Raw genomic sequence first — 128202 nt, forward strand, 5'->3', positions numbered from 1 at the left:
CCTTGCTTTGAATTAATAAGGTTCTATTTTACCAATACTTTGGTACTGAATTCATCAGGGAAAAAAGGCACACAAAGGAAATTTGATGTACACATTTCACTAAAGGTGTCTCTTGCATATGTTATAAAATGGTAAAAATATGCCACTATTCTCTGACCATCGAGCCCATTTCAAAAGAAAGCCTGTAAAATGATTAAACTGGGTTGTGAAAGACGAGCCAAGTTAAAACAAACAAAGTACTCTTGCCATCATTTTCGGGAAAAGTTATTAGGAGAAAGTGAGAACATTCAAATTATCATAGATAATATTTGTATGTTAAGCGCAAGTTTCTTGCTTTTATTATGAAGTCAATATTGAAAATGATATTGGTTTCTCTGGTAGAAAACTTTTTTAAAATGATGAATCTCAAAGGTCCTTAATAGAACCAAAGTTCAACAATTTACAGATTTGTAACAGTGTTTAAAGTTTTTATCTGCCTTTTAAACAGGACTCAGAGATGGATTCTTCTCTACATTTTAAAATGATGACCTGCATCTCTAAAGGCGGGGAAGCTATGTCTGGCAGAAACTCTGATGGCCACCTGACCTTCCTGCTAATGCTACCTCAGTTCTACCCTCAGAACTGAGCCCAAATGACTTCACTTAATTAACAAGTCCACCTCCTGATCTGGGTCCCACTTGATTCTCCAGCCTCAGTGTTCCCATTCTTCACTGCAGACAAGAAGCTGAATTACTTGTTATTCTTGGAAGTCACCACAGCACAAAGGTGCTCCTAGGATAATTGACAGTTAGCCAAATATTATTACTACTATTATTATCCTATTTATATCCTTAATGTGGTGTGTCATGAGAAACATGGTTTAGATATGGGTTGCTGCTACCAGCACTGCAGAACTCTGCCCACTCAGGTGCTCGACCACACCACCATGTGAAAGGGAATTTGGGGTGCAAACTATATCCAGTTGGGGAACCTTATAAGTACATCTCTCTCATTAGTCACTTGTCTTCCTATATATTTATATGAATTTTAAAAGACACCGAGCTACAAAAAGTTTACTGAAACAAAGTATTACATGAAAGTCTAATGTATAAAGTAGTTAAAGTAAAGGTGCTTCACTGTGGGGTGGCCCTGCTGCTTGCCTGTCTCCCAGGCATGCACCCCTACATGGCCCTTGAAGTGGATCAATGGGAAACCTGGGGTCCCTGGCACGTGGTTTAAAAACACACTTAAAGCCCCAAACCACCTCTTCCCAGTGGCCTTGTTTCACTTGGACCATTCCTGTTACTTCTATCAATATCCCCAAGTCCAGCTTGAAATTAGTTTGTCAGTTGATCAGGCTGAAGGAGGAACCATTCTCTTTTCACCTTATGCCCAAGATCTACTGCTTTAGCTGCAAATTAAAATTCTTCTCCCAAGCGACTTGGGCTACCAACACCAAGCCCTCTAAAAGCTCCTTGTTTCATCACAATCCTGTACCTGTGTCTCACATTCAAGACCCTGGTATCTCAACATCACACTGGGAATTCACACAGACTCCACAAGGCCTGGTAGAGGATAATGGAAAGTGAAAACTCCAGGTATGTACTCCAGAAAAACTTTTACACATATGCCTAAAAAGACTAGTATAGAAATGCTCTCTGTAGGATTATTTGTAATAGTAAAAATTTGGCAGAAACCTAAAACAACAGAAAAATGACAAATACTTTATATGCATACAATGGAATGCAGTTAGCTAATAAAACCAGCTTGCAGAATGACACAAGGAGCATAGTTACATTTATATAAGTTTAAAAACATGCAGAGCAATGTTATTGTCTATAGACATTTATATTGGGAGTAATAACATGTATGATTATGAAAAGTAAATATTAAATGAGGATAGTAGTTTTGTCTGGGAAGAAAAGCAAAATTTGAGGGTAGAAAGGGGGTATATATAGTGCTTCCACTCTATCCATTACCTTTTGTTTTAAAGGAACATCTGAAGTCAGTATAGCACTGTGTCACAAATAATTCAGAAAAGTTTAGTGGTATATATACTAATATTTGTTAGGTCAGCCTCTGTACTTTTCTAAAAGGTTGAAATATTTCATTTTTTAAAAAGTATGGTTTAGAGTGAGGCAAGCTTGAATTCAGATTCTGGCTCTGTCTACTTAGCTATGTGATCTTGGGCAACTTAATGAAACCTTGGAACTTCACTTTTGTCATCTGTGAAATCAAATAATAAAATGCCTCAAAGAGCTGATGGGAGAATGAAATGAAACATGTATAAAGTTTTTGGCCCTGAACTTGAATCTGAAAATGTTCACTATTATTATTACTGATTTAAGATATATTCATAATCATCTACTCTTTGTTTTTAAAAAATATTTCAATTGATTTTTGGAGAGAGAGGGAGAGGGAGAGAAACATCTATGTGAGAGTGAAACATTGATCGACTGCCCCCTGTATGCTCCCTAGTGGGGATCCAGCCTGCAACCCAGACACGTGCCCTGACGGGAATGGAAGTGACAACCTTTTGGTGCACGGGGGGCCACACAACTGAGACACAACAGCCAGGGCCATCTACTCTATTTTTGATATGTGCATTGGATCCTAGCAATCTGTATTTAATACAGTTTTACTGTCTTGCTGCTGCCAGGCAGAACAAAACACTGACAATCTCATAACTCTCAGGATAGAATTTTTTTTTAAATCCTCACCCGAGGAGAATATGTTTGTTGGTGTTTTAGAGAGGGAGAGAGAAAGAAACATCAATAAATTGCCTCCCATGTATACCCCAACTGGGATTGAACCCACAACCTAGGTATGTGCCCTGACCGGAAATTGAACTCACAACTTTTTGGTGTACGGGACAATGTTCCTAGCAACTGAGCCACCTGGCCAGGGCAGAATATTAGAATGTCTTTCTCATGAGCCCAGCAGAAGTTTGCCTCCACTTCTTTTGTTTGTTCACTGTCAATTAAAATTCTCGGATTAGATAACTGACCTCTTAAGAGTCCGTTTAATTGCTACATCCTGAGAGTCTGAGATTCCTAGTGAACAAACGAGCACAAAAAGTTTTCCACAGACCAGATCCTTTTTATAGAGGGCAGTAAATTTTTTCTCGTTTATGGCACTGACTTCTGTTAGCAGACTGTGTATACTCTACCTTTATCTCATAAACTGTAAAAAGGTCTTTGCTCAGAAAGCTCCTCCTCACTCTGTTACGCAAGATGTTGTTGAAACATTTACTTCCCTGAATTGGGGTAGTAATTGAGAAGAAAGGCGTTAAGTGTTAATTCACCATCGCAACAAAACCTACAAACTCGAGTGCACTTTAACAGATGCTGTACAGATTCAGACATAGAGGACATTTTTCCCAACTTTTGCAGAGCTTATCTAAATAACGACAACATAATTAGTAGCTCCTAAAATGTATCAGTTATTGCAATAATTAACTTTCATAAGTTGTCTCTAATCTTCACAACCACTCTGAAGGGTGTTATTACCCTCTTGTAACTGAGGAAGAAACTGAGGCTCAGAGAAATGCAGTGATTTGTCGCAGGAAACACATCTAGTAAATTGCAAAGATGGGGACTTATGTTGGCATCAGTAGGAAAAAGGGAGAGATACCAAACCAGGCTGTAGTCTTACCTTCCCTTTGACACCTTCTCCAGCTATTTTGTCTGTAGTTGATTCTCCATTTTAAAAACTCTTGAAGAATTTATAGTCTGGTCCACATATTTTGATTCCTGTTTATATGCTATTGTACATTCTAGGCAAAGGTTCAAAGGTACAAGGTGGGAATAAGTGTGACATAAATGAAGAACTTAGTTTGACTTATATCTGATTCTCTCTTCCTCAAAGGTGCTGGGGTAAGACTGGCTAAAGTGACAACCAGGCAAATGGCAGATTGGGGAGATTATCTGGAAAGGCTAAAAGGAAGAGCCAGAGAACACGGTGGTTCAGATCCAAGGATGGATGGATTTGTGGTGTTTTTTTTTAATCTTCATCGAGGATATTTTTCCCCCCATTGCTTTTCAGAGAGAGTGGAAAGGAAAGAGAGAGACAGAAACATCAATGTGTTGGTTGCCTCCTGCACATGCCATGACCAGGGCTGGGGATCGAGCCTGCAACCAAGGTACATGCCCTTGGCTGGAATCGAACCCCGGACCCTTCAGTCCTTGGGTCGATGTTCTAACCACCAAACGTGGTTCTTTTAAAGTCATGTTTTAACCACTCCAGGCATATGTGATATGAATTACATTTGATTCAACGTATAGTTATTGGATGTTTAATAAGAGCATGGCACTACGCTCTTAGTAAACTTTTTAATGTTCACAGGTAACTTTGGAATTTAAGGTGGAGAAACTTGATTTTGATGAATAAAGCAGAAAAGACAACCAAATGGGATTCTTTGGGAAAATGTTTCAAAGTTGGACGCAGACACAAAATGCTTGGAGGCTGCTCTGGTCTTGCACATTTTCTGGGTGTAACACAGGATCTGCCCTGACCAGATCCCCTTTACTGGGCCCAGTACATCCATTCCACAGATGCTGTGAAAGTTGGCTGCTAGTTTCTTAATTGCTCCCTCCTCCAGGTAATTCGCCACAGCCACAGAGACATCTTGTCCAGAAATGTCTGGAAAGTCACATCCTCTCCCTGGGACTGGTCCACAGTCAACAACTGACTGATTCTGGGGCACAAGAGACTAGCTGCTCTGCCTCAAATACTAGGAGCAGTTGAGACTCAAGGGACAAATATGTTGAGGATCGCCCAGATCCATGCCGCTCTTATATCATCTTTTTAACTTGAGTTCAGAATACCTAGGTGAGCCTGACCCAGATTCTTAGTTGTATTGGGCTTATTGCAATCATGTTCTGATGAAATTCCTTCCCTAGCTCCTACCACAGCCCACAGGAATATTTTCCACAGCCCACAGGAATACTCGCTCCCTTAAGCGCGTGGCAGCTGAAGCCCAAGCTGCGTTCGCTCAGCGGTTCATCATCTTCTGGCCTGCTGGTCCCCAAAGCAGAGAGTTTGCCTCAGAAAAGGTAGCGCAAGGCACCCAAGTTCTAGGCCAGACGGCCAGCATCGGAAGTGCAGGGACTTGGCGACAGCTCTACGTCAGTCCTCTAGGTCGTCCTCTGGCGCTCAGCTGCCAAGGATCATGTCAGCGTGAGGCGTCTGAAGCTTCGCCTCAGTGACGGGACGAGCTGGCTGGCAGCTGCAGCAAGAAACCTCACCTCCCTCACGCTCCACACGCCGGACATACCCGCCGCCCAAGGCTTTCCCGCGCCTTAGCGCGCCGACGTCTAAGGCGGAACAAGTGGCGGGAAACCCCGCCCCCCACAGCAACGGGGAGGGGCGTGGCTACGGTAGGCCCCGCCCACGCCGCGCGCTCTGCCCCAAGGCAACCGGCACAACGCAACAAAATGGCTGCCGCGCCGCTGGGCACCTGAAGGGAGTGACCCGAGCGTCTCAGCCCAGCCTTCTGTCTGGGACCCGCTCCGCTCGGCCTCTCAGCGGTGAGTGGCAGGTCTGGTAGCAGGCGTTCTGCGGCATCTAGACGGAACGGTGGGGGCCGGCGGCAAAGGCGGGAAGGCCTGGACCAGCTCGGGAAGGATTCGGGGCGGGGGCGTGTGCTTGGGAACTGGGATTGGATGGGAAGGAGGGGAGGGCCCAGCACGGGCGTGGGGAGGAGGTGGAGGCGGGAGGTTTGGATGAGGAGGGAGGAGGAGGAGGTGTTCGGGACTGGGGGGTGCGGGGCAGGTGCGGATGGAGGACCCCAGTGTGGGGCGCTGAGAGGAAGAGGGTGGGGCTGGGGGGTACCAGGTGGCCGGGATAACGGGTAGTTTGGGTATCCCGACGGGTGTCCTGGAATCAGGCGAAATACAGTACATGGAAAAAGAGGAGAATTAGGATATTGGGAAGAAAAGTGAAAAGGAGGGTTAAGGGAGGGGTGAGTTTTGAAGTAAAAACTTGGTTTCAAGTCTTGATTCTGTCACCTTGTGTGTTACTTAACCGGCTCCGTGACTTTGGGCGTCTTCCTTAATCTTCCTGAGCATATGTTTCCTAATTTGTAAAAATAACTTCTAATTATTTTTGAGTGTATAGAATATGTCAGATTCAGTTCTAAATCATTCCCATGTATTAACTAATTTAGAATTTAAAATAACTTGTATGAGGTTACCATCCCCATTTTAAAAGTAATGAAACTGAGAATCAGAGAGGTTAAGTAATTTACCTAATGTCACACAGTAAGGAAAACGAGCATTTTAACTCAGGCTGTTTAGTTCCAGAATCCACACTCTTAATTCTTAATGATACACTGCTATTTGTGTACATGAAGTTAATAATTCTGATTTTATTCAGTCTCTGCAAGGATTTAAATTTGGTAATGTCTTTAGAGCCCTTAGAACAGCCCTTTCTACAAATATTTGTCACCAAACAATTGACAAATAAGAATCCTTGCTGTCTTATAGCTTAAACTCTATGAGAAGAAACAAGCAATAATCAAGTACTTTCACAATAATCATTTAATTCTAATTGTAAGTGTTGGAAAGGAGACCATTTTGTGCAGAGACCATGTATAATAGGGAGATATAATCCTGCTGTGCATCTGGAGTGTAGACACCCTGCCTTCTCAGCTCTGTATTATTAGAGCCTAGCACAGTTCTTGGAGCAAAAAGTTGCTCAATAAAATTGGGTGAATGAGTTAATAAATTAATGGAAAGATATGAGAAGCTTAGGTCTTAGGATATCTGAGTAGAATGGACAGAGATGTGAGAGGAGAATTCGGGATGTTAATAGGATAGAAAAGGACACAGAGATCAGGGTGTTAAAAGGGAAAAGCAAGCAGCTAGGTAATTATGTTGGGATGAAGAGGAATGGGTGGGGGTTTGAGTATTTTCTTTGAGGAGGGAAATAATTAGAAGTCAGAGTATTGGAATGTATTAGGATATCAGAATATTTCCTGGGATGAGCAGTTTGGGAAATCAGGATGTATGTGAGCAGTTTGGGAAATCAGAATAGATATAGAGGTGTTGAGGCAGGGTACTGAAAAGAGCTACAGAGAAATGGAGGAAACTAATATAGCGTTAGAGAATTCAAGGGAAAGTTTGGCAATCAGAATGAGATGAAGGATGGGAGGCAGGGGTTGACAATTGTGTTGGGAAAGAAGACTGTTTAGATTAGAGACTTTAGAGAGGAATGGAATCAGGACTAGAGAAAGCTAAAGAGTAAGAGTATTTAAATATGGGTCCAAGGGTATGGAAAAAAGTAGAGTTATACGAAAAGTACTGAGATGTGATTAAACGACTAAGGGATGTAGTGGAGAAGGGATATGGAGGTCAAGAAATGGGGATAGATATCTGCAGATTGGAGTGGACTGGGAAGAGATGGAAGGTTTGGGGGTTGTTGAGAAGATCAGAGAAGACGACGGAAAATTAGGAATGCTAGGAAAGGTTGGATAGAGGTGGAGGTGTACTCTCTACCAAGCTGTGAAGGATGGGATTGTTAGATCAAGGCAAGTATCTGAGTCTTAGAGTGACAAAATGGGTAGTGTTTTGGTACCTTGTCATATGAATCCGATATCACATCATTCCAGTGGTTTTCTCTTGCACTGCAGACCACCTTGTGGGCCTTCAATATGAGTTTCCAGCTCTGGACTTCGGTTTGTTTTTTTTCTTTTTGTCCTGCCTCTTCATACACTCTAGCCCTACCTCTCAGCTCTGTCTTCTCTGTTCTATTGCTTGGCCTTTGTTTATGTTATTGCAAACAACATCCTAAGGCCAAAAAACATCCCCAGTTCTCCCTTAAAATTGTACTTCAAGGTTTACTATCTTCAGGTGGTAGCCTCTGAAATAATGCTAGCCATTCTCAAACACAGTAAATCCCTAAGCCCAGTTCAGTGAGTTAGACATTTTAGGAGATTGTAATACATTATCTGTTGTTTCAATGTGCAGGCTTTATAGGAGCTATGGCAACCCAGGGAGGGGATCTAGGAAGGCACTGTAACTTTGGAACCATCACTTAATCTTTCATATTACAATTCATAAAAGGAAGGATTTGATCTTGATTTATGGATCCATTCTAATTTTTGTTTTAACTCCATAAGTGAGTAAGGTAGAGTTTTCTAATCAGGAAAGGAAACAAAGGACTTCATGATAGTCTAGTGAGGCCCAAAGGGTCTTGGTCATTAGGATATTATGAGAGGAATTCAAGATGGTTCAGTATTTTAAGAATTAAGAGAGAACATCAAGATGCAGGATATAAAATAATTGCGTTGCATAAAAATATAGGATGTGTTTTTTAACCAAGCAACTAAAAAATATATAAAGTGTATTTTTTAGCATGTGGCATACACAATTATTTTAATTATATAATTTTCTATCATGCTATGGGATAGAGGAAGATATATAGAAGTGGGAACTGGGCCTTGTCTCTCCACTCTTCTATTTTTTTAATCTGTTGCTCTTATGAAAACTACATTTAATTCAGGAATAAATAAAATTTTAGCTTTAAAGCACATGCCTCTTAGCTCTTCTCAAGTTTGAGTATGTTATTCTTATTTAGGAAGAGAATGCCAGTACAGCTTAGCACTGAATCATTAATATTACTGAGACTTTTTCTGTGGCAGAATGGTGATATAAGACATAAAAGTTGTTTACCACACTTGTGAAATCAGGACCAAAACCCTTGTGGCTATGGCATAAATAGCAGTTATGTGAATTGGGGGAAGCTTTTCAGACTTATCTGGATGGTTTAACATGAAAAAATGAAAGAGAAAGTAAAGACACATATAAGTTTGCAGTTTAAAGTGAACTGGACTACTGGAACAAGGCACTTGGCCATGTTATTTATAGTGTATAACTGTGAAGTAATCGCTTTTTGAAAACAAATATAGCAGATTTTTGCTCCCTTCAAACTAGATCATGAGTTCAGTGATGCTGTCATATTAAATTTTCTGTCTTATTCCCCTGAGCATTGTTCACTATTTAGGGAACACTGGAGGTGAAACAGGATGGGAGGAAAATGAGGGAGAAATGGGGAAATGATAAATTCAGTATGGATGTTTTGAATTTAGGATGCCAGTGAGGTTTCAAGTAGGCAGTTAGAAATAGGAGTCTAGAACTCAGAGAAAAGTTGGATTGAAGATATAAATATCAGTATACAGGTGGCATTGGGAGTCATGGGTGTGTGTTAGGTTGTTTAAAATGTGATTAGAGAAAGACTAGAAGAGACTTCAGGACTCTGACATTTAAAGAGTGAATAGAGGAGTGTAAGCCAGCAAAGGAGGCCAAAGAGTGGTCAGGGAGGCAGGATGATACCAGGAAAGTGTGGTACCCCAGAAGCCAGAGGAGGAAACTTTCAGGAAGAAGAGAGTGCTCATCAGTATTAAGTTCTGTTGGTTGTTAAATATTTATTTTCAGCTTCCTATATTCTAGGATGCGTTGTGGGTAGAAGGGCTTTATGACTAGTTCTGGCCAGTAAATTGAGAACAGAAATGACAGGTAAGATTTCTGGCTGGAGCATGTGTCAATACAAGACCCTGTGGAGGACTCTTTTCCCTCTGGCAAGGTGATCAGCTTAGTTTGAAATAGTGTCTGCTCTTGTCAGCTTGGAGTAGTGTGGGTCCTAGCATTTATTAGCTTCTGAGTTTATAACTTTGTAGTCTTGAAAATTCTAGAAATAATTTTTTTAATAGCTTAAAAAATTAACCTTGTTAAATATACTGAAAACTCTTTACAGATTTTGGTGGACACTTGTCTTCTTGCAATGAGGAAAGGTTCTCAGCAAAAATTTTCCAAACCAAAGATGCCATCATCATCTCTTATGTCGAATATGAGATCTAGGTCACTTTCACCTTTAGGCGGATCTGAGACTTTGCCCCTTCATTCTGGAGAACAGTGGTGTAAGCAAGTCGGGATTGCTGATGAAAACACTATACTTTTGGACTACCAAGACCATAGAGGTATTGCTTTCTAATCTAAGAATTTGACCACATATTCTTAAATAGAGATGGAAAATAATGAACTTAACCTTTTTGGTCCAAATGTAAAATATATCCTGGCACTAATGTGGCCTGTTTTTATTGACAGACATTGTGTAAGGACAGTGGAGGATGGAGGCTTCTACGTAAGGGTTAGGAAAAGGGAGTTTTCAGAAGAGAAAGCTTTATTTCCTGTGGTGGGAGAGTGCCTTAAAGCTCATCTGCCAAATTTATCATCAGCCTTTCCTCATGGGCAGGGCAGATCTTTTCACTTCAGAATGGAGTGCCTTAATTCAGTATAAAAGTGTTATCTACACTTGGGCTATCCCAGTTGCTTATTGGCAAACTGCTTACCTGTGAATGGTCTGATTTCCACATAGGATATATATATGTTCCACCAAGGTTTTTATTTTCTTCTTAAAACCATTCTGTTTGGAATCTATTTTCAAAAATAAATTCTTTTTCCTAAGAATCAGTTTAATGTGATTAAATATGAAAGAAAACCATATAATTTCTTTGCTAAGTCACTAAATCAGAGCCATCAAACTCTATTGACCTGAATTTATGATCAGTTTTTATTAATAAACATTATAAGCATTGAGTTTAGACTATATCCTTGCTGTCAGTTGGTACATGGTTATTTCTAATTTGTTTGCTATTTTAGAATATTAGTCATTTTCTTTCCTAGAACAGCCAAATTAAAGGGAAAAAAAATTTTGTTTTCAGCCAAAATAAGTGTTATATTAACTCATTATAAATAATCATAGGGAGTCTTTGGTCCACAGTATGGATCTGAACCCAGGGTTAATTTTTTTCTGACTCATAACGAAAGAACCAAGAGGCAATTTTCTTTTTATGACTGCTTTTGTAAACTGTAACATGGCTTTAATAAACTTTGATGGCAATATCTTAGGACAGGATGTGCTATCCATCAAGCTAGTACTTTATATCTATGAAATATGATGTCATCTTCTCTACTTAAAGAGCAACGAATTTGAGTTTCTCACCATTTAAAAAAAAAAAGATTTGTAAAAATGTAAGCTTTTTTTGCCCTAGCTGGTGTGGCTCACTTGGTTGGAGCATTTGTCCCCCGCGCTGAAAAGTCACGGGGACTGATTCCTGGTCAGGGCACATACCTAGCTTTCGGGTTTGATCCCCACCCCTTTGGGGGGGTGGTACAGGAGGCAGTCGATCGATGTTTTTCTCTCATATCAATGTTTCTCTCTCTCCCTTTCCCTCTTTCTAAAAATCAATGAATGTGTCCTCGGATGAGGATTTAAAAAAGAATTTGAGCGTTTTTGAACTTTTGATTGGAACTGAAAAAGCAAACAACTAAATAGTGCCAGTTGTTTTTTAATTTCTAAAAACTTCAGTGCGGCATATGATTAAAAGTGTACGTTTTGGATTCATCTGCCTGGATTCACATTCTTGATTTTCACATTACTAGCTGCAAGATTTTGAATAAATTATAATTTTTTAAATAACTGGGAATAATAATTTCTATCTCAGAGGTTTGTTGTATAAAATTTTTTAAATGTAAAGCATTTAGCACAAAGCTTGGTACATAGCTAATACAGAGTAGGGCAAAAGTAGGTTTATAGTTATGAGTATATGAAACACAAAGTTTATTTTTGTGTTAGTATTACTGTAAACCTACTTCTGCCCCACAGTGTATTTATAGAGTACCACTGTTTTTGTCATTATTATGAAGTGCTATATAAAGTAAAATATTATTAAAGCATTGCAATTAGAACTTGCCAGCTGTTTTTACTTTTGCATGGCTTAAATATTTTTTGTTGTTGTTATTTAACATCAAAACAATTTGTTTTTCAGAGTATTCATGTCTTCCTCTGCTGACAATGATCTGTTTCTGTAATTTCAGAAGCTGATTCACCTACAGGAGTCCGATATATTACAGAGGCCCTAATTAAAAAACTTACTAAACAGGACAATTTGGCCTTGGTAAAATCTCTGAACCTTTCACTTTCTAAAGATGGTGGCAAGAAATTTAAGGTAAGTTACCAGCATTTCTGAATATAAGGCATTATTTATATTTCTGTGCTTTAAAACTGAAAAAAAAGAGATTATATTAGATTTACAGTAACGTCTCATCCTAATGTCCCCTAATTTGTAGCAGACCATTAATTGTTTCCAGCGAATGTTCTACATGAGAAGTATATGACATCTTCAAATTCATAAGTACCTATTATTTTATACATTATTGAATCTAGAGAAAGGGTTGGTCGGCACACTACAGTGGGCTAAATCAGGCTGGCTGCCTATTTTTGTAAATAAAATTTTGTTGGAACACAGCCATACTCATTTGTTTACCTGTTGTCTGTGGCTCTTTTTATTTTTTTATTATTAATTAATTAATTTATTTATTTTTACTCCTCACCCGAGGATACTTTTTCAGACAGTGGAAGGGGGTGATAGAGAGAGAAGAAAAAAAAAAATCGATTTGAGAGAGACACATTGATTGGTTGCCTCCTGCATACGCCCCTACCCAGGCCAGGAATTGAACCTGCAACCAAGGTACATGCCCTTGGCCGGAATTAAGCCTGAGACCCTTCAGTCTTTGGGTTGATGCTCTAACCACTGAGCCAAACCTGCTAGGGCTGTGACTGTTTTTACACTACAGTAGCAGAGGTAAGTAGTTGTTACAGAGACTATGTGGCCCACAAAGCCAAGAATATTTATTACTTGGCATTTTGTAGAAAATGTTTGCTAATCTCTTCTTTAGAGTGTTTGTGCATAAACTATACAACATGAACACTTTGTAAAGGACAAAATTTTTTTTTTAAATAAGTTTTTACTGATTTCAGAGAGAGGAAGGGAGAGAGAGAGAGAGAGATGGAAACATCAATGCTGAGAGTCATCATTGATCGGCTGCCTCCTGCACACCCCCAACTGGGGATCTAGCCTGCAACCCAGGCATGTGCTCTGACCTGGACTCGAACCGCGATCTCCTGGATCCTAGGTCAATGCTCAACCACTGAGACACGCCCACGTGGGCGACAACTTAATTTTTTAATTAAAAAAATTTAAACTTAGATGCCTGCATTAGTCACAAAAATTAAACCAGAAGATTGAAGATCTTAATCAAAACAAAAGTCAACCAACAAAAATGCTATAAAGGTTCTAGGGAAGAATATAGGTGAAGATATTTTAAAATCCTAGTGTTGGGAAGCCCTTCTAAGCAAATACCAACCCTAATACCACAAAGAAAAATACTGACAGAGTTAGCATACTTAAAGATTGAAAAATTGTGTTTAATGAAAGATATTGCTTACAAAGTTAAAAGAAAAAAACCAAACTGGCAGGTGGTGTTTTCAATGTATGTAACAATATCCACATACTATAAAGAGCTCTCACCATACAGTAAGAGAGACAGTTCAATGGAAAATGTTCAAAGGATATGAACAGGCCATTCACAAAAGTATAAAAATTGCTAATATTAACATGAAAATATGTTCAACTTTATTAATCTCAAAAAATGTGAAATAAAACTCAACAATCAAGTTTATACTTACTGAGTTTGTACTCACCAACCCAGCAGTTCTCTTCGATGCCTGTTCTACTGATATGATTTGCCCATGTATTCAAAAGTGTGTGTATAGTTATATTTATTAAGCATTATTTAAAAGAGAAAAATTGGAAGTAGCCAAATGTCTGTCAATAGGGGATTGGTTAAATAAATTATGGTGCAACAGTAGACTATGGAATACTATCAAGTTTCTTTAAAAATTAGTTAGAGCTCTATGTATTAATGTGGGACTATGTCCACAGCATATTTAATGAAAAAAATTCTAAAACATTTTGTATAGTAAGGTCTCAGGAGTGTGATTAGTTGAGGTGAGAACTTAAGGCAGGAAAGGATGGTATGAAATGTCACATTACATTGAGTAGGATGAAAACTTAGAAGAAGTCACTTGGATTTTGCAATTAAAACACCCTTCTACTCAAATCCACCAAGTACATTTTTTCAGGGCCTTTGCATTTTTTTTCTCTGCCTGGTATTCTCTGCCCCCAGATGTTCACACAGCTGGCTTCTTGCTATTAAAGTCTCAATTCAGTGTACTTCCTCTGTGAGGCCTTCCCTCGCCACCCAATCACAATTAGCCACCTTCTCCTCAGTCACTCTCTCATTCTTTCAGTCAACAAATATTTATTCAGTACCCATTATGTGCCAGGCATTAGTGCTGTAGCAGTAAACAACAGACAAACTGTCCTCTTAGTGCCTTGTATTCTGTCACATCATGTTGTCTTTATTTTCTTGTTAGTATGCTTTACTCTCTGAACATTTTGATTATTTCTTTATTTGTCTATTGGCTTTCTCTGAAGGAAAATAAGAACCTTGTTTTCTTTATTCACCCACCGTACTTCCAGGACCTGAACAGCTCCTGGCAAATAAATATTCATAAATATTTGTGGAAGGGTGAATGAATGGTGATCTTGGAGAGAACTGTGTGAATACATAGTAAAGGCAGAAGATATATTGCCTTACCAAAAGAATAAGAGTGAGTGGAAGGCAGAGTGAGCAAGTGTACATAATTCTTGGGAGAACATGGTGGCAAACAAGAGAGAGAAAGTGATGGCTTTGTAGGAAAACTAGTTCAGTGTGAGATGGCTTATTTTGTATAGAAGAGATTGAACATGTTGAACATAGGCTTCTGCAGCAGGGCAGTTGTCTAGTTCACTGGTATATCTCCATTGCCTGGTGCCACACCTAGTATGTAATAACTGCGTAATGAATATCTGTTGAATAATGACTGTTTTTAAATTTGAAGGAAAGATCCTGGAGAGAGAGAGATTGAAGATGGGGAGAGGAGATGGGTAAGGTTTGCAAGAGCCTTAGTACCTTGTTGAACTCTGAAGAAAGGAGAAGAGGGAGGGAGAAGCATGAAAAAGTTGAGGTGGGGAAATTCTTGTTGGATAGTCTTGCTCCTCTTAGCATATAGGAAGTGTTTTCCACTTGGGAGTTTGGCGGGTTGAGGAGAGCTGCTATGGAGAACCTCACCAAGGGATTGTCCAGGAGAGCAGTAAGGGTTTACTATTCTCTTATGACTGATCAACACAGCCTCTGATACATGTATTTACATGTTGTGCTTATGTCATGATATCTGTTGTATAAAGTATCTATTCATTTTTTTTCAATTAGTATATTGAAAATTTGGAAAAATGTGTTAAACTTGAAGTACTGAATCTCAGCCATAATCTAATAGGGAAGATTGAGAAGTTGGATAAACTATTAAAATTACGGGAACTCAACTTATCATATAACAAGATCTGGTAAGTACTTGCTTAGGTAGCATTGCAGCGTCATTGTTTTTGTTAAAGAGGTAGATTAATACTGCCCACTTTACTGAAAGAAACCTTTGAAACAGCAGGCACTTTGGTCCTTTATTTGCTGGTGGTCTGGCCCTTCACAGATAACTGCCTTCATATTTTGACATTACTGAAGTACTGAAAAATATCTCTCTAGCATAATCAAAGAAGGAGATACGTTTTTTGAGTACCAAATTTCATCTTAATTCCATTTTTGACAGGAAGTTTTCCCAGGTAGAGTCTTTTTTTTTTTTTTTTAATTGATTTCAGAGAGAGGAAGGGAGAGGGAAAGAAAAATATTTGTGTTTATAAATATTGTATTATCCTGGGGAGCCCAACCAGCTCGAAATGGCAGCCCTATCCTGCTTGCATAGCTACTCTTTTGGTAATCACTTAAGATAATAATTAGAACATCGCTTGTGCAGGCCTGCAACACATAGCCCTGTGTGCTGTTCAGTTTTCCAACTTTCCCCTGACTATCTGCTAGTACTCTTTACAGTGGTTAGTAAGAATGCCACAGACAGACTCATCTTTTCTGTGGGATCATAAAGTTTGATAGTAAGATAGGTAGGATTCCTAGCAACAGTAATGAAGAGTTTAGCAGAGCTGTTGTGGTAAATTTGTTTTTAGCTGTTTTTTTGGTTCTCGTTTATTAAAAGGATTTATAAATTATAATTGTGAAAAGTAACCCAATGTAAAACCAAGGCTGTTAATTCTAAAAATACAGTGGAGGGACTCTATTATGGTATTTACTAAGTTTGATTTTACCCTTTGGTTTCCAGCAAAATTGAAGGCATAGAAAATATGTATAATCTGCAAAAACTAAACCTTGCAGGAAATGAAATTGAACATATTCCACCATGGTTAGGAAAGAAGTTAAAATCTTTGCGAGTCCTCAATCTGAAAGGCAACAAGATATCATCGGTAAGTTATTCAAAGTAGCAAGAATGTTTTTCAATTTTTTGGACTTGTTGAAAAAAGATTAAAATCTAAGTTTTTAAAAAATGGAGTCTCTTCTGAGGTCAGTGGTACTTTGATGAAACACTTAATTTCGACATAGCCTAGGATTCTCTAACTTAATTAAATATAGGCATTCCTGGTTTTACATGGATCCATGGTAAAAAGAGTTGACCTCTTAGCATTTTCACATCTATCATTTCATTTCAGAACATACTTGTTAAGGAGACAGTGCAGGGATTATTTTTAAAATACTATGAGTTAGGTACAATAGTTTTATTCCCATTTTGAAGTAAAGTCTCAAAGAGGTTAAGTCTCTTGCTTAAAGTCACACACTTTGTACCAGAATTCAGGTCACTGAAAGCCTGGAACACATATCTTTTTTCAAATTTATGAATTAATCTTGATTATAGTGTTAGGTGTTTTAGGCAATTCATCACTAGTTTTTTATAATAGAGCAACTTTATCATGGTTCACATAATCTGGTGATGTATATTTTTCTTGAGTGTAATTTATGACTTTATTTGATATTTATAGTTAGATGTTCAATAAACATTACTAAGTACAAACAATATATTTAAATCTGTATTAAAATTTGGGACAGTCATGCTGTAATTTAAAGAACATCAGTCTTAAAATAGAAAATAAAAGATATGCCTTCTAATATGTGTCTAGACTTACCTTCTTTGACCTTGGATAATTCTTTCATCTCTCTAAAAGTCACTAAGTTGTAGAAAACAATCTCTACCCTGCTTCTTTTATAGGAATGTGTACGCACAGATGAAATGATAGATATGAAATTCTTTAAAACAATAACTCGAAGGTTGTATTTCTTAAACCTTCACCAGTGGAAGCCATTAATAATAAACAAAACTCATTCAATGCTGTGCAGTTAACAATGTCTATGCTTTCTTATTTCATTTTTATAAAGATCTGATAATGTGACTCTCTACCATTTCACTCTGACCGCCCAAGAGCCTCAGAGCCCAAGTTCCATGTTGCAAGGGGCTTATGGGGTGATGGGAACAGGTAGCCATGAATCTAAGTTTGCCTTTTAACTATCAATTATAGTTGTTAACTGAAAATTTACCAAAATTTTTTCAATTTGTTCAATCAGTTTAATGAAAAAATAGTAGATTTAGAGTTACACAGATTTAAATTCAAATCCTGTTTCACTCACTTAAAACCTCTGAGCTTTGGGCAAGTCACCTAGTTTCTTTGAACCTCAATTTCTTCCTCTGTAAAATTAAGATGATGCTTATATCATAGGCTTTGAGGAGTCACAAATGAAATGGTATGTAGAAATGCCTAATATTGCTCTGATACACTGTAGATACTTAAATACTCCCTTTTTATTCCTCCCTTCAGACACTACTTTTGGATAATGGGTTTCATTGCCATGAACAGGTTCCTTGCCATGTTAATAGCAATTTTCTGTATTTATTACTCCCTTTCGGTATGTTTATGATTTTTAAATTATACCAATAATTTTATATGTCATTTCAGCTTCAAGATGTAAGCAAGTTGAAACCACTTCAAGATTTGACTTCTTTGATCCTAGCTGAAAATCCAGTTGTGACTCTTCCTCATTACCTCCAGTTTACCATTTTTCACCTCCGTTCACTGGAAAGTTTGGAAGGTCAGCCAGTAACCACTCAGGACAGACAGGAAGCTTTTGAGAGATTCAGTTTAGGTAAAGTGACTTTTTTTTTTTTTTAAACCAAATTTGGATGGGAGAGGAATAATTTAGAAGTTATCCAGAAAAATATATTATATTATGAACTTTATAATGCTGTTAACATTTGCATGGAAAATGGCACCATAAATCAATTAATTTAACAAATAGTCATTGAGCATATACTGTGAACCAGGCACTGTATCTGATATTAAGGACACAATGGTGAGCAAGACATATAGTACTGGCAGCTTGCATTTTAGTGAAGAAGACAGACAAAAAGTAAGTAAACCCTGATAAAGTAGCAGAGAAGAACCCTCTTTTTGGGAAAGTGTGGTGTAAAGGAATGGCTCTCTGAGAAAGCGACATTTAAGCTAATGGCAAAGGTAAGAATGGAGAGGGAAAGGGAACGGCTTATTCTTTGAGGTTGAATGGACCCCGGTGAGTCAAGGAACTGAAAGAAGATCAGTATGACTGGAGGGATAGCTCATGAAAAAGTTTGGACAGTTGGGGAGAGGTGAGACAGCACACGTCCTTGGGGTTTGGATTTTATTCCAGGTGCAGAAAGCCATTGATAGTTTTTAAGCAGGTGTGGGACATGAGCCAGTTTATATATTAAGGTTATTTTTGATACAGGATGGAGAATGATTTGGAGTAGAGCAAAATGGAGCTAAAGGGCACGTGAGGAGGCTGTTGCAGAAATCTAGACTAGAAATGTTGATGGCCTGTATTTAGGTGGTGGGTATGGTATCGATGAATCAGTTTTGGAGATTCAGCAGCACTTTCTACTGCATTGGAAATTCCCAGGTTCTGGCTTGAGTAAGTGCTTGGATGGTGATATTATATATAAAAATGAGAGAGCTTAGAATGTTGAGTTTGAATGTCTGTGAGACAACCAAGAAGAGTTGGAAATGTGAGTCTGGAGTTCAAAGAGATCTGTAGTAGATATAAATTTGAGGGTCATCAGCATAAAAATGATAATTTTATTCCACCAGAATCAATTAGTTCACTCCTGCAGAAGGTAGGATGAGCAAGAAGGGGAGCCAGCTAAAGAAACTCAGAAAGAGAGGCCAGCAAGGTAGGAGAAAACCAGGAAATAGTGGGCTGCAAAAGCCTGGAGAAGAAGGTTTCAAGAGAGGAAGTGGTCAGCTATGTTGAATGTTGCTGAGACATGAAGTAAGATGAGCACAGAGAAGTGCATTAGATTGGCAACATATGATGATCTTTTTTTTTTAATTTAAATATCTTTATTGATTTCAGAGAGAGGAAGGGAGAGGGAGAGAGAGAGTTGAAACATCAATGATGAGAGAGTCGTCATTGATTGGCTACCTCCTGCACACCCTCAGCTGGGGATCGAGCCTACAACCCAGGCATGTGCCCTGACTGGGAATCGAACGGCGATCTCCTGGATCCTAGGTAGATGCTCAACCTCTGAGCCACACCCAGCCAGGCAACATATGATAATCTTGACAAGAGCAGTTAAGGAGCAGTTAGGACAAATGCTAGATTATAGGTGGGAGAGCAAATGGGAGGGAGACATTTGGGTTAAGATTTGAAATTTCCTCCCACAGTTTCTCTTCCCAATACCTAATAAATGAATTTTTAAAAATTAAAAGTTATTAAAAAATTCACCAGTAGTTTCCAGACCAGTGAGTGAATGGGCAGAAGCCAATACCATAAACCTCAAAGTTAGTAATCAAAGGGACAAACAGACTATTCAAGGGTGGAGTGGAAAGTCAAATCATGGCTCAATTATTTTGGTCCTTGAGAAGACAAGATGAGATCAGAGAAAAAAAAGAAAGACTGTCTCTTAAGTAGAACAGGACACTCTATCAGAAGGGAGAGAAGACGTGTGCAGGTGTGGGTAGTTTTTTTTTGCTTTAGTGGTGGGAAAATAAGGAAGTTTCCACTGGTGGGGTCTGTTTAGTCATGAAATATGAGGTCATCAACTGAGAAAGAAAATAGAGTATGGGAGTTTGTAGAGAAAGAGGAAGGTATGAAATAATCTACTTTAGAATGTTAGGAAATGAGCCTGTATCTTCAACCGTTTGAAATTGGTGTTAGTTTACTTTGACTTACAAAAATGACAGTTTCATAATAGTTTAATCCAATACTTGAGAAATAGAAATTTTTATTAGTTTGGGATTCCCCCTAACTCAACATTTATTATCCTGAAGGTTATGTTTAAATGTATAATTAAAAATTGTATATAATGCAAAGGAAAGTCATCATATAAATATGTTCTTGGGAAAAGTGTTTAAATTACTTGTGATTCATTTATGACTTTGAATATTAATTAGGAGCCTTTAATGTGCTGAGCTCTTGGAATTTATTGGTGAGCCAGGTAGATGCAGTTTCTGCTTTCACAAAACTTTAGTGGGGAGGGCAGACAGCCAAGCTATTTGATTTTCACAATTTCCTGTGTGACAAGGGCCACAGCAGAGGTGAAGGGTGGTGTGAGAGCTCCCTGAGAAGCATCTAACCTGGGGAGAGGGGAGAGTCAGGGTAGACTTTTCAAAATATTTTTAAAACTAAGACCTGGAGGATGCATAATAGGCCAGTAGTTGATAAAGGAAGACAGTTCTAAGTGGAAGGTGTGAATGAAAGCCTGCAGGTAAGAAGAAGCATCACAAATCTAAAGAACTGGAATAATTTCAGAAAGGCTGCAGTGAGGTGTGTTTGCAAATGAGGCTGGAGAGCGAGTTTGGGATCAAATCATGAAGAGCCTTGTCAGTTCTTCATGTATACTTTTTGGATCCTGTCCTAAGCATAATGGGAAGCCTTTGATAGTAGAGCATAGTACTTTGCAAAAATGCTTGCAGCATCCTTTAATGTGTAATTACTAATATAAAGTAAAATATCACATGTTTTTTATAGGAGACCTGGGAAGAAACCTCATTTATCAACACACTAATTGAATTAAATACTTGGAAGAAAAATGTTATCTTTTAAATTTGTTATCCAGATTTTGACTTCTTATCTCTTATATAAGTCACTTTCTAGTTCAAGATAGTGTTGTCCCCCCCCCAAAAAATAAGTTATTCATAGTAAGTTTTTAAATTGATTTTTAGGGAGAGGAAGCAGGTGGGGGGTGGAGAGAGAGAGAAACATCAATTGGTTGCCTCCTGTACTTGCCCGACTAGGGATTGAACCTGCAACCTGGGTATGTACCCTCACTGGGAATGGAACCTGCTACCTTTCTGTGTTTGGGACGATGCTCCAACTGACTGAGTCACACTGGCCAGGGCTCATAGTGAATAACTTTAAAAGTAGAATTGTATTTATACTATTCTAAGAGTTCTTTTGCTATTAGTTAAGTAATATTCTTACCTTTCTTCAAGTAGAAAATATAATTTTCAATAACTATTAAATTTGTATTGGCAGAAGAAATAGAAAGACTGGAAAGAGACCTGGAAAAAAAGATAATGGAAACTGAAGAGCTTAAGAGCAAACAAACAAAGTTTTTGGAGGAAATTAAAAATCAAGATAAATTGAACAAATCATTAAAAGAGGAGGCCATGTTACAAAAACAGAGCTGTGAGGAGCTAGAGAGTAACCTAAACACGAAAAATGAATTGGTAAGTTCATATTTTACATTGCTGTGACTGTATATATTCTTTTGAAATAGAGAATTCTTTGTCCTTGGGTCTAAAAACATAACTTCCCGACCATAGAATGGGGAAGATGTGGTTTAACAGAAATATGTGCAAAAGATTTTACAAGTTGTAGTTGACTGGGCACTATAATATGGCTGCTCAAAAGACGAATGCTGTCTTGGGCTGCATTATGTAAAGTGCGGTACCTAGAAGAAAGGAGAGAAGTGAAGCCTTATACTGTGAGGAGCTGGTCAGACTGCCCATAGATTGCATTTTTTTTAACAACAACATTGCTGGTGAGGCTATATATTGGCAAAAACTTTTAGGAGGCAATTCAGTGAAATTATCCAGATTTAAGTGGATATACCCTAAGTCCTATATATTAGAAATATTATATAGTGTTTATATTATTATTGTATTTATTTATTATTATATAATTGTTATACTATTGTATAACCTATATTTCCAATAAGATGTTCTATAGAAATGGTAGCAAGAATATGTTGTAAAGATATTTTATATTTACATACATATTTATATAAATATGCATATACACATGTATATATACAGGGACATTCCCTAGAATGTTGTTTATATTGGCAAAATATTGTCTAATATTGCCTAAATTGTCTCTCAATGGATATCTATGTGGTAGAATAATCTTGTTAAATATTAAAATGAGGTAGAGCTGTATATCCTGATATGGAAGGCTGTCTAACACATATTGCTATATGAAAAAAGCAAGCTATAAAAGAGTAGACCAAGGAACAGCATATATATAAAAATAGTATGTGATAGTATCAGTATATGTAGGGGAAATGGCAGGATATGTACCAAATTCTTGATAGTAATTATTCCTGAGGAGTGGAATTACGGGCTTTCAATTTGCCATTTATGCATATCTGTAATGTTTAAATTTTATACAATTTGGCTTTATGGTTGAAATAAAAAGAAAACATATTTTAAAAGATTTAAATGGAATAGATAGTGTATGACCAGAAGGTATCTGACCCAGAGGCTTTAAAGGTGGTGAGACCATGTCCTATGAGGATTGGCCAAAGCAACCAGGAGTGCCCCAGCTGGAGAAGACGAGACCCAGCAAGCTATGATGATTGCCTTCAGCTAGTTAAAGGACCATTTCAAGGAAGAGACGCTTAGACTTGTTGATTAAGGTCCCATGAGGTAAAACAGAGAAGTAGCAAATAGAAAATATAGGAAAACAATTTTTCATTTAGTAGTATAGAAGAAATTGCTAATAGCTGTCTTGAGATAAAATGTGATAACTCTGGAATATGTTTGCTGTCACTGAAACAGGCATATGCTCAGGATTTGGGGAAAAGATAAAAACATTAGGCAGAGATGGGCTAATTTTAATGACCTTTTACATGATCTTAAAAGGCCTTTTCAACTCAGAGAATCTGACTCTGTAAAATTATTAGGCTGCTACTTTGTCCTCAAAGGCAAAAATAGCTGTTGGTACTTTCTTTTGACAATTCTTTTTCTGAACTATGCATAACTTAGAGAATTATACTTTTCACGTAACTATAAAATCTTACGTAAAGTTATCTTTATTTTTGCATTTCCCTTTCAAGATTGGCATTCTAGCTTAATTACATATTTGTTGACACAAATTCTGCTTAAGCACTTAAATTTTTAGCAAGAAAAATAATGTTCCCTCCTCTCTATAGAGAGGGAAATAGTTACATGAAATCCAAATACCTAATTACCTCCTTCTTGAGCTCTTCTTTGCCTGAGAAAAAAGGTAACATACCAGGGGACATGATGAAAGGGCAGCTTCCCCAACTCTGTTACTCATATGTTCAAAGCACATGTGGGTTCCTTCATATGCCTCTTATTTGAAGGTAGTTTTCAAATATGTTAGCTGTATTCTGAAGGCATATTATATATGATGATAGCAATTTGGCGATTATTAATGGTTTTATATTATACGTTCTTCTGTTGCTCTCCATTCCATACTAGAGTGGATTGATGAGCAGTTTAATCTTTGGAGACTTAGTGACAATCAGTTTTATTTTAGCAGTGAACTCTTCATGCCATCACTTAACATTTGTATTTTAAAACAAACAACAACAACAGAAAACAGAACTTACTGTGGTATCATGACATTTTTGAGCATTTAAGCATTTTTTCTGAGTTATTAATCTCTTTTGTAATATAGAATCCATTGTTTATTAAGATAAAAGAACTTATAATTTTTATATGCTGACTCCTAGTGCATCCATTGAAAACCTTGGCAAAATGTTGTATTTTATAACTTTGTGGTATTCCCAAATAATGGATTATTATAGTAGCCTAGTTTTCTCTTTTATTCGTTTATAATGCTGTTGATATGTTTGTGCTGTGAATAAATGTTTTGTAAATTGTCAGTGGTTTTTGCTGTTCTGTTTTTTCTGTAACTATTTTAGAAGATAGGCTGTACTCTTTTTTTCTGTCATGTTATTTTTATCATTAATCATTTAAAAACACATTTATATACAAAGTTAATATGTTTATTCTAACAAATTCTGACAATCCAAATGTATACAGTAGAAAATGAAGGTCTCACTCTTCCCCTACCCCATTGCCTGGATGTTAATATATATCCTTTTTGCTTATACAACATACATGTAATTATATAACGTATATGTAATTAAATATATATACCTTTGAATATTTTTATGATTTAAAAAAATCTTACTATATATTTTTAAATTCTGCATCTTGTCTTTTACAAAACAGTATATCATGGACAGCTCTCCATGTTTAAAAAGAATAAAAAGAATATTCATAAAATATTATTGATGAATATTTAGGTTGCTTCCAGTTTGTTTTTATTAGAAACAATACTACAAATAAAATTCATATATATAATGGCTGCATTATATGTTTGTGTATGTATGTGTACACACACTAGTAATTCCTTAGTACAAATCACTACATTATTTTTCATTTGAAAATAGGAAAAAAATGGAATCTCTGCTTTAATTTCACATTTCTTTAGTTGCTGGAGAGTTGAATATTGCATATGTATTTATTAGCTATTTTGTATTCTTTAAGTATTTTCTCTATATTGTTTTGCCTGTTCTTTCATTATTCCAAAGGACTATTCTATTTTTAAAAAAGAATTCTGGCCCGGCCAGGCGTGGCTCAGCGGTTGAGCGTTGACCTGGGATCCTGGCGATCCGGGTTCAATTCCCAGTCAGGTCACATGCCCGGGTTGTGGGCTCGATCAATGACTCTCTCATCATTGATGTTTCTATCTCTCTCTCCCTCTCCTTTCCTCTCTCTGAAGTCAATGGAGATGTATTTAAAAAAAAAAAAAAAAAAAAGAATTCTGTGTTTTATTTTAAAAGCCCGCATTTGAAAAACATTTTCCATTCTCTTATGCAGAATATCTGATGATAATACCATCTACAGTTATATAATATTTTCTAGTTTCATAAAGTAATTCCCCATGTAATAGGTCAACCTATAAAAGAAATGTAGCAACATTGAAGTAAAACTGCTGGCGACCATTAAACGGTAGCAATCCCCTTCTCCTGCCACCAACAAATATTAACTTTAATTATCTTTAATATTAATATTGTTCTTTTTCCTTTTGAAAGTTATTTAATTCCTGTCCTTTAGTTTCCTCATTTTTAAAATGAGGGTGATTTACCTGTCCTGCCAATCTCTCAGAGTTGTGAGGATTTAGTGAGATAATGAATGTGAAAATAATATGAAATGAATTGAGCTAAGTTATGGAAGGTGGTAAATCTGTAACTCATAAAATGTGTCCATATAAGAACAGTGCAAGTACTAATAACAATATATTTTTAAGGTAAGTAGTCCGTAAAGAACAACTTATATTTTTATAGCCTCAACTCTCTAGAGTTCTCTAGGTAATGGTTTCTGTTGCTTCTTTCTCCTTTTAGCCCTTGTCTTGGTTTCTTGCAGACCCTTTTCTGCCAATTCTTTATTCTTCTTTAAAGGTAGCTCCTTCAGGACTGAATTGCACACTGTTTTTCATGGTTTGCATGACAACTCGAATTAATATGCTTATGTACATTTTAGTTTTGAAACTGGCTTGCCTTCCCAAGAAATGTGCTTGTGTATGTATGTATGAAGTTTTCAGTGGATGTATGTATAGGATAGTGAATTTGAATGTTGGGGGGAAAGAATTTGTATCTTTTTTCCTATATTAAATATGTTAACTACAGTCAGCTCTTGATTATTCACAGATACTACTGTAACTAGCCTACTTACCGGTCCTTTGACTCCTGATTTGCTCTCATTTATGCATTTCTTCAATAGACATTTATTGAATGTTTACTGTATGCTAAACCTAATGCTATAAAAGACACAAAGGTGCTTTAAGATGCACAGAGTATTTATTCTTGTTTGCCTGCATTCTCCATGGCTCCAGTCGTATTTGCCTTTGTTTGGCCCTGCTGCCAGTCATCTTTGGGAGAGAAGCCCAAAATTAGTTGATACTGTTGGTTGTGAGTTGCTTTCTTGAGACTTGAGGTCTTTTGAGCATTCACTAGAAGAGCATCAGTGTGGGTAATGTGCTGGACACCCTTAAGCAGGACATCGGAAGCAGTATTGTATAATAGACAGAGTGTTAGGTTTGAAATCAGGAGACTTAGAATTGAACTCTGCCTCTTCCACGACCAGCTGTGCAACAGGGCAAATTACTTAACCTCTCTGTGCACCTTTTATCATCTCATAAGATAGTTATGAAGATTCAGTGAGATAGCACAGGTAAAATGCTGGCACACTGTGAGTACTTGATCAAAATTATCTCTTATTCAGGTTAGCATTACTTCCCTTGGATGGATAATCAGGAGGTGACTGTAAGCTAAATCATGCACGATTTTGATTTCCTGGGCCTTGTAAAATGTTTGTGTTTGTTTTTTATTTTCTTGAGCTTGCATTTTTATATTAATAGAGTTTTTCTGCATGTTTTTTTTACTGGTATCTACTATCAGACACTGGCAAAAAAAAGTGAAAATCACTTAGTGGACCTTTGAAATTAACTCAAAAGATTAGTGTAGTAGAAAAGGGACTGGTACTGATAGTTAATAAAATATTTAGCTTCTGCCACTAATCGAATATGTAACTTTGACAAGTCAGTTCACCAATCTGGGAGTCAATTTTTTAATTTATAAATTTAGAGCATTACATTGGATGATTTCATTTATTCTAGCTCCAAAATTTCTAAGAATAACTAAAAACTTGTAATTATAGTAGCATTAGTTTATTAAAAATTTAATATTACATATTTGGATCTGATGGATCTTACTCACATCCCTTATCCTCTATTACAAAGACTAATGTTCTGAACACTTGAAACTGAGATGCCGTTAGCCAAAATACTACAGCAACAACAGTACAACAGTTAAAACCAAACTCTTATTTTCATCCTTCTCATTCCTCCTCCCGATTCCTTTATAATCGATGTTGAATGTAATTTCCATTCATGATTTGAAGCTATCATTTAAATCTCAGAGTGAGTTAAATAAGTTGGGAAATCAGGAAGCAGGTACTTAGTAGACTAGTTACTTAAAAATAATTGATACAGAGTTATTTTCATGTTTGGGTAAAGCAAATTTAAATGATTTTTTAAAATCTTCATTCATTGTATCCTGAAATAGCATATAAACTTCAAAGGTCTTTTATGTGATCTCTTATGAAGTGATAATTTTGTATTTCATTCTTTATAATACTTTAGAATTATGATAAGATCCTCTGAATGTTGTGCTATTTGCTGTGGGGTTTAAAACAATCTAATTATTAGTTATGATTAGAACTTGCCCCATACCATTGTACCTTTATACTGACTTACTGATGCAAATGTGTTGTCTCATGTCAAATTGGGCCAATAGCTAAAACAGAAGACCATGGAACTAACGCGAGCATGTCAGAAACAGTATGAGCTGGAACAGGAATTGGCCTTTTATAAAATTGATGCTAAATTTGAGCCACTGAATTATTATCCATCAGAGGTGAGTTGTTTTAATTTTTTAGTAATCCAAAGTTAAAACAAGCATATAGTGAGGGAGAGAAGGGCAGGTGGTGGAGACTTTCAAGGGATTTTATCAATAAAAATTCCATTTTCTTGTTATGAGGGCATCAGCAGAGTAAATGTATTTTGGTTGAACCTGAGAATTATTTGGCTCTGTAAGTTAGAGCAGTATCTAAAAAGAGGTAAAAAGCCCAGAGGATCTTTACCTACAGCCATATCCAGAACCCAAAGCAGCTTTCTAATCCTTAGTTACTTCACTTGAAAGTATGGTTGATCATCTCCCTTAAATCTAAACTTCCAGAAAAAGTGCACTGCCTGCTTCAGCAACCACCGAATAGTCATCTCTGTACATTGTTAGTTCAGTCATCGCTGGGTTCAGTGTTAGTCAACCATTATTTATACAAATGTCATAAATGTTACTGCAAAAGAGAAACCACTTAACTTCTAAGACCAGGTGATTCCAGCCAATATCACATTATTTAGTTAAAAATACAATTATTAAAATTTATTAAACTGAGGTTTTACTTATATGTCAGCCAAGAAACCAAGATAAAATACCTAGATTTCTGATTTGAAAGATAAAGGACTGCTAAAAGCCACATAACTGTAGGCAGTTCTTTAATCAGTCATTCCAAACGCGCTCCTCAGGAATAGGAGGAGAAATCCTTTGAGAACAGTGTTTGCTCTAGTTTTTTTGGTATATTAAGAATAAAAGAATGATATATATTATATATGTTAGCTTCTAGGCATGTAGGATTAACATTGAGGCAGTTCTGTGATACGTTCTTCACTAATAAAATGAATACTGTCACTTGACCGCTTATAAGTTACTTATTAAACTATACACCTATTAATTTATTTTGCTTTTAGTATGTTGAAATTGATAAAACCCCAGACGAAAGCCCTTATATTGGCAAATCCAGATACAAGAGAAATATGTTTACCAGAGAGAGTTATATTATCGATAAAGCCCAGCCGATAAAGATCAAGAAGATGAAGCCAGATGAAGAACAACCTACAAATGAGCAGAGGAGCTTGAGAGCCCATATGCCACTGGACATACAACTGGAAGACAAAGAAAGAAAAATAAGTGCAGGTTTTAAAAAGTTATTTTAAATTCTTAAAAAATATAAAAATGTTAAATAAGCAAATTGTGTTTTATAATTTTTTTACTGAATATGCTGAAGGCATTAAATTGTTCACATGAAAAGCCTTAAACAAAAGTAGTGATTCATTGAGCAGATTACTTTTTTTAGTTATTTCTATTATGGTAGAAAATGGTTTTTTTGATAGTAATTTGATGGCATCGTATCCAGGGATTGCAAGAATGCTTAAATCTGCCACTGTCAACAGATCCTTCTCACCATTGGAGCTATACATTCAAAAGCATAATTAGTAATACTTGAAGCAAGTGAAGTACCGCTTTTTAACTACGCGTGCTGCCAAAAATCTAAAGCAGTGCTTACAATAAGCTGGATTAGTGCACTCTCTTTAGGCTTGAGCCTGAGGCTGGCCTTTAACTCTTCCCAACCTGTCCCTGCACTCCACCTCCTCAATCTTCTCTCCCCACCTACCCCCAAAACGTCTAATTCAGTGGGTCTTACACCTCCTGGCAAGTCATAAAGAAGAAATAGTGCCCGGCCGGGCGTGGCTCAGCGTTTGAGCATCAACCTAGGATCCAGGAGATTGCGGTTCGATTCCCGGTCAGGGCACGTGCCCGGATTGCGGGCTAGGCAGCCGATCAATGACTCTCTCATCATTGATGTTTCTCTCTTCTCTCTCCCCCTCCTTTCCTCTCTCTGAAATCAATAAAGATATGTTTAAAAAAAAGAAAAGAAATAATCAATCCAAGAGGGCACTTAGGACCCTGCCAATGACAAACTTTGACTCCACTTACCTACTCAGCTGCATGGATATGAAAGGAGAAAGCAGATCTGAGTTCATGCATGAATTACTAAATCATCGCCTATTGTGGGGCTCTCACCAGTCAGATTAGCAGCTAATGCTCTGTTGGTTGGTAGCTAAATGGAAAACATGGAAGGCCAGTAGAGGTTGGCTTGGAGAGGGAAGAAAAGAAACTGAGTTGTCCATGTCTATATATATACTATATGCCAGGCTCCAGAGCGGAAAGCAAAAGTAAATCAAATATTTGTGCAGACTAGCTTCAAGGAGCTCATCATTTTATAGAAGGCAGGAAAAGGGGAAGGAGAAAAAGAAATTGGAAATTTGAGGTAGCAAATAATTGATTTGAGATGACTTTAGCTGAGAAAGACTGTTCAGTAGTGAATTTCTTGATATTGAGTCTCTGTAACAGAGGTTTTTAAAAATAGCTTGAGCCTAATTATAACATAGTGACCTGTAAGTGCATATTTACCAATAAAGTCCTTATTCTCTCAAAAGAGTTCTTTAGTGTTGGGATTATCAAGTAAAGCCCTTTTATTTTAGGGATTTTACAAATTAAAGGATCAATTATAGTTCTGTAGCACATCATGAAACTATTCTTGAGATTAATAGGAAAACCATCATAAGAAATTACTTTTTATTTTTGTGATCTATAATTTAATATAATCTGTAATCTAGAATTTAACTGGGGGAGGAGGTTACTGTAAAGGGAAAAATCTGGTATGAATTTGAAAATTTAAGATTTTTCTCGTGTGTGTGTGTGTGTGTGTGTGCATGATTTTAAATTTGCAGCACAAACTCGACTATCAGAACTGCATGATGAAATAGAAAAAGCAGAACAACAAATTTTAAGAGCTACTGAGGAATTTAAACAACTGGAAGACGCTATAAAGCTTAAAAAAGTATGTAAAAGCAAAGCAGCAATGTTAAAAAGAAATGAAAAAATGAAATGTTTTCTCCCTTCATAACCATGTAAAATAATTCTTAAATTAGTGCTGCCTAATTAATTACAGAATAACAGATTTTAGAGTCAGGTACAGTTTTGGCATATCCAGTTACATTTTCCTTCCAATCATGATGACATCCTATTAGCATTTTATAAAGTCTGTAGAAATAAATGATGATTTATGTAAAAAGATGTATTTGGTCTACTACTGTGAAAAAGCCACCTACATAACCCAGGGAAGTTGCTTCTTGATATAGATCCTAATTTAATTAAGCATTCCCTACCTTTAAGATCCTGGGATCTAGATTAAGAGCCAGAAGACATCTCTACTACACCATGAACATTATCAAACAAGCAGCAGAAATGTAAATGATATAAAATATAGTGCACAAAAAAGATGGAAGTGATACACTCTCAGAAATTACAAAATGTGTCATGAAGAAGTAAGCAGCTCAAACTAATGATGTAATTGCATAGGGAGAAAATTCAAAAAAGGAAGTATTTGACATTTTAGTTTTTAAGTGTGTAAAAGGTTTCAGTTATTTGCAACTTTTAAAAACCTGTATTTCAAAATTATGATGGTAACTGCATTCATACCATAGTAGGTAGAACAAGAATGTAAAGTTCTAAATTATAGATTCTTTTTAAAGATATATTGTTACTTTCAGATTATATAGTAACTAGAAATTGATTCATGTTTATTGGAAGCTTACTATAAATCAGTTGCCGACTGGGCCCTGAGTAAATGAATAAAACAGATATGTGTCCCTTCCTCATAGAAGTAGGCAATAAACAAGAAAAGTGGAAAATAAATATATAGTTAAACAACATAAGTGTAGTAGGAAAAAAAGTTAGGAGAGGCAATAAAAATGATATAATTTAAATTGTGGGGATCCACAAAGGCCTGTGTGAGGAGGTGATCATTTAGGCTGAGACCCAAAGGCTGAGAGGGAGCCAGTGAGGCAGCATTAGGAGAAAGGTATTGCAGGTAGAGGTGATAGTGTGTGCAAAGACCTTCAAACTAAAGATTCCTCTGCAGAGTGAGGGGGAGTATAGTGGAAAATGAGGTTAAAGATCATGCCAGGCTTCATAGGTCATTTAAGGGGTTTGAATTTTATTCTGAATATAATGGGAAGCCTTTGAAGGATTTTAGGTAGTAGAGTGGCTGATCCTATTTGTATTTTTATACAAGCACTCTGGCTACTGCAAGGAGTGAAATGGGGGAGGTGGAAAGAATGGGGATGTGTGCATCTGTTAGGAGGCTATTTATACAGGCGAGAGATGGTAATGGCTTGAACTAGGAAGGTGATGGTGAGCTTAGAGAGAAAGCAGACTGATTCTAGATAAAATTTGGCCGTAAAACTGATTGATAGGTCTTAAAGATGGATTGAAAGTGGGAGATGAGGTGAAGGGAGCTAACAAGAATGATTTTAATTATTAAATAAGAATGTTTTAAAATAGTACCTGCCAAAGTTTTATATAGCTAGATTGTAAAATGTAAATAATGGACATAATTTTTAAACAAAATGTGCTTGGAAAAAGTAGTTATTTTTAATGAGTAAATATAAATTTTTCATTATACTGTTAATTTGCTTGACATGCTAATAACAAGGGTAAGTACTGTATCAAGTTAGCTACCATTAATAATTTACATGTTGCTTATACTAGAGTGACAATTTCATTTTTACCTGCTATTAAATCATTAGTTTTCATAAACTCTTATAAAATAAGATTTTCTACATATAATAAGCATAAAAGTATAAGATAGAAATAGAATGCCTAGATAACTCCTGTATTTTACTCTTATTTTTAAAAAACTGATAAGAGTATAGACTACCTTTAAGTTGTAAAAGTTGTTTTCTTTAAATTTGTAATTCAGTGTTGCTATTCTCTGTTAATTGTGTGTTGGGGTGTGGGGGATTAGCTTTCAGGAGCAGAAAAAGACCTTCTTTTCAAGCAGTTGAGTGGTAGGATACAACTTCTAAATAAATTACGCCAGGAAGCCCTGGATCTAGAAATGCAGATGGAAAAGCAAAGGCAAGAAAATGCTGAAAAGCAGAAGGAGATCAAGGACCTGCAAATAGTCATAGATAGCTTGGATCCCAAAGACCCAAAACATGTAAGTGAATAAAGAGATTCTGGCTTATTCTATGGGGACTAGAATATCATTTTAGCTGCATATTATGTCTCATCATTTTTAGCCACAGAATCCTTTCTGAAATTATTTTTTCATTTGATGTCCAAATTTGAGTAATATATATTTATATATGTGTGTGTGTATAATGTGTTTTACATATGCATATATGTGTATGTACATATATTTATATATACATACATGTGTATATATTCACATACTTATATATAAAATAGGTGTATATATTCACATACTTATATATAAAAATATGTGTGTGTTTAAAACATACCCTAGGGTTTAAAGAACGTAGCTTTCAGTAAAATAAGGGATGAATAGTATTTTTTTTTTTTAACTGATTGAATTTCCTTATGTTTTAAGTCAAGAGAAACCTGCTTCAAGGTGCTCTCTAAACCTCTTACCCTTTCTCTCTCTTTATCTTATTCTTTCTTAAGAGCTAGGTAGTGGGACAGAAGAGCAGGAGTGAGTGTAGAGTCCTTTTTCTACCCCTTCTTTAATCCTTTATGCAAATATTCCACTAAAGCTATTTGTTGTTTCATGTTGTGTTGTTTTGTCCTTAAAAAAAGAAACATTTCTCTAAAGTATGTCTTCCTAAAATGTGTCCAGAGGTGGTCAGGTGGCCAGATGATGGAGTTAGGTTCTTGCCTCTTTCTATCTCTACCCTGAGAAGTCTCACTAATAATGGCTTATATTTTAGCCAATATTTGTACAATAGAAATGAAAATATTTTCTGCATATTTTAATGGTATACTTTGAATAAAGGTTATTTTTAAAGAACTTTAAGGTCTCTGGATCAAGAGAAATTATATAATTTAACATGGTAAAGGCAATGCACTATAGTTGCTTTAAGTGTTTGACAAGTTTTTAATTATTCCTTTAAACATTTTAGTAAAATATCACAGATATTTTTTGCAGACCAGCTAATTTTGACAAAGGGTGACCTTATCATCATAGGCTTAACGTCTTTTCTAACAAAAGCCTAAGACTTAGTATTAAAATTGAAACCAAAAGTAGTCTTATTTTAAGTAATTTTCAGTTCATGAAAAATTAGAGCTTTTAAGTAATGTGTGTAATATGGACAGTAGTATCTTACTTTATTGCATTTATTTGTTCAGAAGTCTACTACCCCATGTGAGGCCCCTGAGGACAGGAACTGTATCCCCAGGGGCCAGCCCTATGTTTATGCATGCTTGTATCAAGGAAGGTAGGAAGGAACCCGCTTATAGGCACTACCCAAGCCAGCTTCTTTGCTGCCCCTACCAGTTCTGTGATCTATGAGTCTAATTAGAACCTAGATTGTATGTGCCTTTCAACAAACAACTGTGATAGTCCTGGCAGACAGGGAGTCTAATGTTCACTGTATTTATGTAAATAATTACATATTGGAAGGAGTTAAATGAGAAGTAGGAGTGACATCCAAGTTTTGAAGGTAGCTAAAATCAATCTGTGTTAGTGGGGATGAAGTTTACAAACCAGATTTAAGCTTCCTTTTTGGTATTGTTAAAACTACTAAAGGTTAGTTCTTAAGGTTACAGCCTTAGTCTGAGCATCAGAGGATGTTTCTTTTTAATTTGTTCACCAGAGGGAGCATCTTTTTCTGATTTGCATAAAGTTGGCGTATTGGCTAGTATTAGGCACCCAATTTTAGGCTACAAATATGAACATTTTAGCAAAAGGGAATCAGAGTAGGATCCCTGCATATATTTTTTACAGATATTGATAGATGTTTATTTAATTAACTTTTATTATCTAATTAGATGGGGTATCTTTCTGAATAGCAAATATAATTTAAAAGAAAAAGCTTGAGAGATTAGAAAATAGTATATGACTCTGAGATATGATGAAAAGCAAATATATTAAGTGCCAACAATGTCTTGCATAGTGCTGGTGAGGAACTTTAACACAGCATCCCTATGAGATTGGTGACATTTTTTTCAATTTGCAGAAGATAAGAATGTGATTTAGAAAAATTAAATGATTTCCCAAACTCACCCTTTTAGGAAGAAGCAGAGTCCATACTTATGCTACTATAGTGACCCTCTCCCACACAGGAATTAGAGGTCTAAAGAGATTAATTATTTTTAAAATTAGCTCAGAGCTGAGCCTAACTCAATATTTTCAACAAACATAAGCATTTAACTAGGTTTCAAAAGGAAAAGATATTATTTAAAAATCTTATTTTAGTTATAAAAAAATGGTCATAGCTAGAAGCACATATATCACAGGAGCAAATAATAAAGGAGGGTTTATATCGCTTTTCCCTACATGGCAATGCCCTGTGGAAGCACAAAGTTACTGTTCTCTGTGGGGTTTAGCCTGTAGTAATCTTTTAGAAAGGGTGCGCGTGATTGGCGCTGGGGAGCTTCCTGTGCTGTGGGGCCGACCGAGGCTGCTCGTGATTGGGCCACTGGGCTGCCGCTCACTCGCAGCCGGGAATGTGGTTTGAAGAGCTGGGAAGTTACAGAGGCTTGGAGGCGCTTACAGAAATGTGGCTGTCAGAGAGGGAAGTGCCCATAAATTTGAAGACATTAGAAAGCGTTCCGCCCACAATTTCCTTGTCCTCAACGGCTCAGTTTTAACAGGACAAATTCTAAGTTAAGGTAGGATCATTTTCTCTCTCTCTGCAAAGGGCTTAAAAGGAGGAGGAGTCAGATGTAAGTTCCTGGTTTTACAATAATTCTTTTGTGAGCTCCACGGTACTGAAAATCGCAGAAATCTACTTTTGCTCCCATGTGTTTAATGCAAATCATGGACATATTGGACCAATTTTTTTGTCCTGCATGTAAAGAGATTTCAGTGAAATTTTTAATGGTGAATTTTAAAGATTTATTCATAGAGCTATGAATGCAGGAGTTTTTAGGATTGTTAAAAAATTCTTTCTTGAGCCATAAAAATCCTAAATTTACTTAGAATTTAAGCCAAACATGCAGTTACCTTTTCAGAAAGATTTCAGATGGATATTTTGGGAATGTAGGGAGTAGAAGAATTTTGAAAATTTCATCAAGTTTTACCTGTAATGAATTTAAAATCTTTTGATAAAGCTGCCATTCATTTCTTCTTTGTCTTTGGAGGCAACAAACTTCTAAAATTGAAAATGTTCTTTTTTTTAATTAATTGGGTCGTGGAGTTTGTTGTTTAGACTGTAATAAAGTTCTTCCTTCTGATAATTTATTCTGTTCTCTGTTGGGGGAGGAGGCAAACTAGAGCCTGTGAGGGTGTGAGTGAGTGAGAGGGCAGAGATTCTCTGAGGAATTATTTTTTTCCATATGAACAGTCTCCAGATGACCTGGGCAAGTCATTTGATGAATCTGAGACTCAGTTTTCTCATGTGTAAAAGGAAGAGTTAGACTACTTCCTGGTTGTCATCCCCACTCACCCCCAGCACACCTGAGAAATACAATCCAGTCTTTCCAGTTACCAGTAGAGCTATGCCTAGAGCTATGCCTGTCAGAGTGTGAGAGGGGGTGTGGGTGCAAAAGCCGTTTTCCACCAGGGGCATATGTAGTTAGTAGAGGAGTGTGTCTCCATAGGGTGGCCCTCCACCTTGAGAATCACTGGGCTAAATGGTCTTTGAGATCCCCCTCAGTGCCCAGTTTATTGAACCTAAAAACAAAATGTTTCGTTGTATAAAGAATAGAAATTAAACTTGAATTTCAAGCAAGTTTTCATTTCATGTTTCCATTATCCTATAAGAAACCTTTTTTAAAAGTACATATAATGTTTTTTTATTAAAGCAGTATCACATGTTTATTATAAACAATATTTAACATAAAAACTCATAAAAAAAGAAAAAAAATCTCCTGTAATATTTCCACCCAGATATAATCCTTATTAACATTTGGAATATATTCTTTTTCTATATGTATATGTAATCAATTAACTTTTTGGAAACATTTTTAAAGAGACATGTTTTAATGCAGTTTAACAAACTCTGAACTTGGCTATATTACCTACTAGCTGTGCCCTTGAAAAAATCATTTAACCCCTTTTATACACAATTTGCTCACCTATAAAGTGGGGGTGTTTCCCACATTAAGTCATCATGAGGTTTAAATGAAAACTACTCATGTGAAAACACAGGACCTGATACACAATAGATGCAAATTGTTACATTTTATTTTCCAGTCTTCCTTTAGAAATGTTAAAGATTATTATTTTTTAAAGAATTTTTTTTTTCAATTCAGTGCCATGTGAAGGCTCAGAAAAGGGGTAACGAACAACAGCTTGACATTATGAACAAGCAGTACAAACAACTTGAAAGCCGTTTGGATGAGATACTTTCTAGAATTGCTAAAGAAACTGAAGAGATTAAGGACCTTGAACAACAGCTTACTGAAGGTGAGAATTTTAGTTGATTTAAGAGTAAATCAGTTTCAGTATTAATAAAAACAAAGAGCACCCAGATAGGCGTTAATCCAGATATTAGCTGAATATGCTTCAGCTGTTTGTACTATTTGATAGGGAAATGTTGACACAATACCCAAAAGTGTGTAATAAAATTAAAAATTTTTAATTTAAATTTATTGTGTTGATGTCCTAGTGAGTCAGGTCATTGCAGTCAGTAGTCAGGAAGTCAGTTACATGATCATGATAAACTTTGCCATATGATTGTCTTCTTACGGGGTGAGGAATGTCCAGCCCACGGGCCATATGGCCTGTGAAATCATTTGGTCTGGCCCTGCCAAGGCAACTGTAGGTGGGACTCAAAATTCAATAAATTCAATTAAATATTTGACCAAATATAGCAGACTAATTTTTAAGGTGATAATTTTGTATGGCCCTCGAACAATGTTATAAATATCCAAGTGGCCCTTGGCAGAAAAAAGGTTCCCAAGCCCTGTTCTATGGCATAAAATCCTTTCAGGAGCAAAGAGCCTATTGCCATCAGGGCATTCAGTGTCTAGTTATAAGGGGAGTGCAGGAAGAATTTTAGGGTCTGCTTTTGCAGTGCAGATTTAAACTGTGACATTGTCGTAATCGTGGAGGGGGAGGATGAAAGGTGGTAGTGCTGAGAGCCTTCGCTCTGCAAGAGATCTCAGTCCCTGTTTTGCTGTTATCAGCTGTGTGACCTGGGACAAGTTATTTCTATCTCAGTCATTAGTTGTTGGGGAGATTAAATGAGATAGTATTCATAAAGTGCTTGTCACTTAGTAGGTACCTAATGTATGGCTGGTTTGTTGTTTTTTTGTTTTTTGTCTTCAGGTTTCATGTTTATGTCCCCAGTCTTGGATTAGTCTTGTTTGTTGAGTGGTTTTGTTTTGTGTAACTAGCAGCAAGAACTCAGTTTTTGTGTACATTTTTCATTTTATTTGGAAATTACTGCTTTAAACTTTTTGCAGCAAGAATTAGCATTTTATAAGCAATTTTTTGTTGTATACTTGCTTAATATTCCTGTACTATGGATAATAGGGGAAAAACTACCATTATGTCTTGAAAAAGAAAAATAAGGTAGTAGGAAATAATTGAAAACTTAGACTTTCATTCTTAGCTGGTAACAAATAACTAAGGGAACATAAGCATGACACCTGAAGACAAGACGAAATGCAGTATTATTTATATATCTTGAAAGCATTTTCTTATATACATTTTACCTTCCCTTATTTCATCTTAGGCCAGATAGCAGCAAATGAAGCCCTGAAGAAGGATTTAGAAGGTGTCATCAGTGGGTTGCAAGAATATCTGGAGACTGTCAAAGGCCAAGCAACTCAAGCTCAGAATGAGTGCAGAAAGCTACAGGATGAGAAAGAGACATTGCTACAGAGACTGACTGAGGTTGAGCAGGAGAGGGACCAACTGGAAATAGTTGCCATAGATGCAGAAAATATGAGGAAGGTATGATTTGTTTTTTTTGCCTGTTTTCCCTAGCCTCAGAAGTAGATGATGTCCAAATTCAGTAAGTTAGCCAAGTTAGCAGCAATGCAGTTATAAGTGGCAAAAAGTATTAGTAGCTATTTAGTCTTGTTTTTTCCTTTAGTTGTGATACACTTGGAATCATTATTTTTCTTTTACTAAGGATAGAAGGTTATTTTAGCTGAATTTCTATTCCTGAAAGATATTATCAAATAACTCTAAAGAATACAAAATTATAGCTATTATAAATGTGGTATTAAATGTTCATATTTTCTTATTTGTATCCCAAAATTAAGTACAATTTTTCTTATTCTTGTTATTACTTCATAATTTTAACATTATTTTATAGATAAGACAGTGTTGTACCCTTTTGTACCTGATTTGTTGCCATTTATTAGGAGACTTCACTTACTCTGTTTTAATCCAGAGTAGTTTGATTTAATTCTTTAAGATCCCAAATAAAAAGATGCAAGCTGTAATATTTAATTATAAAAAACCAATGGGCTAAAATGACTTAGAACTGAGTTATGCTAATAAGTATGTACTTGTATTCTTGTTAGCACTCATTTAAGTTCCTCTATCCTTGATATTAGAGAGTGCTTGTCCCGTTTTGCTCTTCTGATAAGTGAACATACTGTGGTTTAATAGAAAGAGGGTGGGCTTTGGAGTCAGAAATCTCAGTTCATATTCTGACTGTATCTTTTTTTAATTACACAGCCCCATGCCCCTAAGTGTTCATTTTCCAGTTCTTTGTCTCTTAAATGGGAATAATATCTTGTCTCACACAGTAATTATGAAGATGAAATGAAACAATGAATGTAAAAACATTTATTCCAATGTCTGATAGAAAATAGGTTTTAAGTTTTATTCTCCTTTTTCCTTCTTACCTGTTCAGGCACATTTAAAGTGTCACTCTTTGGGAAACATGTTGGTAGCTTACTGATTTTTCTGATTACATTTAGTCAGGGTTTTGCTTTCCAGCCTGGATATGCACTGCCTGTGGCTTCATGATATTGCTAATGAACACTTTCTGTGCCAGGCTGGTCAGCATTTGGTTTACTATGCTCAAGTTACTTAATGATTTGCTGATGCTTAAGCAGCACAGTGGTAGTTTTGTAGTTAAACATACCCTAAATCCCTTTAGGAGCTTGCAGAGCTAGAAAGTGCCCTCCAGGAGCAGCATGAGGTGAATGCATCCCTGCAGCAGACCCAGGGAGATCTCAGTGCCTATGAGGCTGAACTAGAGGGTCAGCTGAAAATACGTGATGCTGAAACCAACCAGCTCAAGGAAGACTTGGAAAAACTAACAAGGCTCAGCCAGGTAAGTAAGAGCATAAAGCCATCTAGAAGCCAAGTAGCCTGTGACCTTAACATACCAGTCTTCCTTTAATGTAGTGTAAGATTAAATACTTTTTAATATAATGTATGTGGAGTGATGAGAAGAGCACATTTTTGGAGTCAGACATTCTGAGTTCAAATACTGCCTGTGTGAACAAGTATAAATCACTTCATGGCTCTGAGTCTCTGACAAATGCGTCCTCATCTGTAAAATGGGTTATGATGGGGATAAGGGAGAATATGAGCTTGAAAGCTCCCAGCATTTGGTATTCAGCAAATTCTAGGTTGTTTGTTTTGTTTTTAAATATATCTTTATTGATTTCAGAGAGGAACGGAGAGGGAGAGAAATAGAAACATCATTGAGGAGAGAGAGTAATTGATTGGCTGCCTCCTGAACGCCCCCTGCTGAGGATTGAGCCCGAAACCCAGGCATGTGTCCTGACCGGGAATCAAACTTCGATCTCCTGGATCCTAGGTCGATGCTTAACTGCTGAGCCATGCCTGGCCGGGCAATAAATTCTAGTTTTTCTCAAAACAGCTTGAGACCTCTTTTAAGTTGATGTTAAATTTTATTTTGATACTTAGTATTTTGGTTGGATGAAATATCCACTCATTTAAATTATATTTGCAAATTAGAAAGGGATAGGGTTCTGTTGCTGGGAGAGGGGTAGTCAGGGAAGACTACCTTACACAAATGATGTTTCAGCCAAGACTTGAAGGATGAGTAGAATTTGGCCTTGTATAGGGAGTGAAGTGAAAGTGGTAAGGGGTAAAAAGGGTAAGTTTGTAGACTTAAAGGCAAAGAGAAAGAGCATAGTGCATTTAAAGTGCTGAAAGTATGCCTCCAGTATCCCAGGAACAAGGAGAGGAGTAGGGAAAGAGGGTGAGAGATAAAGGCAAAGAGGCCATCAGAGGCCAGTTATAGTATATTCTTTATCAGATCAAAAATACAGTTTTGTTTAGCACCTAGTCAAATGGTCTGCATCTTCCTCCAGGCTATTCACCCTGACTTTTCCCTGTCTGCCTGCTAAAAACCTGGGTTCAGGATTCTGCTTTGGTTTTTTGATAACCTTGTGCTTGATCAAAGTATTTTATCATGTGTCTAGTAATCATTTGTGTACACTGTCCATCTCTCCCCGCTAGACTCAGCATAATGAATGCCCAGGTTATGTGTCTGTTTCTGTTTTCTCAGTGGCTGGAACATGAGGAGGGTCAATATATCCTTATTGAATGAAAGTGAAATAAAATAAGATAGTTTGAATCCCAGGAATTAATGTAAAATAGCATTTAGATGATTAGAAAAGGAAAAAAATAGGTCCAACTTATTATAGTAATTACTTTGTATTTCTTTACTTATGAGGTATCAAGTTACCACACTAGCCAGTTGTCAAGATTATATTTTTTAAGAGCACCAAGTTTTACAAAACTATAGTTGATAACAACGTTGGGGGGAAAACTACAGCAATATGATCAGAGTGTAGAAAATAGAAGATTGGGGGAAAACAATTAAAATAACAGTAAATACCTATTTTTAAATAATAGTAAATAAAATTTCTAGATGGTATCTGCTTTCAAATCAAATTTTTTTTTTTTTTTTAAGTTTTAAGCCAGCCCTTAGCCTGAAATCTGTTGTCCTTTGTACTCCCGTTGTCCTTTATTTTTTTTCCTCATAAGTCTTGACAAAAATATAACACTCTGGCCTTTTTACAAGTTCACTTGGTATTGAAGGGGACACTTGCTTCTTTGGCATTAGGACTACCAGGATTGGTTTTCAAATCACACATTGATGGTATGGAACATAACAGATCTCTCTTTGATCTACAGGTCTTGATTGATGTACTTTGGTTATATGAAATCACTTGTGGAGTTTATTAAATGCAGATTCCTGGGCCCCATCCTAGACATTCTGGTCCATCAAGTCTGAGAAGAGTCTAGGCTTATGTATTTTTTTTAGAGGGGGAGGGAGGGAGAGAGAGAGGGAGAGAGATTGAGATTGGTTTGCTGTTCCACTTATGTATACATTTCATTGGTTGATTTTTCTATGTGCCCTGATGGGGGATCGAACCTGTAGCCTTGGTGTATTGGGATGACTCTCCAACCAACTGAGCTTCCCGGCCAAGGCAGGCCTGATGCATTTTTAACAGGCACAGCAAGTGATTTTGATGCAGGTATTTGAGGACCACAGTTTGAGAAATATTGGCCTAAGGGAAAGGAAAGCAGTAATTGTTGGATCACTCACAGAGCCTTTGAAGGGAGGTACTGGGGCCCACCCCCAGAGATTCTGATTTTGATACTTAATCTCCTTTAAGTATTACTAGTTTAAGCAGGCATGTGAAAAAAAATTTCCTTGGACCTTTAAATTTGGGAGTACAAACATAAAATTGAGTTGTTATAAAACCATAACTAGCAAGGGACTGCATGTGTATGTAAATTTCTTTTTGCCTTTTTAGATAATAAATTCTTGCTATTTTGTGTTTTCATGTCCTTGCTTCCTGTGGCAATAGTTAGAACAATTAGCCCTTCAAGCAGAACTTGAGAAAGAGAAGCAAGCCCTCCAGAATGCCCTCGGAAAAGCCCAGTCCTCAGAGGAAAAGGCCCAAGAAAATAGTGAGCTCCGCGTGCAACTTAAACAGCTGCAGGTAGAGACTTGTTGGTTCAGAATGTATTCTTACACTGGACACTCACAATGTTGACATCTTTAGTCAGCAACTTAACAACCTGCTCTAACATGTTAGCAACTTGAATTATTAGAAGAAAGGAACTCTGAGTGGGTCAGTACCAGAGCCTCTGTTCCCTTGTGAGCCCATTGTTTTAAAATTATTAATATGTTTATCCTTCATGTTGTTATGCTGGTGCAAAGAGATGGAGGCAGTGTCAGTAGTAAAAATAATACTGTGTGAACTCATGGGTGAAAGTAATACCTTGCATTTCTCCTAGAAGCAGATTTGTCACCAGACTGAGCTAAAGTTATCAAATTAGTTCCTTCTTTTTCCACTGAAATATCTATCCAGAAATTTAACTAGAATGGGCTGCAGTAGAACTAATTAACTATCAACAGTTTTTACCGTCCCTGTGTCACAAAGGGTGCTATTTAAAATGCAGTCATTTTACATTGGTAGGGGTTTTCTTTGGTCAAATATTTTTATAGCTATTGTCACAATAATGTGACCAACTGCAGGAGAAGCAAGTGGACAGGATTTTCCAGATAATTAAACTCTCTCAAAGAGGACAGATGCCTGAACAAACAAGTACCTGAGTCAATACTCAGTTTCCAAATCTATTAGGTCAGGGGTCACTTGGCTGACTGGGGTGGCAACTGTTACACTTCACCAGAACTAAAAGGGCAGACTTGCTCTGGTTTGGGGCTAAGCTCACCCAAATTCTCTCTCTTTCTCCAACACCTTGAATATTTTTTCCTCAAAGTTTAAGGAAATTTAAAAACCTACAATTTACTGTGTACTGCTGTCAGTTCAACTTCTGAAGCAAATATAAAAGATATACATGTTTTCTACTTTTGTGTGAGTTGTGTGTGTGTTGGGTATTCATTGGATGATGATTATTTTATTTTTTTGGTTAATCCCCACCTGAGGATATTTTTTCCATTGATTTTTTTTTTTTTAATTTTAAATTTTTATTTTTGTTTAAAATATTACAGATGTCCCTTTTTCTCCCCAGTAACCCGTTCCACCCCGTCCCACCTTCCTCCCCAGTCCCTCTCCCCACTATTGTCCATGTCCTTGGGTTGTGCATATATGCAAATAAATTCTTTGGTTACTCTCTCCCCCTCCCCCCACCCACCCTCCTCCATCCCTCTGACATTCGTTAGTCTCATCTATGCTTCCATGTCATTGAATCTATTCTGTTCATCAGTTTATTAAGTTCTTTAGATTCCACATATAAGCGAGATCATGTGATGTTTGTCTTTTCTCTGCCTGGCTTATTTCACTTAGCATAATTTTCTCAGGTCCATCCATACTGTCCCAAAGGGTATGAGATTCTTCTTCTTTACAGCTGCGTAGTATTCCACAGTGTAAATGTCCCACAGCTTTTTTACCCACTCATCTACTGATGGGCACTTGGGCTGTTTCCAAATCTTAGCTATTGTAAACTGTGCTGCTATGAACATCGGGGTACATATATTCTTTTAGAGAGGGAGGGAGGGGCTAGAGAGAGAGGAAGAGAAAAAGAAGGAGAGAAAGGGAGAGAGGGAGAGAGAGAGAAACATCGATGGATATGAGAGACACATCAATTGGTTGCCTCCCTTATACACCCTGACCAGGACCAGGGATTGAACCTGCAACCCAGGTACGTGCTCTTGACCAGTAACCAAACCCGAGTCTCTTTGGTGCTGGGGCTAACACTCTAACCACAGAGCTACACAGGCCAGGGCAGATTATTATTTTTTACTATGGAAAATTTCAAATAATCACAAAAACAGAGAGAATAGTCTTATGACCTTTTATTGACCCAGCTTTAACAATTATCAGCATTCTGCCATTCTGTTTCAGTTAGTCCACTTACAAAAAAAGTTTTAATATGTTTTTATTGATTTCAGAGAGAGGAAGGGAGAGGAGGAGAGAGATAGAAACATCAATGATGAGAGTCATTCATTGGCTGCCTCCTGTGCTCCCTACTGGGGATCAAGTCTGAAACCTAGGCATGTGCCCTATCCAGGATCAAACCGTGACCTCCTGGTTCATAGGCTGATGCTTAACCACTGAGCCATGCTGGCTGGGCAGTCCACTTTTTTTTTTTTTCTGGAATATTTTAAGGAAAATCTCATACATCTTTATTGCACTCATAAATACTTCAGTACACATCTCTTAAAGGAAAGGCCAAAAATCTATTCTTTGGGGGCCTTCTCCAAAGTAGAAACTGAAGTCAGCTTTCAGAATGCTGACCTGTGCTGTGAGACTATCTTAGAACTCAGTCCTCTGATTATTTAGCCTACTAACCTACTACAGAGTTCTAATTAAATTCCTCATTTGTCTTTGTCAGAAATCATTTAGTTGCAGTGTATTGAAACCTACTAACAGTACCTCAAAAAAGGAGACAGCTTGCCAGGAACCATAGCTGCTCTAGAAATCTTTCTGAGGCTTCACAGCCCTCTTATTTCTCCTCAGTCTGTTTGGGCATTATCTGTAGTCCAGCATGGATTCCAGCCCTGAGCTGACATATCTTTACAGGTCCAGCTCCTAAACAGACTTGCTATACTAGATCTTGGTTCAGTTTTTGGAGGGAGTGAGAACTGTTTTTCAGTGGATTGGTAGACCTTGGGTAAGATCACCTGCAGCCGGATTAGACAATAATATAAATATTGCCACCACAGGGCATTAGGCAGGACAGTTTACAGATAGGATGACTGTAGATGGGACAGATACTTAACACGTTCATTGCAATTCTAAATTTTCTATTTTAGTTCAAAATGTTACACTGAATTTGAAGTAAATTAATCACTCAGGTAAGCGTTCAGGGGAATTCAGTTAGTAGCTTGGAATACAGAACTATTTTTCTTTACAATTCAGGGAAATATTAGCAGTTTCCTTTTACTTGAGAGAGCCATTGTCTGAATTTAATTCTGACGTTTAGATGTGTATGTTTGTTAGTAGTGAAAATATGCTGCTATATTACAAATACTTCCTCAGAGAATTATAAGCTATTACATACAAGCTTCAGTATTAGATGTTCCATTTTTCAGTTGATTGACAGATGGATCTGAGTATTATGGGAAAGTGTTTTTTTAACTTTGAATTATGAGTATTCTCAGGCATATACAGAAATAGAATACTAAAATGAATCCTCATGTATATACCACCTATCTTCAACAATTATGGCCAATCTTATTTCATTTATAATGCCCTCCACACTCTGCCCCTCACACCTATTCACACAGTGATTTTGAAGTAAACCCAAGACATCTTATTTTATCTGTAAATACTGTATTATTGTATGTATCTCTAAAAAATAAGGGCTTTAGAAAAGCACAAACATGGATACTATTGTTATATGTAAAATTATAATAATCCCCAGTATCATTCAATACCTTATTAGTATTCAAATTATCTCATACATTTTTAAAAAGTGTTTTGTTGGAATTGGGATCCAAATAGGGTGCATATGTTGCATTGGCTGGCTTGATTCTCAAGTCTCTTGTAGTGTATACATTTCCTCTTTTTGTTCTTTGTTATGTGTTAAAGAAAACTAGGTCTTTGTCCTGTAGAGTTTTCCATATTCTAGATTTTTGCTATTTGTGTCCCCATGGTATTGATTATGTCACATATGGGAGGTTATTTAGATTCAAGTTAGTTTTTGGCAAGAAGACATTCATAGGTAGTGTTCATAGGAACTTCTTTTTGCAACACATCAGGAAACATCATAATGCCTGGTTGTGTCTTTTGTGACTTTAGATCAGTAGATTCAGATATTGTCAGCCCAAGTGGAAAGGGTTTAAAAAGTTAGAAGAGGGTGTTGAATAAAAGTATCACATGACAAGTAATACAGGCTGTATATGTGTATGTGGATCTATTTTTAATTTTGTTTTACTTTTACCTCCCAATTTTACTCCTCTTCGTAGGATGACAATAACCTGTTAAAACAGCAACTTAAAGATTTCCAGAATCACCTGAACCATGTGGTTGATGGTTTAATTCGTCCAGAAGATGTGGCAGCTCGTGTGGATGAGCTACGGAGAAAACTGAAATCAGGAGCTGGGGAAATGAGGTAATGGAAAATCAAGACCTCCAAGTATACAGTGGGCCAAGTTGTGAGGGTCAGTGATGAACTCACCTTTCCAAGTACTGAAAATGGCTGAGTTCTTTTGTAAGGTTTCCCTTTATCATGTTTCCATAGTTGAGACACAAGATTGCTTAATTTAAATTGTCTATCACTGATTTTTTTTTCTTACATTAAATCTTTTATACTTTTTGGTATTATTTAATTTAAAAACATAAAGGTTTTAAGAGTAACTTTCTAGGAAGTTCATTGTATATGGTTAGAAAGTAGAGACAGACACATGCATTTTAAATATTAAACAAATATCAAAAGAAAACAGGCTAATTTAAGTATATGAAATGGACATTTATTCTCTGAGCATACATTGTTAGCCTGTATTTTCAAAGTGACTCAGAGTCATTTGATAAAACAATGGTTTGAACTTAGGAGATGTTCAGTAAGTTGCAATGGATTGATGCTGGTCCCATTCCATACAGCTCTTTTTACTCCTGCGTTAATGTTACCAGCATGTTTGTACCCAGCATCTAGCATCAAAATAAAATATCATATATATTATCTTTTTTCCCCCTTACCAGAATCCATAATCCTTCAGATGTCTTAGGGAAAAGTCTTGCTGATTTGCAGAAACAATTCAGTGAAATCCTTGCATGCTCCCAGTGGGAAAGAGAGGAAGCACAAGTGAGAGAGAGAAAACTCCAAGAAGAAATGGCTCTGCAACAAGAGAAACTGGCAAATGGACAAGAAGAGTTCAGGCAGGCCTGTGAGAGAGCCCTGGAAGCTAGAGTAAGAAAAGGGCAAAAGGCAGCTGGAGGGAAGTGTTTGGCAAATATTCATGGTGTTTTTCCTCAGCAAACTACAGTGCTCCTTTTCTCATGTAAATACAGTATAAATGTTGTTATTTTCACTCATAACGAGTGAAGCTGGGTTGTGACTAAATTCAACTGCTGAGTATGGCTACTGATGTCAAAGTCAGCTTCTTTGTGACTCTGTGTTTTCCTTGTCCTGGAAGCAGGGGAGATGTGTATCTTAACCTCAGGTAAATAATGCCACATTGCTGGAGTATAACATCGTGCCAGTATCTGATTTTTCTTGATGTAATTATTTTAATGAGACAAACATTAAAATGGATCCTAGAAAATGTTTAAGAGAAAATCATCCCCAGGAACTCTGAATACAAAATTTCATTACACTCTTTAGTAAAATGAAATATAGTTCTCTAAAAAGTTTTGATTTTGCTCAAAACGTATTTTGCTTAAAAATCATATTTTAAATTCCCATTTCCTCACAGATTAATTTGGATAAGAGGCAACATGAAGCAAGGATCCAGCAATTGGAGAATGAAATTCACTATTTGCAAGAAAATCTAAAAAGTATGGAGGAAATCCAAGGCCTTACAGATCTCCAACTTCAGGAAGCTGATGAGGAGAAGGAGAGAATTCTGGCCCAGCTCCAAGACTTAGAGAAAAAGGTGGGGAAGACTAGGAAAGTGAGACACTTGAGTCCCTGCTGTTTGGGCCTGCCCCCAGCCATCAGGCCAGCTGAGAAGGGGTGTGATCCACAGTCGCCTCTGGCTGTATTGCTGGCCCAGAGGTGAACCTGGCCTAAGAGAAACCTGGATGCATATCACCAAATCAAGGGCCTGAGACAAGGGTGCCATGATAGATACAAAGAGAACTGGGACTGTAAGGAGTGACTTTAGTAGAGCTGGTTAAATGGAAATTAAATGCTATTGGGATGAGTTTCCCACCCCTCCTTCAAAACTCCTTGCTCAATTAGACACACCTGTGGGAAATTACTTCTAAACTCCTCATCTTTCTAACACCCTGGCCTCTGTTTGAACTTCTCAATCCCACCTACCTACTCCCATTGTCAGATCCTAGACCTTGCCCAAATTGCACCCACCCCTTTTGAAATCACAAACTGAAGTGTCACATTCTGATTGTAACTCTTACCTGACCAGCACCCCCATGCTGACCATTTTGCAACCTTATTGAGTATTTCAGTACACTAGCCCTACCTTTTCTGTTTGTTAAGCCTTTCTGTCTTTATTTTCCTCCTTGTCCAAGTTAAATTACATAGTCCCTTGCCCTTTTCTCCTGTCTTACTTCTCTGACAAAACTGTAGCTATTTGCTTTCTTTGGGCTTGCAGACATGCCAAGTATTCCTGTAGGGAAAAAAGCACCCTTCTGGGCATAGTGGTATCACTGTAAACTCTTGGTCCCCAGCCTCAAAGGGAAAACTTGTCCCTTTTCTCTAGTAAGCTCATTCTCTCGTACCCTATTGTTTCTTGTCTTCTCACTCCTCACACCTACCCTCTCCCTTCTCCCAGCCTCAATGATGACTTGATTCATACTTCACTGAGAACCCATCAGTCTCCAAGTCTTATTGAGCCTGCTTCCAAAATATATCTGGAATATATATATGTACTTTGTTCTTTTCCAATGCCACCACCCTCATCCAGCCATCATCTCTCCTCTGGACAACTGCTGTGACCACCTGACCCTGCTCCACAGAGCAGCCAACATGTTCTTTCAGAATATGAATTGGCTCTTGTCAGTTCCATCTGTGTCTCCCCCCATCTCTAGTAGCTTCTGTTTTTAGTATAAAGACCAAAATTCTTACGCTTATGAGGTCCTGCATGATTGCCTTTGTTTAGTTGTCTCCTTTTCTCACTACACTCCTTTCAGTTAATCAAAAATACCAAGTTCTATCTTCCCTCCTGGTGTTCGCACATGCCATTCCCTCACCTGGCCTGTGTTCTTCCACTATTTTCCCTGACTGCCACCTTCCCACCAATGTAGGTCTCCCCTGCTGTTCTCTCAAATAGTACCCTCTTCTGTCCCTTGGTAGCACTAATCACAATTTCAGTTATACAATTTGTGTATTTATTTAATATGTCTCTCCTAAATCCTTGAGGGCAGCAGCCAAATCTGTTTGGTTTGCTACCATATGCCTGCTGCTTGACTCAGCGATTCCAAACAGCTGGTCCATCACTTGGTGATGGTGCCAAGAAATGTTTTTCCAATGAATAAATGAATTTATGATCATGAAGAATCTTCACTAAGTAGACTGATTTCATTCTAAGTTTATCATACAGTTTTGAGATGATTTTATTTATTTATTCACTTAGCGAATATTTATGGAGCACCTACTGTGTACCAGGTATTCTAGGCATGGGGCATGTAGCAGTGAACAGAGCCTCTATCTTCATGGAAGCTAACATATTAATTCATTGCTACCAAATGATTGATATGTTTAATTAATGTTTCATATGTTTAATTAATGTTTCTTATATTTTAGAAGAAACTTGAAGATGCCAAATCTCAGGAGCAGTTTCTTGGTTTAGATAAAGAATTAAAGAAACTAAAGAAAGCTGTGGCCGCCTCTGATAAGCTAGCCACAGCTGAGCTCACCATTGCTAAAGACCAGCTTAAGTCTCTTCATGGAACTGTTATGAAAATTAACCAGGAGCGAGCAGAGGTGAGTCCACATGTACAGAACAAGTTTCCACCAGTGCTGCTGCTGCTGTCAAAATACATAACTTGTATTATTGATCTTCTTAAAGACTTCGGTTATTTTCTAAACCACTATAAAGTTGTCTGTTTTCCCGTCGGACCTGAAGATTGTATTTCTCCCATCACAGCCCTACCATGGGTCCTGCACTCTATTGGGTCCTGAAAGGAACCATCAAATGAAACATACCATCCCTGCCTGAGAGTGTAGAGATCTGCTTAGGGAGGTAGCTGTCAATACACACCCAAACAAAGGTCTTAAAGGCTCACCATGTAAACCTTCTGAATCTCAAACTTTTCATCTTGTGCAGTCAGATGATTAATGTGTTACCTCATAGGGCTGCCATGACTCCTGACTGAGATAATGTCTGTTATAGTCTTTACAGGATGCAAATGCTAATGAGATTAATACAGTAGATCATAGGAGAGAATCTAACGATGAGAGTCCAGAGAGATACTAGTCATGGAAGACTGTAGAATAGTGAAGAAAAAATTAGCCCTTGCTCTTTCTGATGCAGCACCCTGCTCACTTGGCCCAATAGAGATGTAGATCAAACTGCCAAGTGATTGGAACAGCACAGGACAAGGTGGGACTTGGTGTCACGTACGTAGGACAGTCAGGCAGGTAATCTGATGAAAGCAGAGGAATAAATCTGGGAGAAAGAAAGAAATGAAGAAGACAACCTGTGATAGTAGTGGTGCCTTTCTCATACTTCTGTCCCAATAGGAGTTGCAGGAAACGGAGAGGTTCAGCAGAAAGGCAGCACAAGCAGCGAGGGATCTGACCCGAGCAGAAGCAGAGATCGAACTCTTGCAGAATCTTCTCAGGGATAAAGAGGATCAGGTCAGTGCTGGTACCCTGAGACCTTCTCCTGATTGGATCCTTATCAGTTCCTAAAAGACTGATCACTGGAGGTGATATCTCAAAGGATTTTAAAGTGCTGTCACTAGTCATGAGTGCTTTATTTTCTACTGTGTACCAGGGACAGTGTAGTTTAACTATAAAGTGCTTTATTTTCTACTGTGTGCTAGGGACAGTGCAGTTTATAAGGAGTGATGTGGTTACCTCATTAGTAAAGTGTAAGTAAAAATTCTAGAATTACAGTCAAGTGGCAAAGCTAAGTGCACCTGGAAAAGAATGTTCACTGGGAACTTTGTGTATGTGATTTCTCAATAGTTTCACATTGAGATGGAGAAAGCAGATGTAGGCACCGCAGGAGCAGACTCACAGGTGCTAGAAATTGAGAAGCTGAATGAGATTATGGAGAGACAAAGGACAGAGATTGCCAGGCTGCGGAACTTACTAGACCTCAGTGGGGCTGGTAAAGTATTGGGCTTTTGATTTTGGTAGTGGTTTTGTACTTGTTCTAAAGTCAAAACATATTGTTTGTTTTTGACCTTTTGCAGATTTATTTAACTGTTATAGATCTGTTCGATGCTTGATTTACACAGCTGTGATAATTAGCTTAATAAATAAAAGCAAAGAATTAAAAATATTTATGTAAATACAGTATTAAGGGATTTGATTACAAAGAGATAAGAGATTTATTTTTATATTTTCAAAAGAAGTAATGTTTACAAATCTGTTTATTTCCTTTCTCTGGTTTACTTTATAAGTGAACAACAGGAGGCTCTGTCTGTCTGCTTTAAGTGTTAGCAAAATCTCATTACCAAAGGGTAGGCTGAAAGTCAGCTTTGAGGGATTGATAAAAGTCATTAACTCTCATGGAATCACTTTTGTATTTTGAGAGAGAAAGGAAGTATATGATTTCATAGCCAACTTTATAGAACAGCTTTCCCTTACAGATAACAAAGGAAGCTTTGAAAATGTTTTGGAAGAAATTGCTGAACTTCGACGTGAAGTTTCTTATCAGAATGATTACATCAGCAGCATGGCAGATCCTTTCAAAAGAAGAGGCTATTGGTACTTCAAGCCGCCGCCATCATCATCAAAAGTAGGAAGTCTGTGGTGCTGGGACTATATACTGAATTTTCTTGAAGAAAGTGTGACAGTGTTCCCTTCACCAAAGTTGTGAACAAGTGTCAAGAACACATATCTAGGCTAAGCCATGCCCTGAGGTTCTTAAGTGTTTTTAATATTGAGATGAAAATAGGGCCTTCCCAAGGAAGGTGACAATTGCCCATTCATGCTTAGGTAGTATATTATGGTGTCCTTGAGTGGGGATTCTGTAAGGGGATAAGATGACTTGAGCCCAAAGAGCCTGTTGGAAAATATGTATAGCCTTGTGCAGATGCTCAGGCAGAAAACTGGCACCTGGATTTCATTTCATTTTTAACCAACATTCACTCAGTGGTTACTGCAGTCTAGTTCTAGACAATGGTAGGGTTCCATGATGAATGATATAGGCCCTACTCTCAAATAGCTTGTGGGCTGGCAGGGAAGACAGGCACACTAATGTGATTACACAACAGTGATATGCATGTGACAGCAGATTTGACCTGTGTGCTCTAGTTGCAGAGAGGTGTGAAGGATTCATTTTGTGGGGAGTTCAGGAAGGAAGGCTTTGCAAGCAGGGTTGTGAAATCAACACTTAGCAACCATAAGGGATGGGCTTTTAGGAAGGAGGGAACACCTTTTGTGGAAAAAGAGAGTTAGTTTACCTATGGCAAGTAGCCTATGGGGCTCAAAGTTTGGATGGGAAAGGTGAAGCTGGAAAAGTAGATTGAGGTTGTGCTTTTTTTTTTTTTTTAATGTATCTTTATTGATTTCAGAGAGAGGAAGGGGGAGGGAGAGAGAAATTGAAACATCAATGATGAGAGAGTCGTCATTGATTGGCTGCTTCCTGCACGCCCCTGACTGGGGATCCAGCCCGCAACCCAGGCACGTGCCCTGACCAGGAATCCAACTTCAATCTCCTGGAGCTCGTCCGCTGAGCCACCCCTGGCTGGGCAGGGTTGTGCTTTTTTTTAAAAGGGCCTCAAAAATCTCTTGCACTTAATTATGTAGACCTTGGGAAACTGAGGTTGTACATAATATGATCAGAGCTGTAGTTTAGGAAGAATAATTGGGCTGAGTATGGAGGCTAGACCTGCGTGAGGCTGTTTGAACACAATCAGGTGAAGGATAGAAGAGGCCAGAGTAAGAGCAGTGGAGCTGGAGTGGGAGAGATGGCATCAAGGGATGTTTGGGAGATAGAATTGTCAGGGCTTAAGGCCTGAATGTGGGGAGTGAGGAAAGCACTGTAAGCAGCACTTATCCAAAGCAGAGGGGCTAGGTGACATCTTGCCAGATTCAGCTAACAGGCAACCATCAGGGAGAAGTAGCTCTGACATGCTAGGATCCTAGGGCTCTGTATACTTAATCAGAACCCCAAAGAGCACATCTGAGATTCTTCTCCCAGGAATCTAAAGGAAGCCAACACCCTTGGCACAACCAGGGCTGGAGGTGGAAGCAGTATGGGTGAGGCTTTGGATAGACCATCTTCTTAGAGGGAGAGTAGCACTTTAAAGCTATGCCAAAATCCTAGAGCAGAAGAGGCTAATATTCCCAAATTCCCTTGAAAGTTCACTGTGTGTCCTTTGCCTCAGAGGACAAGGAAAAAGAAGAGAAACCACCAGGAAAGATAAGTACTGGAATAGAGAGGCCGACACCCAGGCGTTTTGCGTACCATGCAATCACATCTCACTTCTGTCTATGAAAAGTGAGAATTGTGGTGTATGAAAAGAGTTTTTTTCTCAGCTTTGCTACATCTCAGTTTTGCTCTAGATCTTGACATTTCTCCAAATCAGCCTTTTCATTTGTAATAATGTGCTCTACTGTCATTTGTTGTAGGTTTCCAGCCACAGTTCCCAGGCCACCAAGGACTCTGGTGTTGGCCTAAAATACGCAGCCTCAACTCCTATTAGAAAAGCACACCCTGGGCAGCCAGATGGGAAGGAAGGCAGTGGACTGCCACCTGCCTCAGGATACTGGGTTTATTCTCCCATCAGGAGTGGGTTACATAAATCGTTTACAAATAGAGGTAAGTTAAGTCACATAAGGTAGTTGCATTTCTTTTGCCTGTTTAATAACTCTTTATTGGTTCCCTGAAATCCATAAGACACAGTCCAAACTTCTTAGCTTGCTCTGCAAGGCCCTCTGTGATTTGGTCTTGGCCAGTGACCTCTTGACCTTTTGTCTCACCTCCCATCACTCTCTCACACGTCAGCCATACCCAGCTGCCTAACATACAGCATGCCATGTTCCTCAGACTTCCATGCTTTAAGTCCTCTGTTTGAAATGGCTTTTTCTTCCTTCCTCTTCCAAACCTTTTTCTACTCATCCAGGTCCTCAAACACCACTCCTTTTATGGAGCCTTCCTCCACCCTGCCTCACCTAGGAAGACTGAGCTGCTTCTTTGCCTGTGCTCCTGGAGCATGGTGCTTACATCCTTGAGTCATGGCATTAATTGCTTGACTAAAATGAAGTGTTGGAGGTCTGCCTTCTAAAGCTTTGTGGGAAAGAATCAGACCTGGGGTAAATCATAGGTCTTTCACTAAGTGGTTGTGCGATCCTAGGCAAATTATTTAGCTACTCTGAAACTGTAAATCTTTAAAATGGGAATACCACTTTCTGAGAACTTGTTCAATCAGGACCTACTTATTGAGTGCCTGATGTGTGCTAGGTTCTCTGTCATCAGTGATAAACAGAGTTCCTGCTTGTAGGGGAGATAAGTAAGTAAACCAATACCTTGGAGAGTGCTGTTCATTGTGATAGTGGTAACTGCTGAGAGCTGTGGGATCTCACAGCACTTCTCTGTTGGTCTTTAATGTTGCACAAAGCAGGCACCCAAATGGTTGCTGAATAAATGAATGAACGAATGAAGATGGAAAAAAACACACCAAACCAACAGGTAGGCATAAGAAAAACTCAAGTATCAGCTGTTGAAAATAACTCGAATCCCTGTTTTGATCTGCTTTTCAAAATTGATTTTGACCTTTTTTATAGAATTTTATTCTAAAATTTCTGGTATCTGGCCTAAATGCTGCTGTTTTCTGCTAAATTTGTTTACTTGGGAAGCCATGGAGGGTAAAACAATCTTCTATTTATTTCTTTCAAGATGCAGAGAGTGGAGGAGATAGCCCAGAAGAGAGCGAGCTGGATGACCAAGAGGACCACCCATTTGTGCCTCCTCCTGGATACATGATGTACACTGTGTTTCCTGATGGTTCTCCTGTGCCCCAGGGCATGGCCCTGTATGCACCACCTCCTCCCTTGCCCAACAATAGCCAACCTCTCACCCCTGGCACTGTTGTTTATGGCCCGCCTCCTGCTGGGGTCCCCATCGTTTGTGGACCTCTTCCCCCCAACTTCTCCATCCCCCTCATTCCTATGGGTGTGCTGCATTGCAACGTCCCAGAACACCATAACTTAGTAAGTGGAAAGACATACGACCCCCTATCCACACTTCCATGGGAGACTGAATAAGGTTATATACTTAATAAGTTGGCCTATTTGTGAATGGGTTATATCCCCCAAGTGTGTTTGTAAGGCTGATATTTAGAACCAAGCAACCATTATCTTATTAAAATACTGGACAGGAGTTAGGGTACCAGACCAGTCTACAAACCTGGTTTAACCATTGTATAACAAAATGCCTTTAGTCCAGAAAGTAACCATTTTTAGAAAGCATATATATTTTTCTACTGACAAGTACTGTTATTAATGTGTATGTGTAAACATACTCATATACTAGTGCCTGTACTTGTACACATGTATATGTTTATATGTATGTACATATATGTGCTTGTGTATACACATGTATGAGCAGCACACAGCAAAGGTTTTGATGGCAATTATCTCTGGGCAGTGAGATTTACTGATTATTTTTCTTTTCATAGTTTTTTTTATTGTACACACAATTTTGTATCTATTTTTCCCACTTAATGTTATAAGCATTTCCCCATGGTTTTACAAATGTTTTTAAATAGTATGACTGCACAACACTTCTTTGTAGGCACTATGGTTGACTTGACTGTGTGTAAATTTTTACTCTATTTCATATTCTCAGTTTAGATTCCAAGAAATGATTATTTCCTAATTACTAGCTTACTTGATAACTTTTAGGTTCTAAAGAAATAAAATGTATTTTACAAGCTCCTCCTTCAAATTCAAGACACCTGGAGCTCTTTATGTTTTCCTTTTCTTAGCAGATTGAGAAGAAGGTAAAGGACTAGGACATGTGGGTGCCAGCCACTCGTCCTATTATAATAGGTCAGACTAGCGTCAGAGGAACTGTGTGTATTTATGTGGTTAAAGTGATAGTCATTCACATTGTTTTGCAGTTTTTCAGTGCATATTGAATTTATACAGTTCTGTTGGTTCAGCAGTTGATCATCTCTTAAGCTAGTTCTTTTACCCTCCAGTATACCCAGCTGTTTCGGTAGTTTTCCAGGTACAGTTTTACACCTCCCTATAGTTGCACATGTTATTTCCTTAGCTTAGGTCTTTCCCATTTCATTTATTCTTCAAAACCCAGGCAAAAGACCTCTTCTTCTGGTCAGCCTTCTCACAGAACTTCCCTCCCATGTACCTAGAGGAGGGAGAGACCTCTTTGTGTGTCTTTTCTGCTAGATGGCTGAACTCTAGAGGCAGAGATTGTTCACAAGAGGTACTTGGTGAATGTTTATCAATCATAGTTGGTCTGATGGAAAAGTTAAAAGCTTTATTAATCTACTCATTTTATCTATGGCATGTGAAAAAATTGGCTTAACTTAATTTTTCTTTTTATACTGAAGCCTTAAAAACTACCACCATTTTCAGGTCAGATATACCACTTTAACCACCGTTCATTCCAGTTTTTGGCAGGAAAGAGGGAAAACATGATGTTTCAGTATTGCATTTTTTTTCTTTGTTCAGGAGAGTGAAGTTTCTAGATTAGAAGACATAATGCAGCATTTAAAATCAAAGAAATGGGAACAGTGTATGAAAGTATCCAAGCGGCAGTCTGAGAAAGAAATGGAAGAACTGCATCATAATATTGATGGTCTTTTGCAAGAGAAGAAAGATTTAGAGCATGAAGTTGAAGAATTACATAGAACCATTCAGAAGCAGCAAGAGCGAAGGTAATTATTAGCCATTTTATTTTTATAATTCAGATGAATATATTTGTTCATTAAGATAACCTATGTCAGTGCTGTCCATTAGAACTTCCTACTGTCTTGAAAATGTTCTAGATCTATACTGTCCAAGCAGTAAGCCACAAGCCACATGTGGCCATTGAACACTTGAAATGTGGTTAATGGAACTTAGGAACAGAATTTAATTTAAATTAATATCCACATGGTGATTACCATATTGGACAGTATAAGCCTCAGTTCTCTTAGCCACTAATCCAAATCAGCCCTTCTTGTAGTCCCTTTTGGAGAATGCCACAGCCATTCCCCCTCCCCAGTTACCCTGACTAAAACATGCCAGGTGTCATCAGCATCTCCTTTTCCCTCCTCCCCCAGGCATCCAGCTGGTCTCCAAGTCCTACTGACTCTACTCAAAGAGCTCTGAAACTGAACCCCTTCCTTCATCTCCGCTTCACTGGCCTTTAATCAGTCTTATCCTATATCATTGCAGTAGCTTCCACACTGGCCTTCTATGTCTAGTCTCTTTCTTTCCTTCTACCCATCAACTTGGCTACAGATCTCACTGTGCCACCCTCCTATGTGACTTTCAGTCCCATCAGAATATATTCTGCTCACCAAGATCTGAACGCTATCTCCCTTTTTTACCCTGCTCTCCCTGTTCTGGCTCTACTTATTTTGCTGTGGTTTCCCCAAGCACCATGTTTTCTTCTGCCTCTCCACTGTTGCACATACTGTCCTTTGCCTGAAATGGCTTCCTTACTCCCATGCCTAACTCCAACCTTTCTTTCAAGGCAAAGCGCAGGGATCCTCTCTTACAAAGTCTCATCTCAGGCTCTCATAGTTTGGGGTTGGCAGCCTTGGACATAGTACTGTTCACACCATGTTTTAAGGAGCCCAGGAAGGCAGTAACTGGGCATCCCTCTCTCTGCTGCAGCACTGGCATAGGGTCTGTGAATGAATGCAGTATCTGCTGAGTGGGTCACTTATGTAGAAGCCCATCTTCTGCAGTAGTCCATGGATTATGACAGTTCCCCAGTTCTTGTCATTTAAGCCAGACTGACCTAAGCACCAGGGTTGGGGGGAGACCTGTGGAGGACACAGAGGTGAGCAAAATATGGTATCTGCCTTCCAGTAGACCTGGTGGGGAATAGCAACGGCCTTGGGACTAGATGTTTGAGGTTTTGGGGATGGTTATGTCTATTATTTTTGTAGGTGTATGTGTGTGTGGCGGGGGGGGGTGGGGTGTTGAGGAGGATGGTAGGGCAGTAGGATAACCATTTCTTTTGCCAGATATAAAAGTGTAATATAAATGATCATTTTAGGGAATTTGGTAACACAAAAATCTTCAAAGGAAAAAGTAAAAATCATCTATATGACTTCATTTAAAAAGAATCTGTTAATATATTGATGAATTTACTTTCATGTTTTTCTGTCATAGCTGATCTTATTTTCAAGTAATTTTGACACGATGGCCTTGAGTTACCGAACCTGTGTCATGCTTTTTGATTTTTCAAATATCGTCACCATGTTTACTCTATCAGAACAGACAAAATTAGGCAGTGTTTGGGGGCAGCTGGTGATCTGGGCCTTGAAGGATAATTTTGAGGGAATGGATGGTTATTGTGGTAATGGTTTGTTTTATAACACAGAAGAATGGAAATATTAACATTGGTTTAGGCTACAAGTGTCTGTATTATAACATTTTAAATCTCTTAATATGTATGTGTATGATATTTTTAGAGACTTCATTGATGGAAATGTGGAGAGTCTTATGAATGAACTAGAAATGGAAAAATCACTCCAACACCATGAAGATATTGTAGATGAAATCGAGTGCATTGAGAAGACCCTTCTGAAACGTCGCGCAGAGCTCAGGGAGGCTGACCGACTGCTGGCGGAAGCTGAGAGTGAACTTTCATGCACAGAAGAGAAAGTATGTTCTGTTGTGGTTTGGGGTGAGAGAGCTTACTGTTGTCAGCATGAGGGATTAGAAAGAAAATGTGATAAGAGTGCAGTTGTCCAGGTCAGACGGCCGTTTTCCAGGCTGGACGCTGCTAGTTAAGAGCTACAAGAATTTGAGCAAGTCGCTTAAGTCCCTGAGCTTTGCTTTCCTCATTCGTATATTCAGGCTAAGAATACCTAGGCTGCTTAGTATTAATTAAATGCAGTAGCATATGTAAAGCTCCTAAGTCATTAGTTCCTACCGCAAACCACTTCCTTATCTTACGTGAGTCTTTTTATTTAGGCTTTGATGTCTGTACTTATTAGTTTTTATTTTCTATCCTCCCACAAACAGGGAGGGTTTCTTTGTCATTGATTTTTAGGGAGAGTGGAAGGGAAGGTGAGGGAGGGGAGACATCTATGTGACGGAGACATACCAATCAGTTGCCTCCCACATGCGCCCCGACCTGGGGCAGGGATCAGACCTGCAGCCCAGGTACATGCTCGTGACCGGGTCAAACCCGAGACCCTCTGGTGGGCAGGCTGGCGCTCTAACCACTGAGCCACACTGGCCAGGCATCTGTATTCATTAAATAGATCAACCTTATATTCTTATGGCCCTTACAGGACTCCTAGTTTTACTTTGTTCTCCAAGTTGATAAGGATATAAAAATCAAATAATTTTGTCTGAGATAATATTCTTGAGACTACAAGACAGAAGGAAGTCAGGGAGGAAGAGGATCTACCTTTTGCCACACATTGGCTGTTTATAAAGACCACTTCATTTACCCTTCCTGGCAACCCTGTGAGGTGATTGTTAGCACATTTCCCAGATGTAGCACAGAGAGGCTGGAAGCAGGCCCAGGCTCACACAGGTAAAGTTCTCCCCCACCAAGAGAGGGTTTTTGCAGTTAGATGAGAATTCCAGGATAAAGTCCCATGCCCACATGGAATGACCTCAGGAACTACCATTTTTATATTGTTACTTAAACATGATTGATTTAAAGAATAGAAATCAATTACCCAAGAACAGAAACGAAGGATTTATTAAAGAAATTCTTTGAGTGATGGTTTTAATAAGAATGGAAAAACATCCTCATCTCTTCATCAGTTTCTTCTGTCACATGTTAGATTGCTGTGAGAGAAAATAGGTGTGAGCAGGACAGAGAAAAACTTATTAGTGGTGTATAAAGGAAACTGATGATAGCAGTAGGCAGAGATCGACAGTAAGTGAACCAAAGCCAATAAGCTTTTCTCCCTTCATCCTCCCAAAATGACTCAGGGAGGCAGTTTGCTATGGAGGAAGAGGAGGGGAGAAAGTGCTATAATTTTTTGTAAGGAGTGTGCCAGGCAAGTTAAAACCTGACACAGAAGGAGACAAAAAAACTACTTGGAAACGTGGCATTCTGGAGTGCGTAGTGAGTTTTGTCCAGTGCTTTGCTGATGAAACTGACAGAAACCTGTCATGTGAAATGGAAAGTACAGTGAATTATCTATAGCTCTTCAGGAGCTTGCCAACACTTTTGCATTCACACAGGATATTAAATCCACAAGTTTAATATACTTGTAAAATCAGACATGCCTCTGATTTAGTGCAACTGCAAAACTTGAGTTTTTGGCTAAAGGTGAGTGACACTGCTCAACCAAGTGCAAACCAAACTCTATTTTTGGAACTTTGATGACATTATTTAAGCCTTTTATTTTAGAAAGAGAAACCAAATTGATTTAAAAAATACTGCATATGCAAGTCTTGTATAGGAATGTTTTGAAATACTTCAAAAGTATTTAATATTTGCATTTCTCAACCATAATTAAATCATCTTTAGATTAATGAGGTTTTCTTTAACATGATAATAGCTAGAGTACAGCCAGAAGAAGGAATATTAATAAAATCACCTCATTACCACTTAATTGGGTAGATATTTTTAATTGAAAAAATAATGTGCAATAATATTACAGATTATTTCTTAAATAATCCAGTCTCACCACCCTAAAATGATTATTTTTACTTTTGCATAGCTTTTTTGTCTTTGTTGACACAATTTTACATAGTTGGTCTTACTTTGCTTGTACCGTTTTAAATTTATCTTTTTCAAACAATATAATATCATAAACATTTTTCCATGTTGCTACATTGTCATCTTAAAGGCTGCTGTGTTGATACATTATCACTTGTTGAATTGATTATTTCTCCTATTATTTCAATATACAATGAGCATTTCTGTGTGGTAGTTCTTTACTTCTGAATTCTTCTCTGAGAATCGGAGAGTCAAAGTGAATGAACATTTTTTAAAGTATTGCCTTGTTTTCCAAGAGTTATACCAATTTACACTACCAGTAGCTCTGAGAGAGAAGACCATAACTGAATTGCTATTTTTTTTAAAATTGATTTTAGAGAGGAAGTGAGGGAGAGAGAAGGAGAGAAATATCAATGTGAGAGAGAGACACTGATTATTTGCCTCCCATACTCACCCTGACCAGGGATAGAACTCGAAACCTGGGCATGTGCCCTGATGGAAAATTGGACCAAGGCCTTTCGGTGTACAGGACAATGCTCCAACCAACTGAGCCATGCCTGCCAGGGCCTGAATTGCTTTTAATGACCGTTTCTTTTCTAGACAAAAATTGCTGTTGACAAGTTCACTGATGCCAGGAGAAATTTATTGCAAACCGAGAAAGATGCCGAGGAATTAGAAAGGAGAGCTCAGGAAACTGCTATCAACCTTGTCAAAGCTGACCAGCAGCTCAGGTATGTGGAATCCCTCAGCCATTGATATATCTGGTGATTTGAATGAAAAGTTTAGTTCTAAGAGGATAATAATTGCTTTATGATAAATAGTGCATATTAAGTCTAAGGGGCCTCATGGGAATAAAGCGATGTTTTAGATTGATCCAGGCTGACACAGAGAATTTGGAGCAGCACAAAATTGAACAAGAAGAAATCTTGAAAGAAATAAACAAAGTTGTTGCAGCAAAAGACTCAGACTTCCAGTGTCTAAACAAGAAGAAGGAAAAACTGACTGAAGAGTAAGTACCACAGCCACTGTAGGGCTTCAAGGGGCTTGCAATGGAAGACATATTGGGGTTCAGTCTCCATTTGGATCTGCTTTATTACTGCGTGCTTTGTAGGCTGCAGAAACTGCAAAAAGATATCGAGACTGCAGAACTCAATGAGGATCACCACCTGCAGGTGCTTAAAGAGTCGGAGACCCTCCTGCAGGCCAAGAGGGCAGAGTTGGAGAAGCTGAAAAGCCAGGTATGGCAACAGATATTTTGAAACCTACATTCGTGTGATGATTATAAAAAGAAATACATGTTTGGTTGTAGAAAAGACTGGAAAATACAAAATAAAGCTTAAAGCGTAAATGAGACTGTATATCCTAGTGGACAAGAGTAGAGTCCAACCCAAATTTTAATCCCAGTTCAATAAAATGTACTATTGGGTAAAAGGAGTGAGTCTCAGAACAGGATATACTCAGATTGTTTATGTTAAATGTGTTTATGAACACATTTATTTTTGTATTTTGTTTGTATTTTTAGTCTATAGTAAAGTACAAAACTGGTCATCTGATAAGGGGGGGATTATCAGGATTTTCTCTTTCCTGTCTTTTGCATGTTTTCATTTTCTGCTTTTTATGTAAACAAATACATATTACTCTTAAAATTGTAAGTAATTTTAAAATTTACAAAATGAATAAATTTTTAAAATACCCGCCTAACCTCCATTGCCAAAGTTGTCAAATGGAATGAGGTATAGATATGAAAGTTCTTTGAAAACTGTAACCTGGGGGATCATTATTTTCCTTTTTTTGTTTTTGGTATGATTTGAGTGATTTTACATATGTGAGCTCAAAATCTTTATTAGGCATTTCAGGCCTGTATCCCAGCCTGGCCTTTCTGACTCTTGCAGCCAGGATAATTAGAATTAGGCTAGCTCCTAACTTCTCCCCACAACCTTTAGCTGGACTAAATATCCTCTATCCTAGCAGTGAAGGCTGTGTGGCCTTTGTCAAACTTTGTATTCTTCACTTTTCTTTAATGCAGATCACAGCTCAGCAGCAGGAGATGGCCGTCTTGGACAGGCAGTTAGGGCATAAAAAGGAGGAGCTGCATCTACTCCAAGAAAGCATGGTCCAGGCCAAAGCTGACCTCCAGGAAGCACTGACACTGGGCGAAACTGAAGTAGCTGAGAAGTGCAGTCATATTAGGGTATGTTTTCCAGTGGATTTTCTTAAGAGTCCTAGGATAGTGCTATAGGTTTATTTTGAGATATTTTCATTGGTTCCCTCCCCCATCAAATGCAAATATAAATTCATGAATCTTGACTCCTCTTGTAACACCAGTTTGGTGGTGTGTTATGTAGCCACACTGGCTGTCATGTGCAGCTCACCCAGTAACGTTTTCTGGATATGCACAAAGTTTTCTGCCTCTGTGCCTTTCTCATACCATTTCTTCTCCAGGAATTACCTTTCTGAGAATGTCCTGATCCTACCCATTTTTCATGGTCCAGGTTCATGCCACTAAGACTTCCCTGACTTTTCCTTTACCCTGGAAGGAGTTTCTCTTCTGAGTTTAGTAGCACTCTGCACATTTCCTCGGGCATCTTAACCTTTCCTGATCATGTTTCTGTTTCCAGCCTTACTTCCCCACAAGGGACAAAGGCCCTGGAGGGCAGGAGAGGTATCTGACTGAATCAGCCTTTTTTCTCTACAACACATTGCCTTGCACATAGCGAATATTACATATACATTTTAAATGAAAATAGTGTGTTACCTTCTTACTTCTATTATACAGAAATATGTTAGTGTAATACAGTGCTGTTCTTGACATAAAAGGCAAAAATGAGCTTGTTTCCAAATTAGAATTTCTATAAGATAAAATAGTTAATAACAGAATAGATATTAAAGTAATTTCTATTTATAATTTTCTGAAGGGGGTGACTTTTTTTTTTTTTTTTTTTTTGCACAGGAAGTAAAATCTCTTTTGGAAGAACTGAGTTTTCAAAAAGGAGAACTGAATGTCCAGATTAGTGAAAAAAAAACTCAACTTACTCTTATAAAGCAGGAAATTGAAAAAGAAGAAGAAAATCTTCAGGTAGTTTTAGGGAAGATGTCTAAACATAAAACTGGTAAGTTTAAAGGAAAACAATTGTGTGAAGTCTGAGGTTGGAAATGTCTGTATTCCAGGTCACAGGAAAAAACCATATTGTCAAATAAGCTTCTTTTAAAGTTTAACCTTACAGATTTTAAAAGGAATATGATATTTTTCCCCATACAAATTAATAAAGTTTATTTAAAAGCAATATAATCATATTCGTTGCTGACGCAGTGTGGTGAAAGCAGAACACTTACTTGTCGGCTGTTGATTAAAGTGTGAATTGGAACACTCTCCCATTGTTCAAGACTCATACAGTTCACACCTGCTGAACCATTTAGCCCATATCTAGTTATCTAGAGAAGGCAAGCATTTATGCCCATCACAGGAATATTTTTTTAAAAAAGAGAAGCCTTTATTTCCTTATTTCGCAAATTAAGCTGTGTGAGTTGTTTACTTGCAGCAAAATTTATGACAAAATTCAGAAACAAATGACAAATTTAAAAGCCCAATTTTAAAAATATCAAGACATGCAAAAATGCTGGTGAGGAGAGTGGAAAAATAGATAAAAACTGAATACACATTGGGGAGAAAAAGGAACATCTGTAATATTTTAAACAAAAATAAAATTTAAAAAAAGGTAAATTACCAAAGTTCAAAAAAAACAACACAACAATACAGAGTCTAGTCTGAATTAATTTTAATATGTATGTGTGTGCGCGCGCGCACATGCACGCACACTCTAGAAGGAAATACATCAAAGTGTTATTGCAATAGATGCTGGAATAATGATGGATTTTGGAGTTTTTCTTCTATACTTTTTTCCCCCAAATTTTCTATAGTTAGCAAATATTTTTATAATCATAAGAAAGTTACTATTTAAAAATCTGTATTTCAAAGGACAAAATTTTTCCTATTTTGACTAAAATTCTTTTAGGTGGGATAAATGCCTTTAGAACTAGATCTTCGTTAAATGTTTTTATTAAAATGTTTTGTTAAAATTAATGCTTAGCAATACTTTTAAAGGATTGTTTCATTCAAAATACAATTATTAGCTCCATTAATTCAGCACAACAAATATTTTTTTATTTTCTCTTGTTTCTTGTATCAGTCAATAGCATTTTTTTCTGTTTCATTTTATAAATGTTTCCAAGTTCATTTAATGGCATGGGCTATGCTTTGTTTCTGTTAGAACTAAAGAATATTCTGGACATGCTGCACCTTGAAAACAATGAGCTACAGGGTTTGAAGCTACAACATGACCAAAAGATGTCTGAGTTAGAGAAAACTCAGGTTGAAGTGCTGGAGGTAATAAAGCCGTTTTACCCATACCAAACTTCAGTCTTTGTCTTTTAGCATGTTTGAGTGATCTTTTATCTGATTTAGGAGAAACTGGAGTTAGAGAATTTGCAGCAGGCAGCCCTTCGACAGAAAGGGGAAATAGAGTGGCAGAAGCAGCTCCTAGAGAAGGACAGACGGGAAACAGAGCGAATAACTGCTGAGACCCGAGCCTTACAATCATGTGTTGAGTCTTTGTGCAAAGAAAAGCAAGATCTTGAAGATAAATGTGACAGCTGGGAAAAGAAGTTGGCACAAACCAAACGGTGAGAACAGGAACAAATAAGCTTGCAGCATCACTTCTTGAAAGCTGAAATATTATACACACACTACACAAAAATTTAGAAAATGGAAAGAGTACTCTGCAAACTCAGTATCACAATAAAATTCACCAATAGTATTTTTGGGTAAATTTCCTTTTATGGTTTTTCCCCCCAAAGCATTTTCTTAAATAACCTGTTGTGGGGGGTTTTTATAGTGCGTCTATTTATTTATTTGTTTACTTTTTTAATCCTCATCTGAGGATATGTTTATTTATTTATTTATTTTTAAATATATCTTTATTGATTTCAGAGAGAGGAAGGGAGGAGAGAGAGATAGAAAAGTCAGGGATGAGAGAGTCATTGATGGGCTGCTTCCTGCACGCCCCCGACTGGGGCTCGAGCCCGAAACCCCGGCATGTGCCCTGACCTGGAATCAGACCCTGATCACCTGGATCCTAGGTTGATGCTCAGCCGCTGAGCCACGCCCGGCTGGACTGAGGATATCTTTATTGATTTGAAAAAGAGACAGAGAGAGAAAAACATCAATGTGAGAGAGAAACATCCATCAGTTGCCTATCGTATGCACCCCAATGGGGGATTGAACCTGAAACCTAGGTATGTGCCCTGACCGGGAAACGAACCCACGACCCTTTGGTGCACATGACAAGGCTCCAACCAACTGAACCATACCAGCCAGGGCCTGTTGTGTTTGTTGTGGGGTTTTTTTTTAAGTAAAATAATGCATGCTGGACAATATAAATAAATGGAGAAATATACCTTGTTTGTGGGTAGGAAGACAATATTGTTACCATTCAGTTCTCCTCAAATTAATCTAGATTCAAAAGAATCACAGTCCAAATCCCAACAAGTTTTTAAAATAGAAATTGACAGTCTGGTTCTAAAATTCGTATGCAAATGACCTAGAATAAAATCTAACACTTTTTAGCTATGACACCAAAACAACTTTGAAAAAGAACAGAAGTTTAGGGTAATACTACTTGATTTCAAGACTCAGTATACAGCTATGGTAATCAAAACACTGTTGTATTGGTATAAAGATAGATAAATACATCAGTAGAACAGAATAGAAAGTCCAAAAGTAAACTCACAAATATGGGGACAGCTGATTTTGACAAAGATGCAAAGATATCCTTTTCAGTAAAGATTTTCTTTTTAGAAAATGTTACTGAGATAAATTGCATATTCGCCCCCTCCCAAAAGAACCTCAATCCATACCTCACACTATGTAAAAATTAAATGCAAAACCTAAGTGTAAAACTCCTAGGAAAAAAGCCTTTGTGACCTTGGGTTAGGCAAATATTTTTAGCTATGACACCAAAATCATGATCCATGAAAGAAAAATTGATAGCCCGGCCGGGTGTGGTTCAGCGGTTGAGCGTCGACCTAGGATCCAGGTGATCAGGGTTCAATTCCCAGTCAGGGCACATGCCCAGGTTGCGGGCTGCAGCCGATCAATGACTCTCTCATCACTGATGTTTCTATCTCCCTCCCTCTCCTTTCCTCTCTCTGAAATCAATAAAGGTATATTAAAAAAAATAATAAAATAAAATTGGACTTCTTCAAAACTTAAAACTTCTCTTTAAAAGACATTTAAGATAATGAAAAAACATGTCATAGATGGGAGAAAAAATTTTGCAACTATGTATCTTATAAAGGATTTGTACCCAAAGTCCTTTATTTTATTTTTATGTATATATATATATATATTAATATATATATACACATATAAAGAACTCTCAAAACGCAATAAGAAGAAAATGACCAATCCAATTTTCAAAGGGGCAAACGATTTGAACATTTTACTTAAGAAGACATATGAGTGTCATATAAGCACATAAAAAGATGTGCAGCATCATTGACCATTAGGAAAATGAAATTAAAACCACAATGATATATCATTACACATCTATTAGAATGGCTAAAACTAAAGCCTGATCATACTGAATGTTAGCAAGGAACTTTCACACGTGATTGGTGGGAGTGTAAAATGCTAGACCACTGTGGAAAATAGTGTACCTACCGGAAGATCTAGCAGTTCCACTCCTAAGTATTTACTCATGAGACATGAAAGCATATGTCCATACAAAGACTGTACGCTAATGTTCCTAGCAGCTTTTATTTGCAGTAGCTAAAAACTGGAAACAATCCCCTGGCCGGTCACAGTTTGATTCCCAGTCAGGGCACATGCCTGGGTTGTAGGCTTGATCCCCAGTAGGGGGCGTACAAGAGGCATCCGATCGATGATGCTCTCTCATCATTGATGTTTCTATCTCTCCCTCTCCCTTCCTCTCTTTGAAATCAATTAAAAAATTCAAAACAAAACTGGAAACAACCTAAATGTCCATCAGCTGGTGAATAGGCAAATTACAGTATATCCATACCATGGAATACTACTCAGCAATAAAAAGTGATGGAGTTGATCGGCCTTGGCTGGTTAGTTCAGCTGGTTAGAGTATCATCCCAATATGCCAAGGTTACAGGTTCAATCCCTGGTCAGGGCACATATAAGAAACGACCAATAGCCCGGCTGGGCGTGGCTCAGTGGTTGAGCATCGACCTAGGATCCAGGAGATAGAAGTTCTATTCCTGGTCAGAGCACATGCCTGGGTTTCGGGCTCAATCCCCAGTTGGGGGTGTGCAGGAGGCAGCTGATCAGTATTCTCTGTTATCATTGATGTTTCAGCTTTCCCTCTCTCCCTTTGTCTCTCTGAAATCAATAAAGATATATATATTTTAAAAAGAAACGACCAATGAATGTATAAATAAGTGGAACAAAAAGCAATGTTTCTCTCCCTTCCTCTCTCTCTCAAAATCAGTCAATAAATTTTAATAAAGGAGGGGGGATGGAGTTGATACAACAACATAGTTGAATCTCAGCGTAATTATTCTGTGAAAGAAGCCAAACAAAACCAAGTTCATACTGTGTGATTCCTGTTATATAAAAGAATGCATGCTCATGCATGTCTGTTTATGGACAAATCCTATTATACAAACAATTGTGTTTCCTACTTTTACACTTACCAGAAGTCAGAGATCCATTTTAATTACTCCAATTTTTGGCATTGCTAGTCATGCTTTTATCCCTGATTTTTATAAAACTTCAATTTAGTGAGTTATTTTTTGAAAAATCGCCTATGTGGAAAGCTGAAAATAAGGTTTCTTTTGAAAATGAGTTGAAGAGCCTTAAATGTTTTAAGACTTATAATCTTTCAGATTCCATAACTAATTTGTGAAAGGATAGCACTGTTCCTCAGTTGCCTCGTGTGTGCTTGAATGTTTTCTTTTGACAGCCTGTCTGTTCTCTACTTGGATGGTAGAATTTTAGCAGCTACAGAAGAAAATAGCAAAATGGAGCAATTGAACTTAGAAAAGCTGCAATCGGGTGTCAGAAAACTGCAGCAGGAACTAGACCGTTTAAACCAAGACAAGCTCTCCCTGCATAAAGACATGGCAGCAATGCAGCAGCAGCTGAGAGGTATGAGGCCGCACAGCAGGGGCTTCTGCCTTTTGTTAGGTCTTCATTTAATTGTTTGATTTTCTTATTATTGAAATAACTCATGCTAATGGGCATGGGGTTTCTTTTAGAAATGACAAAAATGTTCTAAATTTAGATTGTGGTGATGTTTGTCCAGTTGTGAATATAGTAAAAGCCTCTGAACTGTACACTTTAAGCGGGTGAAATACATGGTATGTGAATATCTCAGAGCTGTTTGACACTAATTTCTTTTCCTTAAAGAACAATTTTGAAATAGCAAAAAGATGAAATAAAATTTACTGTTGCCCTGCCACAGTGGCTCAGTGGGTTGAGCATTGTCCCATGCCCCCAGAAGTCCCCGGTTCGATTACCAGTCAAGGCACAAGGGTTTCAGGCTTGATCCCCAGTAGGAGGTGTGCAGGAGGGGATGTTTCTCTCTCCCCCTCTCTCTCCCTCTCTCTCCCTCTCTCCCCCTCTCTCTCCCCCCTGTATCTCTCTCTCTCCCTCTCCCTCTCTCTCTCTCCTTTTTCCCCCTCCCTTCCTCTCTCTCTCAAATCAATAAAAACATTTTATTTTAAATAAAAAATAATTACTATCAACCTCACCCCTCAGAGATAATTCCTATTAACAGTTTGGTGAATATCCTCCCAGATTTTTCCTAGGGATATGTGTGTTTGTTTGTATAGTTTTAAAAAGAAAAAGAAAGATGCAAATAATATCTTTATTACCAAATCTTTATAATTATTTGTGATTATTTAGGAGAAGTTACTAAGTAATTCTAGCTAATAATATACTATGTCTTAGACATGATGCAAATATTTTATATGTAGTTACTCATTTAATCATTATAACATTTTCATGAGACAAAAGCTATTATTTTACCCATTTACAAATGTGGGAACTTTAGTTTCCTTGTCACTTGCTTAAGAGAAGTGATTTGCCCAGCCTCACATAGCTAGTAAGTGACAAAACCAATATAGATATAAAATCTATTCCCAAATTTTCTTCCTGAAAGATTGTGCCAAATTTACATTTCTACCAGCAGTGTTGAAGGTACCTGATTATAAATCGTGCACCTCATTGACACTAGGTATTATCTGTAAAAAAAATTTGTTAGGATTTGAAAATAGAAGTCTTAATACCTTGGCTTCAAGCCCAGATCTGGTTGTGCACATACATCTCTCCTTTGGCCTTTAAAAAGATAGTGTGGCATAATCATACATTTAGCAGAAGTACGTGTAAATTCACTTCCACTCTACTTTTGGGGGGAGCTAATGGGAATCTGGAAAATGCATACAATATATTTCTTATATCATGTAATGTTATTTCTGTAGAAAAGCAAGAAACACTAAACTCATTACAGGAAGAACTAGCTGATGTTCAAGAACATTTGATCCTAACAAAAGAGGTAAGCCTAACATGTAATCTTCTAGTGGTATCCTGAAGACACACAAACAATTGGTTGAAATATCAATCAAATAGGCTGGTTCCTTTTCACACCAGCAGGTCCTATAGAGCCATTTATATAACACAAAAATCATATACACAAAAATTTTGATGCAGAGCAGTGATTTTGTAATTTATTTTAGCCCTAGAACTCTTGATTCTAACAGTTAATAAGGTGGTGGCTAGATCAGAGCCCAACCCCTCAGCAGCCCCTGTGGAGGCTTCAGGGACCAGATGGACCACCTCTTACCTGTGGCAAAGATGAGGCCTCTAAAGGCTGAGCTTAGATTCGATCACTCATTGAGCTGCAGAGTGGATACTTGACCCTTATACTTCTAATGATCTTCTTAAAAGTAATGTTGTCCTGTGAGAATAGTGTTATAATTTGAGTTTCAAAGAACCTCAAGCAAGTTCTGGGCCTCAATTCCCACTATGTAAATTAGAGGTTTGCTTAGACATCTAAATTCTCTTCCTCTACCTCTAGGATTCTTTGTTTCTAAGAGGTATAAAATGTAAAATCAAAGTATTCTATCTTTGAAAATGTCTTAAATGGGTTCTCATGAATATTTTTGGTGTTGTTAGAAATACGGTAACTTTTTCAAAAATGCTTAATTTGAAGAAAGAAGTATTTATTGTTTTCTGAGTTTTTTAACCTGTATATTTCAAATGATTACAAAACCATGAGTTTGGGTTCATTTTCAATAAGAATTAACCTTATTCGGTTTTTCTTAATCTTCTTAGCAAGCCTGTGAGGTAGGTATTATTTATTCCCACCTCAATGACAAGGCAACTAAAGCTCAGAGGAACTGAATCTCTTGCTGAGGTTATGACATCTTCCATCATCTTATTTTTTTAGGTACTAAAAAGAGGAGCGCCAATGATTGAGTTCTGGTACCTTTGTATAAGTTTGTTGAGATAATAAAGGATATGGAACTTTTATTTTGTCTCATTTTGTCAGATTTAGCAAATGCTGGAGTGGGTTTGTTAGTAGTTTCAATGTATCCTTTCACCTAAAGGACCTGCTCCACACCACCAAGCGGAAGGATGCGCTGCTCAGTGAGCAGACCAGACTCCAGAAGGACATCAGTGAGTGGATAAAGAAGTTGCAAGACTGTCAAGGAGAAGGGGAGATGAAACAACAACAGCTTCAAGTGCTCCAGAATGAGATAGAAGAAAACAAAGCCAAACTAGCCCAACAAGACATGGTACTACACAGTTATGATTTTACATAATAGGAAACACTTTGTCAATTATGTAAGCTTTTTTCCCCCTGGCAGAAACCTGCTGAGAAGTACCTGCTGTGGAACTAGCTTCCCTTAACTGCCCTGTGTAACCAGGGGGTATTAGTATTTCTGGACTATTAAGGCCTTAGAACATTGGCCCTGTAAAGAAACTTGATGGCCACATGTCATTTGCTGCCTGAATCCCCTCCTCATATGCTGGCCAAATCGTTTTCCAGTCCCTGCTTGATCACCTTTGTAAAGGGAACTCACTCTGCCACTGTGGGCTGTTTCCTACTTTCTGTTGAACTGGAATCTAACTAGTGTCCATGAAGGTTCCCTCATCTGGGGCACTGTTTGTTATTGTGTGACTGACTAAAGTTGTTCTTTATTAAGATGTTTCAAAGACTCCAGAAAGAGAGAGAAAGTGAAGAAAAAAAATTAGAAGCCAGTAAAGCGACACTGAAGGAGCAGCAGCACCAGCTGGAAAAGGAATTAACAGACCAGAAAAGCAAACTGGACCAGGTGCTCGCAAAGCTATTGGCAACAGAAGAGCGAGTCAGGACTCTGCAGAAAGAGGAAAGGTGTGGTGAGGCCCTGGAGAAGACACTCTCCCAAACCCGTATGTATCCTGGAACATCACATTTGGAGGGGGGTGGTTCTTCTCGTGTCCTGTAAATTGTATACAGGAGACCCAGGCCACAAGCACAGCCCCGAAAGGAGGCCGGAGAAGCACAGCGGGAAGTACGGAGCACACTTGACCCTCCCAGCCCTGAGAGAGGCGTCTGGGACTGACTGTTCAGCCTTCTTGCTTTGCATATTGTCTGTCTTGAGAATGCTGTCCCAAGGAAGTAGGACAGTAAGGCAGATAAGTGCCAAAAGGTGCTCTACAGGCTTTCTGTGAAGTGCGTTATTTATGAGCTTTGGAACAATGACCCATGTCATCTCAAGCAGGGATAAAAACAATATTAACTGTTCTACTTCTATCCAATTTGACAAAATACCTAAATAGAGTTATTTGCCTTTGGGTCTGTTTGTTCTCACTTAAGTCCTATATAAATGAAGTTGACATGGAAATTCTGGGTAAATGATTGTTCTAACATCAATAAATGATTTTTTTCTTCAGGGTTTAATAATGATCAGAAAATGTCCCCTCCTCTCACCCCTGAGTGAGCTCAGTGGACTTGAGGATCTGAAAGGGTTATTATTCCTTTTTCCCTGAGAACTCTTTTTTTTAAATCCTCACCGGGGATATGTTTTTATTGATTTTAGTGAGAGAGGAAGAGAGAGAGAGACATTGATGTGAGAGAGAAACATCGATTGGTTGCCTCTGGTACACACCTGGACTGGGGATCGAAACCTTTTGGTGCATGAGACGACACTCCAACCAACTGAGCCACCCGGCCAGGGCACCCTGAGAAGTTTTGATAGAACCATATCCAACCATTTCATTATGAAAATGACACCTAACAAAAAAAACTTTTAAAAAAAAGTGTGACAATGCCAGAGGTGTAAAAATGAAATCTGGATAGGGTGTTACTCTAAGAAGGTGATCAGAAAAATTTGTTTTAGGTGTCACTTATTTATAAGCATTATTTATTGAGTCTCACTGGGTACCAAGTATTGCATACATGATTCCCATTGATCACTAGGAGATAGGTTCCCCCTGTATAATAGGGCTCATACCACTCCAAATCCTGTGTTGTTTGCACTGTGCTGCCTCCTGTGAGGAAGTAGTGGTGTGCCTCAAAATCAAGGTCTTTAAAAACACTTCAGCAATCTGTTCCATGTTCCCTGCACCTCAGGATTGATGCTGCTTTTGAGTCAAAGACTCAAAAAGGAGGCAAAATATTACAGATGTCCCTTTTCTTTCTTTCTTTTTTTTTTTTTATCTGCAGTCAAAATCAATGCACAAATCCCATGTTTCTTACTGCTTTCTATTAAATGTATAAAAAACATTTAAAAAAAAAAAGGAGGCAGTTGCTATCTATCACTTTGGAATCAGGCCCTCCAGGACCAATTATGTCAAGAGGCACCTTATCTAGGCCTTTTTCTGGGCCTTTGGTGTGGTCCGAGGGGCCTTGGAAGACTTAGTGGTGAAGGAGTGGGTAGCATGTCATTATGCCATCTGCCCAGGAGGGAAGGAAAGCTCTTACCACACCAGCTGGGGGCCTCTTGCTAAAGTGCAAAAAATGCTCGTTTCAGAACAACAGCTTTCAGAACGGGAGCAGCAATTAATGGAAAAGTCAAATGAGCTGCTGGCTCTCCAGAAAGAGACAGATTCTATGAGGGCAGACTTCAGTCTCTTGAGGAACCAGTTCTTGACAGAAAGAAAGAAATCTGAGAAACAGGTTCTTAGCCTGAAGGAAGCACTTAAGATCCAGCGGAACCAACTGGAGAAAAACCTTCTTGTGAGTACCTGCTGCCCTGGCAGTTTTTGAGGAAATGATGCATTTAAATATTTAAACTAAAACACCGCTTCAATGTTTCAACATAGAGAAAATAGATTACCTGTCAACCCAACTGTTGCTTTTGGCATATTTATGTGTAATACCTTCTTGAAGCTGACGTGGATGCTGCCTGAGTCTGGGCTGCAGCCCTGGCTGGAAAGATGGTCCTGTGAACACACAATGTCAGCGATAGCAGAGAGCACGCTCAGCTGGCAAGCCGCTGCTTATGCTCCCCTGGTGGGGTGCATGGAGTTGAGGGAAGGAAGGCTTCTAAAGACATTTACACAGCTGTAGTCAGTGCTCACAGATTTTTCTCATCCCATCCTTTCGGTCAACCTTAGCTTTAATTAATCATTATCCTAAAACCATGAGGCCCAATCTAGCATGCTTTTATCCCTGAAATAAATTTTGGGTGGTGATACTCAGATGAACTCAAAACAGTTTATGGTGGGTGGAAACAGATGGGCAGCAACAGGGACAGTCACAGGAGTCAGTTTATCCAACACACTCTGGAGGAGTTATTGAAGCCAGGTGGTGTGAATGGAACTTAAAATCGTGTGTTTCCCAAAAGGTGATAGATTCCCTTACAACTAGTGATACGGTAACATGATTGTAAAGATAATATGCAGCTATCTGGATTTTAATCCTCCCAACAACCCTATGATGATGGGGGTCATCATTCCTATTTTGCAGACAATTAATGGAGGCTCAGAAAGGGAAAGTAACTTACTATCAAAAATAATGTTGCAGATCTAGGATTCAGACCTTGGGCTAACAGACTCTGAGCATGTATGTGCTCCCAGCTCTACCACAGCTGCTAAAAAAGGCAGTAGAATTACCCCCATTTTACAGCTAGAGAAGCTGTGGCCCAGATGGGAAGTGAAGTTACAGAGCTGGAGAGTGTATAAGCCAGCCACGACATCTCCATATGCTGGACCGCAGAGTCATTTTCCTCCTTCCGTGCCAGGAGCAAAAGCAGGAGAACAGCTGCATGCAGAAGGAAATGGCAACAATTGAGCAGGTGGCCCAGGACAACCACGAACGGGCCAGGCGCCTGATGAAGGAGCTCAACCAGATGCAGCATGAGTACGCAGAGCTCAAGAAACAGGTGCGTCCAGGAGTCCTGGCCCACCTCCCGGACGGAGGGCCCTCAGTAGGCACGCTCACTCCCGTGGCCTCAGACAGACTTCACTTCTCAAACAGCTTGTTAGGAGGAGTATTTCTTTGTGGAAATTGTAAAAAGCTAACTATAAGAATGTTAAGTCAAATTTGTATTTCTAGTCTTAAAATTTAGAAATGTACCTCCACAAGAAAAACATATTTGTACAAAATATATATTTTAAATTCCCTTAAATTCAACAAGCTCATTGTTCTGAGAGAAAAATGAAGTTCTTCAACATAAAATTTTATCATGTCTCAAAAAAGTATGTTGAAGTGTTAGATTTTATGTTAGAAACAAGTCTGTAAGAGCCAAACCCCCAGCAAGAAAGAATGGGCTCCAGGGGAACCTTCACTGCCCTGCAGTGGGTGTGAGAGTAGTTCACGCTTAGAACAGAGTCTCTCCTCCTAGAAGCCCCTGGTGTCCCTTAGCCAGTGTCAGCATCTGGGCCACCCAGGACTCTCTAGTTGGGCTGCTATGGCCACTCATTTGACCCTGCCACACTTTGTCCTTTGGACAACTCCATGTGGCATTTCGGTTTCATCTGTGTCTCCAAACCACACTCCCTTTGGTTCAAGAAAAGAAAAAAAATTTAAAGGCCCCAAACCTCTGCAAACTTGGAAGAGCAATTAGTAGTGGGTATGACTATCTTCACTAAGCTCTTTTTGGAGAAAACCACATATAGTAGTCTTAGGTATTCAGCACAGTCTGTAACACCTGAGGAACCTCTGACTGCCCAAATCACCAGGTTCTTCACCTGTAAAAGGAAAGCATTTGACCAGATCATTTCTAAGCCCCATTCAGCATTAACATTTATAATCTGACTTGTTTCAGTAAATGGCCCTTTTCTCCTTTGGGATTTAGTTATTGTAGTTGCCATTTATTGGGTACCACTAAGGTAGCTCATATAAATTCTCAGTTCTCTGTTTTTTTAATGCAAGGTATTATCATCTATAAATGAGGTAACAAGCTCAGAAATTAGCTTACTTGCCCTAACTCATGTGGTTATGTTTACTGGCAGTGAGACTGAAATCCAGCTCTAACTCCAGAGAGACTGACTTCTACAGAGTTAATATACTGTCAAGGAATACTGTGCCCATGCTTTTCTCACGGGAAGTTGCTCCACTCAAAATGCCAGTAAAATCCTTTACTTGGTAGCTTATAGGTACTGGAGTAGTTGAAAAATCACAAGTTTTTTACATTTGTAGATCTTTAAATACATAACACATTCAACAGTTCAATTCCAAGTAAGTCCCAAACTTTACCAATGGTATTTGACTCTCTCTTTAGATGGCAAACCAAAACGATTTGGAGAGAAGACAAATGGAAATCAGTGAAGCAATGAGGACACTTAAATCTGAGGTAAAAGATGAAATCAGAACCAGCCTGAAGAATCTCAACCAGTTTCTTCCAGAACTACCAGCGGATCTGGAAGCTATTCTGGAAAGGAACGAAAACCTAGGAAGAGGATTGGAAAGCTTGAAAGAGAACTTTCCATTCACCACGAGTGAGAGACCATTACCTTTGGAAGAAAAACCTAATTTTTCCCAGATCCACATCATGGTAAGGGTTTATCCTGCTAGTCTCTGGACTTTGTAGAAGGATAATTTGGTTCCTACCTCCCTCAGATTAGCTGAAAAACAGACTTGAGGGTGGGGAGGATAGAAGGAGGGAAAGGTGGTTGGTTACAGATAGTGGCGCATGGTGACTGATGGTCCCCTTTCCCTCTGAACAAGGATGAACACTGGCGTGGAGAAGCGCTGCGAGAGAAACTGCGTCACCGTGAGGATCGCCTCAAGGTTGCCCTTTATGAAATACATATGAGCATGAATTCCTTGGCACACTGAGGAGAGGGGCAGATTGCTGGCTATCACACTGGCTCTACTGCAGCACTCCCAGCAGTCTGATAAGTTACATGGTCGAAGCGCAGGGAAGTTGGCATCACACAGTAAATGGAAGGGTCATTATTCAAAACCAGGAATTCTGGTGTTAAGCTCACTGTTCTTTAACTTACGTAATGCTGCTGCGCCTCAACTAAAACTGACAGAATCTAAGCATTTGGGACAGGAAATAGAGATACAATGATAAGCAATAAGGAGCTCACAGGCCAGTGGCTGGGGGAAAGATTGGGAATACTAGAAAAGTAGGCTTGGGTGTCAGATAAGAAGTTGTTTGGCTTGGAGCATGCTGAGTTTCAGAGCCTTGTGACTCATCCAGGGAAGCAAGTCTATCTGTAGGCAGCTGAAAATAGGAGTCTAGGATTTAGTGGTCAGTGTTGGCCTAAACATTTGGGGTTAAGGTAGAATAAGAGGGAACATAATGCACCTCTGGAGAACAGATTTTATATATATATGTATATATATACACACACACATACACACACACACAGAATGGGTGAGGGAGCTGTTTGTGTATTGAGTGGAGGCCCTTGACTTCTAATAGCCTTCAGCCACATGTGGCTATTTATATGTAAATTTGTTATAATTAAATCAGGTTAAAAACTCAGTTTTTCAGTTGCCACAACTCAAGCTCTCAATAGCCACATGTGACTAGTGGCTACTATATTGGACAGCACAGAGAACATTCCCTTCATACAGAAAGTTCTGTTGGACAGTGCTGCTCTAGACTGAATAATTTCAAAGGTACAGCGTTGGGAAAGCCAGAAAGTAGTCTGCTGTTGAGGATTAACTACATTGTGAGACACTGAAGATACCAGGTAGAGACCAATCTTCTGCGTCTGGGCAGAAAGGAAGAGAGAAATGAGCAGGAATTTAATGGGGAGGCGGGGATGCAGGAATCCTCAGCATTGTACAGTGGAGAGAACAGACTGAGTAAAAGGCCATTTCTGACCACACAAAGCAGTACAAGTTTACACACACTGAGAGCAGTGTGCCCCTCTAGATTTTTATTTTTTTAGGACAAGAGCATTTTCAGCAGCCATTCCTACTTTATGATAGTCAAATTTGCCTCTCAAATGTTAAATGTGAGGAAGCTACTGAGTAATAGTTCTGGTGCATTTTTTCTGTATAAAACCCTAAGTTTCATCCTAACACTTTCAGGCCCAACTTCGACGCTGTATGTCCAAGCAAGCAGAAGTGTTAATCAAAGGGAAACAGCAGACAGAGGGCACTTTACACAGCTTGAGGAGACAAGTTGACGCATTAGGGGAACTGGTCACCAGCACCTCTGCAGATTCCACATTGTCACCATCACACAGTCTGTCTCAGCTGGAGTCCTCCTTTGCAGAGGACTGTCAGCTTGGGCCAAGCCAGGTAAAAGGAAGCTCTTCACAAAGGGTCTGGTCTGTATTGCGTAAGTACCTGAAAGCTTTGGGGCACATAATCTAGAGGAGACTCAGAAGGAAAACAGTGCCACCTTCCAATCTCTGGAAAATTTGTCCTAGGAAGACTTGTTTTTTTCATGATCTCTAGGAAAAATGGAATCAACTGAGGTCTTAGGAAATAGACTAGACCTGGAGACTGGATGACCTGCCAGGGACATACTTAATTCTGCTATTAATACCTCCACCTCTGGATTTCCTTATTCCTCCTGGGTCACATAAGAAGTTGAGACCTGTGAGGCCAGTTTGAGCCCTAGTTTAGTCTGCCGTCCCCCTATATCCTGGGGAAAGCTGACTGACTGTGCCTACTGTTATTCCTCAGCAAAAGTTTGAACACAGACCTCTTAACCAGGGTCTATTTAAAAAACACACCTGAATTTCATAAAGGTTTTCTGTGTGACTTAGATATGGTTGATCATTTAGGAGGTACCTGAAATATACTTATTGGTTGGTAAATAGTTAACACAGCACTACTGTCAGAGACAGGTAATAGCTACCATTTTTGAGTACCTACTGTGTGCATGTATTAAACCCTTTACATGTATTTTTTTCATTTAATCTTTATACCCTGGAAGGTAGGATTATCCTTTTATCCAAATAAGGAAATTGTATAAAATGAAAACTGACATCTCACAGCAAAAGACAAAACCAGGATTTAGGGATTTATCTGTCTTTACCACAGAGCAGCAGTATATGGAATGCTTGAGCCACAAGGAACATTCAAGGAAAATTGCCTATTTAATAGGCACAAGCTCATTAGCAGCAGAGCCAAGATTTAAATATGATTACCTTAAAACTATGGTAGGACCCAAGTCAGGTACAGGCCCAAACCGTCATGGGCCTTAGGGAATACCTTAAGGAAGAGGGTGTCAGGTGGCTTTGGAGGTAAGACAGCCCCCAGTAGTGGGAGATGAGTGCACAGGGGTTTGGGGGCCAGGTTCAGTGATCAGCTCATGGTGGCAGCCAGAGTTCAGGTGCTCTACATTCAAGAGAATAACGGAGGAGGGGTTAGGGCACAGTGGGTTGAGGTATTAGTCCAGGTCTCTGTGGGATAAAAGCCCATACCACATTGGAGTTCGGGGGCTAGCTTCTGAGCCTATTTTATCTCCTTTCTTTTCAGAGCTCCTTCCAACAAGTTCTACAAGGTCCGTCAAAATTACGAGACGGTTACCAGCACTGATGCCATTCCCAGCTTCGTGCTCACAGGGTACCTGTTACAAATAGTTCTTTTAATCAGCACTTTCAGATGGAAGATCTTGAATTTTAGCTTATTATAATCTTAAAAGTAACTTTTTAACTTTCATCTTAAAACATTTTTCCAAAGAGGTACTCAAATACGTATTTTACCTACTAGCTATTATGCTGTCACCTAGTTCTGTTAATTTACTTAAGACCTGTTTTTACTGTTGTAAGAATTCATCCTTTCTTACTTTGTCTTACTGTAGGAAAAAAATGGTTCAGCCAGATGAGGAATACTCTCTCGCATAAGTGTATCTGAGGAAAGACCTTTTCTCCACTACCTCACGAACTTCATAGCTGGAATGCCACTTGGTTTTTATCAAGATCCAGTGAATTCAGATGCTGAAACTCCACTATAGTTTATCTCACTTATACCATTAAGGCCAGGGTTTTTGTAAGTCACCTGTACATATGGGAATAGTTGTAAACAATTTAAACCAGTGTCCTAGATGGCTGAGCATTTTTATTTTTTTATGTTTTAAATGTGCTGTTATAAAACCAATGCTGAATGTAACTGCAAATTTGAATCTATAAACCGTTAAAGTCTATAGTTACAAAGAAAAAATATACTTAGACCTCTCTTCATTCAGTGTCAAAAGTTATTTTTGGATTTTGCTTAAAATCTATTTTCGTATGAAAATAAAAGGTAAAATAAATTTGGGGCTATCGTCTGACTTTACATTTCACAGATCTACAGTAAAGCCATCATATTATTACCTTAATTCTAAGAAATGATAATCTTTCAAATGGTTTTCTATCTTTTGCCTGGAGGTAGAAGAAGTATGTTGTACCTATCAAAGAAGATGTTTCATCTTTGGAAATATCTATTATAAAAGTATTGCATTTCACGTGCTTTTCCTCAATCAAAACTATTCTTTGGTGGAAAAGTAGAATTTTGTACTTTAGAGAATCTGACCCAGTGGTAAGTTCAAGTTGTGTTCAGACTTTTAAATTTTTGAATTACTGTAACTAATGGCTCAACTCCATGGTCTGTGAATACATTATTCTAAAAATAAGAATAGCAATTACTGTCACAATCAAGTGTGTAACAATAGAATTCTTTCAATGGGATAGGTGAAGTGTGAAATTACATGTAATAAATTAGATTTTATAATATTCCCAAGGACTCTTTTCTAGGCCCCTAGACAGCTTTTGACCCAGAACATACAATACAGAATAGCAGTGCAGTGATCCCTCACCGCTTACTGAGGTTTATATTCCTAAAAAGTTGTTTGGCTACAACTGAACCATTAAGATACGGAATAGCCCTGGCCAGTGTGGCTCAGCTGGTTGAGCATCCTCCTATGCACTGAAAGGCTGCCGGTTCAATTCCAGGTCAGGGCACATACTCAGGTTTCGGGTTTGATCCCCATTGGGTTGTGTGCCAGAGGCAACTGATCAATGTCTCTCTCCTCCTCCCTTCCTCTCTTAAAAAAAAATAAAAATCAATAAAAACATTTTAAAAAAATGGGAGAGTTACAATGAAAATAACAATAACATAAAATTTACTTGTACACAGTAAGTACTAGAAGGCATCGAGGCCAAAACAAAAATGTATTTAGTAGTGTCTTTTGTACTTAGGTTCTTATTTCATTTTCACAAGTCTTAAAATCCTTAAAATACCAGCCTATTCAGTAACTGAAATCCTTCAGGGACACATTTTCTTATTCTATCCATGTGCTGAATGTAAGGGTAAAATATCTTCTTCTAAAATGCCACATGAACCCTCTATATATTCCCAAATAAACAGGAATGGAAAGTAATCATTAGGCCTTTTGTTTAAGGGTAGTGTACTGACCCACACAACCACAAAAAAGATCATCCTTAAAGGATATGTGGTCAAAAAAGTTCTCAAAACTTTTAAGTCTTCTGGAATTAAAAAGATGAGGTAATTAGTGTATGAAGCCAAACACCAGGTTCCAAAAGACTTTTTTCCAAAGAAACTACTACCTCTGACTATTATTATCCATGGAAAATAATTGAACATTGTGGAATGTCTAATGCATAAAGGTATTAGCACCAATTACTAATGAGGAGGGCCTCCTCATAGGTGTGAGGGCAATGAGTAACCCAGAGAAGCAGGTGACCGCACAAGTGGTAAGCTCTCATGGATTAAAAATTAAAAGAATTTCACATTCTCTCCAAAGTGCACTTTCCCCATGTCTGGCACATGAATGTTACAATATGACAATTTGCTCCTCTATTTTTGAGCACCCAAGTTTATTATAAGGATTACACATGCAAATAACAGAACTTGGCCCCAAGTACAGTCAAGGGAGAACACCATCAGGCACCAAATGTGCTGATCTCACACTGAAAAAGGTTGACTGAAAACACTGCAAGTGGGATCCAAACACAAGGGTTTGTAAAAACTCAATTACTAAGTGATATGGATTCATATGCTTTGTATGTAGACTTCTCTATCAACAAATAAGGATAGTTCTGCAATAAAAACTGACAACTTATGCTAAATAACTGTTTACCTGAAGAAAATATGAAATCCTATTATAGTTCAGAAAATAATACAAACAATTTTAATTGAATCTAGATACAGGTACTTTATTTACAAATATTTAGGTTAATAGCATTTTGTTACATCAAATGAAGAGTACAGCAGTCTGAATAAATCCTGTCACAGAAACAATGAGACCCACTGTAACAAACTTTGGAAATCAGGGTACTGCACCTAAACAAGCCGCAGTCTTTAGTTTGTGATTGCTACCTTATATCCCAATGGGTGGTTTGTTGTTTTGTTTTTGTAAATATATACACACACCGGCAGGTCATGGTCCCTGGGTGAGTCCCTTGTGATGCAGCAGTGTGAGCAAAATGGATCACTGTAAGTCTTTAACAGAATATACGAATCTACTCCAGAAATCTTTTTTTAAAAAGTTCAAGACAAAAATAAAAACGAGTCCACAAATTAACCAAATCCTATTTTCTGCACATTCCAGTTTTGGCTTTTATTTAACATTGACTATACAATACTCTGGGTACTACCACGTTTACAACCCAGAAAGGTGTACTGTTTTACTTTAGTGTCTGTAAAGAGGGATTTAAAATGTGTATTTTAAACACAGCAGTTGAGCTGAGTGCATTTTATATAATATACCGAGGTTTATCTATCCTTTGCTTCACTAACTTCTGAATTTCCAGCCTAAACCATAAACTCAGAAATCAATCAACAGAAGTAAAGAACTTGGTAAAATGTAAGTTTGTTGTCTAAAGAAATGATTGTTTCCCTTGCAGTACTGTATTCTTTCAGTGGCCAAACCATCTCTGCAAAGTAATAACCTACTTTGTATCAGCATAAACATTGAAATACTGTTAGAAACACTTTCCCTTTTACAAAACAATTTATGCCAACATGACAAAAAATAGGGCCTCATACTAAGAACACAAGGGATATCTTAAATTATTTCACTGTAGTGTTAAAAATGCACAATTTAAAATCCCTTAACAGCAGACCTGTGATTCTGGCTGTCCAGTTCAGAATCTCACCACTCCAAGAAGATAAAGGTATAAAAGCTTAAAATGTGCAATAATAAACCCAGCCTTTTTCCTTTTTCTATACAGTAAGGCAAGAAATGCAGCCTGTAATGCAAAACGTTTACAAAAAGAGAAAAGCAGGTTAGCACATTGAAGATTGCACAAGAACAGTTAAGAAAATCAGCAGGTAAGCCACAGTGCAAAGATGAACAGAATCTGCTAGTGTTAATCCTCTCCTGCTAGGAGCTCTTTACAGCATAATGTCCCCAAATTGCCAGCACCAAAGGGTGGAGCCAGTATTACTTGTGAACTGCAGTTGTGTCTGTTTCCTTGTGTGAAATGGAAGGGAGTAGCATGGTAACATAGAGGTCTTACTGTACAAACTGGTATTTTATACTGTTCCAATGCCAGTAATCAATTTATTTTCTTCATTAAAATAATATACACAGAATGAATTGTTAGTTCAGTTCCTTCAAATTTTATACATATTTACTTTCTGCTAAAGAGAAAAGGATAAAATGATGTTTAAAAAAAAAGAGATAAAGCTATTAGGGAAGATAAACGGACATTTTCCCTGTGCAAGGCTAAGACAGAAGCAAACCTCCTCAAGAAAAATGCCACTCAGGAGATGTATCTGACAAGAACAAAAGCAGGTACAGAACCCCTTCTCTATCATCAGAAGCCATGTCACAGCAATAAACTTCTTGGTTACAACAGTCATACTCGAACAGTTCAAGATGGAGAGAAAGGCTTAAGATATCAAATTAAACCGTACAGTGAGACGAAGCCTTACCAGAAAGAGGGAGGGGTAAAAATCATGAAGTCCAGCATCAGTGCTCAGTTTAAATCATGTATTGGTGACATACCTATCACGAGGACAATCAAGGGGGGAAAAAGTCTAGATTTACCATGCAGGAGAGATTACTCTACTTGCCTTTGATAACCTGATTACATCTAGTTGTTTAGCAGTTTAGTATTGTGTTAAACTGTTTTTTACAACAGAGTTTTTTTCTTTTTTCTTTTTTAATTAAACCCAGTAAGATGTACAGAAGACAATGAGGCAGTAAAAAGTACTGCTTCCAACAGACAGAGGTGAAAGGTCAAATGAGAGCCATAGCAAAGAGGTCACTAGCAGCCACAGCCTTCTCTCTGGGGTTGGGGTTCACTGGTTAGCCGGCCTCCCTGTGGGGCTGAAGGTTTGTGCTGTACACCAGACTCGGCAGCATTCAGATCCAGGCTTCCATCCTGAATGTTCTGATAGATTTTCTTGGCAGCCTCAAGGAAAGCATCTTCTACATTCTCTCCCCTAAGAGACAATTGACAACTTTATTCGAGAACCATAGTTTTCTACAAAAGATAAGACATTATACACTGACCTTTTGCTAACCTTTAGTCAACTGCCTTGATGTCTTCACCTTAGCCACTGTCATCTAATAAGAGATTACCAGAAGACTGAGCTAAGAGAACAACATGGGAAAATATTTTCTGTGGAAAGCAGATAAACACAGTACTGAGCTGTTCTACAAACCCTATTTGGATAACTGTATGTGTTCTAATCATTAAAATGCTAATGTTAATATGTAACAAATAGGCCATTTCTGTAATAACAGAGAGTATTCCAAACAGAAATGAAATCTCCAAACATGCAAACATAACTCCCAGATCTGTACAGTCTGACTGGCAAAGCATGAACTGTACTGTTTTTAGCATGTGATGGCAACATGTTCATGCTTAGCCACGTTCACACTTCAATTCTCTTAGGACTAACAATAGAGATGAAGAAAAAGGAGCTGGCTTCTTACCAACCCAAGGAATTTTTGGCTTAATAAATGAAGAACTATGATGAGAGTCCTGGGGTTCAACAATGGACATGGGATAACAATTAGAAAATGTTAATTATGCTTCTAATTACTCTTACACACTGAGTATTTCCTTAAGTCATGCTTTTTACCATGACTGGAAGTATTAAACAGAGTCCAAGGTTGAGTCCAAGATGTGAAACTCAACCTCAGTTGTGAAAATGAAGTGTTTACACAATTTCATTTATTAACATGGGTTACCAGTGGGCATAATTAAGGTATAATCTTTTAGGTAAATTAACAAAAAATATTATTTTGAAATGCCAAGTAGGAAACAAAGGGTTGCTTACAGTTCCTCTAGCTATAAGCACTATGCATTTCTATATTATACCTTTCATGTACAGGTGACCCTCGAACAACTGGGGTTAAAGGCACTGACCTTCCTTACAGTCAAAAATCTGCTCCAAACATGCGAACTCCCAATCGTGGAGCTGACCCTTGAACAAGGTGGGTTTCAACTGTGCGGGCCAACTGAATTACGCAGGTCAATTCAAAAAAATTCCTCATATGATTGGACCCACATAATTCACACCCATGTTGTTCAAGAGACAACTGTATATACATACATACATACATTGTACATTTTTCATATATATGGTTCTATTTTGAGAAATTTGAATATAAATGAAAATGATCTAATTTTAGCCACACTTACGTTTTTGCACTTGCTTCAAGGAACAATAAGCCTAAAAATAAAATTTAGACTATGATTAGGACATTTCAAATTACCTCACAAGGGCATTCTTTTTAGCAACATCTGAAGTTTCCCATCAGCTTTCAATATTTTATGAAAGAATAGTAGTGGAGGGAATAATTGTACTACCCCCCTCCACCCCCACCATGAATTCTCAAACACATTTTGCTACTTCCTCATTCTTGAAATTTGAGCAGTTTGTGTTAAAAAATAACTGCCGAATAATCTGCAGGATTGAAATCCTTAGAAATTCTCCCAAGTATGACCACCCCCCTCAAAAGCCATTAAAGAAACCCACCATTTTCTTCAGCAAACTGTTTGGCTTCTTCATATGTAACATCTCTCTGTGCCTCCAAATCTGCTTTATTTCCTATGAGAATTATTACCTAATGTGTGATCGAAGAAAGATATCGTAAAACAAAAGCAACCACTTAAATCAACCATAAAAATTCTGAAATCCAAAAATCTTGATAGAAAAAACATGTGGACCTAAAAAGGAAAACAAGTACTAGCAATTATCCACCAGACAGGACTACAGAATCATGATGCCGTTAGTATCAAGAGGGATCTCAGCAATCTTCTAGGCCAGGGGTTCACAAACTTTCTGTAAAGGGCAGAGAGGATATATTGCAGGTTTCTTTGCATATGCTTCTTTGCTTTTTCTTTTTTTAAACAACTGTTTAAAAATGTAGAAAACATGCTTAGCTTAGAAGCCATTCAAAAACAAAATAGTCCATGAGACACACCTGGTCTAGGCCAAAGATTATGATTTATCTGAGTGAGATTACAGGCTCCAAGGGATCTGTGAATGCACTGAAATTAAGCACAAAATGCTGTAAACAAGGACAGTCCCTGAAGAGAAAGCTCATGGCTTTTATCAGATTTTCAAGTTTCTGGGATCCTAAAACAGTTAAAAGAAACTACTAATTCAACTCCATCAGGCTACAGGTAAAGAAATTAAGGCTCAAATAAGGCAGAGACTTGTCAAAGATCAGTCAGTGAGTTAGTGGTAGGACATTAGAACCCAGGTAGAACACCCAATCTGTGATCTTCAAATACTGTCCTACCCCACACTATCCCTACGCAAGACTTAAGTTTGTAGCAACTGATGATAAATGTCTGTGTATCCATGAGGGGCAGTAGGAGACACATATGCAGTGAGCTCACACCCAAGGCAAAATATCACACAACCATATCCATTTTGGAATCATGTTATACAAGTGAAATTAGGCCAAAGTTAAAGGCAGCTCTGAAAAGTTCTAAGAAAAAGTGTGCAACCTTGGAAAACAGGGTTTTTTTGAGAGGGTGGGATAGAGATTTATGGATAGACTGTCTCTGCCTATATGTTTATTTGACACCAACTGGTAAAGCCTCCCTCCTCCTTCCAAACAGATGTGTTAATCCAGATATGGATACTTTAGGAACGGATGGTTTCAACTAAAAGGGATTTCCACCATTAACTTTTTTTCATGTGAAAGTACAGCCCACCCACTTCCAAAAAATGATGTCCAATAAACTTCTGACCCAAATGTAAACTTTGAGCAAGCGTAGTTAAGTAGCGTAACAAAAGTGAGCATTCTTGCCCTGGCTGGTGTGGCACAGTGGTTGGAGCATCAGCTCACCCTCCAAAGGGTCTCAGGTTTGAGTCCCAGGCAAGGGCATGTACCTGGGTTGCTGGTTCTATCCCTGACCCTGATTGGGGGGCATGCAGGATGCAACCAATTGATGTTTCTCTCCTTCCCTCCCTCCCTTCTACTCGCTCTGAAAAAAATCAATGGAAAAAATATCCTCAGGTGAGTAACAACAACAAAAGTGAGCATTCTTCAATCAGTGTGGACAACTGACCTCTGAGGAGGGAAAGAAGTTTTCACATATAGTTCACTGGTCTTTTAAAGATTAAGATAATGACACTTAAAAAAAAGAAATCAATTTTTTCTAAATATCAAGATTGGTAACATCACAATGGCCTAGTACAGGGCCATTATAAGACAGATACTCAAAACAAGAAATGTATACTGAATGAAAATGCTGCCACCTCTCCAAATTCCTTAAGAATTTCTAAACCATGCTTCCTTATCATTCTGAAAGGCATACCAACAAGACAGAGAGAAAAAATATATCACCACAAAATGAGAAAGTATATACAGTAGTCTCCCCTACCCAGTTTTTCACTTTCTGAGGTTTCAGTTACCTGGGGTCAACACATCATCACAAGAAGAAGGGTGAGTACAATAAAGCATTTAGAGAGATAGAGACCACATTCACATAACTTTTATTACAGTAGTTATAACTGTACTATTTATTATTAGTTATTGCTTTAATCTCTTACTATGCCTAATTTAGAAATTAAGTTTTATCATAGGTATGTGTGTAAAAGAAAACAGTATAAGAGGGTTCGGTACTATCCATGATTTCAGGTATCTGTTGGGAGTGCTGGAATGTATTCCCTCCGCAGATAAGGAGGAACTACTGTAATTTCCACATAGAAATAAAAGGCAACACTATAAAAAATGTTAACATATGAGCTGGACCATCAAGAAAAGATTTTCTTTCTTCTGAAGATCTGGTATGACTTCAAGAGGCATAAATGAGGCAGGAAGGATATGGCTAATTTTTTTTATTATACTCCTCTAAGGACCCAATACTGTGAGTGTTTTGGGTTTTTTTTAAATAAACATTTTATCTTAAACAACTACAGAATCACAGAAGTTTACAAAAGAGTAGAGAGGTCCTATATACCCTTCACCAACCTTCCCCCAATAATAGCATCTTACATATTTATAATTGCAAATACCTAGAAACTGACATTGGTACAATCTATAGCCCTTACTCAGATTTCACCAGTTTTATGCACTCTTGTGTGTGTGTAGTTCTATGCAATTTTATTGTAGGTATAGATTTGTGTCATCACAATAATCAGGATGTAGAAATGTTCCATCACTACAAAGGAACCACTTTGTGTTGCCCTCTTTATAGTCAACTCTCACTACGCAAACCCCTGCACGCCCATTGCTAACCCCTGGCAACCATGAATCTGTTCTCCATATCGACAATTTTCTCTTTTTGAGAATGTTTTATAAATGGAATCATACAGTATGTAATCTTTTGAGACTGACTTTTTTCACTCATAATGCCCTTGAGATCCATCTGAATTGCTGCACTTATCAACAGCTCATTCCTTTGAATGGCTGAGTAGTATTCCATAGTATGGATGTACCAGACTATTTATTCACCTATCAGTGCGATTTAGGTTGTTTCCAGTTTTTGGCTATTGCAAATAAAGCTGCTATGAATATTCATCTATAGGTTTGTATATATACTTGCAGTGGGTTTAATGAGAAATGGATATGAAAGTTCTAGGCACAGTCCCCATCATAATAGGCAAACCTTATTAACTGACTCTAATATAATTGTTGTTTCCTGATAAAAGCCAATGTTACCACTGATTACATATTTACTGAACCAAGCCTCTGCTAGGTGCTAGGGTACAAAGCTTAAATGAGACACAGGCCTCGTTCTTGAGAAGCTCAGAGTAAGTCACAGCTCAGTGCCTTTCCTCACTTGTCCCTGGAATACCCTCAACAGCATCTACTGAACCTTATCCCTGAAGTCCCAGCTCAACACCCTACCTAAAGCTGGTTTCTCTAGATGGCACTGCTCATCCTGGGCCATCACCAGCACCCAAGTCACTCTAACTCACATTTCACTCTGCTTTTCAGCATAGTTATTTGTGTTCCTACAGGTAATCTCCCTGCTAGACTATAACCTTTTGTGGGCCAAGGACCCATTTATCATTGTATACTGCAGAATCTAGCATGGTGGCTAGCCTTTAAAAATCTCAGTATGTTCTCAGTCTGGCTAAGAAGCTAATTATTTAAAGCATGCAGAACTCTTTAATTGAAATTTTATTGAGATAACTGTAGTTTTACATGCAGTTATAAGAAATAATGCAGAGATCCTTTATATACTTTGCCCAATTTCCTCCAATGGTAACATTTTATGAAAATAATACAGATCCCTTTTAAAGTAATAGTTTCAGATTTCATAATCTCCACTTGCGATCACCACCCCACTCATAACTTTCTTTTTTTTTCTTACAAACATGAATAAAAACCCAAGTATAAAGTGTGACACCTGGGGTAATTAGTACAGGAAAATTGTTAAGTTTTCTTCAATTAATTTAAGGATAAAATAAAAATTCTCATTCTTAGTACCCAAACACAAAAATCCCACTAGCAAATGGCTCTCCTTTTGGGGTTAGCTTAGATCTTAAATTTTCTGTATAATAGATATCATTTAACTTACAGTATTTGGATTGGTGAGATTCCTTGCATCTGTCAACCAGCTGCTTAAGTGGTTATATGTACTTCTTCTGCAAAAATTAAAGTTTACATTTGTGACTGCCACATACAATTGCCATTTCAGTAGGAAAAAAGAAACTTCAATAAATATTTAAAATATAGACTTAAATCAACAGATCCTAAAAAAGTATTTTTGCTTTGACTAGAATGTTACCCTAAAGAACAACAGTTGTGGAATGCAAACACATGTTTTTTTTGCATTTGTCTTTAAATTTTTCATACTGGAAACCAAGACAGTCATGTCACATACAATACGCTGGTATAAAATTCACCTTTCCAGGGAAGGGATTCGATGTACAAATTGCCAGCTATAAAAACAGTCATGGGGATATAACGTACAGCATGGGGAATATAGTCATTAATATTGTAGTAACTGTATGATATCTGATGGGTACTAGGCATATTGAGGTGATCACTTTGTAAATTATATAAATGTCTAATCACTACATTGTACAGCTGAAACTAACATGTCAACTGTAATTGAAAAATAAAAAAAGTATTGAAAAATTAACATCCACCTTTCCTTAAAGAATAAGCTATAATTATAACAGCATAAAAACTGGCTTTAGAAAGGCATTGAACACATGTGATTGGAAACTCAAGTCCCCAGATATCAGAAAATGAGTTTATCCTAACTTTGTACACTTATTTATCAGCAGCTAAATCATTTTGGGATTCAAACTGCCCTATTTTCCACTTTCTCCAAGCAAGAGTTTAAAAATTCACAGGCTCATATGCACTAGCCAAGAAGGCCCTAAAAGAGCAAACAAACTCAAATAATTTACATTATTATTATACAGAGTGTAATATTAATCAGACATTACCAAAGGGCTCAAAATAATAAAAATTTTGAAGGTTAAAAGTGTCTTTGATTTATACAGATTCACAGAAAATTAATCCATCTTACTCATTTAACAGGTGAGGAAACAGAAGCCCATAGAGATTTAGATGACTTCAGAGCCAGGTGGCCTAGGACCTTTATACACATTGGGTCCTCAAACTGTTTCAGGTTTAGCCTTATGAATAATATATTCCATAATACCCAGTTGCTAGTGCTCATATGAAATTCAATATTCCAAACATTTAATTCTTTCCTAGTGGGAACTGAAAAGAACTCACTAGGACTCTCTTTTTACTGTGCTCTATCATATCATACACAAATTACCTTTTAAATGTCAAAAAAAAAATCATATAAATGAAAATAACTTTTTCCAGAGTTTAAAAATTTTTAAGTAAACAATGGTCAAATATTTTTAAAAAGCACAAGCCTTATCACTGCTCAGTATTTGTAGTACCTTGCTTTTACACAACAAATATATCTTACTTCATGCATAAACCTTAAATAACACAGCCCCAAACCACTTATACTGATTTTGATAAATTTTAAAATGTCAAAGCTGCCCTGGCTGCTGTGGTTCAGTTGGTTGAGCATCATCCCATGCACCGAAAGGTTGCTGGTTCAATTCCTGTTCAGGGCACATACCCAGGTTTCGGGTCCACCCACCAGTTGGGGTATGTACAGGAGGCAACCAATGGATGTTTCTCTCACATCAATGTTTCTCTCTCAAATAAGATAAAAACATTTTTTTTAAAGGTAGTTTAAAAAAAAAAAGTCAAAGCTGGTAATGAGTGAATTACAAACTGCCACCACTTTAGTAAACAGATAAATCTACACACCTTTTGTAAGTGGTATCAAAATCATGAAAACCATATTATTTACATGTACCATAATGTCTACTAATCATTCTGTTTCATTAATTTAAAATTCACCATCATAATTTCAAATCTATAAATACAGTATCATCCAAATATTTATTACCTGGTGGTACTAGAGCCCAAAAAAGTGCTAAAATATCCCTAACTTTATCATGGATGTTAAATATATCAAACAACTTACAGAGCCAAACAAACTGCCATGATAAGCTATGCTATCAATTTAGGAAAGTGCTTTTAACAATTAGAGTTAATGCCAAGAATAAAAAGTATTATTAAAGCAGGGACTTTTAAGTTTGCAAAATGTCGAGGATTAATAGGAAAAAATTGGAGGACTGTAACATCAATGTCACTATGAAGTATCACTGAGTCAAGAAAACACCTATCTAAAGCCTAAACAGTTTTATTGGGATATAATGAACATACTATAAAGCTCACCCTTTTAAAGTATGTTCTAGAATTAGATAGTAGTGATCATTGCACAGCTTTTTGAATATTCTTAAAACCACTGTGTGCAATGATCACTACTACCTAATTCTAGAACATTTTCATCACCAAAAAAAGAAACCCCAGACCTATTAGCACTCATTCCTAGCCCCTGGCAATCCACTTTGTCTCTATGCATCGGCCTATTCTGAGTATTTTTAATCAGATATGTGGCCTTTTGTTTCTGGCTTCTTTCACTTAGCAAAATGTTTTCTAGGTTCAGCCACTGTACATCATGTATCACTGTTTCTTTCCTTTTGATGGTTGAATTTTATTCCATTATGTGCATACACCACATTTGTTCATCCATCCATTCATCAGTTGATGGATATATTTGGGTTGTTTCCAGCAGAAGTGACTTTGATAACTTAGAAACACATTTTACCAAAAGTATTTACTATACTTAGATATGTTTAAAAGCAAACCATATATGTATCAAATCATCACACTGTATACCTTAAACTTATACACTGTTATATGTCAATCTTATCTCAAGCTGGCAGAAAAGATACACACAAAAAAAAGGCAAAAGAAACTACAACTTTATACACTAATATACTGTAAGCACACATCGCCATATGTAAATTTTATTAATTCATGGAGTTTTTAGTTATGTAAAGTCTTTGGGAATGTATCCCTCATAAAAAGATGTTCTGCACAGATGGCCAGGTTTTGAAAGTCTTCCCACAAAACTATTTACTAATCACTGACTGGCTATATGAAGAGCCTTAAGGCTGTTTCACTATGTTTTAACCCTGAAATCACCCAATTCTAGGAAGTGGCATAAAGCATTTTCCAAAGGGAAATACCCTTTGAAAGTCCAATTATCACTTGGTCCCACTCACTCGTTCCTACTCCACCATCCAAAAGTCAGTCACACTGCTTTAACACTTTGCATTAACATGAAAGGTGATCTAGTTCCTTTTCTAACTTACAGTAGATAACAGAATTTGATGAAGTGGCACAATTTTCTATGATTTCAAAATTCAAACATTTACAGTTCAGTTTTGTTACTCTGTATAAAGTGCTTTGAGTTTCCAGAAATAGCCAAACTGAAAGAAATTTAACCTCACTGCCTAAAGTACTTACTATAAGCCACTTCAACCAATTTTAGCACAAAAAAGAATTTAATGAAATACTCAAACACCTTCAGATGCAAGTGTAAGAACTTTTTATAATCTATCATGTTAGATTAGAAAAACTACTTAGTTCCTTGCTTGGCCTTATTTTGTAAAGGTATAAACTTTAACACTAGAGACTGAATAGAGTAACTCCTCAAGACTTGCTTGCTTTCTACTGAAGTGAAAAGAACAAAGTTTGGTATAAAATATTATTTCACCTCAAATAATTCAACTGATGCTGCTTTTCAGAATAGTATTCTTCTGTCAGCTCCACCAGCATCTCCTAAAGTTTTTCTTCAGTCATACCCACTTTCAGAAAAGGAAATCAACATGTTACGTCAAGTCTTACACAGCAATTTAGAGAAGAAACCATAAAACCCAAATAAGCACATTTAATCATACAATTACAAACTAAGGAATGGTTAAATCAAGAAAAGGAAACCACACTGCCTAAAGTAGACTTTTTTTCTTGTATGAAGGTTGAAAAATTATTAATTTCTTACCTAGTGATATCATACACCATAAGCGCTCCTGCAGCTCCTCTGTAGTAGCTTCGTGTAACAGCCCTAAACCTCTCCTGTCCTGCTGTATCCCATATCTGCAGTTTGATTTTTTGGCCACTAACTTCAATTATTCTTGTACCAAATTCAACACCAATTGTGTGAGGACAATCAGCCATAACTGTTAGGGAGGAAAAGAAATATAATATAATATTCCAACTTCAAAAAGCTTCAAATTAAACCAGTGGGGGAAAGAATCCACTGGATTACCAAATGACTTAGTAATGCTTATAGGTTATAAAAAGACTAAAGCTAGCACTTTAAAAAAAAAAAAAATCATCAAAAACCCAGAAGTAGTAACAGAAATGGACTAGAAGAGGAGTCAGCAAACTTCTGAAAGGACCAAATAATAAATATTTTAAGTTTTGAAGGCCGAAAGGTCTCTGTCACAACTATTCAATTCTGTTGCTGAAATACAAAAGCAGCCATAAATGACTAAAATGGGGATAACTGTGTTCTAATAAAGCTGTACAAAAACAGGCAGTGACTAGATTTGGGCTATAGGCTCTTGTTTGCTGACCCCTGAAATAACAGAATCTGCTAATTGAAGACTGTAATAAACTCTTCATAATACCAATGTTATACTATTGTCCCTCTGACAACATCTCAAAGAAAATTAGCACATTTAATATATATTTATAGTTCTATATTGGCAAGTCATATATATCTAATCCAATAGGATACATTTACTAGTCCTTTCCTTATAATTAGGCCACTGGAAATCTAAACCCACTATTCTCTGGTACAAGTACACACAGACCACTGGACACTTCATAAAATATACTAAGAAGGAAAAAAAAAGCCATAGAAATAATTTAAACTATACGGAGACAATTTCAACTATACTAGCCATCAGTTACATAAAATAAAATGGCCCCTTCCCCTACCACCCAAGACAGAGTTATACTTTGAATCTTAAGTCATGAATGCAGACAGGGTTCCATTTTAAATATTTTCAACCTATTATTATATAGTTAACAAATGATACATGCAGCAAATTTCCCCTAATAATTTCTATAATGCAAAGTCAGAGAATTAAAAAGATTTAAATTTGACATTACAATATACATTTTTAAAAATTAAGTTCTACCATCAAAAAATCTAAAGTAAATCAAATTATATGTGACATAAAAATCAACACTCTGTACATGGGTATATTTAATTTTATCTGCACCTACTTAGAACCACTCCCCAAAGACAAAAGTGCATATACAGGGAAAGGTTATGTTTAAATACATAGAGTACACTGAAAATGACACTTTAAAAGGTAGAAAAGTGGCAATAAAGAATTTACTAATGTTTTACCTTTCATTTTAAACTTACATTTTTTTTCTGTAAATTGATGAAGCAAACAAGATTTTCCTACTCCCATGTCCCCTGTTTAAAAAAAAGTTTGAAGTAGCGATTACATTTCTTAATTTTACACTCTTTATAATTACATGCAATGACTGCTATACCCCTTACAATATCACAAATTTCTGGGACACTTAGAAAAGTGTATTTCCCTAATTTATAATGAGTTCAAAAGATCCTACAGAGCAGTTTTCACTGTGATGTACAAACTCACTATTCCCAACTTTCAGCAGAAACAGAATTTGGTTATAAGTTACGTTAATGGCGAACAGCTGAGAAGTGCTTTTGTAACAGAGAAATTGTTGTAATCATGTTTTTCACTTTGAGCTGTTTCAAAGTTTTATATTATTTTTTCCCTTAACCATGCATAAAAGCAAAAGACACCTAGGAGTGACAAACAGGGTAGCAGCATATAACTAAGCAGAAGTAAGTTTTGGAAGCATGATTCATTAGATCCCATCTTATCTCATATTTTATGCTTGCATAATTCCATAAAAGGAAAGAATGTACACTACATGAAAACCATAACAGAACAATGTCCCCTCTGTACTACAGCAATTTAACCTTTGGTGAAGGAAACATTGCAATACAGTCACATAAACTCAACATTAAACCAAACTGTTCTCATGTGAAGAATTAACTGAAAAGTATAGGTACTTTCAATTGTGCTCTTACAACTATACTTGGATAAATAGCACTGTCTTTCAATTTGAGTAAAACCTTCTTGGAACTTAAGGGAAAAATCACCAATGTAATATTTTATATATATTACACAATTATTCTGAGTCAGTGTTCTCTATCAATTTTTGGAATCCAGGGGGCTCTGAGGGCTTTCATGATATTTTTGGAATATATCAGCTCTTCTAGGAAATTAATTTCATTCCCAGTATTAACAAGCTTTCAGGCTGCCCTCAAGAACAACCAACATCACTTCAAAGGCACCCAGCATTATTTTACAGAAGTATCCAGAGCCACAACGCAAAGGGTACATTGTTAATGCAAAAATATATCTTCTCAAAGGAGCTTTAATTTTGCATTGAGAAAATCACACTTCTTCTGGAGTGGTATGTTAAGTATTAGTATATAGATATTTAGTATATTAACCTTCTTTGGAGAACAGGAGTATACGTTAAATAAACTTACCAATAATAATATATTTAAAGATGTAAGAGTAGTTGTATGGTGCAGTTGCCATGGTGGCACTAAAAACAAAGAAAACTGTGTTACTTCAGTAGAAAAGTATACATAAGTTATCGAAGCTGACCACTGCTATCCTTTAAAGATACATAAAATAAAGCACATTGATTATAAACTAAATGTTGGCTATAATAAGTTGAAGTAAAACTGCATTTCCCAAATTGATCAAATGCACACATTTTCATGAATGAACACCACTTTAACCTTCTCATGTATTATCCATGGAAATATAAGAAATCACTTATATCAAAACAATTTCAATAATTCACATTAGGAAATATCCAATAACAAATGTTAATCTGGAAAATGTTAAACAAGGAAATATTTATAAATTCATTACAAAATCATTATAATTAGTCCCCTTCCCCTATCTCTATCAAGTTAATTACTGATGGGCCTACATGTTCAGAACTCTCTGATTTTTATAACAGAATGAGTTTTAAAACGTAACTACTAACTTACAAACACAATGTAAGTTTTTACTCTACTATAAATCAATGGTTAGCACAGCATCCAAAGAAAGAGCAATCATTATTTCCAAACCAAATTAATGCCAGATTTAGGCAGAACCACATGAAATTGTTGTTCTTGTAGATTTTTAAAAAAATCAATCATTGTCAATTTCTATGGTTCAACCTAATGTAGGATATGAAGATTAGCAATATTATCAGATGTCTGCTATGTACTACTATAGGAGCTGAGAGAAATAATGGCATAAAATACTACCTGTGGTTGTAAAATTTGAAAGTTTATGTATTAGAATATACTTCAAAAGATCACAGCCTATTCCTTAACCTCAGATAGACAACCTGAAGAATTCTAATTTCTCTCCTACTTTTAATAACTTAAAAAAACAACTCTCCAATTTATTCAAACAAATGCCTTGAATGTGTCAGACACTGCTAGGTGTTAGATAAGTGGTGAATTCTAATACTAGTAATAACTTCCAATAAAATTATTCACAAACCAGTTTTCAGTTTAAACAAAGATAAAAATTCTTTATATATATGAATGTTTAACCTTCATTTTTTAAAATTTGATTTCCAGTAATTTTTTTTAAATCTGGTTTTTACTGTTTTGTCCAACTGTCACATTACACAAGCTATACATTAGGTATAATTGGAGAAATTCATTTACTGAAATTAACAACTTCCTATATATCACATTTCAAGTAAAATTTCTATATAACTAATAAAATATAACCTGTAGAAAAAGTATATATGTAAAATAAATGAATTATTGTCATCAGGGAAGACCTCACACAATATAGTTAGCTCTCTTAACCATGTGAATCACATGCAACAGAAGTAGATGCCCTACTACCCATTCCAGCTTGACTTGTTGTAACACATTTATAATCAGTCTTCAACATCACAGCAATCTCCCTTAACCAGTTCTTTCAGGAAAGGGGGATTTTCTAATTAGATTAACTCTGATTCTGATCATTACCCTAACTGATTCCCTTTTTACAGACACTCGGGACTCAAAACATTTTAAGAATGAACTTGGTCATGAGGCAAAAATTGGTCTGAATTATTCACTAGATCTCTGAACCAAATCCCAAACACAAGGAAAAAAATAATCTCTCACAATAAAAATTATATTTAAAGATTATGTCTTAACTTGCACTTCTCCCAGGCTCTCTTCTTCTAATTAATTTTTAACTCTTCTTGCCCCATTCAAACTTGGGGGAAAATAATAATTTAGTAACCTTTAAATTACTGTTTCTCTCATGTTCTTCCCCTTATGATTTTCCTATTTCTTTTCCCTGTTCTTACTGAAAGTTGTAGCTGTATATACTTTGCTCCCTTCCATTTTATGTTAAAACTATGGCCTCTATCAATTTCTACTTGAAATGTTCTAAAAGCTAATCATGAAATCATTTCTAGTTGTACTAATTTGTATACTTGCTAATTATTACACAAGCATTCATTAATTATCTACTCAGATGAATAATTTTGAAAGTGTCTTTAAAAATTACCAAGCATTAATTGCTATAACTATTTCCAAATAAAAGAGAATGATCACTATTTCAGATTGAATACCAGCACCCTATCTCCACTTCACCACACAATTTTCTAGTTCAAGCTTCTTAAAAATTACCAATAAAAACCCTAAAAGTAGAGTTAAAGAAAAACTACGCAAATTTACTAATTCCAGTAGATAAGGAAGGCAGAATATATCTAGCACTGTAGCTGCTAATACAACAGGTCCTCCCTCTCTTACTCTAAGGTAAGATACTAACTGGGTTTAAATATGCTCATATAGTTAATTGATAACAGTCACTCAAAATTATGCATTTGCAGAATTATAGTCAAGTGGCCTCTTTTATTTTTATTTATTTAGTTTTTATTTTATTTATCGGGGTGACAGTGGTTAATAAGATCATACAAGTTTCAAGTGTGCCTTCCTATGTTATATGATCTGTATATTGCTTATTAACTGTTTAATTGTGCTTCAACAAAGGATTTCCCAAACTCATTTTTTTACTAAAATTGATCTTAGAGGAAGGGAAGGGGAGAGAGAGAAAAAAACACGGACATGAAAGAAACACTGACTGGCTGGCTTTATCTGGAACTCGCCCCAACACTGGGCATGTGCCCTGACCGAGACTTGAAACTGCCACCTTCTGGTGTAGGGGACCATGCTCCAACCAACTGAGCCACACCACACCAGCCAGGGCCCAACCTCATTTCTTGAACACGAAACATACCACTGTTAAGGTGATAAGATGAGAAACATATTTTTAACTAGCAACTAGTTTTGGAAGGGGTATAAAGTTTTTCCCCTGTTACTTAAGGGGTTCCTTTGCTTCACTTATTCAAAAGTAAAAAAAAAGGTGTAAGAAATGCTAATCTAGTTCAAACGCTCCGAAAACACGAGTCTGACCTCTCAACACTACAATCTCCACTAATTAAAAAACCTTGGTAATATTCTGTAACTTGTGCACAACTACTGGTATGATTAAAATGCACTTTCTTCCAGGTTTTACAAAAAGCATTTGAATAAAATTTACATGCACATAAGACTGCCTTTAATTTCTTTAAGGAAAAAACAACAGGCATCATTAAATATATGAACAACTTGTAAACTAATAACAAACACAACTGTTATGGTTACCACTTATTGGGCACTTAATATATGCCAGGGAATGTGCTAAAAACTTTACATGCGATCTCATTTCATTCTTACTACTACCCTTATGAAACAGGAACTATTATCCTCATTTTGCAGGTGAAGAAAGACCAAACAGGCAAGTAACATGCCCAGGTCACACAGCTAATTGGTCAAGCCTATATTAAACTTAGACTTGGCAGTGAAGAACCCCACTCTTAACCACATCATCCTCCCTCCTCCACAGTTATGAGATGTACTTGTGAGTAAATCTATGAAACCCTATAGTGGTACACTGGGGGACAAATCTTTCTCAGTTCACTCACTTGGTTTTAATTTAAAATTCTTAATAAGCAGTATTAAACAATTACATTCAGAGGATGCATTGTAATCAGGAATTATAGGTATGGATAAATGATAATACTTAGTAATAATAATTCATATTATATCTACTTACAAAAAAAGTTTCTGAAGGTAAATAACATTTGTTGAGAGTAAACCATGTGATGGTCTGCACTTTTCCCGATATTGATTGTCTTACATAATTCTTACTTAATTCTCACAACTCTGCAAAATCATTATCATGTCCATGTAAAAACTGAATAAATAGAAGCTTGGAGAAATTCACATTTGGCCAGTGTTACAAAGTTAGTAAGTTGCAGAGCTGGAACTTGAACCCAGGCCTAATTCCAAAGAACCCGATTTTCTCTAAGGTAGCTTATTAAAGGTATATAAATATGAAGACTGATAAAATAAAAGCAAAAATTCAAAATTAGAGAAAGATGGAGGATAATTATACTAAAAAATTAGGACAATAGTTCTACAATCAGTGCATGTAAAATTAAAACTTCCTGGCTGTCAAGTGAAATTTTTACTAAATGCATAAACACTAATAATTGTTACATGGTCTGTTTTAAATATTAACTATGCTTAATACTGCTTTAACATGATTTTGCAACCTCATCTCTTGAACATGAAACATACCACTGTTAAGGTGAGAAATACAATTTTTAAGTGGAGTTTGCTACTGCATAAAACGCTTCAACATGCTTTTTTTCACTTAACGAAATTATGGATGTTTTTCCAGGCCAATACATATAGATCTAAATGGTTACTAAACGCATATTCAATACAATAACTGTACCAAAAGTAGAATTGCATAGTCTTCATATACGAAATCAGACACCTTTCTAAATAAAATTATAGAGCTATAAATGACCAGTGTTGAAATGTGCAGATAAGAGATGTGAAGGTAGGCACTTTCATATACTTTGCTTGTGGGAGTCTGAACAGCCGAAACATTTTGGGGAAGTAATCGGTATATATTTTTAAATCTTTTTTAAACTCCCCCCGCCCAAATCCAAATCACCCTCTGGCCAAGAAACCCACTTAGAAGTATGCTACAGAAATGAAAGTTGCAGTCCGCAAGGTTACAGGTTCAAATGCATTTAATGCAGCATTTTTACAGCAAAGAAACTGGGAACAATCTAAACTCCTATCAACAGGGAAAGGACTAAGTAAAGTACATCTGTACTATGAAACAATACACATCTAGTTTAAAAAACATTTAAAAATACATATTAACCTGGAAACAATATCCATGATTTTAAGTGAAAAAAAAGCCTGTTGCAGAGTTTGATGCAATAGCATGGCCCATTTTGAACACACATACAAACACATCCCTCAATCCCATATGCATATAATATGGAAAAAATATGAATCAAATTTTAAAAAATGAACACACAGGCTAAGAACAGAAAAAGGGAAGAGAGAAATTATTAACTTTCTTTATCCATCCCTGCACTGGTAGTATAATGAGCATGTAGAGAAAAAATAAAGGACTGTTTAATATTTTATATACAATTCTGATACCAAGTAAGCTAAAAAATAAACCAAAAGAACTCCCTTTCATAATATTTCCAACATTACTTCCACATTCACCAATAATATGGGGAACATAAGAAGTCAATCAAATGATCAGTCTCAAAAAATAAAAAACACCCCAATAATCAATGGTATTTCCAGGTTTTTTTTTTATAGTTTGGCTCCTTACTGTGTTAACTTATGCACTGTGTCTGACTAATCCTTTCACAACTGTTATATAGCTATTTTATTCTACTCCTTAGAATATGTTGTTACTGTGTAATTTTTACATAACTGATTCAAGACAACACAGGAAAAAAGCAACCCACTAAACATTTCAGGTGATTTAAATTCTGACCCTCACTGTTGAGATTATATTTTTTTACAAGCAAGATACCTTGTTAAAAACACCAGAGCCAATTTGTGATTTCAATATAAAAATATTTGTTGAGCATCTACTAAGCATAACGCCATATGATAAATTTGACAATATAGTAATGCTTAAAAAACAAAAACAAAACAACAACACTGTCCCTGCCTTCATGAAACTCAAGAAAAGTAGCATTTTGATTTGCTTATATAGGCCCAGTTAAGTGGAATGCTACTTGATTTGTGAATTCAGTGAACACAAATGGTAGTCATTCTAATACTCTAATCAAAATGAGTGGTCAATTTCCTTTCCTCAAGAGTAAAGCAACCTCTGAAAATAAACCACCCATTTCTGAAACTCACATAAGAAACAAAACAAAAAACACGACACCTCACTTTTGACAAGCTATTTAATGTCACACACTTTTATACAAATCAATAATGTGAATAAGGAGAAAACTTGAATTCCTTCATGTATGTGTCAATAACAGGACTCTTTCAGGTAACTATGATGGTATGCTATGAATAGAAAATAAAGTACTCCAATATTGAACCTCTGTTCACAGAAAAAAAGTACTTAGGAGAAAAACAAAAACAAAACCCCTATCTTACTACTAGGGTTAAGAGGATTCGTGAAAATTTTACTGGTGAAATGATACAATGTCTGAGATTTGCTTCAAAATAATTTGGTGGAGAGGATACAGGTGTATGAAACAAGACTGCCAATCATTGATGACACTGGCTGATAAGTATTCCAAGGCTCAAATACTACTCTACACTGTGTATGTTTAAAAGTGTCTAGGATAAAAGTATTTAAAAAGTAAAGTAGGACATCTTTGATACCTCTATTTGTACACTGCTGTCTCAAGTCACACCTGGCATTTAACCATACAAAAATGTTTCACGCTTTTTTTAAAAAATGAAGCATCTTTCAATAGCTCTTGTTTTAACATATTCTATTTGCTTTAACCAAAGGTTTCCTCCAAGTACAATATCTTACTAAGATTATGCAAAGATATTTACTCTTGATAAAAATCAGTTGTAAGAACACCCCAAATTCCTTTGCATAGTTGAAGCACACAACAACCATAAAGTTTAACATAAAATATAAAGAGCCAAAACTTTAAAAAATGTAGCTTTAATTCAAAATAGTTTTTTTGGTTATTAGAATCTAAGGTTTTACATCTTTTAAATAACAGTCTTTTACTGAGCACTTAATATATGCCAGCTACTTTATAAGTAATCTCTAATCCTAAAAACTCATTTTACAGATAAGGAAACCAGCTCAGAGAAGTGATATATCCATGATCATATATTACTAAGGGAAAAGCTAAAATTAAGCCGCTGTCTAATCTACAGCTCTCCAAAGCCATGCTCGCCTCATTTATTCAACAAATATTAAACATACAATATAATCCAGACACAGGTAATGGGACACTATATGCCAAGCAAGGTGCTAATGGTTTTTAAAGTCAACAACAACTCAAAAATGTAGATACTATTATTCTTTGTATAGATAAGGACACTGAGTCTGAGAGGTTAAATACTTTGTTTATGGTCACTTAACTAGGAAGTCAAAGTACGTTACATACGACATGCTTCAAGGCATGACCAGATAACATTGCCTAAGCCTAATACTGAGGAAAATTTTTGCAAAGTCTTAGGGGAGGGAGTGGGAGCTGGATTAGAGCAGGGTTAAATTTTGGAAGGAGTGGCAGCTGAATTAGTGCAAGGTTAAGTTTGTCCTTAATAACCACATCTAAATAAAAGGCAGTCGTGATAGTAATGAAATCAGCAATAAATTTTGCATGAGTTCAAATCTGGGCTCTGACATTTGCTGTGGGGCCACAAGGAAAGCACTTAGTCTCTGGGAATCCCAGTTTTTTCTTCAAAGATAAAATGAAAATCTTGCCATCTCTCCTTTAGAGTTGTGAGAATAAGGACTGGCAGTGTAGTGGCAAAAACGACAGACTGGGTTACAAAAAAGCAATCCGCTGTCATCCAACGCAAAAATAGGGAAAAAAGGAATTAAGTTGTAGCTACCTTATAAATGGTCAGGTCTGTAGCCCTGGCCTATCTTGAGTGTAGTCAATACCAGCCACAGTGTAGGGAGAGGCCAGTTTGCATGCCCCATCATTAACCAGTCACATCACAACTTCACGCCTCAGTTTCACCACTTGTAAAAAGGAAATAACTCGACTTACCACCAAGAGCTACTTAAAGCAAGATAAGCCTGTGTGAAGAGACCTAAATCTGTGCCTGGCGCACAGTTAAGTTCAACGATCGAAACAACGCCTGTTCCTTATTTTCAATTCTAGAAATGCCAAAACTTTTGGTCTTCATCATTTCTGGATTCTATCTGGGCTCAGGGCCTTATAGGATGTCACGGGCCTTGTGGACATTCACCCAAACCAGAACCTCCCAAGCACAGACCCAAAGACGCCTTCTCCAGCCCGGGTCCAGAGACAGTCCACCGACATCCACAAGGACACCGGCGCTAGTCCAAGATGCCGGCGTGCTGCCTTTTGTACTCAGGGCCAGACGCGGCCTACGGACAGGGGATCTGCCACGTCTGGGGCTCGTGGACTGCTAGGCGGCACGGCTCGCGCGGATAAATACCGCAGGGGTGGTCTGCAGCCGCCGGGGACAGCAGCAACGAGAGGAGGCCTGCGGCGAGGCCAGTCTGCCCCGTCCGGCCGAGGAGGCGGGGAAGGGGAGGGCGAACACACCCTTCCCCGCCCGCCTCGAAGCTCTCAGCTGGGCCAAAGGCTTCGGAGGGTGCAACGCGGGGACACTCTCGCCCCCGGTTGGGAGTCCCGGCCGGCCGGGCGCCGCAGCGTCCACCGCGACCCCGGGCTCGCCGCGGCCTGACAGGGCCTGCCCTGCGGCGCCGCCCGCCCGCCGCCCCAGCTCGCCGTCGTCCCCACCCTCGGCCCTCCCAGGGCCAGGCGAGGAGGCCTCGGCCGGACGGACACTGCGGAAGGCCTGGGTTACCTGGGGGGTTGCTGGTGGCTGGGCAGCTTTCCGGGAGGGAGGGGGGGCGTCAGGGCAAGGAAGAAGAGTGCGAGCGCAGCAGGAGAGGGGCGGGGGGCGGTCGGCCGAGAGCCCGGCAAGTGGCGAGCTGGACAAGGAGGTGCAGATGCGCTGGCGGCTGTAGCGGTGGCAGCGGCGACTGCTCCTGGGGCTCCCTCAGGATCTTCTTCGGGCAGGTCCAAGATGGCGGCGCTCCCTGCACAGGGTTTCCTGTCACCCTCGCAATGGGCCGGACCACAAAAGATGGGGGAGGAGGATGCGCACGCAGCCAGCGGAGCCCGGAAGAGGGTGGCCGGCCCTGCCTGCTAAGCCACGCCCCTTCCTCAGTCCTCCCTTCCGGACTTGTCCCGCCCGGGCGGATGCGCGCCCCACTGGCCCTCACTCTTGAGGGGGCGGGGAAAAGCGCTTATGCGCAAGCGCAGTATACTGGGTTAGTCCGAGGAGAAGCTGCTGAGTGAGGTATTTCTGGGTCTAGCAGGGCTGGGGGTGTCACTCTGAGGAGTTTTTACTATTTTTAATGCCAGCAACTACCACTTAATGGACGCTTACCATCCACCAGTCGCCGGTGCTAAGCACACAGCTACTGCATTCATGCCTTCATGCCTTCATTCATTCATTCAACATGTATGTATTGAGCTTTGTGCACGGCGGTGAGCAAGGCACACTAGGTCCCTGTCCAACAACCCCAGGAGATACCTATCCCCATTTTATCGACGGCGAAACTGAGGCTCAGATTGATCAAGTCACTTGTCCAAGATCTTGCAGCTAGGAAGTGGCACTTTCTGCCCTGTGTTTCACTTCTGTCCCTTTCAACCTCCTTTTGGGGGTGTCTTTGACGGGAGGAGAGAGATTGTGACCATATTTTTCACAATTTGTTCATCACATCCCATAGTCCAATTTGGTCTGCTGTTACCACCTTCCCAGAAAGTTTAGCACGACCCAGTGCAAGGCTGAGTTACTTTTGTAGGTCCTGGGCACTTTTGTCTTGTGCTTGTGAATGTATATATATAATTTCATATTTTACAACTGCATTGGTATAGAGATGAATATATATATATTTTAAATATATCTTTATTGATTTCAGAGAGAGGGAGGGAGAGGGAGAGAGAGAGATAGAAACATCAATGATGAGAGAGCCATTGATTGGCTGCAGCCTGCAACCCGGGCATGTGCCCTGACTGGGAATCAAACCCCGATCTCCTGGATCCTAGGTCGACGCTCAACCGCTGAGCCACGCCTGGCTGGGCTAGAGATGAATATATTAAATGTTATATAGCAAAACATCTTCTTCAACCTAACAGTTTATCTTTCTCTCTGTTTTTAAAAGAACTTAAAACATTATTGTGGGCTGCTAGAAGTATTATCTGCTCTAGGCACTGTGCCTAGTGGATAAGACCACTCTGCCTCAGTCCCCCATAATGGAGTTCAAGCTCACTCTTGGTATTCAAATCTTTCATAAGCTGGTTCTTTCTTTGTTAAGTGAGAGTTCATTGGAAAAGTGTATCGCAATTTACAGATCTTATTTTCAGAAGGACCTGGGTGCAAATCCCGGTTCTGCAACTTACTAATGATATGTCATGTCTCTTGATTTCTCAGATCCTCAGTCTCTTCTGCAAAGTAAGTGTGATGATATCTGTCTCACAAGTGCCCTTGTAAAATTAAATGAGATAATATATGCAAATGAATGCAAAATGTTTGGTATATAAGAATTTAATGTATGGGAATGTTTATTACAAGATAATCTAATAAGGTAATAAATATCCCTTCCAGCCCTATAGTTCTATTCCTATATTCTTAGTTCTAATAAATCATTTGTGGTCACAATTTAATATCTCTGAAATCAAGAAATTTGCCTATGCCAAATAAAAGAGAAAGCTGCGAAACAGTTGCCATTATTTGTGCAGCAATGAACTTAGGTCTAACTAGAAAGTTTCTGTACATCCGATTGTCACCTGAATTGAAACCTTAATGTTTAACTAATACTATTGAACATTTACTATGTACCAGGAAATGTCCTAAGAATCATGCATAATTTCTTACTTAATCCCTACAACACTCCCATGAAATTGGTACTATATTCACCCCATTTTATGAATGAAAAGCTGAGTGTCATACAGCTCTAAAGTTATAAAGGTAAAAATTGGTAGTGCTGGGACTTGAACTCAAACATGTATGACTTCAGAGCTCCCATTCCTAAGCACCACTCCATACTTCATCCCTTATATGCACTTATAGCAGCTTAAATGTAGATCCCGAATTGCTGCTTACGTCTATGTCAAAGACATTACACTTTTATGCAGCATTAAAGAGAACTACTGTTGTGAATGCAGTAGTATCTGTGACATGCTAAGCAATACAATTAAAGTAGAAATTGTCAATTCTTGTGATAAGTGACAGAATTTTCAAAGTCAGGAGAGACTATATGTAACCAATTGCATCATAAGGTAAGACTGTCCATGGGATGCCAAACATCTGTCAGGATTTCTAGGTAACTTGAAAAATGCTGTTTATATGAAGAGATGTATACACAAAATATTCATTGCAGCACTATTTGTAATAGGAAAAGCCTAGAGACCAACTATGACTAGAAAACTGTTATAATAAATTTTAGTACATATGTATTGTGGAATATATGTATTGCAGCAATTAAAAGTGTGGCTCAGCGTCTTCCCATGCACCAAGAGGTCGCTGGTTCACTTCCCAGGTTGCCAGCTCAGTCCCCAGTAGGGGGCATGCAGGAGGCAGCCAATCCATGTTTCTATCTCTCCCTCTCCCTCTCTGTCAAAAAATCAATAAAAACTTTTTTTTTTTTTAAAGGAATGAGGCACACGTATATGTCCCAATATGGGACAATCTCTAAGAAATATTTCAAGTGAAAAAAGCAAGGTGCAGAAAAAGAAATAGCATGCCAACATTTGTTAAAACTCAAAGGAGGGGGAAACAGACATAATGTGCTTGTGTGAGTGAACAGTGAGAGGGATTTTTCCTGTTGTCCTGAAATTGCTGCCGTGACCCAAATCTGGACAAAAAAAGTCCATAGGAGCCCATGTTCTGCATTTAAAGAATTGTCAGTGGTCGGAACCAGCTATATTCCAGCAGAACATTGGAAGAGCCATTGTTGTTCTACCTGCCCTTCACCAACCCCTCCTCCCCACCTATTCCCCATTCCCACCTCTCTCCCCACAGACAAACCATCACCACTAAACAGTGGAAAGAAAGAATGGGAGACCGGAGGGAAGTCAGCATTTAGGGAAAATGAGTGTTCTGAAAAGAAACCCATCCTTTCCTCTTCCTCCTTGAGAATCACTAGTGAGCATTGGGAGTGCCTACAGAAGAAGAGACTGGCAACCCACCCCGCCTCCCCCATGTATGTTTGTATAGCAGGCTTACTGATCTGCTCTGCCCCATTGCTTCCTAAGGAAAACACAAATGGAGAGAGACCATGGCAGGGGCCTTGGGATGGCCTGGTGGAGGGCTCTAGATGGAGCGGGACTAAAACTGCCTCTACCATGCTCACATGTATCTTGGTTTCCCAGTCCTAGAATAGCAAAGAGATCTTCAAGCTAGAAGTCATCTGGAAAATGCAGCCAATATATGAGGGGGTCACCCATTCCAAGGGGAGATGCATGAGATCACTCCAGGTACTGATTCTTTGTCATATCCACCTGTTCTTGTTTCATTTCTACCTGCTTATATTTTTATAATACCTTTTGTAAAAATAGATGTTATTCTATTCTTTATCTTTTTCCAGACCCTAAACATTTAAGTCGTTTTCAAATCTCTCTTTTGTGTTTATTTAAGCCAGATTAATTCATCTCCTTATTGGTTTTATAGGCTTAATTTTTTGTTAATTTTCCTCATAGGTTTTAGAATTTTGGTTCAGAGATGTACCTTGGATTATAGATTTTTTTTTTCTCTCTCTATACTTACCCCTTTTTGTATAGTGGCTTTGGAGTTGCCACCAATCCAGAACCAGATATTAAAATATCAATGTCCTGATTTTTGTAGTAATATTGAAGATACAGCAGAACCAATACAGTTTGTACTCTGAAATTTATTACTATGTACATGTGCTGTCTAATTTTAAAAAACTAAAATATTTTCAGATGTAGTTCACTGACTTTCAGTGATACATAATTCAATTAAGTAAAAACAAATGATTTAAAAATACTGGTTTACTTAAAAAGAAACGGTCATTGATATACTTCAAAATTTAGCAGTCAAAATCAAGTGCATGGGACTCTTTAGTCTCTGGGTATGAAAAAAGGAATAGATTCAAATCCTTTAGAATAAAGTGATGTATAAATGTAGGGATATGTACATGCTATATTTAATTAAAAAGAAATTTTGTGACCATTAAAAATAGCCCCTCCCCACAGCCATATACCTTATACTGACTCCCCTCCCCCAATGTAATCCTCTGGAGTCATAGTTTATGGGGGTGTGACATTCTAAAGCTGACCCATAACAACAAAAATCACATAAAATGAAAAGTGTACTTGAAAATTTTTCTGGAGAGCATGGCACTGGAGACTAATTTATTAGAGGCCATGTTACATGAAAAAGATATGCATCTTTGGACTTTGGAATCACACTCAGTGTGGCAAAATGACCATGTTATGAAATCCACATGAAAACTAAGGTTCACTAAGAAAGTAGCAGATTCAGCTCTTTATCACATACTTAATCCAAGGCATGCACTTATTTAGAATAAAGGAGTACAGAATGGTATTTAGATGAAATAATGTGAGTTAAAAGCATGTGTGATGTGACACACTGTATTAAACGTGGTAACTCTCACCATGGCACAAACATGGTAGGTGCTGTCAAGAACTGAGGTCTTACCCCAGTTGCATGCTGACAGCTTAGCCTAATGCAGTTTCATGGGTACAGGCAGAAGACATGAGATTTCCTGGGTTAGAGACAAAGGACTTCGTTTTTCACAGCACTGCATGTAGATGAGCATCAGCATATTTGCATCAGTTCCTGGATGTCTAAATGCGTGGTGTATAACATGAGAGGAACTCTGAGCTTAGGGAAACCAAATATTTTAGAGTGAAGAGTAAGCATTTCTGTCCTTTGCTCTGAAGGGAAACTATTTTTGAAGGCTTTTTGTTCTACAAACATCCTTGAAAAGATAGTCTAGGACAAATGACAGTCAGAGCCTCTGCTCTCAAGATGTGCCGAGCCCGGCCAAGCATGGCTCAGCAATTGAGCATCAACCTAGGATCCAGGAGATCAGGGTTCAATTCCTGGTCAGGGCACATGCCCAGGTTGCGGGCTCCATCCCCAGTGTGGGGTGTGCAGGAGGCAGCCAATCAATGACTCATCACTGATGTTTCTATCTCTCTCCCTCTCCCTTCCTCTCTCTGAAATTGATAAAGATATATCAAAAAAAAAAAAAAAAAAAGATGTGCAGAAACACAAGAGATCCTTGGAGGGTTTTTTCCCAACAGGGACAAGATTTTATTGTGCTGTATTGTATTATATTTGGTGAGAGGGGGCAATGAGTGAATGATTTGCTATAGAAGACAGAATATGGTTTTGAGAGGACACCGACCTTAGCTCCATTTCTAGCATAACTTTTTATTAGGTATGTGACCTCCGTCAAGTTACTTAACTTCTCTGAGCCTCAACTACATAATGGGATAATAGACCTCCCCCTAAAGAACTGTTGTTTAGATCAGTGGAGAAAGTGTCATGGAAAGTATCAAGCACAGTATTTGGAATAGTCTAAGTGTTCAACATATGCCCAATTCTTCTGTTTTTCCTCATGCACTGATTCCCTCATACAATAAGGTGCACAGTTAGGCCTCTGCCAGAGCCCCGTACCCCTCCCCCAGGTTGGGAAGCAAATTCTTGTGTCCCAACTTGAGTTAGTTAAGATACATGGATTCAGATGCTATAATTAAGAGATATAAAAATGATAATGGCTTTCACAAGTTAGAAGTTTACTCCTCTCTCACATAGAAATCTGATAGGTAGTCAAGAGTTGATAAGGCAGCTTGAAGGTGGTGATTTTTAAGCTCTTCCTTGGTTGCTGCACTGCAACCCAAATACATAGCTTTCATCTTATGGTTCAAAATACTTACTCCAGCTGCCACTCCCATCATGTCCCATTCCAGCCAGCAGGAAAAAGAAAAAGAAGTGGGCGAGTGGATGGATGAGTTGGGCATATGTTGAACACCTAGCTGCAAGAGGGGCTGGGAAATTTAGTCTTTATTCTGGGGAAGATTGTTAATAGAGGAAGAAAAGAATGGATATTGAGAAATGACTAGCCATTTCTGCCATACCATCCTTCTTTGCTTAAGAGCGGGCAGGCATTAGAGCTCTAAGGCCTAGGGAAGGTAGAGTTACACTCTGAAGCCACCAAACAAGGACTGGAACCAGCAGTAGACCATGAAGCTTTCCCACCAGTGTAAGTTCCTCAGAAGTCCATTTTGGGCTCTCTGGGAACTCTGAGTAACTAGCATCCCATTTGCCTTGCCTGAGTTCTGAACAAGTTGAGGAACAAAAAGAAACAAAGGGAGGTCTAAAGATCACCTGTATTACTGGCATAAACCAAGTTGAGGGAGAGGCTTTTAGACTGGTAGCTAATAGTGAATCCCAGAACCAGGCTGCAAAGACTAGGGCAGGCACTCTGCTGTAGGGGGTATGGAACCACAGAAGCAGCTCTCTCCCAGTAAGAAGGACAGTGCTGAGTTGAGCATAACCTGGTATTCTCAGATTTACCCAACAAATCAGTTCATTCCCTCCCAGAATGTTCTCAGAAAGAAAGAAACAAACAAACAAACAAAACCCTGCCTCATTGAAACAAGAACTTGCAATAAGGGATTCACCTCTTCCATCCATGGTGAGCAAAGAATGAGGCTTAGAAATAGCAGAGAAAACAACTATAATACAGCCCACAGATATAAGAAGGATCCAAGTTGCCAAGTCAGAAATTACCCAACATTACAGTTGGATTTGAGTCCCAGCCTTGCATCGTAGTAGCTATATGGTTTTGGATAAGTCCTGTAAACTCTCTAATTCTTCATTTCCTTGCCTCTGAAGTGAGGAAATAGTAGTATCTAATTCCTCAGTTAGTTGTGAAGAGAAAATGAGTACAGCGTGAAAAGCTCTTAGCAGAGTGCCTGGTAGTAAATGAGTCCTCTGGAAACAGTAGCTGTGATGATTACTTCTGAGAACCAATCAATAGCTCCTGAAGCAGATTCTCCATATTAATTGGGAAAGGGAAAAAAACCACCTTTATTTGCTGTCATGGAATTCAACAGAGATCAGAAGTGTTTCTGTAGGTAGTAAAAACAATTGGGGAGAGAGGGAACAGAGGGGGAAAATGGGAAACAGGCCTCTGAAGGTTTAGCTAGTTTGAAAGATTGACTGGAATATGGTCCAGGGTAAATTGGACTGAGCCTTTCCTTTCCCTTACCCACTGTGCCACCCCAAACACACACACACACACACACACACACACACACACACACACACACACACACCATAAACCAGCCAATATTTATCCAGAGTCTGACATCACTACTCCCTATTTCCTGGAGAGGATATTGCCTTTATAGATATATTAGTTAGGAGAGGCTAGATTTTGCTGTGTAACAAATGACCCCCAAAATCTCAGTGGCTTACAACCACAAAGGTTTACTTCTTGTTCACCTTTATGTCCTTGAGAGGTCAACTAGGTCCCTATTCTACATCATCTGTACGCCAGGACCGAGGTTGATGGAGCACTCTCTTTCTCTCTCTCTGTGGAATATTGCCATATTTTATGGCAGAAGAAAAAGAGACATGGTGAACACCATGCTGGGTCTTCAAACTTCTGTTCCAACGTGACACACATCACTTGTGCTCATATTTCATTGGCCAAAGCAAGTCTTATAGCCTCACACTGACAGGGTTGGGGCACATAATTCTCCTCTGGGGAAGTGAACATAGGTGAAGAGTAATCCAATCTACCACAGTGGGCTCCCTCCCCATCCAAACACTCAGTTGCAGAGGGCTAGCCAGCCACTGAGAGCTGACTGACCCTGGGCCTTCTCTGAGCCTCAGCTTTATACTCTATGAAATGGAGACAGCAGTACTTGTCCTGTGAGCCCCACCAAGAAGGGGTAAGAATTCAGATGAGACCACGGGTAAGAATATGGTTTGTAAACTGTGAAGTATTACATACCCATAAGGGGGTCTCATTACTAGTATGATTTAATGAGGAGAGAAAATAAGCTTTTCATAGAGTACTTCTCCCTTTCTCTGCCCACAGAAAGGATTTGATGAGCTTATTAGCACATAACCCAGTGCCATGTTCAGCACTTTACTTCAAAATTGCTCAACAAGGTAAGGAATGTTATTAATTCCATCTCACAGATGTGAGAACAAAGAGGTAAAGTTTCTTGCTTAAGGTCACATAGCTAGAGAATGGTAGAGTTAAGACTCAAACCCAGGTCCATCTGCTTTAGGGTTGCAGCTGCTAATTTAAAAACAGCATTCTAGATAAAATAGAAAGGCTAGCTAATGTTTTAAAAATAAGTCTTACAGTGTCTTCAAACCTTGAGTGATTTGGCTCACACTATGGATACTTTAGCCACTGTGTAAGTTGGTGATGACATTTTGGTAGCCTGATATTTCAAATAAATGCTTCCACGTATACATGTTGCTAATTAATTGAAGATGAGGATGAGGGTGGGATGAAAGTGGTGTAAATAAAGCACTGAATGCAAATGAGGGCTTGACTTAACAGCTGAAACCAATTGTGTGACCTTGGTTGGGTCACTTCTCCTCTCTGGCCTCATTTTTCTGATCTGTAACGTGGAGAGGTTACATGATCTCAGAGAACAATCCAGGCCATTGAGTCTCAGATGAAGGGACCTCATCTGAAGAGAATGCCCGGGAGGTTCTATTCCCCCTCAACCTCCCTCCAATGTTCTCCCCCCCAAAAAAATCACTTAATTTTTTGAAGGGTTTTATGGATGGGAGTTCTGTTTAAAACCTTTAAAGTCATCTGGATAAGGGAACTTCTAGGATGTTTAATATTCTGTGTTCTCTGATGAGAAGCTGTGAGGTCCACTGAGGAGAGGCCAGTGGATGGTCACACATCACAGTTAACAGGGCATTCACTCAGTCATCAGCGATTCACTCATCACTGATCAATGATTATGCTTGAACATGGGCTTCTCTCACCTGTCCACTGGAGCCTCTCAGTACCCCCTTCTTGTTTTCCCCCTCAGGGCCTCATACTGGCAGACAGGAAGGGTCAGTGGACACCTCATCTATAAAATAGGTATGGTGGCCCTTAGTTTACTGGATTGTTGTGAAGGCTAGAAATTTATATAATATCCCTCTCCACTGAAGCCCCAACCCTCATTTTCACCCCTCTGTTCTCTGTGCCAGGGTGTCAGCTACCTCCTGGTGGGCCCCTGCAGCCTTCAGGGTTGTTTCTGAACATTGTTCCTGGCTTCTCTGAGAAGAGAATGTGGGGGAAGGGGGAATTTTCCCTTGTTTCCCTCTTAGTTCTTCTGGGTGGTCTAATAATCAAATTGACACGAGACAGCCTAACAGGATAAAATAACCAAATTTAATTACTTATGTACATATAGGGAGTTCCATAAGAATGTAGAGCCCTAGGACAAATTAGGCAATTGAGGCTAAGATGCTATCCTGAGCTAAGGAGAAAAGGTGTTGTGGTTTGGGACTTCAAAGGGGAGGAAGGCAGTTCCCGTGGAGATGAAAGCAAATGTTTGGTAGATAAATGTTTGCTGGGACATCTTTAATGATGGGACACACAGAGGACTTTGATAAAATGGGTCTTATTAGGTTCCTCCCTGTCTATAACACTCAGTTCATTTTAAACTATGATGATAACTTCCTTCCTGGGGCAAGTACTCTATCTAAATTCTTTTAGGTTGCTGGGGGAAGGTCAAAGGTGTTTCCTGAGTCTTTTCTTTCTTAATAACAACCAGGTTAAAATAATCAGTATCCCCCAAAAGGCATATTTTGGGGTGGCAAAACTGTGTTCCGCCTCAGGAGCTACCTTCTTCCTTGTGGTTCCTCAGTACAGATGAGGATTTAAGTATTTTAGAATCCCCAGAACACAGTATCTGTGAGACAAATGAAACTTTTGAGCAGATAGGCATAACTTTAAGGAATAATTATGCTTAAAAGTCTTTATCTCTCATCTTTGGTCTTGCCAAAGATCCTTTCCCCTCCAGATATCAAAGAGAAAGCTAAGGAGCAAAGGTAGTGTGCAGAATTCTTTCCTGCCTTATATTCACTCTGGGTTTTACAGATTTGATGTCTGGCATCCCCCACCCTGAGCTAAGGAGGAAATGTGTCATTTGTGTTGGGTTCACTGCTTTATACCTGGTATAAGATGTACAAACAGAAACAAAAAGTAACGTGTTTCATCAATAAATGAACACAGGGTAGCTGGGTTTCACTTAGAACTGACAATAGCTGGGGCCAATGGTTTTCAAAACTATTGAGAAAATCACTTCCTGCTTCCTCCAATCCTTCCATCTAGTCTGGTATCAAAATGAAAAAGCTGGCAGAGCAGAGCATTTCGGATGTACTCCACAAGAGGGGGTAACAGGCCCACACCGGCCAGCTCCGCAGCAGAAGTCCTGAGCCCTGGTCATGGGTCCTACTTGTGATTTACACAGCAGTATTTCCTTAGTCTTTGTTTTAGTTCCTCTTTTCCCATCCCAAGAGGAAGTAGAGAAGCTTTTGGAGTCAGGTGGACTTGGATTAAAATCCTGGTTCTGTCATATGCTGAGACATTGGCACACGAGTTAGCATTTTGAGCTGTTGTGTTAATAATTGGTAACTTCTTCTCAAAGCCGAGGAATCACAGAATTATAGACTCTTGGCGCAATAAGGGACTTTTAAGATTGTCCAGTAGAGCCCCCACATTTCACAGATGGGGGATGCTGAAGCCCAGGCTAGACCATAGCCCAAGTCTCTGAGCACTTGAGCCTGTGCTTTCTCTGCTACGCCCAGCTGCCTTGTTCAGAAATGCATAAAACGTAACAGCATTCATCAATGAATGCATGAATGAAAAGAAACAAAGTCCTTTAACCAACAAGCCTGTGTCTTCCTTTTAGAGCAAGGACTTTGCACCCAGGCAAAAACACAGGCTGCTGTATGTATCATCCAGCTTCAGCAGTGACTCACGAGAGCCAGTTGCTTGATCTCTTTCGCCTCACTTTTCTCATCTCAAGGGGGAGGTGGTGACAATTGGGGATAATAACAGCACTTACCTCAAAAGGTGTGAGGGTTCAGTGAGCTCATACATAAAGTGCTCAGCTCAGTGCCTGACATCTAGGAGGCAAGGAATAGATGTTCTTATAATCGAGGTCATGTAACTTTGCTGAGCCTCAGTGTTCTCATCTACAGAGTGGGGATTTTACATATCGTTATGGAAGTATTAAATGGTACCACCTTAGCATAGACCCTTACTCATGGTCATGATATAAAATACAATATATAATGATAAATGTTACTTTATTCCCTCCCATGAAGTAAAGGATGACTGCTTCTAAGAACAAAGCTCTTCACAACAGCCCACCCCCCTTTGATACTGCAATAGTTGAGATCACGCATCTTTTCTCCTCTGGAGTATTGCTACGGAGTCTGCACCGTGGGAGGAAATGGGGGATACCACATGGCTGGAGACTCACTTCCAAGGGGCACCCTTGCTCAGCTCCAGCCAGTTGTTGGTAGGAAGGCATATAGGTTCCTTGTATTAGGTTCCAACAGCAGCTGTACCAAAGTGCCACAAACTGGGTAGCTCAAAACAATAGAAATGTATTCTCCAAAGGTTTTAAAAGTTGGAAATCTGAACTCCAGGTGTGGGCAGGGCCCTGCACCCTCTAAGGTTGAGAGGAATCCTTCCTTGCCTCTTGTAGCTTCTGGTGGTGGCCATCAATCCATACTCCTTGGCTTACAGCTGCATCACTGCAGTCTCTGTCATCTGCCACATGGCATTCTCCCTCTTGTGTGTCTGTGTCCCTTCTCTTCTTATAAGGACATCAGTGATATAGGATTAAGGGCCTATCCTATGCTAGTATGATCTCATCTTTTTTATTTATTTATTCTCACCTGAGGATATTTTTCCCATTACTTCGTTCAGAGAGAGTGGAAGGGAGAGAAGAGAGAGACACATCAAGTGGTTGCCTCCCGCTCGAGCCCCCACCAGGGCCAAGCCTGCAACCGAGGTATGAGCCCTTGGCCGGAATCAAACCCTGGACCCTTCGGTTCATGGGCCAATGCTCTAACCACTGAGCAAAACTGGCTAGGGCAGTATGACCTTATCTTAATTTACATCCTAGTTCCCTCTGCAAGACCCTATTTCTAAATAAGGTTGAATTCATAGGTACCAAGGGTTGGACTTCAACATTTCTTGGAGGTGGGGGATGGGGAGTACAAGTCAACCCACAACACTTGTTAAAAGATTTTTAAAATATTTGAAATTTAATGAGCTCTTTCAATTTATTATTTTTATTTACATATAAGGTATATTAATAATTACACTATATTAATTTACTTTGTTAATTACATAAAAGTAATATATTTATTATGAATAATATAGTATATAAATTCTAATTCTATTAATAAATTATTAAACAAATTATTTAAATTAATTTTATAATTGATTATAATTGAATTTTTAAATTAATGTTAGAACAGTTAATCTTAAAAAATAACTAGGTGAGTTGAACAAAACATTTGGGCCTGAGAGGCACTCAGGCCCAAATGTTTCAACCCAGGCTTCATGGACTGTCAGGGTGGTCTTTCTACAAAGCAAAGATGGTAATGTTACTCCCTCCATGATGGCCAGTAGCTGTCAGCAACAGCTGACAACAGGATCCTCCTAACAACACTTCTAGCTACATCTTGCCCACACTCCCCCTGATGGAACTTGGGCTCAGGTATAGCTCCCCTGTCTGATCCTGACCTGGAACAGACCTTCACTGCCAGGCTTATGTATTTTCTCCAGAAACAGTCTCCATCTCCCCCATTCTCCACCCCCACAACCCACCCCTCAGTTTTCTCTGCTTCTCACTTCAGGCCCAGCTTAAAAGCCACTTTCTCTATGAACCCTGCCAGGCACGATAGTGTCTCCCACCCTGGTGCCACAGCACCTTGCTTCTGCATTTTGCAACACTCTTTTCTTGGTATCACAGTGAGGTGGTACTAGTTAGCACTGCTTCTCGGGAACTTTATCTTGGTTATTGTATTAGTTTGCCAGGGCTGTGACAAAGATTCTTTGCTTGAGCAAACTTTAGTCAGCTTCTGGAACCTTCTTCCAGGCACATCTGTGCACTTCCTTGTAAAAACTAGTTTCAGCAAGAATCCTGCTAAGTCAGTTTAAAGCAAACCCTTGACCCTTGGTATCTGATCACCCTCAATATCTAATCAAGTTATTCTTCCTGTCCTATTTCTCAAGTGATGTTTGTCTTCAGCAAAAATCCTACTTTGTAAATGTAGCAAGAACTCCCCCTTACCTGTGATATTTCCTTTTAGTAATTTTCCATCTATTTACCACCACCCCTCCCTGGCTGTAAATTCACACTTGCCCCTACTGTATTTGGAGTGGAGCCCAATCTTCCTCCCCCATTGTAAAATCCCACTGCAGCCTCTACACCTAGCACTATGGTCCTGAATCAAGTCTGCCTCAGAGTCTTTAACAAGGGTCAGTGATTGTTTTTTTTCCTTTAAGAGCTGCCGTGACCAACGTCACAGACAGGGTAGCTTCAACAACAGAAATTTATTTTCTCATGATTCTGGAGGCTATGAGCCTGAGATCAAAGCATCAGAGGGTTGGTTGCCTCTGAGGACTCTCTCCTTGGCTTACAGGTGGATGTTTTCACATGGTTTTCTCTCTTTGTGTGACCTACCTTTCCTCATCCTCTAAGGACACCAGTCGTATTGGATTAGGGCCCACCCTAATGACCTCATTTTAGCTGAATTACCTGTTTAAAGATCCTGTCTCCAAATACAGTCATATTCTGAGATACTGGGAGTAGGACTTCAACATATGAACTTTGGGATGGTGCAATTTAGCCCATAACAGTCATTTCTTAAAAAAATTTTAATAACCCAAATAATATAGAAATTTGTTTTTATTACCTCCAACAATACAGGTAAAGCTAAAGTTCTCCTTTCCCCATCCCACTCCACCCAGCTGCTAACACTGCTACCAGATCTATTTCTAAGCTTTTGCAGAAAGGGGTGCACATGCATAAAGATATAGCTTTGCTGGTTTTTCTTTTACATAAATAAAATTATATTGCCCATACTATTTTGCAAATCCTCCCCCTCCTCCTTTTTTTAAAAAATGTGTATATTCACCCAACCTCTGCTCAGACCGAGTTTAGCTGTGGATAAGCATGTTCAGCATATTTGTTTAAATATTGAAAAGAATGAAGGCATGGAATATAGATCCACTCTGAGTTTGGTAGCAGTCACCTAATAGCATAGGATCTCATTTTTCTTGTATGTAAAATGGAGACAATAATTATAATACTCATCTCTTCGGGTCCTCAAATTGTCATTTAGAAGTTACCCTTGTTCAAAAGAGACAATGGACCCGAAATGATGTCATTTGTGCTAAGTTCACGTCACCAAACTGAGACTTAATATCTAACCTAACTGTAGTTTCAACCTCCCCCAGGAATATAACCTTAACCGGTCAGTCTGGAATTTCCTGGTCAGCACTAGTGAGGTAATTCACCTGATAGACCCCCTTTATCTTGCCTGAAATAATCCTTTCTTTTGTTTATGAGTTCATTGTCCCACCTCTCTTTCTGCCTTTAAAAACCCTTTCTTTTCTGCAGCTCTTTGGAGCTCCTTTCTGTTTGCTAAATGGGATGCTGTCTGATTCATGAATTGTTGAATGAAGCCGAATAGATCTTTAAACTTATTCAGCTGAATTTCTATTTAGCACCCTTCAGTGTAATACTCAACTGGTATTGTTGACAGGAAGTCCAATAGATTTATTCAGTTTCACTTCCTTGATATTCCTGAGAGTCTGGGGAATGCTTCTATTTTCCACAAATCCATCCTGATGGAAGCTATCATCTGTTGACCAGGCAGCTCTTCTGCCGGTCTGTCTGCTGCTGCTCTCTCTGTTCCTCTTTACTCAAGCAAAGACCCAGATTCCTCTCTTAGTTCCCCAATGCACACCTAATACCAGAAGGTTCAGCATAAAGAATTTTACCACAGCCTTCCTGACAGCATCATTGTCCTCTTCATCATTATTACCTCTCAGAGAAGCCTAGAGGGTAGGTTCTGTCAGCGTATCCCTTTAGCAGGTGAGGACTCAGAGGCTCAAAGAGGTTGAGGAATTTTCCCAAAGTCACTCAGCTAAGGAGTGGGAGAGCAAGGCCCAAAGCATTTTCCAAAGTTTGGCTAGTATCAGTGGTGGAATCACAGCTCATTTAAGCTGTTTCACACAAAGCATTAAAGTAACTGAACCAGTAGTGAGACAGTATTCTATTTTCAGTTATCTTCCATTCCTGCTGATACAATCAAGGAAAACCTCAGGTTGTTTCTAATACCCTTGAAAAGTTCTCTAACATGTGCCAATCTCCCTTTCTAACAAAGAAAGAGCAGGCAACAGCTTAAGTTTAAGGACATTATTTTGGTGTTCTTGTATTTATTTTTATGGAAAAAGGTTGGTTTTCCATTGAGGTAGCCATATACATGCTCTATAACAAGATATAAATTATTAAAAGGGAGTAGATTTACAGAAAATCTATAATCAACAATAATAGTATGGTTAGTTCATTAAAATGATTTAAAAAAATTTTTTTTAAAAGAAAAAGAAGTGAGGTTTGAGGCCTCAAGGCTGGGGAATAGTAACAAGGAGGAACTTAAGACAGGATACCAGAGCCCATTGCCTGGCCTGGCCTCTTCAGTCCCCTGGGGCCACCTCTCTTCTAAGTTCCTGGCAAGGACCCCTGAAGAGAGGCCCCTCGACCCAGGCCAGCTCCAGCCCGGAGAAAAGCCAGTTATCGTCCTAATACACTAGAGCCACCGGGAGTGCAACCTTTCCCTGGCGCTACCTTATTGTCTAAATTTCTCCATTTCAAGGGGGGTTTCCATCTCTCTTTGCATAGTAATAGATTCAGTGACATCACATGGCAGACTGGGGAATCTCGGAGGGAAGGTGGGGGTGGGTCGGTGGGTGGGGAGAGATTAACTAAAGAATCTATATGCATATATGCATAACCCACGGATGCAGACAGTAGTGTGGTGAAGGCCTGGAGAGGAGGGCGGGTAAGGGGGTGGAGGAAGGGGACAATGGGGAAAAGGGGACATCTGTAATATTTTGAACAATAAAAAAAAGAAAGAAAGAAAAAATCCCTGACACTTTTCCCTCAACCAAGCAAACAAAAAAAGAGCAGCCAGTTTTCCCCCTCAAATGCAATTAAATGGCAGGCAGCTTTGCCAAGGCGGTTTATTAAAGGCCTGGCAGAGCGTTAGGTCATAACAGTAGCTGCCTTTCCAGCCCAGCCCCCCATGGGGAGAGGTTACGCTCCTCCCTGCTCTGAGTTAAAACTTCCTAAAGTGCAGCTCTGACCTTGGCCCTGGCGCCTTCTGTTCAAACATGCCCGTTTCTCTTGGGCCAGTCTCCTCGGATTGGCATTTAAGGCCCTTCACAATCAGTCCAATATGCTGAGGGGCAGGACTCTGGATACCAGGTTTCTGGTGCTAGAGCGACCCCTAATTTGCGGTGTGACCTCTGTGGGTTCCGGTTCACCACCAATAGTAAGAAGGGATTGGTTCAGGCGAGTCTTTGCCAGAGCTGACACTCTGTGGGCTGTGGCTTGAGCCTGAATTAATTGACCAGCTCAAGATCTGAGGGGCTGAAAGAGCCAGAGCTGAGGTCCAACTCTGACTTGACCACCTCCTGCCCAGCCACAGAGAGGATTTTGGTGCTTTGCCTCTTCAGATTGTTTTATGCCTGAGGGCCCTATGTCAGGAAAAACAGGTCTGCTGGGAATGAAGCTGGCCTCCTGGCTTCCCAGTGAGTCTCCTCATGTAAATAATAAACCAAAGCCCTGGAGACTGAGGAAGTTGCTCACACTTGATCCCTCATAACAGTCCTCCCACCCCAAATGACTGGTTCCAACAGGAGAGTTTTCTGTCTTGCCTTTTAAAAGGGGAAACAGGTTTTTAAAAACTTGCCACAAAACAGGTGTTCGGCATAAAAATATTTGGACAATGTAGAAATGTATGAAGAAGAGTAAAAGTCAACTGAAAATGTTATCTACCTACCCTGCCTGAGTGAGCTTTCATAAACACTTTTGTGTTCATCCTTCTAGGCTTTCTCTAAGAAATACTGGGTGAGGCAAAAGGAGGTTTACAGTTGTGAGCGCGTGACACAGAGTTTATTCTTGTGTTAGTATTTATTAATTCTCGTATTATTTTCCATATGATCAACTGTAAACCTAGTTTTGCTCCCACTCTGTATAAAGACATATATCTTGATAATAAAAATAGGACCATACTAGAAATACTGTTATAATTTTTTAAAAGATGAAATTGTGACTCATGAAAATATAAAATGAACACACACGTCAAAGTTTTATTAACTTAGTAATTAGTGAATTGTCAACTGAAAAATAATATTGACTAGGTGTTTTGTCACCAAAAAGGATTTACTCTGGAAAAAGAAATGGTTGCAACCCAGTGCATGCAAGCCATGTACACACTGGCTGGTGAGCCAAGGTGGAGGGGTATTTATAAAAGGGAAAAAGAAGTTAAGGGAAGGGGAAGTTAGAATCATGGAGCTTTGTTATAAGCATAGAGTTCTTCCTGTAGGGTTCTCAAGATTCTGATTCCTTTTCATAGAGTATGAGAACTTCCATTAGCCCTAGGTCCTCCCACAGATGCTCCCAACTAATCTTTATTGATTTCAGAGAGAGGAAAGGAGGGGAAGAGAGAAAGATAGAAACATCAATGATGAGAGAGTCATTGATCGGCTGCCTAGCCCGCAACCCGGGCATGTGCCCTGACCGGGAATCCAACCCCGATCTCCTGGATCCTAGGTCGACCCTCAACTACTGAGCCTCGCCCGGCCAGGCTAATTGTTTTCTTAAAGTCCCAGTTAGTCTTTAGCAGAAGGAACCAGTAATGTATTAAAACCAGGTGAAAGGAAAATCTGATTAACATGCACGGATGCACACAGTCAGGATTGCAGACATAAATTTTCTAATGGATGTAAAGATGATTATTGTCTTTAGCACAGTAAACATTTACAGCACAAAATCAATTTGCATTTCTATGGGGAAGAATAATTTGCATTCTTATCATTTTCCTATAGTTTATAGGGCTGTGAAGTAGCGGAGTCAAAGACAGTGAAAGACTCAGGCCCCTATAGGATCAAGTAACCCCCAAAGATAACACCCAACATTCTGTTGAAAGGACACGCAACAAACACAATTTTTCTCAATAAATATACCATTGATACAATAATACCTAAATACAGTTCATGCTTAAATTTCTTCAGTTGGTCTGATAATTTTTTTATAGCTTTTTAGTTTTTATCCAGCAGTATAGGAAACATTTAATTTCCAGGTCTCTTCAGTCTCCATTAACCTGGAACAATTTCCCCTACTTTTTATCTTTTTTTTGTCTTTCGTGACATTGGCATTTTTGAAGAGTCCAGGCCAGTGGTTTTATAAAATGTCTCACAGTTTGAGTTTGTCAAATATCTCATTATTCAGTTAGGTTATACATTTTGGGGGCAAAAATGCTATTTAGATGATGCTATGTCTTTCTCGTACATCACATCAGAAGGCACATTTTGTCAGCTTGTCCCATTATTGGCAATGCTAAATTTGATCACTTGTATGAGATAAATAGAAAGTATGTGTTGGTCTCTGCCCCTGGTTCCTGACACAGGACTCCTGAAACCCTTGTAAATTCCTAAGTGATAAGAACTCTAGGAGCAGCTCCTTTCCCAATATTTGGTCTATGACTCTGGGTCTGGCACAGGGCTCCTGAAACCCTTGTAATTTCTTGAGTGATAGGAGTGTTTTTTGTCTTAATGAGACAACTCTGAGTGGGCTCCTGGATGGCTCCTGGATATGGACTGGTCACTGGAAAGACCAAGCTATGATGAGAAGCTTGGAATTTTTAGCCCCACTCTCCATTCTCTTGAGAAGGGAGAAGGGCTGAAAATGGAGTCAATGATTGATCCTGCCCACGTGATAAAGCCTGTTTGTCCCTAAGGTGAGTGGTCTAGGAAGAAGGGCAGCTTTGCTCCCTTGTCATTGATTCTTCCATGTCCTTGGCAGGGTTTTATTTGTATAGATGAAGTTGGATTGCCCTTGCATCTGGGTTCTAGCTGGTGAGAAGGGAATGGAGTGTGGAGGACCCTTCCTATATATCTCAGAACTCAGATCCAGAAATGGCACATGTTATTCCCTTGGGAGAATTCAGACACATGGCCACCCTAACCACAAAGGAGGTCTGGTGGGGCAGCCATGTGCCTGGCTACAAGTCTACTCATGGGCACAAAAGGGAAGAAGGGTTTTGGTGAATAGCTAGCAATCTCTGCCATACATCATTCCATGTAGCCCATATTTTCCTGAGGACCTGTGTTAGTTTCCTAGGCCTGCCATAGCAAAATGCCACAAATTTGGTCACTTAAAACAATAGAAATTTGCTATCTCATTCTGGAGCCCAGAACTCTAAAATCAAGGTGTCTTCAGGGCCACGTTCCCTCTAAGGGCTCCAGGGAAGGAACTGTTCTCCATGTCTTTTCTAGCTCGTGGCCACTTCCAGGAGTTTCTTGGCTTAGAGATGTATCACTCCCACCTCTGTCCTGACATGGCCTTCTCCCTGTGTGTCTCCACATTGTCTTCCCTTTTATGTGTCTGTCTCTATGTCTGCATTTCCCCCTTTTAAGGACACCAGACATATTGGATTAAGGCCTACTCTGATGACCTCATTTTAACTTAATTACCTCTGTAAAGAACCTATTTCCAAATAAGTCCCCATTTGGAGGTATTCCAGGTTAGGACCTCAGCATATCTTTTTGGGAGGGACACAGTTCCTTCGATAACAGGGTCTATTATCTGCAACCAACTCTTATGCACTGATACCTGGGTCGTTTGTAACAGAAGCGAACAGAATGTATTAGAAGAATATTGCGTAGCTTGTGGAATCAAAGGAGCACTTGAGCAATCGGGCTTTGGGAGACAGAAATCAGGGAAACTCCAGGCCAAAACTCATGGACATCTCCTTAGGGCCTGCCTTCTAGATGTCACCGCTCTCAAGTCCTTCTGGCCAAGTTTCCCTTCTCTCAAGACACAAGTTCTTGGAAGAGTCCCTTGGGTCAGCCTGTGGTGGAGTCAGGGCCTGTTTAGGGGTATGTGAGTGGGATCAAGTGATGGGCAGTCTAGCTGGACTTCATGAGGTGTGAGAGGGGTAATTCCTCCAAAGAAAGAGAGAGGCTTCTATCAAAAGATTGGGAGAAGGATGTGCTATGCAGGCAAAACCACAGCTGTTTGCTACACATTGTAATTCATTTGAGAAAGATTGTCAGCTCAGGCAGTTATATTTCTAAATATTTTGGCACTTAAAGGAGCTATTTAGTCATCTGGAAAATGTAGAGTAGTGGAAAATGCAGTGTCATGTGGTAGAAAGAACACTTATGGTGGGATAAGGAGAGCAGGTTTTGTTTCTTTAAAATATTTGCAGATGGTATAATCCTATGCTGACAACTGAAGTGAATTAACTGAAAAGCTCTTGGAAACAACAGGAATGTTCAACCAAGTATCAGGTCTCTAACTGGAAATAAAAATAATGCAATATAATCAATTAGAAAAACAGCATAACAGAACTGAAGATGTTATTCAAATTAGCTACCAAGGCAATTTGTGAAGGATTAAACTCAGCAAAAAAAAAAAAGCAAAGGGTCTCAGATTCTCCTTGGAGGCATAAAGGATGAAGGGTAGGAAGATTTGTGATTATAAAGATGTCATTTCTCCCTAAATTAATTTATTCAGTGCAAAAATCTCAGTAAAAAATAATCACCTCAGTCAATTAAAATCTGAATTCATTTTTTAACTTGAAAATATGAGTGTAAAATTCATAGGAAAAGTCCCTGTCCTTGGATGTTGGGCCCTCATAGCCAACAAGCTTCCTTCCAAGGGACAGGGCCTAGGTTTTGACTCTGGCTCTGCAAGTAATGTAATCTTTTCAGGCTTTTGTTTCCTCACCTGTGAAGTGGGATAATCATATCTTCCTGCTTACAGAGCTGGAAGCCTAGATTACATGAAAGAAAATATTTGAAATAGTTTTATAAATTGTAAGGCATGCTTCATGTTATAACTACAATTTTTAAAAAATCCCCCAACGATGCCAGATAAATTCAACAATCAAATGAGAAATATTTTCATTGCTCTCGTTTTGCAAAAAGGCAAACATCTTTTCTCTTATTAAACTCAGTTACAGATGATTAGTGAAAGTTTGATTCCCGAGGAGGAGAGAAAAAAGCTAATGGGAGCTGCTTGCTGCACTAGAGGGGCAGTCATTAGCTTGGCTGCTCACTGGTCATGTGAACTGAGTAAGATGCTCATGCCTTCTAGCACGCCCTCTACTCCACCCCCTCACCCTGAGTTATCATTTCTCATCTGTAGAATGAAAGGTTAGGGACTTCATGGAGTTTGAGAACAGAAAGTTTGAAGTCTTTACAGATCTCAGTTTGCCAGCATTTACTTTGGACAATTCATCTTTTCTTTTCCTGGGTTTCAAAGTCTATCTGACGGGGTGATAATAATATCTACCTCATCAAGAAGACTCAAGGATTAATGTAACAATACATAGAAAGTGCCTGGAACATAGTAAATGTTCAATAAATGGTAGCTGTTATAATTACCATAATGATAATAGTTATTATTATATATTAATATGATTAGTACTATTGTTATTACTACCTCTAAGGGCATTTGCAGCTCTGAAATTCTAGGATAATATGTCAGAGAAAAGCTAAAACAGGGAGAAAAGAGAAAAGATTCCCTTAATAGGACTTGAGTTAGTATCTCAAGTGGGACCCTTTTCTGGAAGACAGGCCCTTGTGCTCACAGAGCCTTATTTAACCTTGGTGACTCACAACAAGAGCTCAGCTGGGCCCTTCCTCCTCTGGAAAAAGGAGCTGCGCAGAGCCAGATGGGGCTGTACAGGGGAAAGCCCTGGCCTGGGAGGCTGCAGCTGGTGGCCCCTCAGAGAGTCTAGTCCAAGAGTTTTTAACTCTTATAAAATATATATTGAACTGAGGGGTTTCTTTTTCTGCAAATAATTTTTGAAGTAAGCTCCACTGGTGGCCAACCCAAAGCTATGCCCCTCCCCTTCCTTGAGGGCAGGACCCCCACCTGGTTCGGAATCTAGCAGCTATGAGGGTCAGGAGAGAATGGTGCAGCCTCAGGGCCAGGGCTAGGAGGGAAGTTGATTATTCTTGCCTGTGATGGGCTTAGGAATGGCCTGTGACAGAATTCTGGCCAGTGAGATACAAGGGGATGTCTGTTCTGAGGCTTCTGGGAATATTTTCCTCATTCTTAAAGCAAAAAGGACATGCTCTACCTAGACTTTTGGTGGGGCTGTAAAAACAGTACAACCTCAGTGGAGGGTGTATTAGTTTCCAAATTACCACAAGCTTGGTGATTTAAACAACACAAATTAGTCTCTTCAAGTCCTGGAGGCCAGAAGTCTTACTGGGCTAAAATCCAGATGTTAGCAGGGCTCCAGGGGAGATTCTGTTTCCTCCCCCCTTTTCTGCTTTCTAGAGCTTCATTCCATGCATTCCTTGGCACAAAGCTCCTCCCCCATCTTCAAGACCAGCAATAAAAGACCAGTAACTTTAAAACTCTCTCTGCTCTGTCTCCTTATGGCCTTGTGTTCTGTGGTAAAATCTCCCTCTGCCTTCCTATTATAAGGACACTTATG

At 38.4% G+C, this 128202-nt stretch overlaps 2 protein-coding genes across 10 annotated transcripts; one reads left to right on the forward strand and one right to left on the reverse strand.

Annotated features, from left to right (window-relative positions):
* The first annotated feature begins 5374 nt into the window (after positions 1–5374).
* On the forward strand, positions 5375–80000 carry CNTRL (centriolin). 7 transcript variants are annotated; one of them, XM_081151132.1, is made up of 44 exons: positions 5385–5507; positions 9733–9955; positions 11856–11986; positions 15135–15265; positions 16084–16225; positions 17765–17951; positions 21318–21511; positions 25444–25500; positions 27397–27516; positions 28407–28632; positions 30231–30340; positions 32309–32503; positions 36721–36874; positions 38148–38368; positions 39531–39707; positions 42229–42363; positions 46299–46444; positions 47032–47239; positions 47745–47924; positions 49757–49936; positions 50696–50812; positions 51146–51290; positions 51775–51923; positions 53762–53951; positions 55029–55342; positions 56828–57033; positions 58786–58978; positions 61605–61735; positions 61873–62013; positions 62116–62242; positions 63031–63195; positions 63955–64114; positions 65273–65388; positions 65467–65684; positions 69020–69177; positions 70512–70585; positions 71640–71828; positions 72240–72465; positions 74049–74254; positions 75261–75401; positions 76743–77015; positions 77189–77251; positions 78512–78724; positions 79913–79999. In XM_081151132.1, the coding sequence occupies exons 2-44, from the start codon at positions 9760–9762 to the stop codon at positions 79970–79972; spliced, it is 7065 nt and encodes a 2354-aa protein (XP_081007258.1). In that variant the 5' UTR covers positions 5385–5507; positions 9733–9759; the 3' UTR covers positions 79973–79999. The 7 variants fall into 7 exon arrangements, with proteins under 7 accessions (XP_081007255.1, XP_081007253.1, XP_081007254.1 ...); XM_081151127.1 differs by lacking the exon at positions 25444–25500 and having other exon boundaries at positions 5376–5507; positions 79913–80000; XM_081151128.1 differs by lacking the exon at positions 25444–25500 and having other exon boundaries at positions 5376–5507; positions 49760–49936.
* Positions 80001–82239: 2239 nt separating this feature from the next.
* Positions 82240–105623, reverse strand: RAB14 (RAB14, member RAS oncogene family). Of its 3 annotated transcripts, none has more exons than XM_081150591.1 (9): positions 105205–105475; positions 96811–96869; positions 95638–95691; positions 94258–94435; positions 90379–90445; positions 86372–86459; positions 86035–86065; positions 84908–84950; positions 84546–84826 (listed from the first exon to the last, which is right to left on the reverse strand). In XM_081150591.1, exons 2-8 carry the CDS (start codon positions 96860–96862, stop codon positions 84947–84949), a joined length of 474 nt encoding a protein of 157 aa, XP_081006717.1. In that variant the 5' UTR covers positions 96863–96869; positions 105205–105475; the 3' UTR covers positions 84546–84826; positions 84908–84946. The 3 variants fall into 3 exon arrangements, 2 of the variants coding, with proteins under 2 accessions (XP_081006716.1, XP_081006717.1); XR_013999789.1 differs by having other exon boundaries at positions 84547–84826; positions 84897–84950; XM_081150590.1 differs by lacking the exon at positions 84908–84950 and having other exon boundaries at positions 82240–84826; positions 105205–105623.
* Between the last annotated feature and the right edge of the window lie 22579 nt (positions 105624–128202).

The sequence above is a fragment of the Miniopterus schreibersii genome (genome assembly GCF_964146895.1).
Source record: "Miniopterus schreibersii genome assembly, chromosome: 11".
In the NCBI taxonomy this organism is placed as follows: Eukaryota; Metazoa; Chordata; class Mammalia; order Chiroptera; family Miniopteridae; genus Miniopterus; species Miniopterus schreibersii.

What these genes read in the sequence shown, in the direction of transcription:
- CNTRL (XM_081151132.1), top strand. Translation starts at nt 9,760, where the DNA reads ATGAGGAAAGGTTCTCAGCAAAAATTTTCCAAACCAAAGATGCCATCA. An exon ending in TGAACAACAGCTTACTGAAG is followed by an intron (nt 36,875 to 38,147) that starts GTGAGAATTTTA and finishes ATTTCATCTTAG; the next exon opens with GCCAGATAGCAGCAAATGAA. An exon ending in TCCAAGACTTAGAGAAAAAG is followed by an intron (nt 47,925 to 49,756) that starts GTGGGGAAGACT and finishes CTTATATTTTAG; the next exon opens with AAGAAACTTGAAGATGCCAA.
- RAB14 (XM_081150590.1), bottom strand. Translation starts at nt 96,862, where the DNA reads ATGGCAACTGCACCATACAACTACTCTTACATCTTTAAATATATTATT. An exon ending in ACAGTTTGCTGAAGAAAATG is followed by an intron (nt 86,066 to 86,371) that starts GTGGGTTTCTTT and finishes TTTTATTTTTAG; the next exon opens with GCTTATTGTTCCTTGAAGCA. An exon ending in CTTGAAGCAAGTGCAAAAAC is followed by an intron (nt 84,827 to 86,034) that starts GTAAGTGTGGCT and finishes ATTGTCTCTTAG; the next exon opens with GGGAGAGAATGTAGAAGATG.